The 139,839-nt window shown below is 43.7% G+C and overlaps 12 protein-coding genes across 15 annotated transcripts; 6 read left to right on the forward strand and 6 right to left on the reverse strand.

Annotated features, from left to right (window-relative positions):
• Positions 1 to 1,260: 1,260 nt before the first annotated feature.
• On the reverse strand, positions 1,261 to 15,808 carry anks3 (ankyrin repeat and sterile alpha motif domain containing 3). Its single transcript, XM_056297514.1, has 16 exons — positions 15,773 to 15,808; positions 14,765 to 14,947; positions 12,751 to 12,949; positions 12,309 to 12,430; positions 11,570 to 11,651; positions 11,199 to 11,316; positions 10,591 to 10,743; positions 9,479 to 9,604; positions 8,376 to 8,491; positions 7,430 to 7,594; positions 7,181 to 7,305; positions 6,779 to 6,920; positions 5,422 to 5,674; positions 2,248 to 2,319; positions 2,058 to 2,149; positions 1,261 to 1,603 (listed from the first exon to the last, which is right to left on the reverse strand). The coding sequence occupies exons 2-15, from the start codon at positions 14,929 to 14,931 to the stop codon at positions 2,067 to 2,069; spliced, it is 1,923 nt and encodes a 640-aa protein (XP_056153489.1). The 5' UTR covers positions 14,932 to 14,947; positions 15,773 to 15,808; the 3' UTR covers positions 1,261 to 1,603; positions 2,058 to 2,066.
• A 1,962-nt stretch (positions 15,809 to 17,770) lies between these two features.
• On the reverse strand, positions 17,771 to 20,965 carry c17h8orf33 (chromosome 17 C8orf33 homolog). The gene is made up of 5 exons (XM_056297586.1): positions 20,812 to 20,965; positions 20,067 to 20,557; positions 19,884 to 19,974; positions 18,673 to 18,819; positions 17,771 to 18,331 (listed from the first exon to the last, which is right to left on the reverse strand). Exons 1-5 carry the CDS (start codon positions 20,837 to 20,839, stop codon positions 18,105 to 18,107), a joined length of 984 nt encoding a protein of 327 aa, XP_056153561.1. The 5' UTR covers positions 20,840 to 20,965; the 3' UTR covers positions 17,771 to 18,104.
• Positions 20,966 to 23,433: 2,468 nt separating this feature from the next.
• h3f3d (H3 histone, family 3D) lies at positions 23,434 to 25,635 on the forward strand. The gene is made up of 4 exons (XM_056297051.1): positions 23,434 to 23,496; positions 24,094 to 24,230; positions 24,746 to 24,899; positions 25,161 to 25,635. The coding sequence occupies exons 2-4, from the start codon at positions 24,103 to 24,105 to the stop codon at positions 25,287 to 25,289; spliced, it is 411 nt and encodes a 136-aa protein (XP_056153026.1). The 5' UTR covers positions 23,434 to 23,496; positions 24,094 to 24,102; the 3' UTR covers positions 25,290 to 25,635.
• An 80-nt stretch (positions 25,636 to 25,715) lies between these two features.
• LOC130127418 (ubiquinol-cytochrome-c reductase complex assembly factor 4) lies at positions 25,716 to 27,055 on the reverse strand. Its single transcript, XM_056297050.1, has 2 exons — positions 26,889 to 27,055; positions 25,716 to 26,492 (listed from the first exon to the last, which is right to left on the reverse strand). Exons 1-2 carry the CDS (start codon positions 26,975 to 26,977, stop codon positions 26,150 to 26,152), a joined length of 432 nt encoding a protein of 143 aa, XP_056153025.1. The 5' UTR covers positions 26,978 to 27,055; the 3' UTR covers positions 25,716 to 26,149.
• A 299-nt stretch (positions 27,056 to 27,354) lies between these two features.
• On the forward strand, positions 27,355 to 40,912 carry LOC130127657 (uncharacterized protein C7orf50 homolog). Its single transcript, XM_056297361.1, has 6 exons — positions 27,355 to 27,406; positions 30,122 to 30,288; positions 30,396 to 30,524; positions 36,297 to 36,511; positions 36,780 to 36,861; positions 40,077 to 40,912. The coding sequence occupies exons 2-6, from the start codon at positions 30,136 to 30,138 to the stop codon at positions 40,254 to 40,256; spliced, it is 759 nt and encodes a 252-aa protein (XP_056153336.1). The 5' UTR covers positions 27,355 to 27,406; positions 30,122 to 30,135; the 3' UTR covers positions 40,257 to 40,912.
• LOC130127835 (G-protein coupled estrogen receptor 1-like) lies at positions 30,775 to 31,947 on the reverse strand. Its single transcript, XM_056297556.1, has one exon. It carries the CDS (start codon positions 31,945 to 31,947, stop codon positions 30,775 to 30,777), a length of 1,173 nt encoding a protein of 390 aa, XP_056153531.1.
• Positions 40,913 to 42,428: 1,516 nt separating the features above from the next.
• On the reverse strand, positions 42,429 to 45,908 carry gnptg (N-acetylglucosamine-1-phosphate transferase subunit gamma). Its single transcript, XM_056297441.1, has 11 exons — positions 45,717 to 45,908; positions 45,552 to 45,606; positions 45,399 to 45,466; positions 45,229 to 45,283; positions 44,676 to 44,759; positions 44,502 to 44,595; positions 44,007 to 44,121; positions 43,840 to 43,922; positions 43,206 to 43,331; positions 42,994 to 43,075; positions 42,429 to 42,882 (listed from the first exon to the last, which is right to left on the reverse strand). Exons 1-11 carry the CDS (start codon positions 45,781 to 45,783, stop codon positions 42,797 to 42,799), a joined length of 915 nt encoding a protein of 304 aa, XP_056153416.1. The 5' UTR covers positions 45,784 to 45,908; the 3' UTR covers positions 42,429 to 42,796.
• A 438-nt stretch (positions 45,909 to 46,346) lies between these two features.
• Positions 46,347 to 51,987, forward strand: tsr3 (TSR3 ribosome maturation factor). The gene is made up of 6 exons (XM_056297492.1): positions 46,347 to 46,769; positions 47,005 to 47,215; positions 47,905 to 48,098; positions 48,190 to 48,357; positions 50,801 to 50,855; positions 51,377 to 51,987. Exons 1-6 carry the CDS (start codon positions 46,649 to 46,651, stop codon positions 51,462 to 51,464), a joined length of 837 nt encoding a protein of 278 aa, XP_056153467.1. The 5' UTR covers positions 46,347 to 46,648; the 3' UTR covers positions 51,465 to 51,987.
• A 315-nt stretch (positions 51,988 to 52,302) lies between these two features.
• Positions 52,303 to 62,450, forward strand: pdpk1b (3-phosphoinositide dependent protein kinase 1b). Of its 2 annotated transcripts, none has more exons than XM_056297000.1 (14): positions 52,303 to 52,692; positions 55,043 to 55,291; positions 55,512 to 55,554; positions 55,675 to 55,812; positions 56,041 to 56,185; positions 56,331 to 56,428; positions 56,610 to 56,685; positions 56,801 to 56,869; positions 57,768 to 57,864; positions 58,029 to 58,202; positions 59,006 to 59,223; positions 59,470 to 59,527; positions 59,835 to 59,987; positions 60,103 to 62,450. In XM_056297000.1, exons 1-14 carry the CDS (start codon positions 52,669 to 52,671, stop codon positions 60,214 to 60,216), a joined length of 1,656 nt encoding a protein of 551 aa, XP_056152975.1. In that variant the 5' UTR covers positions 52,303 to 52,668; the 3' UTR covers positions 60,217 to 62,450. The 2 variants fall into 2 exon arrangements, with proteins under 2 accessions (XP_056152975.1, XP_056152974.1); XM_056296999.1 differs by having other exon boundaries at positions 52,305 to 52,692; positions 55,022 to 55,291.
• A 363-nt stretch (positions 62,451 to 62,813) lies between these two features.
• Positions 62,814 to 85,441, forward strand: kctd5b (potassium channel tetramerization domain containing 5b). 2 transcript variants are annotated; one of them, XM_056297020.1, is made up of 6 exons: positions 62,814 to 63,104; positions 73,756 to 73,864; positions 74,041 to 74,132; positions 74,997 to 75,092; positions 78,064 to 78,189; positions 84,201 to 85,441. In XM_056297020.1, the coding sequence occupies exons 1-6, from the start codon at positions 62,883 to 62,885 to the stop codon at positions 84,228 to 84,230; spliced, it is 675 nt and encodes a 224-aa protein (XP_056152995.1). In that variant the 5' UTR covers positions 62,814 to 62,882; the 3' UTR covers positions 84,231 to 85,441. The 2 variants fall into 2 exon arrangements, with proteins under 2 accessions (XP_056152995.1, XP_056152994.1); XM_056297019.1 differs by lacking the exons at positions 78,064 to 78,189; positions 84,201 to 85,441 and adding an exon at positions 75,307 to 75,587.
• Positions 85,442 to 89,122: 3,681 nt separating this feature from the next.
• ube2ib (ubiquitin-conjugating enzyme E2Ib) lies at positions 89,123 to 103,182 on the forward strand. 2 transcript variants are annotated; one of them, XM_056297028.1, is made up of 7 exons: positions 89,123 to 89,491; positions 91,026 to 91,104; positions 91,268 to 91,351; positions 92,093 to 92,165; positions 94,341 to 94,450; positions 100,498 to 100,577; positions 101,332 to 103,182. In XM_056297028.1, the coding sequence occupies exons 2-7, from the start codon at positions 91,039 to 91,041 to the stop codon at positions 101,393 to 101,395; spliced, it is 477 nt and encodes a 158-aa protein (XP_056153003.1). In that variant the 5' UTR covers positions 89,123 to 89,491; positions 91,026 to 91,038; the 3' UTR covers positions 101,396 to 103,182. The 2 variants fall into 2 exon arrangements, with proteins under 2 accessions (XP_056153003.1, XP_056153002.1); XM_056297027.1 differs by having other exon boundaries at positions 89,131 to 89,590; positions 101,332 to 102,986.
• Positions 103,183 to 103,237: 55 nt separating this feature from the next.
• LOC130127395 (interleukin-9 receptor) lies at positions 103,238 to 122,667 on the reverse strand. The gene is made up of 8 exons (XM_056297026.1): positions 122,532 to 122,667; positions 110,977 to 111,112; positions 110,667 to 110,866; positions 108,050 to 108,207; positions 106,910 to 107,066; positions 104,249 to 104,354; positions 103,973 to 104,051; positions 103,238 to 103,737 (listed from the first exon to the last, which is right to left on the reverse strand). The coding sequence occupies exons 1-8, from the start codon at positions 122,602 to 122,604 to the stop codon at positions 103,243 to 103,245; spliced, it is 1,404 nt and encodes a 467-aa protein (XP_056153001.1). The 5' UTR covers positions 122,605 to 122,667; the 3' UTR covers positions 103,238 to 103,242.
• Positions 122,668 to 139,839: the final 17,172 nt, after the last annotated feature.

Below are 139,839 nucleotides of genomic sequence, written 5' to 3' on the forward strand. Positions count from 1 at the left end.
AAGTCACGGCAATCCTGCTGGCACTTAACAGCGTACGCTATATTGCTCTGTTTGAGCCACATCTGTTTGAGCAAACACCGAGTCTCAGTTGCTTTAGAACCCCAAAACACGCTGTGACAGAAATTGGTCCACCCCAAGGATCAGATCCCCCAGCACAAACAGAGCAATATAGTGGACACTGTTAAGTGCCAGGAGGATTGCCGTGACTTGTACATCAGGGAAACTAAACAGACGCTGGCCAAGAGGATGGCACAACACAGAAGAACTAACATGTCAGACCAGGACTCCACAGTCTACACACATCTACAGGCCAGTGGCCACTCATTCAAGGATGAGGATGTACACATCCTTTTTTTTTTGTGCTCTACAATTTTTATATTTAAAAAACAGGACACAACAAACACACAAACAGGGCGGCACACTAGTAACAATGTTTAAGGACCGAACTAAAGGGAAAAAAGGAAGAAATTTACAGAATTAAAAAAAAAGTATCCGTAGTAGCTGAGAGTAAGAGACGGACATTATTCTCAAGGGAAAAAAACAAATAACAGTGGACTGAAAAAAAACCCAAAACAAAACTATACATTGTATATACAACCATCCATTTCTACTAACTTCCAAAGCTGGCCTGCTCCAGGTCTGAGGTTACTGGGTGTGGAGGGTGTGGGGGTGCACATCCTTGATAGGGAGAAATGCTGGTTTGAATGGGGAGTCAAAGAGGCCATCTATATGTGAACAGGGAGTGACCGTCTCTGAACCGAGGGGGGCGTAAGAGTACATCTGTAGCCATCTTACAATGCTGTGACTGCAAACACTCCCAACTCCTCTGTGAATAGTACACATGGTCATTGAAATGCTAGTTAATGGTCTTGCCCTTATCTATTTAAGAAACTGATCGTCGGTTTCGGTCGTTATGCTACTGTATTGTTTATAAGGGTGGGGACACCTGCTGTCAGACTGAAGAGGTCACTTAGATGAGTGATGAAATGTATCTGTCATATTGTGTCCCGATGAACTGATTCAACTTTCTTCGAATTAAAGCACTTGCTCTTTTAAAAATAAAAGACCTTCCTGTTCAATAATTACCCTCCCTACCACCAGGGGGAGGACTTCAAACTAAACCAAATGAAATCAAAATAAAGAGACCTCACTAACTAAAATTAAGCTGCATGAAAGGCAGCATAAGGCATAACCACAATAATCAATAACTTACACAACAGTTCATTCATAGGTATAAACACTTACTGAGGGCAGAAACGTTTGGGTTCTTCTGGGAGAAATAACCTCAGGAGGCGCAGTTGCCTCCGATTCTCTTCAGTCTCCCATTGTCTGTAATGCATTGGCGGTCCGACACACACCAGCATAGGTAGGCCCGGGTCAGAACCCTTCCTGCCAGCTTGTCATTCCCCTGACAGCAGCCATCATCTGCCCTCATCCGTGTCCCGCAGCAGAGAAGCTGAAGTGGGGGCTAGTTCGCTGGCCGACTGGCTCGGTCTGCAGGCCTCTCTGGTTGGGCAGCGCTGCCCTCTTTGCCAGCCATTTCCAGTCCTGTTGAGTGTGTTCAGGGTGGTTGCTCACCCTCCGTCAGTATTGTCATGAGCCCCTGTTCAGAGAACAGAAGACGATGGTAATGGTGATTGTTAAGGGGTGTAATGATTTGAATTCTTATACTTTCTTTTTAGTTCTTATACTTTAAGCTCCATAATTTCCAGTTACAGAGAAAAACAGCTAGTTTTACTTCTTTAAAAAACTATTTCTAATGACTGCATAGACTAAGTTACATAACAGTAACCCACTTGAGAATTAAAAAAAGAAAAAGAAAAAAGAAAACCTTTTATAATCTATGCAGGTACACAGACTTCTACAGCATGTGATGAGGCTGATCTCAGTAGTATTATTAGTATAATTATTTGTAGGCTATTTGAAAATGTGGGTAGCTAGCCTCTGAATTTTCACCAGGAATTGTATTTAGTAGTAGTAGTAGTAGTAGTAGTATAGCAGGTGACTAGCTGTGGAATCTGTCCAGTGACGTCGTAGGTTTGGTAGTAGGGTTTCACCTGTGAAGGTCAAGGTCGTTCCCAGCTGTCTGTGAGCTTCTCTGGAAGGCTCAATCGCCGCAGGTTCTGGAGGACTGTCTGCAGGGTCCCCGCTGGCACCAAAAAACAGACACAGAGGTAAGGCGGATACACAAACACACACACACCTCCAGGAGGAGAGCTAACCATTGGTCTGTCTAAACGTTCTCACCTAGTTCTTCCTCATAGCAGTCCAGCTTCTTCATCAGCTCTGACACATGGCTGGGCTCCAAACCATCCTTACCTGTACCAGGTAGAAGAGGAAAGGTAAGAAACAGTGCTCTGTGTTTACTGCACATTACAGCTGAGTTTCAACACACACAAAATATCTTCACGAATCCAGACGAAGAAGATGGTTTGATTGATGAAACATTTGTGCGGTTAGGAGAAGAAAAAAAAACTATATTTCTACTCAATAATCTGGCTTCAAATGGACGTTTTCCACAGCTAACTTCACTCGGAGAAGAATTTTACTGGACAAGACAGTGATGTACTCGCACAGTGTGCATTCCTTTAAAGTAAATTTCTGTTACCTTTTTGACACATTTGGAAAGAAATCAATGATAACAGCCCTACGTGCCGAGCAAATAAATGAGGATATTGAGCAGAAATCGCTGTTTGTAGCATCACAGGTCTTGCTGAAAGGTCAGACGAAGGCTTTATATCACAGCTGCTGCTCTATGAATACTGGACACTCGGCCTGAATATGGCTACCATCCAATTGTTAGGATTATTATTAGGCTTCCTTCACACTATTCCATTTTCCTCATCTTCCGATGCTATCGGGGGGTGATTACAGTCAGAAACAAGGACATGCACAAGGCCAGGCTAAAGTTGTCCAAGCAACAGTCCATTTGCCATTTTTTGCCCAGCTGCCCCTCTGGAGGAAAAAAAAAAGTTTTATCTTTGCTGTTGTGGCTCCATATGTACGAGTAGCCCATAACTGCTGGAGTTAGACCAAAGTAAATCACCACATCATCCAAACTTGAATTACTATTTGATAAGCAGGCCTCTGTGGGACACAGAGATGGGGCGGAGAGCCGTAAAAAAAAAAAAAAAAAAGAAAGAAAAGAAAAGAGACACAAAGCGATGCTCTATGCCCCTGTCATGTGATACTGTAGCACCCAAGCGTGGTGTTGGTGACGCTATGTGAGGGCTCCAGACAAGTCTTCTGAAGTTTGGGAAATTATTTTGTATTGTGTTGTGTTTTGAATGAGAGCCAGAATGAAGAAATGGAGACATGGGGTTTATTAGCTGAGTCAGCTGTTGTCATCTGTAAGCTTTTACACTGTATTATTTTACACAAAGCGAACTTGATGTATGCTTTGTTCAAATAGCAATATGTTCCTGAAGGATAGCTTCTTGGCTGCCATTACCTACAATTGTAGCTATGCTCTTGTTCATATAGAAGAACCATCCATCCATTCATTATCCAAGCCGTTTATTCTTTGTAGGGTCGCGGGGATGCTGGAGCCCATCCCAGCAGTCATCGGGTGGCAGGCGGGGAGACACCCTCGACAGGCCGCCAGGCCATCACAGGCTCAACACATTCACACCTAGTGACATTTTAGTACGGCCAATTCACCTGACCTACATGTCTCTGGACTGTGGGAGGAAATCGGAGCCCCCGGTGGAAACCCATGGGATGACCCCCAAGGTGGACGACCCCGAGGTTCGAACCCAGGACCTTCTTGCTGTGAGGCGACCACGCTAACTACTGCACCACCGTGCTGCTTATAGAAGAACCAAATATTTTTTACAAGGCTGATTTCAGTTGTGAAACTTTAAGGAGGACACACAGTCATTTGAAATATGAAATGGTTCATAGTTGTGTAGGCCGAGGGAGGTTTTTATAGGGCCACAAACGTACAATTGTACTTGGCCTCTGCCGATCCGGGGAGGGCTGCAGACTACCACATGCCTCCTCTGATACATGTGGTGTCACCAGCCACTTCTTTTCACCTGACAGTGAGGAGTTTCACCAGGGTGACGTAGCGAGTGGGAGGATCACTCTATTCCCCCCAGTTCCCCCTCCCCCCCGAACAGGCGCCCCGACCGACCAGAGGAGGCGCTAGTGCAGCGACCAAGACACATACCCACATCCGGCTTCCAACCCGCAGACACATCCAATTGTGTCTGTAGGGACGCCCAACCAAGCCAGAGGTAACACGGGGATTCAAACTGGCGAGCCCCGTGTTGGTAGGCAAAGGAATAGACTGCCATGCCACCCAGACACCCAGAATGATAGCATTTTGCCTGGCACTGTCTTTATATTATTGTCTCTGGAAATTTCATGGACAGAAGTGTTTATTATTGTAACCCTGACATTCTGTGGTGTTCACTCAATGAGACATGAGTACAATCAAATACTTGGTTTTGGATGATACAGTTAAGTATATTAAATTTCCAATGACTCGAATTTGGAAAATCTACTTTTAAATTTTTACTTTACAATCATCTGAGTTCAATGAGTTTGTTTGAAGTTTAAATATTGGAGTTTTCACTTTTTTTGTGGTTTCAAAAGTGTTTCCTAAAAGTTTGAATTCTTTACATAGCTTCTGCTGTCTGTTGGAAGGAATCAAATGAAGGACCAGTGTGCCATGTTGAAACGGTGTGATCGCCATACAGGCACCCACGTTACAATCATACTGATGGATGGCAGCTCGAGATGCAGAAATCATTGCTGCTTGAACTAGTTTACAAGAAACTACATTTGCAATAATGTGTTAACTTACACTAACTGTGCAGTTTTTTTTAAATTTCATTAATCTTTAAAAATTAAAAAAAAAAAGATACAAATTTAAAATTGATTTTTCACCATTCAGGTACATGCTGATGAGTGACACCTAAAATTGGGGTGTGTGTGTGTGGGGGGGGGGTGCCCTTTTTTACAGGTTAGAGCAACAGCCCCTCAAAATGTCTGTGCACGTCCCTGGTCAGAAAGTGGGTATTTAGGAAAAAGTGCTACGCCTGTTTGTCGGAGCAGAGCGCTCTCCAGACCTAAAAATAGTTAGATGACATCAGTTACTTTTTTGGTGAGCCAACCAATTACAATGAATGAAAAGTGGTCTGTTTACAACAACCACTACCAAAGTGAACACAACAAAAGTACCAGTAGATACCCTGGTACTGTTACTTGCCATCGGCCAATTCTGTTGCCGTTTGTGATTTTTCTTTAAGAACTGTTATTGAGTTCATAGGGACATAAAATGCACATCACACTACTTGTTTTTTCATGTAGGCACAAAAAACATGGTTGAAGCTGCAGTTTTTCCACTTGAAATAAACAAAAAGCAGATCATTTGATCCCTGTGTTTATAACCTCACCCTGTGCTCCTCCACCCACCTTCACCTCCGGTGTCATCTCTCCTCTTGTCCTCCCCTTCGCCAGCGCCCAGCAAGGAGAACAGCTCCACCCGACAGGTGCGAGCCTTCTCGAGGTTGGCGCTCATCTCTTGGGACAGCCGGTGGGACTCCACCAGTTCGGTATGGACCCTCCTCCACGCCATCTTGTCTTCCATGAGACATCCCTCCATCACCGTACGCAACTCCCTCTCCTGGGACACCTGACCCTGCAAGCTCTCCACCTCCTCACACCTCTATGGGAGGTGGAAGGATGAAAGTCAGTATGATGAGGGTACAAAATGGTGAGAACTGAGTAGAGTTAAAGCAGCAGTTTCCAAAATAAGGGTCCAGAGCCTCTATAGGTCCCAGGCATGGTTGTGTTGGGTCAAAGTAATGTGAAATAGCTAGTTTAACTAACCCCCCCCCCAAATATTGTATGATGAAAGAAATGTAATTTGTTAAACAATGCTGCTTGTGAGATGGACCCCTGGGTTAATGATGATATAACCTGATGTCCTCTATAACCACTGACAGGTTAGCACATTGGGCCATGATATGGGTTAATTCATTAGCTTGTTCTTTGAACTGATCTTCTGTGTGAGCACTCACTGGTCTGGTTTATTGTTACATGGTTTTACCTGATTATGTACAGTATAGGTACTATGTACACCATTCTGTACTAAATCATATTTATTAAAAACCCCAGCTTCACTTCTTTTCACCCCTTTTTCTCTCCAATTGTATCCGGCCAATTACCCTACTCTTCCAGGCCATCCCGGTTGCTGCTCCACCCACTCTGCCGATCCGGGGAGGGCTGCAGACTACCACGTCTCCTCCGATACATGTGGAGTCGCCAGCCGCTTCTTTTCACCTAGTAGTGAGGAGTTTCACCAGGGGGATGTAGTGCGTGGGAGGATCACGCTATTCCCCCCAGTCCCCCCCCCCCCAAACAGGCGCTCCGACTGACCAGAGGAGGTGCTAGCGCAGCGACCAGGACACATACCCACATCCAGACACAGTTTGCCGTGCAGGGATGCCTGACCAAGCCAGAGGTAACACGAGGATCCAATCCGGCGATCCCCGTGTTGGTAGGCAACGGAATAGACCGCCACACTACCCGGACGATTAATTACTTATTCTAATAAGACTTAAATTTTTGTGTGAGGTCTGTGAGCAACACCTCTCGGAAATCTCCTGTCTTTGAAAACCTACTGGGCAAATATTCTGAACTTATTTCTAAGTGGTGGTTTAAGGCCAGACCTATCTACATGGAGGCCTTCAAAGTGACAACATTTTGGGGACTGCCTGATGCAAGCTGTTTTCATGGCGGTCAGATCTGGGCTGAGCTCGGCAGGCACCTTGTGTAGCTGGATAGCCATCTCCTGCATCTCGGCCTCCAGTTGGTCGGCATAGGCCTGCTCCAGGGCGTCGCTGGGTGGCCGGGCACTGCTGTGCCACCTGGCGATGGCAGAGGTCATCTTACGCTTGGGTCCAAACAGCCTGCAGCACCACAACATGTTTAGACTTTACAATGTGAAAAAATAAGGGCAGCGAAGAAATGGAAGGGCATCCAGTTCTGCGCTGGATATCAGGTGTATTACGTTTAGCGGGTTTAAGGTGAGTAAAGAATAATTTGCAGGCAGGATAACGCTGTCGTAAACATTCGAGGGAAAGAAAAGGAGACTGATGAGAATCGGTGTCTCCAGTGTTTGCGCTTGTACCAGAGCTAAACATGAGATTGGAATCAGAAAACCTCTTACGTGATCCCCACTTCTTTAAGATCATTCTCGGTGAGGGTCAGAAATATCCTCAGGTCGATGTCTTGCTCTTCCAGCAGGGGGAGGTACTTGGAAAAGCCAATCTGCTCTAGGAACTCTGCCAAATCCTTTGGCAGGACAAAGGTCAAAGTTCAGGCCAGGGACTCAAGACAGCACAGAACATAGAGAAAAACAGAGGTATAACCACAACTTATTACAGGGCATATTACGGTATAACGTACACAGACATACCTTGGGACCGGTGTAGGACGGGGGTGGAACAACAGGAGGGCGCATCCCACAGTTCCCAGTGCCGCTGGACTGCACAGTGTGGTTATTGGTATGACGTATTTTACCTTTAGAGTGATGGCTCTTGTTTACTCGGCGAGAGCTACTCTTCTTGGACTGGTCAGAGTCCTGGCAGATGAACACACATTGGTTCTGTCAGTGACTGTGTACTTGTGCTCAGTATTTCAGTTAAGATCCTTATTCTATTTAAAATGATGGTAAGATTAAGCTATTAAAAGCAATGTGTAGTAAAAACTTGAAAATTTTAATTTACGCGCAATAATGCATAGTAGGAATAACGATGATCATTGAACGCCCCTTCCGCAGCTCATCGTTAAAGTCCCCAACGCCACATACAGAACTTCTGTTGCAGCTGCATCCATTTGAGTCAAAATATTAAACATTAGCGTTTCAGGCTTGCCTCAAAAATACTGAGAATTCTTTCGTGTTTCACTATGTAAACGATAATTTCACCAACACCAGATGAGTGCCTTCCAGCAGCTATCATCACTCATCAGATGGCGGGAAGTGATGAAAACTGTCATGAAAACTTTGAGAGCAGCAGTTTGCTGTAGGTGTTTACATGTCTAAACAGCCTTTGAATAAGCAGACTAATGTTGGAATACTTCACATTTAACTGAAATGTGCTTACTCCGTCTAAGGTCCTATTTAGACTACGGTTATAAGAAACCATCTTAAATAAGGTAAATATTTGAATGTTAGTATGCATTCAGATGTCATCAGTGTTCCAGTGGGCTTTTGGTTTGTGTTGCATCCGTTTTAAAAACCCACATGTGTCTTAAGCTCTTTCCAGTGAAAAAAAGGTGTTAATGGTGCTGGTGGTCTCAAAGTCTATGTTCTGTGATGTCATATTTTTATTGCAAAATGAAGTGTATGCGTGTGTATATACCTCATTGCTCTCCAGAGAATCTTCCCAACTGAGAGCGACCACACGGGGCAGACACTCGCTACTGCTGCTGCTGCTCCTCATGGTGGGCATGTCATTATCAAAGAATGGACTCTCCTCTGGGAGGGGGGGGACACACAGAGGAAGTCACACACAGGAGTCACACAGGATGGCTTATTGGCACTCAGTCGGTGGTACAACTGATGGACTAGCAGTTAAGTCCTCCATACTATTTTGCTCTAAAGCAGGATGATTACTCTTGTATGATCCTTTTGAAATATCACTGGTTAATTTTTCATTCATCGATTCATTATCCAAACCGCTTATCCTTACTCTGGGTCGCGGGGATGCTGCAGCTTATCCCAGCAGTCACTGGGGGGACACCCTGGACAGGCTGCCAGACCATCACAGGTCCGACACACACACACATACACACCTAGGGACAATTTAGTATGCCGATTCATGTCTTTGGACTGTGGGAGGAAACCGGAGCACCTGCAGGAAACCCACACAGACAATGGGAGAACATGCAAACTCCCCACAGAAGACAACCCCCAAGGTTGGACTACCCCAGGGCTCGAACCCAGGACCTACTTGCTGTGAGGCAACTGCGCTAACCACTGCACCACCGTGCCGTTAATTTTTCAGTTACCACGGAAACGTTTTATTTCACTGACAACTCCAGCACCCCTGACCCTGTAATGGATTAAGCAGGTATAGATGATGGATAGCTGGATGGATAATTAGCCAAATCATCAAGACTAACAACTACTTCATTAATCTGGATTATTTCTAACTTGTGCAGTGCTCATTCGCGTGTAATCACCCCTCCGACCTCAATGTGAGTTGTAATGGCAGAGTGGCGCTGTTTGTCTGGTTGCCACAGGAAGAATGTCTCTGTATGTATGTCTGTCCTTCAATTTTCTCGACAACCACTCATCCAAACAACTTCACACTCAACACTGCATTTCCTTGGGTCCTCCGCAATACACCCGCCAAGTGTGAAATCGACTGGATGAACAGCTATTCAAGAAAATCGCAGGACAGACATACGTACAGAAAGACAGCGATTCCTTCCATTTTAGTTAGATAATCTGAATAATTACCTCTGCTGCTGTTGCTCTGCCCATCCAGCTCGTTGATGGGTGAGGTGACATCCCGGTAACAGATCCCAGCACTTGGTTCCCCGACGTCGCGGAATGTCATGTACCCTGGCGGAACAGCGGCCCGCTCTATGGTGAGGGAAAAAGCCAACGTTGATCATATCCAGACAACACCGCCGGTATGCCAACTTCCTGCTGATCCTTGACAGTCTTTTCAAATCCACACCAATGGCAGAAGCCAGAAACGACTTGATAATGCCAAAAAAGTACACAAAACAAAATGCCTTCTCTTGCACACATTAGCAAATGGTGATGTTTCATCAGTAACCTACTCCACAGAAGATAAACCTCTTTAAGTTCACTGTTTTGTCCTCACCTGTCACCCGTACTATTTAAGCTTTAAAACCATGTGGGCAGTTGTCAAGACCCATTTACACTTGGCATTAAATGCATCTTGAATGACTGGCTAGCGTTCTAGTATTGCTGGTTTGCATAAAAGCCAGGATGTATATGCACCTTATCCTCAATAGGGATGAACTGTTCCTAATTGCTCAGACAGCCTTGGGTGTTGGTTTAAGACGGTCTGCCAGTATAAATGTTATTCTTTCCCTTTATATTGTCTGTCCACTCCTCCCCTCTGGTGTTGGTTTAAAATGGTCTGCTAGTATAAATGTTATTCTTTCCCTTTATATTGTCTGTTCACTCCTCCCAGATAGATAAACAGTAGAGGCTTCTTTCAGGAAGACGATTTGACATGATGCATGAGAAAGCACTGGGGGCATGCAACTAGGAATCTATATGCCTTCTGGAGATACGACTTTGATGACAGGTGGAAATTCACTGTGGATAAATTCCCAAAGTGTAAATAGGGGCTGGATGTACAAATGAGGGAGAAAAAAAATCACAAAATATAGCTTAACAGAGAGAAGACATTCACTACACAGGAAGCAGGTTGAGAAGGCAGGACCAAGTAATGAAACTGCCAATCATCTCATCTTCAAGCTTGGATTCCCTGACCTGAATCCGAGGCTTCTTTTGTAGTTTTAACAAGTGTACTTGGATGTTAGTGAAAGAGACTGTGAGAGAGAGACAGACAGACTCTTCTGAAACTCTACCGCAGGGTTTGGTGGCGGTTCCGCCTACTCTGAACTTGGCAATGGCCTGGGGTCCATCATGGATGCTGGGCCCTTTGGTTCGGCTCCGGCTTGGCCTCAGCCTGGAGGGGGCGCTGTCTGAGTCCTCAGAGGAGCTCAGGTCTTCAAAGTGTTCTGCGTTTGTGTGGGGAGAGAAGACATTAGTAGATGTCCAAGAATAAGTTTGAGACCAAAAGTGGCAGCTTTGACTGGTTTGTCAGTACATCTTGTGGTTTAAGATGAGTGAACATGTCAACATTTTGCATTGCAGGGTAACCTGGACCCACAATGGGTTGCAAGCAGCCTCTAATCGAGATCACCCCCACAATTGTCAGGGAAGCAAACTGGGCCTAAAATCATTCCAAACATCTTCTAGTGTGTCCCCAACCTTAAGCAAAAAAACACATTCTAGTGTTTCATTTCATATGCGATGAAATTAGATGAAACTTTAATAATCTACCTTTGGAAAGTTTTTTTTGCAGCAGAAGACGAGAAGATGCAGCCATGAGAAAATAGAAAATGAGTAGAAATCAATCAAAGTAGAAGGTAAACATTTCTAATTTTTTGTTTTGAGAGACGTGTGGTCATACCTGGTTTGACCTTAGGAGAGCGTGAGTCTATGAGGCTGGCAATCTTGGTGTAGCCAAACGTCATGGCGAGAGCTCGGGCTGTTTCTCCTTTAGCATTCCTCTCATCTATCTTCACCCTCTGGCAGTGGAGAAACATTAATATTGAGAAGAAGGAGGAGGAGGAGAGGAACAAAAGTAGTAAAAGAGGCTTTCTTTAAATCACAGAGACAATTTGTACCAGCGTGCATTACAATACAGAAGATAAGAGAAATTTGATAGAAGCATTAAATAAACACAGTCAGTATAGCAGAGAGCAAAAGAAAGCACCAGGCATAGAAAACCGCAAGTTTTTGAAAATTTTGACACATTCAACTATGATGTGAGCCACTCACATGGTCCAGCAGATACTGAACAATGATTTCATGTCCAGAGGCTGCTGCCTCCATCAGAGGAGTGAAGCCAGACACCGGCTCCCTGCAGAGAAAAAAAAAAAAAAAACAGGAGAAACTTAACATCCTAAATGAACTGTAACTTTTTTCAAACTTTTGTTTAAGAAGAGAAAGTGGCATTTTCAGAAATGTCCTGCTTCTCTCTCATAATGGGAGCAGCTCAGTTTAGACTTCAGAAGAACCCAGAGGCCAGCGTTGTTAAGAGGTGTACACATTTCGGCTAATGCCTCAAAGGGCATTGAGGAGAATAATAGCCAAGGCGTTATGAAAATGCATATTTATTGATAGTGGTTCCAATCATTTCAGTCTTTAGAGTGCACGCCTCTGAGTTCTTCTTAAATCTATTCTCATATACTAGCGAGCCAACGCAATAAAAAGAGAATAAAATGAATAAAGGCACAAAGTAAAAGTTTTCTGTTTATGTGCGCCTGGAGCAATTCTGACGCTTCTAATCTTCACTGAGATGAAGGGCCTTGCCACTTCATCTAGGGCCACCTTAGCTTTAAGTCAACCTTCACTTTTCCAAAATCAGAGTTGTGCAGCTAGTCTCGGATTTGAACCAGCCACCTTACGACCAATAACATTTGAACCAGTCACCTTACGACCAATAACCTGTTCCTCTGAACTGTGGTCTTGCTAACACAGCTGCCATCGTTATTTTAAGGGGCATACAGGTGCTCACTTGACATTTGCATTAGCATTGTTGTCCAACAGGAACTTGACCATCTGCTGATGGCCTGTGCTGGTGCAGTGGAGGAGGGATGTCCAGCCCCGGCAATCCTTCAACTCCAACTCAGCTCCTTGCTTTTAGAGGAAAACAGGACAATCAACAACATTTTTATTTATTTTGACAAAATGTTAAACTTCAAGTCTACTGCAACATCAGTAGAGCTGAAAGTAGACTTTCTGAGAAGGCTGTCTATCGGACAAATTCTTTCAAACCAGGCATAAAACCATGCAATGCATTTTCTGCCTAGTTTTTGCCTGCTGTGTTTTACATGCTTGTAGCTGTGTTTTAAGTCACACTCTTATTTGCTTTGATGAACGTTTAGTTACAAATAGGATGTATTTTTATGATCATAATTTCACTGCCAGTTGCTCCTGAAATATTGGTCCACTTGTACCTGCAGCAGAAAGTAGGCAATGCTTTCATTGCCACAGCTGGCAGCCAGCATGAGGGGGGTGAGGCCTTTGGCGGTGGTGGCATTCACATTCACCCCAGCCTCCAATAGGAGATTAGCGATGTTGTCGTGACCAATGTAAGATGCATACATCAGGGGAGTCCAGCCCCCGATGTTCTTCCCATCCAGGTTCACCTCTCGCCTAATCAACGATGACAAACAGCAATCAAAGCACTATGACAATACATTTCCTTGTTAAAGTGGGTCTTTACCGTTACCACTGTTAAAGGTTTGATCAATACTAGCATAGTGAGGTCTGACCCATGTGTCATTGGCAACATTATACTAAGCTCATTCATTCATTCATCATCAGCCGCTTCTCTAGGGTCAGGTGGCGGTGGCAGCAAGCTAAGTTGGGCACTCCAGATGTCCCTCTCCCCAGCAACGCCCTCCAGCTCCTCCTGGGGGATCCCAAGGCGTTCCCAAGCCAGATTGGACATGTACTCCCTCCAGCGAGTTCTGGGTCTACCCCGGGGTCTCCGCCCAGTTGGCCGTGCCCAGCAAACCTTCAAAGGAGGGCGCCCAGGAGGCATCCTAATCAGATGCCCGAACCACCTCAACTGGCTCCTTTCAACACGAAGGAGCAGGGGCTCTACTCCAAGCTCCCTCCGGATGTCCGAGCTCCTCACCCTATCTCTAAGTCTGAGCCCAGACACCGTACGGAGGAAACTCATTTCAGCCGCTTGTATCCGCGATCTCACCCTTTTGGTCACTACCCAAAGCTCATGACCATAGGTGAGGATTGGAACGAAGATTGAATGGTAAATTGAGAGCTTTGCCTCCCGGCTCAGCTCCTTCTTCGCCACAACAGTCCGGTACAACGTCCGCATTACTGCTGATGCTGCACCAATCCGCCTGTCAATCTCCCGCTCCATCCTACCCTCACTCGTGAACAACACCCCAAGATACTACGCTCATTCATTCCTAAAGAATAATAAACTCATTGCCAAATTGTCTTGATACATGCTCAATAATCAACGGATGGAGGACTCATACCTGATTTACGAGTCATCTAATTTGTCACTAATCGGGTGAGAGCGTTCTTTTTTGTTTCTCTTTTTCACAAGCTTTTTAAGGAATATACCTGGTGGAGTTAGGCTTTGTGGGCTTTCTGGATTTTATTTTATTTTTATTTTTTTGACCAGGCCTGAGTTTTCTTCATTTACCACATTAGACACAGACATAGGACTCAAATGGTCTGTTTGTTGATGAATCGCATTTTGCGTTGGGGTTTTTTTTTTTCCCTCTCTTTTATATCATGTCAAAAAAAAAACATTATGGGGACGCCCTGGTGGCTCACTTGGTAGAGCGCGTACCACATAAGGGCTGAGTCCTTACTGCAGAGGCCTGAGTTCGAAACCAGCCTGGGCCCTTTGCTGCATTTCACCCCTTCTCTCTCCCCTGCCTTTCCTGTCTATCGCTCTCTCAACTATTGCTATCAAGAATCTACAAAAAAAAACATTCTGGCAAATTATATTATTTAAACTGTACAGAGTGCGTGGTGTTATTTCAGTTTAATAGTTGTAGAGTATGTAAAAGATCTCTAAAGGAACCCAGTAATTTTTTTTTAATAACACCAGATAGTTATTGAAGCACTGCCTGTTTCTTATAACCTTATAAAAAGCACAGTTGCATAACAACCGAAACCAGCGATCAGTTTCATATGCAAATGTTGTGACCAATAATTAGAGTTACAATGGCCACATGTACTATTCACAGAGGATTGGGGAATAGCTGCAATCACAGCGTTGTAAGATGGCGACAGACGTACTCTTAGCCCCCCACTTCAGTTCAGAGATGGTCGTTCCCTTTACATAGATGGCCTCTTTGACTCTCCGTTCAAACTAGCGTTCCTCCCTATCAAGCATGTGCATATTCTCATCCTTGAAAGTGAGGCCGCTGGCCTGTCATAATCAAATCACTTTAGATAAAAACATCCACCAAATGAAATACTCACTTTTTGATGCACTCGGCCACAACGTCATACTGGCCTATGGAGCAGGCGGTGTGGAGGTCCAGGGAAACATTGAGCTCTTCAGGTCGGACCACAGTGTCACCAAGCCACAGGGAGAGGCTGGAGCCAAACTGCTCTGATTCACTGGCCTCATCACTCAGTTCGGACATCCTGCCTTCTGTTTGTCTTTCCACAGGGATGGACACAGGAATTACTAATATTTAAATATCTTCTGTCTAATACTTCTATTTATCTGTCTTCATATTGGAGACCAACTGTTCACCAAGCTCTATGAGTTTAGAGTAAAGTTGTACCATGACTAGAGCTGGGCAAAATGGAAAACAGTATCATGATAATCACATCGATTTATATCACAATATCTGCATACATGTGTAAAACTAGCATATTTAATCCTACTGAAGTTCATCACATTGAACTGTTTGGTAATATTAAGTTAAAATCAAACCAAGACCCCTCATATGTTTCAGACCTTATTTTTGTGAATATTTGATGTTAACACATTCTCGTCATTATCAATTTAGACAGCAAAGCCGTTTATCAATATGACTATCAGACTTTCATCCCAAGACACCACCAGTGAAAGACAATCAAATATGATACTAAATTATTGGCCAGACCCACGACAGACTGCAGCTAAGACCACTTTGTATGAAATTTGGACACTTTAGTGGCTAAATACTCCACCGGGAGTCTTTAAAAGACTTACACGTTCATTAACGAAACTGAGTGAATCAAATACGATTATCTCTCGATAACTAACAGGCAGAACCCGGTGGGCTTCTACACACCAGCGTGGCTGCTTCAGATTGCTCCAGCTAGCTAGCTTAGCGAAGCAAAACAACGTTGACTAGGATAACTTCTTCCACCATTGTCAGGAACGAATTTTAACTTATTCGAACACGTCAAACTGTCAGAACAAACCCTAAAAGTAGTGAAACCTAAAACCAGGGTGCAATACAACGGTCGAGCCGCATCGGGATCAAAACTTACAAGAACCGGGTACTGTCCGTTCTCACAGTTGTCAAACCTGTAAACTTTTTTTTGTTTTGTGTGTCTCCTTCAATTGGGCTCGGGTTGTCCCTGCACCCTCCTCGAAAGGGACCGCTAGTACGTCAATTAAACTGTTCTTGGAACGTCCACGGGATTCAGGGCCCTATTAAACGCACCCCCCCCCAAAACAAACAAACAAACTAACATCTTAACTATTTAAAAAAGGAGACGGCACAGATAGCACTGATCCAGGAGACTCATTTGAATGCAAGCGAGCACTCAAAACGTAATAGAGAATGGATGGGCAGCTGTATTATCCCTCCTCCATTTAGCAGAGGAGGAGCCGTTCTAGCTGATAGATGATGACCTCGCACAGAGCCGGAAGTTAAGGCTGACACCTGCTGTGTTGCGATGAAGGGGACACTCAGGATGCTGTGGTGCTGTAAAGCCCCTTGAAGCAAAATTATAATTTGTGATATTGGGCTGTACAAATAAAACTGACTTGGCCTGACTGTCTCCTATCTAAATGTCTATGCCCCCCACCCACCCCCATTGGCTCCTCAGGTTTTCACACTAAGGAGTTTTCTTTGTTTTCTGGGTGGATTGTCGAGTCCTCTGTAGTAGCTGGTGGCTTCAGCTGTTGTTTAAATCCACGCCTGGGTAGATCTAGTAAAACCATATAGTTAATGTGGCGGACGGTCCTTCTGTTAGGCTGCTGCCATGATATCCATTTAACTGACACATGATGGAGGACTCTCCACCCCACTGACTGGCAGTATGCATTTCATTCAAAGGTTCACAATTCGTCCTCTAGAATTGATTTTTCTTCTTTCTTTTTTTTTTTTACTCCTAAATATGCCCTCCAGAGGGTTCTTTCCTATTCGATTGGCAATATTATTATTAGTGATCACTCACAGGTGTTTTTGGTCATGTCCAGAAATGTCCATCGTCTCAGGGGGGCAGTTACAGTTTCCAAATCACATTCTTACAAACCCAAATTTTAGACAGTATCTTACAATCATTTTATTACTGAGAATGACCCTCCAGGTGTTTCTCCTAATTTACTCTGGGAGACCGCTAAGGCTGTTATCTGTGGCTTCACTATTTCTTTCTCAGAAAATCAGCAAAGTTGTTTGCACGTTCTCCCCGTGTCCTCCGGGTGCTCCGGTTTCCTCCCAAAGTCCAAAGACATGTAGGTCAGGTGAATCGGCCACACTAAATTGTCCCCAGGTGTGAATGTGGGTGTCGGCCCTGTGATGGCCTGGTGCCCTGTCCAGGGTGTCTCTCTGCCTGCCGCCCAATGACTGCTGGGATAGGCTCCAGCATCCCCGCGACCCTGAGAGCAGGATAAGCAGTGTGGATAATGGATGGATGGATAATTTAATTGTTTTGCTGCACAGCATCCTGAAGGCATTGGATTTGACATCCAATACAATGTCAAAAACAGCAATATTATGACTGTAGAATGTAAAGAGGATAGAAAATTAGCTTTTCCTGATTTTTATCTGGGTAATAGTGCTCCTAAGGTGTGTAATAAGATTAAATATCTTGGTCACATAAGATCTAACTAATGACAGAGATATCCATAGATAATGTTGCAAAGTGTATGGCCAGACACAAGTTGATAAATTTCCTATGAGCACCATTGATATCAAAGCCTCACTGTGCAGAGCTTTTTGTATGCCTCTGTATACTGTTCACTTACGGGGTAGTTACATAAGAGGTAGTGTGGAGAGACCTAAAGCGGCATATAATGATGCAGGGATGGGCAACACGATCCAGAAAGTAAGTAGTGGCTACTTACTTTAACAGAAAAGTCATTTATTGGCATCTACTCTGCACCTTTGGGGCGTTTACATGAAGTAGATCTTTGTTTAGAGCAACAAACAACTTTTGGACTTTTTTCGCAAACAGCTTGTCGGAATAACATCACCGGAAGAGGACTAACTACCACAAGCATATAATACAGACAAGTTGACACAGAACTGATATGTTCAGTAGATTTATTGAAGTTATTTAGAAATAAAGAGAACTTTATGGGAAGAATTCACTGGATGCTATAATTTCAGGTAATTTAAGGCAGACCAAATAATGCAAGTAAATATTCAAAAGCCCGCAGAATGCATTTCTGCATTCTTTAGTATTGCATTTCGTTGGAGACCTTGGCAGTGTAGTTGTCCGATTGTGTCATTCCTTATTCACTCACTCCTTCTTGACTTTTAAGCGGTGAGGTCACCTCGACTGCAATTTTACACAAACGAGTCTTGAGGCACTGCTGAACCCAGACAGCCTGGCGAGTGAGAACAGACTCGGCTCAGGACTGAGGAACAGATCAGAGGAAGTTGAAGCAGAACTCCTCATTTGAAGGAGTAAAGACAAAATGGGGTGTCTCCTCCTGCTTCTCTGTACTTGAGTTTGAAGTTGAGGCTTGAGTTTGCAAAGTCTGTGTCTTGCTCCCATCTTCGGGGTCAGCAGCCTGAGTCTTTGTCCCAGCTCTCCGGTGGAAAACAGATTTCTTGGAGGAGTCTGGTACAACCTTGATCTGAGCAGATGTCATTGCTGAAAGAGAAAGGACAGTTACGAAGTGTCTGCCAATTTCCCTGAGTACAACTTAAGACCTTTAGTGCCATTTTAAATGCCAGTTAGAATGAGATATAAGACCAGTTTTACAGGTGAAATGTGAAAATGAAAACAATTTATAACTCATCAGAATAAAGTTCTCAGGTCACGGTCGCTTAAGTCATTCCAATTACTACCACTTAGCAATCCCTGCTGTTACTCACTAGTCATTATGCTGCAAGAAAGCATGAACATCACACACTGAACCTTTCATTCTTTAATCCATATTCACTGTTCTCTACTGTTGAGTCTTCCACTGGATCTCTGCTCGCACCACTCACCGGTCTGAGTAAGTTTCAACTGCTTCCCCTTCTCCTCCTCCATTTTCTTCCTGTAGTCTCCGGTCATAGCTCTCATCACCTGCCTCTTCTTGGCTAAAGGGGCTTTGGAGCTACGCAGAGTCTTAAGTGCACGAGATGCTTCCTCCTCTGTGGATCAGATTAAAGTATGTATTATCAGGCAAGGAGATACACCCCCCCCCCTTTTCTCCCCAATTGTATCTGGCCAATTACCCCACTCTCCTGAGCCTTCCCGGTCCCTGCTCCACCCCCTCTGCTGATCCAGGGAGGGCTGCAGACTACCACATGCTTCTTCCGATACATGTGGAGTCGCCAGCTGCTTCTTTTCACCCGACAGTGAGGAGCTTTGCCAGGGGGACGTAGCAAGTGGGAGGATCATGCTATTCCCCCCAGTTCCCCCTCCCCCCTGAACTGGCGCCCTGACCGACCAGAGGAGGTGCTAGTGCAGCGACCAGGACGCATACCCACATCTGGCTTCCCACCTGCAGACACAGCCAATTGTGTCTGTAGGGATGCCTGACAAAGGCAACGTAAAACAACAACGTAACACATGCGACAACAACAAACATAACATGGGGATTCAAACCGGCGATCCCGATCCCGATGTTGGTAGGCAACGGAATAGACTGCTATGCTACCAGGACACCCAATAATTACGTTTAAATATTATTTGCTTGTTGTCAAAGGGTAGACAAATCCATTTTTGAAACTGAAGAACAAAAATTTAAATTCTTGTGATCATTTTTCTTTATGACCCTGGCTTTGAGAGAGCAGAAGAGATGGATAGGAAAAAGTAGGGCTGGGCAATATATTGATATTATATCGATATCGTATTATAAAACCAGATCTCATCTGGGATTTTGGATATCGTAATATTTGTGATATGACATAAGTGTTTTAAGTATGTTTGTTAAGTTTGTTAAGTGTTATAAGTGTCATAAGTGTTTGTTTCCTGGTTTTAAAGGCTGCATTACAGTAAAGAGATGCAATTTTCTGAACTTATTAAGACAATTGTAGCTGTTACATTATTTAGCAACCACCTCACTAACATGTTCAGCTAGAATACACATATTCTCCTGCAAATGGACTTTCTAGTTATTAGAACTACAAAATCTGGGTATGGGGTGTTTATTTGGGGGGGCTGTTCATCCTTGCTCATTGTTGACAGTGAATTCATCGCTGTTTATACTCACTCTGTTTTGGTGTCCCCTTTTGGGTCCTCATTCCCAGTTCCAGCTGCTCCATGCACCAGTCCAGCTCTCGTTCCAGCTGCTGTTCTGCAGTCTATTACAGACAGGAGCACTTAGTATAATATCACAGCACTTCAAAGTCACTATGACAGTGATCACACTCAGAAGAATGGTTGTGGCACTCACCAGCACCATGCCTTCATCTCCCCGATTCCCCTCGGCCGAGTTCTGTTGCGCTCCGGCACTATCTGGAACCTTCTTCTTTCCAGATTTCTTCTTTTTCTTGGCTTTGGATGACACTGCTGACTCCGACAGTGGGCTATCAATCCCTGCATCGGAAGGCTTTTGTTTTTTGGCAGAACTTTGGGAGTCTGGGGGAGAGACTGTTTGGATGGCTGTTGTCTCTGAGTTCATGCCTTCAGGTGGGACAGGAGGGATTTGGAAGTTGAAGGCAAACTCAGAGCCCTGCCCTGTGAAGGCCGTCAGTCCTGTGGCTTTGGCAGGAGGCGAGTTCCCGTCCGAAGCAGCCGTTTCCTGCTGCGGAACTGGAGAGTCCTCTGAGAAGAAGTTGAATTTGAAGGCGTTGTCACTGCATGTCCAGAGTCGTTTCTCCGCTCTCTCTGGGTTCTGCTGGGTGTCTTTAACAGAGCTCAACCGACCTGACTTGGGTTCAATATCTGTTACGAGATAAACACATGCACAAACACATGCACCAACAGAGAGCGGGTATGAGACAGAGACAGAGTATAAGAGAGCGTGTATGAGTGTGGGTGCATAATATGAGAAAGTCTGTATGAGAGACAGAGTGCATGAGTGTGTGTATGAAAATAGCGGGTTTGTGTTTATGTGTGTGAGATAGAGAGAGAAGCTCTTCAGGATATTCATCTTCATGCAGTGTTCAAGTTATCAGACATTTTAAGTTACAGTATACCTATAAACAGCAGCCGTGGCTCGGTCATAACGACTCTGTTTTGACGACTTCCAGCTGACAATTTTAAGACCAAACTAAACGATCATTTCAAGAGGTCAGAAACGCAATACTGGCACTTAAAGTCTTTTTACTACTTGACTTTTTCTTTTCCTTTTTTCTTTTTTGCCTTACCGAGTAAGAAGTGCGATAACTTGACGAGAACCTCCTACCGCGTATACCGCGTACCAAGTGCAACGCGGGAATAATTCCGATGAGCAAAAGTTCCCCGGTACTCTTGGTTCCGCTTGTGCGTTCGCAACGATCACGTCCACATTACGGCAAATACACCGCGGCCGTTGTTTGTATTCTGCAGCAGGCAAACCGGAGATTCAGACCTGCCCCCCCCACCCCCACCCCAAGCAAATACATACTGACAGGTTGGCTTAAAAACGTAAACTCTGCAGGAAATCCTTAAAATCCTTAAAACGAGAGATGGTGCCTTTTTCCCCCAATTTAGTGTAATTTTTCTTAATATGTTTAGTTTCCCAGCTGGATTTCTGCTGGCACAATAAATTGCATGACAGAACCCATTCATCCATTCCCCAAGCCGCTTACCCTGCTCTCGGGGTCGCGGGGATCCCGGAGCCTATCTGTCCCGGCAGTCACTGGGCGGCAGGCGGGGAGACACCCTGGACAGGCCGCCAGGCGTGACAGAACCCACACACACCCCTCACCCATAAAGTAAGTAGGTATTTCCGGTCATTTAATACAACACTTAAATATAAATAATGCATCTTGCAAAGGATTTTCACTTTGGTTTTGTCTGGATCAGGGTGAAATTGTATTCCCTCTGAGGGCGTTTGTGGTATTTTTCGGAATACCGCCGTTATTCTATAAAAGGAAGGGTACTATACGTCTGCAAGGAGGCTGCCGAGTTTCTGTTTCATCGTCTTTTTTCTTTTCTTTCTTTTTTAACTTTTGTTCTCATGTTATAGCCTTCTCTCACTCAGACGTGTGACTAATGTGTTTGTTTGTTTGTTTGTTTGTTTGTTTGTTTTGTCTACACGTGGTTGCGTGGCTCGGGTCCTGGACTGTTCCGGGGGCGTCTGGACGCTGCTTGGCATCCTCCTCCTCCTCATATTCTTCAAAACAGAGAGGAAGCCAAGGAAGGGAGGCCAGTACAGGCGTTATGTGATCACGTCCTTTCTTTCCTGTGAGAAGGCGAGCAGCTGCATTTTGTACAAGCTGCAGGCAACGAAGCGACAACTGAGCTTCACCAACATACAATGAGTTATAATAATCCAAACGAGAGGTAATAAATGCATGAATTACCCTTTCAAGATCATGTGGCGGGAGATAGGCCTTTACTCTTACACACACACACACACACACCTAGGGACATCTTAGTAAGGCCGATTCACCTAACCTATACATGTCTTTGGACTGTGGGAGGAAACCGGAGCACCCAGAGGAAACACACGCAGACATGGGGAGAACATGCAAACTCCACACAGAGGATGACCCGGGATGACCCCCAAGGTTGGACAACCCCAGGGCTCGAACCCAGAACCTTCTTGCTGTGAAGTGACCGCACTAAACACTGCACCACCGTGGGAAACAACTATTGAGTGGAAGAATATCTTTGCTGCCTCAGTTGATAGTAAGTCTCTGGTAATGTGTACCATGTGCATGTGTACTACTATTCACAGAGGCTGTGAATAATAGTACACATGTATTGTTTATAAGGGTGGGGATGCCTGCAGTCAGTTTAGACTGAAGAGGTCACTTACATGAATAATGAAACGTATCGGTCAATAAATGTTGTATCCAGATGAACTGATTCAACCTTCTGTGATCTTACCTGGATTATTGAGCACGCATAAAGACACCATTAACTGGAGTTACATACACCAGTAACTAGTTACATGGTCATTGTAACCAGTTAATGGTCCAAGTGATTTGCATCTGAAACTGGTCGATATGCAACTGTGCTGTTTATAAGGGTGGTTTCGCTGAATAATGAAACGTTTCTCCCAATATGTCTTTGTGCATGCTCAATGATCCAAGTAAGAAAACCAAATAAGGTCGAATCCATCAACCCAGGTGAATTTACTCAACCTTCTTTGAGTTTCTCCCCGATAAAAGTCGTGTCCAGATGAACTGATTAAACTTTCTGTGATTAGTCTTGGACCGAAATGCAGATATATGACATTATCTACATTGATGTTTCCATACACGCACACACACATTACAGTCGTTTCTCTCTCGTTTCATTTCTCTCTCTCTTTCTCTCTCTCTCTCTCTCTCTCTCTCTCTCACACACACACACACACACACACACACACACACACACACACACACACACACACACACACACAAACACACAAACACACACACAGAGTCAGGCACTGAACAATTCGGTGAACACATTTGGTTTTTTTTGAACAAATCTTTTTAATGAACTGATTCTAATGATTCGGGACACTGAAAACTGTCTTTAGTTTCCATAATACTTTTCCCGATTTTTTGAATTGACCAATCGTATTGTGGAGTGAGGGTTAACGCCGACCTATCACAGCGCTTCGTGGGCGGGTCTTATTCGCCGGAGCGTATCAAAATCTATAAATACTCTGAACGCGTCTCCCTCGCGCAAACAATTTCATCAACCTCTGATAGTGTGTGCGCGTCCGCCAGGAAAACAACAAGGTAAGTTTCGCTTTTCCTCAACAGTCTTTATAAGTCGTACATTTTTGCGGAGACACACTTAAAACACTTTGTGTCACGTTTCAATCGCGGATGCAGTGTTTAAATGCGTCCGGCGCCGTTATTGAAAATAACGCGCGTAATGCGCGGATAGCTTAAACCCAGTTAGCTTTTAGCTAACTCAGCCACGAGGCGCCCGCAAAGTTAATATCAAACGTTACATGTCCTAGAGCCCATCTCATAGTACACTAAATTAAAAATTAAGTTCTTCATTGTATTATTGTAACTCCTGAATTTGAATGATCGATTCTGTCTTTAGCTAGCACAAAGCTAGCTGAACCCGGCTAGCCGGCGCCATGTTCGACTTCACAAAAAGCACCAGCTCTGTTTTGGCTCTGACGTAAATGAAACTGATGTTTTTTTCTCCTGCGGCGTAATGTCGGCTTGGTTTCAACCAGTACTGTCTGTCTGTGTGTTGTTGGTATCAGGGACGCGGTTTAAGCTCTCTTATAAGAAGGCTATATGAATAGATGTGCTTTTTAAGAAAACATTGCTTCCCTGCCCGTGTAACAGTATGATATTCGTGTTCTCCGACCTCAGGGTAAAACTATGGCTCGTACAAAGCAGACTGCTCGTAAATCCACCGGAGGAAAGGCGCCCAGGAAGCAGCTCGCCACCAAAGCTGCCAGGAAAAGCGCTCCCTCTACCGGCGGAGTGAAGAAACCCCACAGATACAGGTACGGAGCGTGTCACCGAGGATTTATTGAAATGCATAAAGGTGTTGCCCTCAATTAAGATGACATTTCCTTCCATTTACACACATCATTTGCACAGTAAAACAGTCAGAACTTGTCATTATGTGTGCTCAATAATCCAGGTAAGAAAATTAAAGAAAGTTGAATCGGTTCATCTGGACACTTGTACTGAGAGAAATGTTTCATGACTCATCTAATTGACGTCTTTAGTCTCAACTGACTGCAGATATCCTCACCGTTATAAACAATACAGTGGCATAACTACCGAAAACTCGGTTTCGTATGCAAATTGTGAGTGACTGGAGAGGTCACTGTGATGAAACGTTTCTTTCAAACGTGTCCAGAAGAGCTGTTTCAGCATTTTCTGTGGGTCAGAACTTGTCCTAAAGCAGCCCCAGTCAGTTTCGCTAATTACTTTAAAAATGAATTGAATTTGCCTGGATTGTCTTGTGGTGTTTCAAAGTTGAGTGCATCACTGATCCAGTATATCGTTAAAGGCCCGGTACTGTGGCTTTGCGAGAGATTCGTCGGTACCAGAAGTCCACTGAGCTGCTGATCAGGAAGCTGCCATTCCAGCGTCTAGTCAGGGAGATCGCCCAGGACTTCAAGACAGATCTCCGATTCCAGAGTGCTGCCATTGGTGCTCTGCAGGTGATTAAATGGCACCTATTGCATGTTTGAAGGTGCTCTGTATGTAGAATTTGTGAGTCTTCCCCCAAATGTGTTGTATGTTGTAATACAACTTTATTACTGATGCCCCCACCAGAGTATCTACATTTTAGTCAGTCATTGTTGCATAAAAGCATTCTTAAATCAAAAGGCCCAGTACTTTGATAGGTGTGATTGTGCTAAAGGAAGTAATATCAACTCAAGATTTATGAATCAAATGTTTTCTGAATTCTTGTTGTACAGGAGGCTAGTGAGGCTTATCTGGTCGGCCTGTTTGAAGACACCAACCTGTGTGCCATCCACGCCAAGAGGGTGACCATCATGCCCAAGGACATCCAGCTTGCCCGGCGAATCAGAGGAGAACGAGCATAAACCAAACTATCAATTTTTTTTTCTCTTTCTGAATTTATTTTTTGAGGGAAGCTGGGTGGGTGGGATTGGCTGGGGAGGGGGGTCATGCGTGCTTTTTTTTATCTTTCTATTAATATCATCAGTAGGTTCAGGGATTTTGATCAGTCTTTTCTATTGTCGTTTCTCCCCTCTGAGTTGTTTGTAATTTTATCGTTTCAGAATACAAGTTGATTTGCAGGAGACCTGTTTGCAAAACATTCCTTTAGCATTCTCAGGTTTTGAAAAGGCATTTATCTGTTCCATGTACCATGTTCATATTTTAGGGTGTCTGTGTTTCATGTTGTAAATAAACTCTCCACTACCTCAATTTAGACTTTTATTTCTGTCATTAACTGAAATTCCTGTTTCGGTTTTGTGGCCAGGGATTAATTTAAGACTAATGGCCTTAAAATGCGTATAAGGACTAAATCATGTATTTAATTGATACGGGCAGGTGCTGGGGGGTGTGTAAATTAAGACTGGTGCAAAGAAATCAAGCTTAAATTGAAAGTACATTTCAGTTTACTTTATATAGCAAGGAGGCGTGGTTTGATCCAAAACATTTCAGTCCAGTCTGCTAATTTGGAAAAGTTAGTCGTTTATGAAAACTTATCCCCACTATGACACACAATGTGTCAAAGTGACACCAACGCTGCATTAGCCTAAAAGGCATAATCTGGTGCCCTACCACGAGTCTACCCTGTGGAGGGGGGGAAACACCTTGCTGGATTGCAGCTCACTGGACGGCATTAGCATTACACTTAGCATTGTTTCATCGGATGGTGCCAAACCATATTCTGTTGTACAAACTGCATTTACATCAGGCAAAAAAACAAAAAGTTTTAAGTCCCAGGGGTATTGTCTTGATCATCTTGGGACTTCTCTTCATCTGAGAGGAAGCCTGGTAAATGTTCGTAGAGAGTTTTCTCTAGCATTTTGTCAATGTCCGTCTCTTCTCGGAACGCACACCACAGCAAGAAGCCAATACCGAACAGACTGATAGGGAGGACCTTCCATATGGGTCGCTGGTAGTGGCTGCCCATTGAGCGCTCAACCTTCCAGGAATGCTGATTGGCCTTACTGGTGGAGAACTTAATAGGCTCATTGTTCTCTTCATCCTCCTGTTTGGTGGATCTGGCCCAACCCGAACTGGTCAGAGTGAGGGGTCTCACATGGTTCAGTCCTCTGATAAGGAGAGAGACTTAAATCAACTGAAAATGCAAATGATGAAATTTCGCCTCTGATTGTTAGAACGCAGTACTTATGTTTTAGAAACTATATATATAGGTGCATAGGCTTGATATGGATTCACAGTCTGCAGACCAATAATCCCATGGTACGTAAATCATGAGGTGGGTAGCCCCCTTTCTCAATGCTGGTTGAAAGAAAGGTCGGTATTTGCTAGTTAATACTGACGGGGGTAACGTGGCTCATAACCGATTCACCTGTTTTCAATGTTAGATATTAATGCTGATTGCAGTTCTTACTTTTATTGCAATTGTCATTGAACCGTCCACAGCGTGACAACAGACGACACGACGGATCAAGCTGAAACTAGATAACGCAGTTTTATGTACATACCTCAAGTTCTTCGCAGTGTCATGAGAGAATAATCCGTGATTTAAAGAAAACCGCTTCAAACGAGACAAAACACATCTTGTTGCCGGCATCCTGAGCAACGCTCATGTCAGGTAACGACCAAATGCGTCTCAATGTGAGGTCATGTAACCCATCGTTGTGCAACACCGAATTCCTTCCGGGTATATCTTGTAATAAAGGATTTCCGTAAAATAATTTCCGAACCATCGATAAATGATTTGCTCAGAATTTTACCCTAACTCTACACACACACAAATTTTTGGGAAAAAAAAACAGACTTGAAGCAATTGATGTACACCGAAGAGATAAGATCATTTGAAGCGTTTCATCACTCAAAATCAAGAGCCATTTTCCGGTTACGCACACATTGTCCAATCGCGACGCGACCCTGTGGATTTGTCCAATCATTTTTCACTAAACTACAGCACTTCCTGGTTTGAGTTCCCATGCTTGTTGGCGGTGCCACAAAACTCAGCGCTTCAGTTTGTACGGTTACTTTGGTAAGTAATACTTGTTAAAATACCATTTAACAATTTTAAAGGTAATGTGTCTACAGAGGTAAGCAGCCTTTTCCCAGGGATATGGAAATACTCAGTTTAAATTTGGATAATTGGACCCAATGCAGTTCTCTTTTATTTAGCTTTGAGTTAACTAATACTTGCTTGGGAATCAGAGAGAGAAATGTGCATATGCAGGTGTAAAATATGTTTAAGAGTCTATTCCGAATCAGTCTAACATAAAGGGGGAATAGGTCAGTTAACTGTAATATCTCTACAATCTTAAACGTGGTAGGGAAACATTAAGACCTAGTACTCTTGATAGCGCTTTCAGCTCCAGTTTGACATAATTGTCAAGTGTAAACAGGGTACTTGGATGAGAACTTTCCTGCACAGGCTGATCACAGAGCACCATTCCTAACTTGGCAAAAGTTAGTTTACAGTCATTTATGCGTATTCATTTCTGCAGGCTTTTCAATTGAGATCAAATTGTCTCATGCATTATTTTTTCTGCAGCAGCACAAGATGATTATCTTGTAAGGGTAGCTTTATGCTTAAATGTCTGTGTGTTTGCGAGTGTGTGTGGTATATTGACACTTGTGCATACATAGGTGTTTGCCTACATACTTGCATGTGCTTGCGGGTGCCCTACAGGACAGTGTCAAAATCACATTACAGAGGAATTGCCAAAGAATTCTTAAAATGGACACAAGAAAACTGAGCAAAACAGTAAAATAAAGCAAGAACACCTTAGGTGTTCAGCAATCAGCCAAAACTGCCTAATATTGTGTAGGTCTCCCTCGTGCCTCCAAAACAGCTCTGACCTGTCAAGGCATGGACTCCGCAAAACCTCTGAAGGTGTCCTCTGGTATCTGGCACCAAGACGTTAGCAGCAGATCCTTTAAGTTCTGTAGGTTGCAAGGTGGGGCCTCCATGGATCGGACTTGTTTTCCCAGCACATCCCGCAGATGCTCGATCAGATTAAGATCTGGGGAATTTGGAGACCAAAGCAACACCTTGAACTCTTTTTCATGTTCCTCAAACCATTCCTGAACAATTTTTGCAGTGTGGCAGCGGGATTATCCTGCTGAAAGAGGCCACTGCCATCAGCGAATACCGTTGCTATGAATATCCAAAGGAATTGAATCAAGCTAGTCTTTCTGACTAGCTTGGTCTAGTCAGAAAGACTAGCTGCCAGACCGCCCTCGATAACACCGAGGGCGGTCTGGCAGCGGCCCTTTGTTATAGTGTTGGAGTGCGGAGAGGTGTGTTGAAGGTGTCGGGCTGGGAGAGCTGGCGTTGGATCAGCTGGGGGAGCCTGGTCTGCAGCGTCCGGTGGGCCCAGGGACCATGGCCCTGCTGGAGCTGTGCCCAAGGAGGAAACACCGAGGGCGGTCTGACAGGATGCGGAAGCGGGGCAGGCTAAGCTAACTGTTAGCCAATGCAGACCAGCAATTACGACAGTCATCCTGGCTGGCGTTCGTTCTCTGGCCAGTGGAATTTTTGGACTGTGTTGCACTGAGTGGACTGTGTTGTTAACTGTTTGTGTGTGTGTGTGTGTGTGTGTGTGTGTGTGTGTGTGTTTTTCTTCTCTCTGTTTTTGTATGTTTTTGGTGGTGTTATTTTTGGGAAATTTGGGATGTGTTTTTGTCTTTTATGTTGCACTGCTGTGGGCTGGGTGAAACGGAATTTCGTTTCTTTTGTGTACACAAGTACATGAAAGAAATGACAGTCAGTTGTTCCTGATTCCTGTTCCTGATACTTGTCAGTTGTTTTAGTGTTTTGGCTGATTGGTGCAAATCCATTTTTTCATTATGTTCTGCGTTGTGTTATTAGTATTTCATCCCGTGTTGTGTCTCTATATATGTATATTGAGTCCGCTTCTTTTGTCCCTGCAACTGTTTTGGTTTTTCTGTTGATATCACAGTACCAGATTTTCTCTGCTCGATCTTTAGCATTGTTATGTTGCAAAGCCGTGCAGACACGGCCAGCATACCTTTGAGGTGTTTATGGCTGTGCCTTTGCAAGTCACGGCCACTCAGAAACCTCCTCTCTCTGTTGCTTCGCAGAGACGTTTATTTGAGCTGATGCAGAAGTATGACCTGGCCTTAACAAGCTAGAGCTGAACCTTCTCAATATTATAGTGATGAGGGTTTACTTAAAGATGACCCAACCTGCCAATTTAGCTTTTGAAATCAATGATTTGGCTGTTAATACAGTTCTAGTAGTTTCCAGGGATGAGACACAGGATGTCCGACACACCCACTCATGTGAGTTTCTCTTGATGTACTTTACTTGGCTTGCTCAAACTTTCTTCAAAATCACCTCTAGTTTTCTCATTGCAGCCCTGACTACATTGGGTGCAATGGCTATTCAATGTGGCGGTAATAATGTATTGAAATGTTTTCTGCAAGTATGTATATAAATTCTAAAGAAATGCAGTCTTTCTAAAGTTTAGAAATTACTTTAGAGGGACTGGTCCTCAGCTGAAGGCAAAACCCCCAACTGATGAAGTCATGTTCCGACTTTAGTGGAAAGCGTTCTGTACCCAACCCTGAACCCAGACCTCTGTAAAGAAGAAACTAGTTTCCTTGTATGTAATATGAAACTTAATTAAATCGCATTTGTAAGACCCCAGGGTCGGTGGTTTGTTTGGTTCTAGGACACATGTTTGTGTATCTGTCTGTCTGTCAACCAAACATTTGTTTCTGTTTGCAGGAGGAATCTCTTTCATGGCGAAGAGCAAGTCTCTGGAGTTGGTGCCCAAAAGCAGCGGTTCCAAAAGGAAGAAAATTAGCTCAGATGAGACAGAGGTGTGTGTTGATGAGGAATTGGAGAGAAAATTGAAGAAGAAAAAGAAGAAAAAGAAGAATACCGAAATAGAGGTGAGTGGAAGGTACTGTTGACTGGGTCACTGTGGTGGTGACACCAATTGAAAGCATCTGTCAATCAACTGTGTTTTGTTTTTTATTTATCTTTTAATTTTATTCAGGAGCCAACACTGATAATTCCAGAAATTCAAAATGAACCAGACTGCAAAAAACAGGGAAAAAGCCATAAACTCAAAGACAAAGAAAACACCGAACAAAAAAAGAAGCGGAAGAAGGCGAAAAAAGAGGAGGTAAGAGTTTAAAATCTGATCAATACTGAGCATTGATCTAAATTGCCTCCCGTGAAAAAAACCATCTACCTGTGATAACTTAGAACATGACAATTGACCTATAAAACAGCTGACAAAAAAATAAAGAACACAAAAGCATACATAAATATACTGACGATCAACTTCTAAATTTGTTGATGAGTTTCACTTCTAGGGAAACCTAATATGACGATTAAGTCAGTAAAGTCATTGATATCAATGGCCAGCAGACCTAGCTGTTCACTGAGGGTGTGTGATGAAATAGTTGTGGTGAGTTTTGATTCAAGGGAGCAGTGACGGCCTGTGGGAGGCAGGTAGAGCTCTGAAAGAATGGAGGGGATTCGTATCTTCCTTTGCATATCGTGCGACTAAGTATTCCTTCGGGTGAGCTGGTGGAGTTCCCTGAGGTGGAGCAGTACAGCTTGGCCCAGCTGGCCTTCTGCCTGAGAAAGAGCCTCAGCTTGTTTCGAAAAGTCTCTCCAAGGAAGCTGTAGATGAGCGGGTTCAGGCAGCTGTTGGAGAAGGCTGCCAGGTTGACCATGTGTGCCGTCAGGGGGTAGTCGTGCCACAGGGTGCTCCCTCCCACATCCCCCCTCAGGAGGTGAACGCTGACAAAGACATTCTTTGGTAGCCAGCAGATGAAGAAGACCAGGACGGCTGCTGAGATCATCTGCAGGGCCTTTTGTCTGCGGGGGCGCCGTTGCAGCCCGCACTGCTCCCAGTGTCCATGGCTCAGTGACTGCCAAATCCTCCAGTAGCACACGCCCAGGACAAAGAATGGTGCCAGAAAGCCCAGCGTCACCTCCAGCCACTGGACCTGGGACATGTTGGCGTAGCAGAAGTGCTGGTCGCCTGCGTGGCGAGCCTGCTCCACGATGAAGGGCAGCATGGCAAGCAGGGACGAGGACACCCAGATCAGGCAGCAACTGAGGCGGGCATGTGGCACGCCACGGCCCATGGCGCCTGTCAGCGCTTTGTAGCGGTCGAAGCTCATCCAGGTGAGGAAAAACACGCTGCTGTACATGTTGATCTGCTGGAGGAGGGCCATGAAGGTGCAAAGTGCAGCGACATCATAGTATCCTGCCCTCAGGTTGAACACTTCAATCAAGGAGTCAGCCACCAGAATGAAGTCGGCGACTGCCAGATTTACGAAGTACAGATCAGGGGCGGTCAGTTGACCCCGGCGGTCCAGGTTCACTACCGGGATCAGGATGTTGCCGATAAATCCCACAGGAAACAGGAATATGGTGTACAGGGAGGAGAGGAACAGGCTGATGGCATAGTGCTCGTGACGCTCCCAAGTCTCCCGTGTGAGACTCGACACCGCTGCCAAGGATCCAGCCGGATGCATTGTGACATTCTTCCCAGTGGCCTCTGGATATTCTGCATACATTCTCAGGTTCATGTTGCCCTGTCCCATGGATTCGGTGCCGGTGTTCGGATGGCCTAGGGTGCCATGACTGTTTCTGTTTTTCTAGACACCGCTGTGTGTCTTGCGTCATGTATGTTTCCAATTTGTGCAGCCGTCCCAGTCAGATGGACTATCCAGTTTCCCCTCGGGGCTCTGGACACGGGTGAGGACAGCAGTAAGTCACTATCTCTTTTTCAGTTTCTCCTTTTCGGATTCATTTTCAGCTGAAGAGTAGCCGTCCAGGAGACCTAAACTGTGCATATGAAGTCAGTGAGTAACGGTCAGCTATGGTGATAATACCGAGTAGGAATGATTTAATATATTTACCTTGTAGTTGCATGGAGATAATGTGCTACTGAAAAGTCAGATTTTACTCATTTGTGATAGCTGCATGGCTTTACTTTGCTATCAAACAGCACTCAACAAAAAAATGATTTCACAATAACTACAACTATATATCAAACTATACAGCTTATTTTTCAAGACTCATTTAAGGGTTAGAATCTAAAATCTACCTCATATTTTAAAGTTATAGTCTACTGTTTCAAAGTGGTCAGACTCAGTCATGTTAGAAAAGCTTGATTAGAATTGTCCCTCAGCTCTTGCGGTAGAACATTATTCTTTAACCCTAAAATGAAAATGCAGCAGTTGCAAATAAGTGACAGTGAAGACGGATGCAGTGGCTTCCATCAGCTTTCATAATTTGCGTACTCAGTGCAAACTGTGATGCTCTTTCATTTCACAGAATGTCAGAATGAGTTGCAAACAGCCTGAAAACTTACTCAAGTCTCTGTGTTCAGCTTTTAATCCTGTTAAAACGCTGTCGTCCTTCCCAAGTGCCGTGGTCATGAAAACGGTCGACATTGTACATCTCGTGAAGACGTATGAAACTGAGCGAACTCAAGGCCCCCCCCCGTCTCCTCCTCTGCTGGCTAGTCTGGTACCACCCACTCCTCAGAGCAAGAAAGGCAACACACACATACACCCTCTCTCACCCTCACTCACTCTCTCACACACACACACACATACACACACACATACATACATACATACACACACACACACACACACACACAAGCTTAGTTAATGGTGCTGATCACATTTTGGTCACTTGTCAGACTTTACACAGGAGTTCTCTGATGACATGGCCGAGCATGAAAATGTGTATTTTGTTTCCTGCCATGTTTTCCACCCTTTCCCTCTCGTGTCTTCAATCTCTTGTTTGTCCCTTCGGTTAAAAACGTCTGTTGAGTAAATGGATGTTAGTGGATCATAGCCATGATTGGTTAAGCTTTTATTATGGGCTTGTTTTTATTTCATTCATCGCTCTCTGTGTGGTTTAATCCACCCCTGAAGTCTTACGGAGAATTGAGACTGATTTCCCAACATGGGTTGGGCGAAGCGTGAGCTGTGACCATAATGTCGAATGTTAAAATATGTAAATATGGGAGCCGGGAGGCGCCATGGCAACTGTGGGACAACCGCGGCTTATTTACACAAAACAAAGTGAAGGTGCTTCGATGGGCCCTGACACGGCAGTACTCAATGAGGGTGTTTCACACCTTTGTCGCCTTTGTTTTGCTCCGGTCTGCTTGGCGTCGGTTTTCCTTTTTTTTTGTGGGTCAGACCCACAGCAGAAGTCAAGGCCTCCTTCTGATCCTGTGGGCGACCAACCTCCTTATTCTGTAGTGAATGTCATGCGTCATATTGTGGATTTATTTATGGTTCCCTTTTGACAAACTGGAAACATTTACTGACTTTAACAGCCGCACTGAGTCTGTGTTTGATGACGTCGAAACTGAATAATCTGAAAAACCTGCGTCAGTTTACCCAGCGCTCCGAGGGCTCGATAGCTGTGCTGTAAATCCTGTATACCACACTTACTACTTCAGTGGTCCCTTTACATCCATTGCCCAAGCCGCTTATCCTGCTCTCAGGGTCGCGGGGATGCTGGAGCCTATCCCAGCAGTCATTGGGCGGCAGACAGGGAGACACCCTGGACAGGCCGCCAGTCCATCACAGGACCGACACACATTCACACCTAGGGACAATTTAGTACAGCCGATTCACCTGACCTACATGTCTTTGGACTGTGGGAGGAAACTGGAGCACCTGGAGGAAACCCACAGCACAGTGGCGCAGTGGTTAGTGCGGTCACCTCACAGCAAGAAGGTCCCGGGTTCGAGCCCCAGGGTAGTCTAACCTTGGGGGGGGGGGTCATCCCAGGTCGTCCTCAGTGTGGAGTTTGTATGTTCTCCCTGTGTCTGCGTGGGTTTCTTTGACAAGCCATGTCATGTGATGTCATTGTTGTCTTGTCATGGCTTGGTCCCTTTACAGTTTTGTATTAATTTGCTGTAGAGAAACTGCATTTGAGAAAGACCAGTTACCATTTCTGGGGAGGAAAAAACAATTGTCTGTAACAAGGAAAGATGGAGAATTTCATATTCAGGAGTGAGCTGGTTGCCATTACCTAAATGGTCACTAAGCAAATATTTTGCCGGTCCACTAATCAATCAATCAGTCAAGTCGCATTTTACATAGCGCTTTTCTAGCTGCAACAGCCACTCAAACAATTAATTAATTCTCTCTCTCACACACACGCACACACACACGTTCTTAGAGGTTACTATGATCTGTCATAGATCAGTTGCCAGAACTCACCAGGGAAATGGGCTGTTTCCTTTCAAAGTATTTACAATTCTCATGTAATGTGAAAGTGTAGTAGCCATTTCACCAAAGCGGTGCCCCAGCGCACAACACTAGAATGTGATGATTTTAGATGTATGGCTCGGGAAGACGACAAACCACTTGAAGCAATTGCATCATCAGGCATGGTGCCCGTAGCCCATCACACTCCTGCTCCTGGTTATGTCCTTCCTGGAACAGGTGCCTCTGGGTTTCCTGAAAAACCAAAGGGCAGTGAAGGATTGTCCCACCCCTGGCTCCGCCCATAACTCTCCTGACCCCGCCTCTGGTTACTGACTCCATATAATCATCTTGTGGCACATATATCAGTTCAGAAGTAGCAGGAATATTGACAGGAATGGTCCTGCCACTTCTGGAAATTATTGCATGTGTTGTGAAATCGACCAGAGCTTTCCTCTGTGAATCAAAAGAAGATTGAATCAGTTCATCTGGACACAACTTTTATGGACAGATACGTTTCATCACTCAACTAAGTGACCTCTTCGGTCTAAACTGACGGCAGGTATCCCCACCCTTATAAACAAAACAGTTTCATATGCAAATATGGTTGTGACCATTAACTAATAAGCGGCAGCGAACCTTAGAAAAAAAAACACATTGGTTGAAGGTTCTCACTGAGCTCCTCTCGATGTAGGGAATCCATTTTGTCGAGGCCTCGGTTTGAGGACTTCCCATCCTGTCCTCTAGGTCTTAGTCTCCTGGGGGTGTGCATCATCTCTATTTGGGGCACTGCTTCATGTTGGTCGGTCTGTGATTCCCCTGTGTATCTCGGCTGGTGGACCAGTCCCAGCAGATTCTCATTAGTCCGCCAGTATACCATCAGCATACTTAATTTGCTCCCGGAAAACACCACCATCACCATCTCAATCACGCTGAGGAACGCCTGCTCCCGGCAGCTCAGCGCCTCCTCCTCCTCCTCCTTTAGCCATGCCCCCCTCAACAGCACCATGGCAGAGAAGGGCTGGAAGATGAATGTCACCATAAAGACCGCAAGGACCATGGGGCTATGCTTTTTGAATTTCCCCCCCTTTTCCCCCTATTTGTATCTGGCCAATTACCCCACTGGGTAATTACCCTCCCTGTCGCTGCTCCACCCCCTCTGCCGATCCGGGGAGGCCTGCAGACTACCACATGCCTCCTCCGATACATGTGGAGTCGCCAGCTGCTTCTTTTCTCCTGACAGTGAGGAGTTTCGCCAGGGAGAATTAGCATGTGGGAGGATCACGCTATTCCCCCCAGTTCCCCCTCCCCCTCAAACAGGTGTGCCGACTGACCAGAGGAGGCGCTAGTGTAGCAACCCGGACGCATACCCACATCCGGCTTCCCACCCGCAGACACGGCCAATTGTGTCTGTAGAGGACACCTGACCAAGGCGGAGGTAACACAGGGATTCGAACTTGTGATTCCTGTGTTGGTAGGCAACGGAATAGACTGCTACGCTAAACGGACACCACAATATTATTATGTTTCTGTGTTGTAAATGTGCACCATGTTGACGCTCTGAAGTCTGTCAGATAACGTTGGCTCCAAACAAAGGTCAAATTATAAAGGTCCACAGAGAAAGTGGCCCATAAATGCAGATAAACCAGAACCAGATTAGAAAACGTGAATGTGCTGTCATTTTGGTTTGTTGACAGATTGTGGAGCCGCCTGCACACCTCGAGGAAGTGGAGGAGGTGATGGAAGGCGAGGAGGACTTGAGTCCAGAGGAGCGACGGGTCCTGGAGCGAAAGCTGAAGAAGATCCGTAAGAAAGAGGAGAAGAAGAAGCTCAAAGAGGAGGACAAAACAAAGGATAAAGTCCAGGAATCTAGGCCCATTGAACCACAACAGGCCTTGGATTACCTGACCTGGTAAGACTGGGTCTAATCTTGACATGGACCAAGTGCATCTCTGCAGATGTATGCTGAATTGTTATAAGCAGTTATAGAGTACCAAAACCCTGTATGCAAAGAATCTAAATGTCAACATTGTCTTTTAGCATTTAGCGTCAACCTTTGCTATTTGTATGTAAACAAAATGTTGGCTTTCACCTTTTTATATGAAACATGCATTGCATTTTGAATTACCAATCGTGGTATGTAAATTAAGCTAACTGTCTTGAGGTTTATGTCCTTCCAGCTGGGCAGAAAACAGGAAGGTGTGGAAGTTTCAGAAGACCAGGCAGACGTGGTTGCTGCAGCACATGTTTGATTCGGACAAGGTAGATCCTGCGTCTTCACCTCTAATCTTTTGGGACCTGGGACCCAAAACTGCCTCCATGCAGCCCAGAACCACTCTCTGAACAATCTGTGCCGTTTTCACAATACCTTCTTTCTTATGGCTCTTGTACACTGTGCCACTCAGATATAACACCAAACTTGAGAAAAGTATTGGAAAAAAGTGGAAGGACATACAAGCAAAACAGTCTAAAGTAATATTAAAGGGCATCCGGGTAGCGTAGCGGTCTATTGCGTTGCCTACCAACACGGGGATCGCTGGTTCGAATCCCCATGTTACCGCTGGCTTGGTCAGGCGTCCCTACAGACACAGTTGGCCGTGTCTGCGGGTGGGAAGCCGGATGTGGGTATGTGTCCTAGTCACTGCACTAGCGCCTCCTCTGATCAGTTGGGGCGCCTGTTCAGGGGGGAGGTGGAACTGGGGGGAATAGTGTGATCCGTCCCCCTGGCGAAACTCCTCACTGTCAGGTGAAAAGAAGCGGCTAGTGACTCCACATGTATTGGAGAAGGCATGTGGTAGTCTGCAGCCCTCCCCGGATCGGCAGAGGGGGTGGAGCAGCGACCAGGACAGCTCGGAAGAGTGGAGTAATTGGCCAAGTACAATTGGGGAGAAAAGGGGAGAACCCCCCCCCAAAAAATATTTGAAAAAGTACAAAGTATATATGGTTGGGGTTCTATGTATATTTGAATGCCGAATCAATGTCGATAAAGTCTATAGTTCCTTTAAAAATACTTTCTTTTGAGTTAAAATTTCCGCTGGGGGTTTTCAATGACTTCTGTCTCAGCTGAGGAAACAAATGTGGTTGACAACACTTAAGAAGGGACTGTCTCCCAGACGGTCAGCCAATCTTTCAGCCAATTTCAGTTCACTTTTAAACATACAGATGGTTCAAAATTCAACAAGTAATCCAGATATTGTTTAGAAATACAATTTTATTCAGCCATAAAAATTAACAATTTGAAATTTACCCATATTTATGAACTGGAGACTGGATCCAGTTCTATTAAAGGGCAAAATAATTTAGATGAATTAACATGTACATTAAGATTGAGCATCAACATCATACTGTGGTTTTTGTTGATATTTTAAGTGGAAAATAAATGAATGTGGCATCTGCAGGCCACAGTCTAAAATATGACATATTTCTGCCCACATCAGTGTTACTATACATTTGCTGAATTTACTAATGCTAGTAATAGATTGGAGGTGTGGTTTTGTATGAGGAAGTCAGGAGTTGCAGAGAACTATGTAGGAGTGGTGCAGGATATGTATGAGGGAAGTGTGACTGTGGTGAGGTATGCTGTAGGAATGACAGATGGGTTCAAAGTGGAGGTGGGATTACATCAAGGATCGGCTCTGAGCCCTTTCTTGTTTTCAATGGTGATGGACAAGTTGATGGACGATATCAGGCAGGAGTCTCTGTGGACTATGATGTTCATGGATGACATTGTGATCTTTAGTGAGAGTAGGATGCAGGTGGAGGAGAGCCTGGAGAGGTGGAGGTATGGACTGGAGAGAAGAGGAATGAAAGTCAGTAGGAGCAAGACGGAATACCAAATTCGTGAATGAGAGGGAGGACAGTGGAATAGTGAGGATGCAAGGAGTAATGTGACGAAGACATATGAGTTTAAATACTTGGGGTCCACTGTCCAAAGTAACAGGGAGAAGAGAAGAAGAGCAGAAGAGAGGTGAAGAAGAGAATGTAGGCAGGGTGGAGTGGTTGGAGAAGAGTGTCGGGAGTGATTTGTGACAGAAGGGTACCAGCAAGAGTTAAAGGGAAGGTTTTCAAGGTGGCAGTGAGACCAGCTATGTTATATGGTTTGGAGATGGTGGTGCTGACAAAAAGACAGGAGGCGAAGCTGGTAGTGGCAGAGTTGAAGATGTTAAGATTTTTGATGGGAGTGACGAAGAATGACAGGATTAGGAACGAGTATATTAGAGGGACAGCTCAGGTTGGATGGTTTGGAGACAAAGCAAGAGAGGCAAGATTGAGATGGGTTGGACATGTGTGGAGGAGAGATGCTGGAGAGATGCTTTTTTAAAAAAAATTATTTCTGATTTTTCACCTTTTCTCCCAATTTAGTGGCCAATCAATCCCTATTTTAGTTCAAACATCCACCCTCGTACTGCATGCGTTTGCCAACTGCATCTCTCCGGCCGGCAGTCTCGAAGGAGACGCCTCGTCACTTCTGTGGCGAGGCGAATCCAGGCCAAACCACTGCTTTTTCCAACACACAGAGAAGCATTTATGTGACAAACTAGAGCTGACTCCGCCCCCCTCCTGCAGACAGCGTTGCCAATTATTGCTGCTTCATCGAATCCGGCCATAGTCGGATCTGACGAGACTGGGGCGTGAACCCCAGTCCCCAGTGGGGAACTGCATCGACACAAAGCCGATGCTTTTTAAAAAAAAGTTTTTGTCTACATAGAGATGCTGATCGCGTGGCTCGGGTCCTGTTCCGGTGGCGCCTGGACACTGCTTGGCATCCTCCTCCTCATCATATTTTTAATATATTTTATAATTCTGTTATCCTCTTTCAATGTTGTATTCTGTAAATTGTGTACACACAACATCCATTGCACGTTGTCCGTCTTAGGAGAGAGATCCCTCCTCTGTTGCTCTCCCTGAGGTTTCTTCCTATTTTTCCTCCCTGTTAAATGTTTTGTTTTGTTCTTTTAGGGAGTTGTTCCTTATCCAATGCGAGGGTCTAAGGACAGGATGTTGTGTTGCTGTAAAGCCCCTTGAGGCAAATGTGTAATTTGTGATTTTGGGCTATACAAATAAAATTGAATTGACTTGTATATTGGGAGAAGGATGCTGAACATGGAGCTGCCAGGGAAGAGGAAAAGAGGAAGGCCAAAGAGGAGGTTTATGGATGTGGTGAGAGAGGACATGCAGGTGGCTGGCGTGACAGAAGAAGATGCAGAGGACAGGAACAGATGGAAACGGATGATCCGCTGTGGCGACTCCTAACGGGAGCAGCCGAAAGTAGTAGTAGTCGTGGTAGTAATAGAGTGGAAAAAATTGTACACATGGCATGTGCAAAACCTTTGGCACCCTGTTGGTTAACACTGCAGAAATTGCAGCTCATAAACATATATTGAACATCATATTTTTGCATTCTTGGTCTCTTCCATCCTTGGTGGAGATGAGACGTAATGTGGAGGTCTTTACGCCGTAGTTCCTTCTCTCCTCAGGTTCCTGACCAGAGCTTCTCCGTACTCCTGTTGTACCTGGAGGGACTGCGTGGGGGCGCCAGAGACACCACCATCCAGAAGGCAGAAACCCTCGTTAAGGAGCTGGGAGCCACTCCAGAGGACGAGGACGCCCGGAAGAGGATGCAAAGAGCCAGAGAGGTCGTCCAGCTGCTCTCCTGACCTACAAAACACCACATGCAGCTGCCTGTCTCAAATAGTTCGCTTATTTATCAGTGTGGGCCCCAGGCTACTGTTACCCCTCTCATTTCAGAATTACATATGTCACTGGTAATACCCAAAAAGCCTTACAAAACAAGTTTTATATTTTAATACCAGACTTTGAGATCACACGACTGTGCGTCCACGTTCTGTGTCTGAATCTGTTAATATCCTGTCCATATCGTCATGATCCTGATATGCTGATTGCTGTGGCTGGACTGCAGCCTAACTGTGTAGAATTCTGACCAAAAAGTGACTTTCATATCCGGGTCTGGAGAACTTCTCACAGGGTGAACATAACCAGATTCACAGGCATCCAAATGTATTAGGTAATGTGATTAGTTTTAATTGCTTCATATTGGTTTCATTTCATTTTTCTATCTTTTATTTCCTGGATACTCACAAGCGTTGGGTCCCCGTCTTCAAACTGTATAATATGAATAGGCTGTTGATAAAATCAAATCCTTTTTGTAAGATTGTAATAAAGTATAGGAATCTGGGACAAAGCTGTCTAAATGACTGTATTCATGTTTTTTTCGGATTTTTTTAAAAAATTTTTTTTACATGTGCAGTCACCAGCCGTTTCTTTTCACCTGACAGTGAGGAGTTTCGCCAGGGGGACGTAGCGCGTGGGAGGATCACGCTATCCCCCCCCCCCAGTTCCCCCTCCCCCCCGAACAGGCACCCCGACCGACCAGAGGAGGCGCTAGTACGGTGACCAGGACACACCCATATACGGCTTCCCAACCCCAGACGTGGCCTATTGTGTCTTTAGGCTAGACGCCTGACCAAGCTGGAGGTAACACGGGGTTTCGAACCGGCGATCCCCGTGTTGGGAGGCAACGGCGTAGACCGCCATGCCACCCGGACGCAATATTTATGTTTTTATTTTAAGTTGACGCATTTCTGCTGATGGGTCACTCTATAAACTGACCCTGGTGCTCAGAGAAGATGAGCTGATTTTACATTATGGCGGCTTTCAGACTCTTCCCCACATTTTTGTCATTTAGGATAGAAAGAAATGTGCTTGTGTGCTGCTCCTAACAATATAAAGGACGTTGCTGAGATTACAGGCCTTGGGAACGTCTGTGGTTTGGCTTAGCTTTAGGTGACTGACGGATGCACCATTCCTGAAATATAGGCCAGCAATGACTAGCATCCATGACCACCTGTAACTTTCAGTCCTGGAGTCTGTGTCAATACACGAGTTTACTTCTGGTTACTGGCGGTCTTACAGGGTCTCTGATGTCTGGGAAGGGAGACATTTGGTCTAAGGAAACACCCTTTCTATGCGTTTGGGCCTTGCTTTGTCAAACCTAACTGCCAGGCTTGCGTTGGAAGACAATATAATAAGTCTTTCCGGCACAGTGTGCTTCGTCGTTTAAGGATGAGGACTTCCGTTTCTTCATTTTGATGTGTCATTACTCTCCTCAGTCAAAATAAAACCGTTAAATACCACTGGGTGGAAAATAAGCTGTTGGATATTTGAATACTTGGACCAATTTGCCCTTCACAAAGTAAGGAATGACAGTCAAAGATAGACAAAAATAAAGGAATATTCCACAAAGTCAGTCATTCACCCGCCAACAGTTCATGTGGAAGACATTTAGCAGACTGAGCTGGGGTCAGTATGAGGACACCGGCATTGGTAAATGAAGAAAGATGAAGGCATCTGGATGAAATGGTTGCAGCGTCAGCTGCGTTTACAGGTGGAGCGCCATGGAGCTGTTGGTAAAAGAATGACAGGGAGTTTGGGGAAGACTTTGTCCTCGGTGACCCAGTAAACCAAATGTTAAAAGTTTGAAACCGCAGAGGATTAACCCTCATATGACATAAATTGCCCTGAAAGCACAAAGTAGTTTGTTAAAATCCTGCATTTCATTGTGCCCACCAAAAACTGAGGGCTGATCTCGTGAATAGATTATATCTTCACATTTCTTGTACTTTCGGGTGAGAAAGATGACGAAAATCAATCACGCCAAGAGCTATTTCCAAGCTACAGAATCACATTGTGACCACACATGGTCAGAGAGGCGTTTAAATCACCAAGACTAACCAACTGTTTGAATGCAAAACACATGAAAGGGATTCTTTGGTGTCCAAACAAAAAGACACATGCTGCATTATGTGCTCATACAGTACTCATTTATTACCCAAAACCATATTGGCAATCTTTGTAACAGTCACCTTTGCTGTTTTACTCCTGTAGATAGTCCTGAAGTCCTGGCTTTGAAAGTTCCTCTGCAGTTCTCCAAAGGGATGGGCAATAAATTATAAATAATTTTCAGATCTTCATCCAATTTAGATTTGGAAGTATGTATTACAAAAGATGTTTCTTCACTGGTCCACAAATCACTTCACACTTATCTTGAGATGCTTGTTGTTGAAATGTTCAGTTTCGCGGCGACGTGCTGACGGTCATACCACTAACCAATGTCAGCAGTTTCAATACTGAACACCGATCAAAACGTGTACAAACATTATTTTGAAAAGGAAGCCGGTTATCCCTGTTGATCTGCAATGAGGCCGGTGTCTCCTCTCAGGTGTCGGCTCTGAGCTGTCACACTGACGGTACTCTTCACTTCACCTGTAACTTACAGAGAAGACAATGACATTGCAGCCAGTTGTAATATGAAAATATTTTGATGAGACCCGATTTGAATGTGCATAAGGAAATAATCTGACTGAGTCGACTTACGTGCGTTTGTCTCAAACGGTATGTTGTGTTGAGTGAGAATGGCGCGCAGGCTCTCAATTTCTTCCCTCTGTTTGAGGAAGTCCTTTGCAAATAAACAACAGTGTGAGGAAATGACTACAGCTCAAACTGTGAAACCTAATTGGGATGACATTGTACACAGTACGTATCATCATTTGCACAGGAAAACACAGTTTGGGGATCATTGTAAGTACCTCAGTGCATTTCTGAAAGGAGTCGTGTGTTTTCGAGGGTGCTTTGACATCCAGCTTCACCTTCACCTTTTGGCTCTTCAAGAAACCAGCATCTTCAAAAATATCTTTCAGCAAGTTGTTGTACCCCTGTTGTGAACAGTGTGTGTTAGCGGACCACAGTGTGAACTCAATGACTGGAATGAAATCATGATCAAACATTAGCCATTTGTGTGTTTCTGGGGGAGTTGTAAGCAAAAGGAGAGCCTGTCTTTGGCAGGGGTCTCTGAAAAGACTTGCGTATGCAGGGTTTGATTCCAACCAAACATTAGTTCTCTCGCCTCTCGTTGAAATTGTGATTAGTGAAAATCAGCTGATGTGACTGGCTGGAATGAAAAGCTGTGCACAACTAGTATGAGACCACTTATTTACTGGGATCAATATAGTAGGTCATAATTTTAGTGAGGGCGGGCTTAGTACATGAGCCAGAACTGCCCTGGGATCAGTTAAGGCTTGGATGTTGTAAGTTTAGCAGTATGACGCAGGCGTACATGCATATCTTGGAAGTGAGAAATTGGACAGCGCCCTTCCTGTCAATGGCAGGGGTAAAGCAAGTGAGAGCTAGGACGTATTATCTCAAGGCCAAACTGGTAGTTACTTGCTCCGTAATCAGACCCTCGTATCGAGCCTGTTCAGCTTCATCCCATTCTGTCTGCAGTCTCTCACTCAGAGTTGGGTAAACTGAAGGAGACAGAAGACAGCTGATCAGAGAACAAATATCAGTAGCGTTGAACCATCAGGAGAAGAACTCTACCTCCATCTTACCTAACAGAGAATGTGGATGGCAGACGAGTGGGGTCTCAAAGGTCAGAGTGTACACACAGGTGCTGGGCTCCGATACACTCGCCAGTTTGCTGCTTCCACCGCAGATGAGAACCACCTGTGCAAACACGATGTGAAGAGATTAATTCACTGTTCCTCAGAGGCTATATCTTATGACATGCCATTCAAATTTCAAGTTCACTGACATTCCAGTTAATTTGCATTCACAAGGAGTTAGTCTTGACAAGATGTTTGAGATTAAGACACAAGTACATGAACACAGTTTATTTTGTTTTAGATATGTAACGTGCTACAGATATAATTGTCAACATATCTACACTTATCAAAATACCTAAACTGCAAAACAGTTTTTTGTGGACCAAGTGTAAAAGAGCCAGAATTAACCATCACAAATGGATAATATCTGTATATTCTGTGAGACTCAACAACTGTTTTGGAAAAAAATATGAATAAGATGTTCAGAGTAGTCCCACTGACCTTGGTTTGCCTGTTTTTATTTCCACACGCATCCCCCTCCCTCATCCACATGCCTGTGAAAGTGTTGTTTGCGATCTCCCACTCCTGCCAGATCCTGACAGGTAAACAAATGGAGGTGGTCACAAAATAAGACACATGCACCGTATTGGCTCCTGGTGTATGAGACCCACTCACCCTAGTATCCCGTTGTAGGCGTTCCATCTGAATGACTGCTCATGCTGCGTGACATTGTGGAATGGACAGAATTCATATTTATATCTGTGAAACAACCAGTTAAAAAAAATGTCATGTCTTTTTGTCATGTACACTGCACGTAACATGCATCAGCAATGCAATCAGCAGACACAGAAGGAGGCATAATTGCGGCAAATATGAAATTAAGGGACAAGGTAGGGAGGAGATGTAATGTTTAGATTCCAGAAAGTTGAATCAGTTCACCTGGATACAAAGTTTAGTGGGAGAAACATTTTATCACTCATTTAAGTGACTTTGTCAGTCTCAGCTGACTGTAGGAATCCCAACCTTATAACCGGGGTTAGGAGATAAGGTTGGGGATACCTGTGGTCAGCTGAGATGGACAAACTCACTTAGATGAGTAGTGAAACGTTTCTCCCACTCAACTTTGTGTCCACTTGAATAGATTCAACTTTCTGGGATTTCGTTACCTGGATTATTGATTATGCCTCAAGAAATATTGTTTAGATTATATATGATGTGAAATACTTACGTTGACTCGATGTAACTGAAGCACTTTCCAGCTAACCGATGGAGGTGTGTTGGGCCTTCAGGAAAGAATGACAGTAGCCATCATTACAGCTATGCAGGGGGATTATGTTTCCAAGTTTTTTCCGATTGTTCAAAATGTTGAATTATGAATCTTGCCTAAGACTATGTTACCTGACACTGGAGAAGGAGTCACTTTAGGCTGTAGTCTGCTTCCTTGAGCCAAAAATGGATTGTTTAATCTTAGGAGATGGGGAAAGAAATGTCATAGCTTAATGAGGAAGCGCAATCTAAATCACTAACGTCATATTACAGTTTCCTGCTTACCCAAATGTGTTCGGTTCCTCGACTATCTTCATTTTACCGGCGAATACATGGGTAACTACAAGAAATGTCAATAAACTCGGTCAACAATTTTCAAAACCTCTATTGCTTAATGAAAACTGCATCCATGCAGGCATGGCGAAGTCACAAACTATATTAAATACTTACTGAAAAGGGATAAGAAGACCATCCATGTCCCCATTGCGGGATATATTCCTTCAGGCACAAAGTGCATGATTAAATTCTTGTTTAAATGAATATATATACGAATATACGTATATACTATAGTTTACTGTGAGAAAGAGACCGGCTATCCGACATAGCCGCTGCGTTGTCTGTCTACGAAAGGTTGACGCTAGATCCTACGGGATGTAGGCACGGAAGTAGTCGTGATTGGCTGTTGCGTCGGCCAATAGACAGCGCGGAACCTCGAAGCGCGCTGACTGCCGGAGCAATAGTTGGGGCGAATTAAGTTAACGTTAGTTAGCTAGCGATAGCAATAGCGGTAGGGTTAGGATTAGGGTTACAGTACGATTTGGCAATGTTAAGGTCAGTTGTAAGCTAGTTAGCTAAATGTTTCAGTGCAGGTCATTTGTTTCGAGTCAGTGCGCTTCGAGGTTCCGCGCTATCTATTGGCCGATGCAACAGCCAATTACGGCTGCAACAGCCAATCACGGCTACTTCCGTGCCTACACCCCGTCGGATCTAGCGTCAAATTTACTAAATTGACGGAACGTCACATGACACGACACGTGATCAAAAAAACTGTCTGCACATGTGTAGTTTATTGCCCGGCCTGCGTATTTCCGCAAAAGTTGGTATCTTTAGCACATGTGTAGCATAACGTCAGCGTTAGCCAGGCAGACAAAAATAGGTTTAAGGTGACAATCGATGTTACTATCCGAAGGACCTCTTACTAAAGTAGTGGAGATTACAGCTCTGAGGACTCTTACATCGTCCAGTGTTAGTGACTAGCTTGCTAAATAGAGCAGGCAATGTTGTAATATACCGCTGATGGTCGTTTTAAACTGTGTTATGACTGTGGGTTGGGTTTTTTTGTTACCTTTATGCTGGTTGCCTAACTAACCACTGAACGCAACATGGGGCGGAAGAAACATGGAAAATTTGAGCGCCCCGAAAACAGGGGAAAAGATAAACGGCACAAAATGAAGGGAAAGTGTTTAGAGACTTTCACAGAAGACGTGCATGCCGCAGTCGAAGGTAAAGCCCAATACTGTGTAGCTCTACAACGTTAGTTTTATTTTTTGTGCCAGCCTACTACAATTTCTCCACGTGAAATATAATCACCCATGTCTCATAATGATTCGTGTGTCTGTTTACTTAATGGCGTGCAAGCTGTTAAGCCTCAGTATAAACTTAATGCAGTATATTGTCGTTGTTTAGTCGCTGTTTAATGATATAGCACTTGTACATGTCACCCCCCCCCCGTTTCCAGCGAGTCTCCATGCAGAGGAGGGGGCAGAGGCCGTTCAGGTGAAACTACCCTGCCCACTCGCTATGTGGGAGTTGGGTCACTGTGATCCCAAGCGCTGCACCGGCAGGAAGCTGGTGCGCAAGGGCTTTGTGCGTAACCTACGCCTTAACCAAAGGTTTAATGGGCTGATACTGAGTCCCATGGGCACCAAGTATGTGACTCCAGCAGACAGGTGTGTTGTGAGTAACTTCATAGGTTTATATCATTAATGTTTGTAGTCTACTTTTATATGATCGGGAATCTGAGCTGCCACAGAGATACAAAGACACAGTAATGTTCGGTTGGTGGACAACGATGGGGTACAGTATTGAATTGAGAGTACAGAGATGAGCTTGTTGGTGGTTCAACTCTCCACACAACTTTGTGAAGAAAGTAAATGAAGCATTCTCCGTCAGCAGCTACTGTTAAAGTGCCCTTCAGCAAGGCATGTAACCTTCGTTTGGTTGAATAGAGCTGCTCCGTTGCCAACAGTGAAAGACTGGTTTTATTGGGCACCTCCTGGGTAAGAATGTAAAGTGGGGCAGTACTTTAGAAGAGCATACTTGCTTACTCCACCCCCTGAGTAAGTTTAAAGTTGAAACAAAATATAAACTAAAAGTGGTTTGTTAAGGCCTTACATTATATTAGGTCAAATATTATATGTTTGAAGGCCTCCAGTGTCAATGGACTGTAAGATGATAAGAATTGATTGTTTCACACTACCAGGTTTGGAGAGATAGTGAAGGACATGAAAGCTACATGTAGATGGCCGTGCATCTGTAATAGGGGTGTTCGTTAGGATTACAATTTCTGTAAATATTTTTGCTAAGCTGACTCCTGTGTTGTCTGAAGTTGGAATTGATTTACAATTGATTTACGTAGAGAGATTGTGGCTCGGAATGGACTGGCAGTGATTGATTGTTCCTGGGCCAAACTTGAAGAGACTCCCTTCAATAAGATGATTGGAGCCCATCCCAGGTTACTTCCTTACCTCGTAGCCGCAAATCCAGTAAACTACGGGAAGCCTTGCAAGTTATCCTGTGTCGAGGCTTTTGCTGCCACCTTCTGTATTGTAGGTAAGGCTTTGGCAGAGGTGAATTTGTTAAAACTTTTCGATTTTAGTAACTATACCTTGTGGTAGTGAAAAATAATGTTTGGATTTTGCAGGTTTTAATGACTTAGCAATGCTTCTGCTGAAGAAGTTCAAGTGGGGGATGGTGTTCCTGGAGCTCAATAAAGATCTACTGGAGCGCTATGCAGCATGCCAATCGGAGGAAGAACTGCTTTCTGTGGAGAAAGACTACCTCACCGCTGTCCCAGAGAAGGAGGAATTTGGTAATGGAGGTCCTAATATAATAACCAGACTAGGTCAAAACCCAGTATATGGCTGGACCGTGTATGCCCAATGTTCGAAATTGTGGGCCAATTTCTGTAGTGGTCCAAGTAATATTTGTTGTTAAAGTACTAAAGCAGCATATCACATGACATGGTTAAGCTATGTCCGAGAAAAAGAAAAAGCCTCTAAATAACAATTGCAAGAACAATACTTTCCACTCATCTTGGGATGTTTGATTTGAAAGAGAACTTTATTTAAATGTAATTATAAGTATTAACTCCCCCTCTTCTTTCATCTGTTTCTATTTGCAGATGTCTCGTTTTTCTAAAAGTCTCACTCTGTATTGACAAGCCAATTCATAAAGAATGGATTGCGGCGGCATGATGCTATCAGCGGCAAGTGCAATCACTTGCAACCGCCATCTGCCCCGTCTCGAGGTCCGATTCACAAAAGATATTAGCACTAATGATATTACAGTGCAAACATGCCCATTGCAATTATCCATGTGGCAAAGTATAAATGGTGGCTTTGTGCCAAGAACACCGTGGGCAGGTTCAATGTCATCCTTGATGTTATCAAGTATAGCAAGAATTATTAGACCTGGCAACCTGTATCAGCGAATGATGTCAGTCTCAGTTAAACCAAAAAGTGATATTCTCCTTCGAAATATCTGCTCACGAGTATGCGTGGCATGACGATGTCTTCGCCAGGCTACAATCACTGCTGCCATAATCCCTGAAAGTCCGGGCATTAGTTACCACCAACTCTTACCTGCACGGTGGCCCAGTGGTTAGCACTGTCGCCTCACAGCAAGAAGGTACTGGGTTTGAACCCCAGGGTTGTCCAACCTTGGGGTTCATCCCAGTCATCCTCTGTTTGGAGTTTGCATGTTCTCCCCGTGTCTGCGGTGGGTTTTCTCCGGGTGCTCCAGTTTCCTCCCACCATCAAAAGAAACATGCATGTTAGGTTTAATACTCCTGTGTGTGCCCCTGAGCAAGGCAATGGGAAAAGAACTGGAGTTGGCCCCCGGGCTCTGCATGAAGGCAACAGCCCGCTGCTCCTAGCTACACAGATCACAGCTAGGATGGGTTTATTTGCAGTAATTGAATTTCTCCAAGGGGATTAATAAAGGAAACTTAACTCTCTGAGGACACACTCTTTGTGTGGCTATTAGCACTGGTGTTTTGCAATGAGGCTTATTTGCATAGAAAGGGGACAATTTTGTGCCAAATGTATGCATATTACCTCATTTAAATAAGTGTAAATAGTACTGGAGCACCAAGACGCTGCTTGGCAGCGCAGTTAGGGGTGCATTTAACCCTTTGCGGGTGCTTTGAGAATTACACGGTTTCTTTTTGTTTTATTTGTGCAGGTTTAGCGACCACAAAAGCCACGCAGTCCTTTTATGAATTCACCAGTGGGTGCTTTTTCAGATTGTTATTTAGATGCTTTAACTGAGCGCTCTCCCTCGTGTCTCTTGGCGCGACCAATTGTGTAAAGTCAGTGACGTTGTTGGTCATCTGATCCAGTGGCCCAATCGTGTCAAACATGATCACTCAGGCCTGGTCCACACCACCTACCTTTACCTTTACTTATGCGTGACAGCCACCTCACTGAACAGCTGCAACTCGCACGCGTGCGGTGTCCACACACAGACAGCGTTCCTGCTGCTACTGCTAGCCCCGTCTTTCTGCATTGAGTTGACCTTTGATAATGGCCATCAATAATTGAATATTTAATTTCATTATGATCTTTTTTATTATAAATGATAACTTATTATATTATTCATTATAAATTAAAAAATGTATATTTTTATGTCTTTGACATACTCTACAGATATAGACATTGAAACTGTCGTGAAAGGTGTTGATTATGTAACAGTCTCGGAACTCTATTTTTCTTGATGGGATACGAGACAAAGTTAGATCTAGAGCACATAGAGAGAAATTACAGAAAACAAAGGGCAAAAAAAGGAATTAAAAAAAAAAGTTACTTGATCCAAGACAACAAATTAACATATTGGCGAAGGTTAAAATGTCACAGTTCACTGGAACATATAGAAATAGAAATCTTTTCCAATTGTGTAAAAATCTATTTTTTAGCAATGACCGTAGTGATATCAAATGTTACACGTGAATCAGTGTTTGCCAAATATTTTTTTTACATGACAATAGTCTGACTTGGTTCAGTGCCATTCGTGACATTTTGATTTAACACAAATTTAAGATAACATTTATTTAAATATACATTTTTTATATATTCTCTGTAAATTAGAAATTTGAATTTCTATGTCTAAAAAATGGGTGCAAGAAAGCTGACGTGTGTCGGACACCTCTTGCACTTGTAGGCTGTAATTTCATACATCGATTCAGTTAATGCCATGGCCACAGGACTGTAGGTGTTTTTGTATTGTAAAAGGTTACTGGGCTTTCTTTTTTGCAGATCCATTTGATGTTGACTCGGGAAGAGAATGTATGAATCTCAACAGACCCAGATGGTGAGAGTTTGGATATCCCTTATCCCATGTTAAAGGTGCTGTGTGGAATTCCACCTAAATCTTGACCTTGGTTGTTCAGTGACATGAATAATAACTACAAATTGAAACAAGAAAGGAAAAACAAATTCAGAAATGGAGGTAATGAATGCCATTTTCAAACTGCTTTGCCAGATTTCAATTTGATCCAATTGCTGGATAATTTACTGACAACTGTGAGTGCGAACCAAGTTTTGTCAAACCACAACAAAATTAACTCGGCTACGCTTTTCCTGTGTATTTGAATGTAGAAATCTGAGGAAATGTGCGTTGGGGGGGTTCTCTGTTTCAGTCATCAGCAACCTCTACTGATATTTACTAGTCATATCTATACCTCAGGAAAACAGCTTTATTACACATAGTTTTTAGATTTGTGACTGCTACTGAAGTGAGAGGATTCCTCAGGTTAACATTTTCTCGAATGAAACCGTCTTATCTGATGGTATTTTGACAAGTCATTTCACCGTCATTCATCCTCTACTTAGTGCTCCTGAGGAGGAGGAAGACTCGGATGAAGAGGAAGACGTCTCTGATGACAGCGATGAAGCAGAAGACAAGGAAACAGAGGGATAATGACTCGTGAAACTTAACCAGGTTGTGATGAAGAGAAATTGTCAAAACATCACACTGAAGAACATTGTGGAAACCCAGCTTCATAAATCCATCCATCTGAACCGCTTATCCTGCTCTCAGGGTCGTGGGGATGCTGGAGGCTATTCCAGCAGTCATTGGGTGGCAGGCGGGGAGACACCCTGGACAGGCCGCCAGGTCATCACAGCCCCCCCCCCCCACACACACACACACACACACACACTTAGGGGCAATTTAGTACGGCCAGATCACCTGACTTGCATGTCTGGACTGTGGGAGGAAACCGGAGCCCCTGGAGGAAACCCATGCAGACACGGGGAGAGCATCCAAACAAAAGCAAATGGACAAGACTAACCAAAATTGTTTTGAAAATATGATGATTTTAATGTGTCATAGTACTCAACGTTTTGGCTAGACTTTTCAGTTTTGATCGTGTCTTCACAACAATATGGATATTGCTTTATGTATGTGAGCACAGACAAAATAAATATATATCTTCATTAAATACAGCACCGTCACACTTCCCATGATCTGAATAATGTGAAATTATCCAAGTGCTGAAAAAGGGTGATTAACATTTAATAGCGAAAGTGCAGCGTGTGACTTCAGGCATCTCGTGACGTATTGTTAAACGTGTGGCTATTTCAGCAGCTGCCTGGGGAGGGAGGCGCGCGTCATCGCAGTGCTTATTTATCAGACTAAACACAAACGGGACAAACAAACACAAAACAAACAGGACGAGTCAGAATGGTGATCAGCAAAACGAAGTTCAGAATCTATTTTACAAGGGATGCAATTCTTTTATTTCATCAAATTAAGCTCCTGAAAAAAGACATTGGGGTTATTGATGTCAGATTTGATGTCTAGAAAAGCAAGAAACGTGCAAGTAGTCGATTTGATTCAACGGCGCGCGTGTGATTTTGTTAATTACTTGATGCGCTCCTTTGGCTGCCACATTGGCTTCCAACGTTTTGTAACGAAATTTGATTAAGAAAAAAAAATAGAAAAGTTGAGACGGGTGTAAATGTGGCGAGGGGGGCGGACACGGCGGGGACTATCCTCTCCTGCCTTTGCGGTAACATTGTTGTGGAACGACGTCACAGCTCGAAAATGAAGGCGCAGAGGCAGCCATTACTGGAGGCTCTGTAATTATTTTATTCTGAATAAATACTCGCGGAAAACCTCCATGGCAAGAGCCACAAGTCAGTTGGTGAGTATCACAACTTCAACACGAACGCTATCTCGAAGCCGACGCTGAGGATGTGCTGCGCGGCTGTTGATCGACAACAGCTCATTTCCACCGGGGCCTTCGCTCGGACGGCGGCGCTAACGTTAGCCTCGGGGTCGCATAACGTCAGGAGTGGCTAACGTAGCGTTAGCGCGCTAACTCGACAGCTAACGTTACGTTAAATGCGTTCCTCGGCCGCCCAGCCCTACACACCACACGTTTCAAAATATTTTCACGTGTCTATGTTTTATGTCGGCGCTGTGTCGTTTGTCAGCTCTGAAACACCAATGCTAAGGCCATTTGTCGCCAACGGCTCGTGTTGGGTTACCAGATGACACGAACGCTTTGCGCTAGCTAGCCAGGTTCGCGCTCTCGGACAGAGCTCTCGCCTGCTAGCCACTCAGCTAGCGTTATACTGCGCGCTATCAAACGTTAGCTGGTGTACGTTAACGCTAGGTTGTTCGATTGGCAGCTAGTTAATTTAAGTTTTCTAATTCGTCATTAAACCTTCGCTTTTTCGCTGCGCGTATAGCCAACTAAAACCGCCGTGGTTGATAGTTTGCCGCTTGCGTTACTTCTGCTTGCTAGATAATTAGCTGGGTTGTTAAGTTTTCAACTGGCTGTCAATGATGGCCGGCACCAACTGACCCAGGCAGTTGTAGCTAACGTTAACCTGCTAGCAGACGTTAACCTGCTAGCAACCGAAACTTTGTGCGAGGCCCGTCGTTCCTCGAGTGCTCGCGGTGCTGCGTTGACGTTAGCCCGAGTTTTGAAATAACCACCAACCGCAAAGTGTAAGCTTTATACTAATTGTTACACCGATAAGTATCCAGTCCGTTAACTACCACATCGTAATATTTGGGGGACAAACTTGCAAAGTGGCCACACCTTGGAGTCACTCAGTTCCACCAGTGATCGATTTGAATGAAATTCAGGCCGGAACAGTCCTGCTAGCTGGGTAGCGTCGGCTAATGAGACGACCTTTGCGTAGAGTGACGGCCTGACTTAAGTCTTGTTTGCAGAAATTAAGCACAACCGCGCTTGCGAGAAAGGCACCACAAGTAAGACGAGTGCCTCAGCTGCGGAGTACATGTGTTGCGTGCTTACCCTGCGCGTTTTACCAGCTCTCTGGTTGGGGTGTGAATGAGCAAACATGAATGGATATGGCGTCGACATTTTCAGTCATTTATTTCAGTTTACATGTACACACGTTTGTTTAAGTCGGGTTGGGTCTCCCGTTCAACTATCACATACAAGTGTAAACTATGGTCTGAGGTTGGGTTTTTTTTGTTTTGTTTTTTTTAAGCTTTAGCTTTGGAGGGTGGGACCGACATGTATACTTCAATAGGCCCCCACAGCCTTGTCTTATCATTTGTAGACTTGCTTTCTCCAGAAAAGACCCACTTCAGTCGGTCCACTGAGCTTAGGGTAACCCACTGAGGTCACAGCTTTGGCTGCAATGACTTTCATCGGAGAATTCGGTCTTGTGTTCTCCTGCAATATATATTTTGCTTGACTGTTCTGTGGGCTCTTCCTAAAACAGACATGGTGATATTCTGAGATTGGTTTGGCTGCATTGTTATGTTGCCTATTGCTTTGCTCAGTGTAACAGTTGGCAGTACTGACAAATTACATGGAGTTTATCATCAACATGTTCATTATTGATGGGCATAGTTACCCTGGGTTCATCTACATCCCATCAGTGGTCATGAAGAGAGCATTTGATACTAAAACTAAGCACTTTGAGGTAGTCGGTGTAAGTACTGTGTTGCCTTATTGACAGATATTTTATAATTTATGTGTAGAATGTTGTATTTGCAGTCCGCCTTGAGATGAACATTGACACAACTTTTAGTTACAGTTTTGCTTTACAACACTGAAAGAATGTAATTGTAAAAAATTATAAGCTAATGTTTGAGTGACTTCTTTGGAGTAGGGTGATGGGTCTTCTGTCCTGCATTAGGATTTGGATTGCTGGGATTTGGTGAAGCAGCAGAGAGCATTGTTTAGAGGCTGTCTGATACACCAATTACCTCCGATTTAAAAATAAATAAATAAAGCCCTGTTGTAAATTCTTAAACAAACTAACCTTTATCACAGTATTTTTAATGAAGTGTATCTGTCTTGATAGATGCTTCATGCTAGTCTTGATGGTCATGACATTGTGTTTTTACAGTGGTTTCTTCTCTCTCACACACGCACACACACAAAAAGAGAGCACAACTTGGGCTACTCCTTAGTTTTTATTAGTTTCTCAGATAAACATGCATGACATCATCTAACTGCGCCCTCTCTACTCCCCCTGTTTCAGTATGATGTTGTGCCCATTCAGCCCAGCGTTGTCATCTGTTCCTGCCCACATCCATCAATGGTAAGAAACCAGCCAGACTCCTGCTCGCCACTTTCTATCCCAGGCGCGAGTAGCAGCCACTGCCCGAGCATGGAGGGCTCAGCCCCGGAGGCCCGTGGTGCAGCCATGCCCACCACCCAGGGCACGGCCATCCAGGCCCCACAGCCACGCAAGAAAAGGCCAGAGGACTTCAAGTTTGGCAAGATACTGGGAGAAGGCTCCTTTTCGACTGTACGTAGCCTGCATTCCATTTAGATTATGAATTAGCCCGAGATAGATGTTGTTACATGCTAGCATTCTTGTGGTCAAGATACTTTGAGTGACTCATGTGTGGTTCATTTGAGGTGAATTGATGAAAGAGAGAGCTGAGGAGTTTATTAGATAGGCTTTGGAGTCTCTGACATGGAGATGAAATGTCACCTGGATTATCCTCCTCATTTTGTTTTCAAAGGTTGTCTTGGCAAGAGAGCAGTCCACAGGGAAAGAATATGCAAGTGAGTAACAGTCTGCACCTTCACATGCTGGATACCTTTTCCAATGTGTTGAACTGTAAATTCCAGCTGTCAAAAGTTTAGTTAACACTACATTAAGATATTTCTTTTTTTTCCCCCCAGTTAAGATTTTGGAGAAGAGGCATATTACCAAGGAGAATAAAACCCAGTATGTGAAAAGAGAAAGGGACTTGATGTCAAATCTAGATCACCCGTTTTTCGTCAAACTCTACTTCACTTTCCAAGATAACGAGAAGTTATGTATCCTTTATAAATGCTGAACATGTTGTGGCACGGATCTGATTAATAGAGTTATCAGTTCTGGTTTCCTATGTAAGATTTTCACCCATCAGATTGCATATATTTATGTGTAATAAACACCGTAATTATTCCTCTGTTGCACTGCATTCAAAGCACTGTATTTGTTTGTGTTTTTCTGTTTAACTTTTTTCATTCAATTGTGACAAGTTTCCTTAACATGTGTCTCAGATTTTGGTCTTAATTATGCTAAGAACGGAGAGCTTCTAAAATACATTCGCAAAATTGGTTCATTTGACGAGACCTGTACTAGATTTTACTCGGCGGAAATAGTGGGTGCCCTGGAATATTTACATGATAAGGGAATAATACACAGGTACAGTTAACTTCAATCAGAGTTTACAGTCTTGTAACAATATACCTTTGACTTTGCTGTTGTTGCACTGCTCTATTTTTCATTATTACCGATTCTATAAATGCCTTTACCTATTATCATTCTCCCCATATTACCCTCATAACAGAGATCTAAAACCAGAGAATATTCTTCTGAATGAAGAAATGCACATTCAGATTACAGACTTCGGCACAGCGAAGCAGTTGTCATCAGACAGTAAGCAAGGTATGTTTAAAAGTCCAAGTTTGACTTGAACTGGTCCAAGTGCAATGCTCATTTTTGTATCATTCAGTTTCTGTGGTTCTTTGCCATTATAGAACTCATATTTGTATTTTAGCCTTTTTGCTGTTTCTGTACAATTGACACATAGCTCTGTTTCCTTATCAAATTTCTCCTTGCTTGGTAGCAAGAGCCAACTCCTTTGTTGGAACAGCACAGTATGTGTCTCCAGAGCTGCTGACAGAGAAATCAGCCTGCAAGAGGTAACTAGGCTTCGTTACAAAATGATATGACGGATAGCTTTGTAACTTAATGACATATTTGCTTCCTGTTAGGAATGTAGTTTTTCTAATACTTCCTTTTGTTGCTCCTTAATAGTTCTGATCTTTGGGCCCTGGGATGTATAATCTACCAGTTGGTGGCTGGGTTACCACCTTTTAGAGCTGGGTAAGTTTGCTGGAAGCTACACAGCTAATGCCCTCTTATGATAATAATAATAATAATGCATTTAATTTATAGGCACCTTTCAAAGCACTCAAGGACATCTTACAAAACACAGTTAAAAATAAGCAGCACTGTATCAGACAAAATCAAATAAAGCAGGGGTATACAATAATAAGTTAGTACAACAGATAGGTATAAAATCATCATCAGTGCAAAACTCAATGTGGGTGTAACCGTTAAAGTCGGGATCAGACTGAATACGCCAGTTTGAAAAGGTGTGTTTTGAGATGGGATTTGAAGGTGGAAAGAGTCAATATTATGATTGTCTTGTGGGAGAGAGTTCCAGAGGCAGTGGGCAGAATGACTGAGGGCTCTAGACCCCATGATAGTCAAGCGGGCAGATGGTGTAGTGAATTGGATGGCAGAAGAGGATCTGATATTACGGGAGGGTGTGTGGATATGAAGGAGTTAGGAAAGATACGAAGATGCTAGGTTATTAAGGGCCTTAAAGATGAGAAGCAGAATCTTGAACTCGATATGGGTATTTAACAAGGAGCCAATGAAGTTGAAGAACAGGAGCGATATGATGTATGGAAGGAGTTCTGGTATTGATACAGGCAGCCGAATTCTGGACCAATTGAAGTTTATGAAGACACTTGAGAGGGATACCAAAGAGGATAGAATTTTAGTAGTCAATATGGGATGAAATCAGGGTGTGAATATAGACCCATATGCTGTTGTTATCAATTAGACGTTGTAGTTTAATGTAATTTCAAGGACATGAAGCGTTCTGCTTTAGAGAATATAATTTTCCCCAAACATTTCAACTGATATACCTTGTCAACAGTTTCTTTATCTTGTCCTCCCTTCTGCTCTTCTGCCGTTTTCTTTTTTGTTGTAGGAATGAGTATCTAATATTCCAGAAGATTATTAAACTGGAGTATGAATTCCCAGAAAAATTCTTCCCTAAAGCCAAGGATCTTGTTGAGCAGCTTTTGGTAGGTGGTGTTTACATTTGTATAGCCATTAAAGTTGACTTTTCTACCAGCAGTTCTAAGAAGGCCATCATCTACCATAGTTCAAGACTTTTGTTAACTGTACTTAGGGTTAGGGGGAATTGGGGTTAGTGGTTCCTCCCTGTGACTGTAAATTCTTTGTTCAGTCGCTGGACCCCTCAAAGCGGATTGGTTGTGAGGAGAGGGGAGGGTACGACCCTCTGAGGCAGCACCCCTTCTTTGAGAGCATCTCCTGGGAGGACCTCCACTTGCAGACGCCCCCCAAGCTCACCCCCTACCTGCCTGCTATGTCCGAGGATGACGAGGACTGCTATGGAAATGTGAGACATTTACTTTATTGGGGCTGTGTTGGGGTTATTGTTCTTGTGTTAGTAGTTTTGCCCTTTGTGGCATCACTGACCCTAATTAATATCCCCCTTTCCAACAACACACCCTACACCGGTGGCTCCAAGTTATGAGCTGTAGGGAGCCATATTGAATTCAGGCTAACACTCCCACCAGCTGATTTCACAACAAGCTCCCCTTCATCCAGAGAGGGTGGGAACTAATTGGTAAAATCAGTCAGTTTTGTGATTGGTTGAAAAGAAAACATGAGATGTCTCTATGTATACCGGATACGTATCAATACCGGATCGGTCAAGGCCCGGGTTAACAACGGCCGCCATTGGTGCTGTGCCCTCATAGGGTACTGATGGAAACTGTAAAATCCGCTGTGGTCACCCCTGAGAAACTGGGAATAAGCCAAAAGAAGATGTCTCTTTGTATCTCAGTGGTGGACAGTACGAAAATAATAAAGTTTATGATATAGCACTTTTCAGAACAGTTCCAAAGAGATTTACAAAATAGAAATTAAATACGTTGATTAGACAATAAGGAAAATGATATAAGAATTAAGTGACATACAAGCTCAAGCTGACAGTAAGTAAACAGGCCTTTCCATAAAATTTAGTTTTAAAGTGTTTTTTAAACGTTAACAGGATTTGCTCACCTGTGCATGCTGGGAAAGGCATTTTACAGTTAAGGGATCCTCACAGCAGAGGCCCTTTGGATATTTGGACACCAGTATTGTGTCGCATAATAACCAGCCTAGCAACTTGCCTTCTTTCTCTTATCTCTCCACCAGTACGATGACCTCCTCAGCCAGTTCAGTAACATGCAGGTGGCCCAGTCCAGCTCATCCCACTCTCTTTCAGCGTCAGAGTCCATCCCGCCCCAGCGGTCCAGCAGCAACATCGAGCAGTACATTCATGACCTGGACAATAACTCTTTTGAGCTCGACCTGCAGTTCTCTGAGGAGGAGAAACAGCTGCTGCTGGATAAACAGACCACTGGAAACCCCTGGTGAGCCCCTCTCCCCAACACCTCCCCCCTTCGCCAGCCTGGCCCTGTGTCTGTGTATGCCTTATATAGAGTGCTGGTGAGACGGGCCCATAGAATACAAAAGTGACTGTCGATTAAGTCACATCTGATTCTGAGGTTGATGTTTTCCCGAGAAAGTTATTCTATTGATGGGAAAAAAAATGGATTGATTTGACTAAATGGAGATGTCCCCGTGTACATTGAGTGGATGCTTATTTTTTCTCCTAGGCACCAGTTTGTTGAGAATAACCTGATTCTGAAAATGGGCCCAGTAGACAAACGGAAGGTGAGTTGGTTTTGGTCCATCTGCTTGACCTTTCTTTAATCCAGACTTTTTCTCATTTGTTGACTCCAGTGTTTCCTGAGAACTTCCTGAGAACAATTGTTAAAATTGTTTTTTTTTATTTGAGTAAAAATTTAACTTGTTTCACTGAGTAAAAAGGCAAGTTTATTCTAGATGTGTGCTTGTCATGGAGCACCAGCATAATATTGGAAACCAAGGGGAATTCCCTGCTCTGTTGACGGTAGCGAGATCTCATTAATGCACCAGCGCCCTCTGGTGGTGATGTAATGTGTTTGATATTTCGTTGTAGGGCCTGTTCGCCCGGCGGAGACAACTTCTCCTCACAGAGGGACCACACCTGTACTATGTGGATCCTGTCAACAAGGTCTTGAAAGGGGAGATTCCCTGGTCCTTTGAGCTGCGGCCTGAAGCCAAGAACTTCAAGACTTTCTTTGTTCACACGGTAAAAGATAACTTGTCACATCACCTCATTAATTGTTTAGCATTATGCAGCTAATGTGTTAATATCCACTGCCCTCATCTGAAATCTGTTTGATTATTAATTTTTTTTCCCCCAGCCTAATCGAACATATTATTTGATGGACCCCAGCGGAAACGCTGACAAATGGTGTAAGAAGATCCAGGAAGTGTGGAGAAAGATCTACCAACGACACCAAAACCCTGGCCTATAGGAACACAGTTCCTTCCTCTGAGCTCTGAGGCCAATCACTGAGCAGAGTAACACCCTCCTTTAGTGCCCTTCATCACCGCAGTGTAAACACTCTTTTTAGAGACGCTGGCATCTAGACCTTGTTTGTTTTCCTGAGCAGAACCTTGGGGGGAAAAAATACATCATTGGATTCAGGGTTTGCTTTGCTTGTTCTTTGTGCTCTCTGTGAGGCTTCTATTGCATTTTTTTTCCATGTGTGGATGACGAGACTGCTACCGTGCACATCTGCTTCTTGTACATTCTGCAGGGGAAAAGAGAGAAGGGCAGGCTCGTCTGCAACAGAGTACCGCAGGCCTAGGTACCGCCAAGACCCAGCTCATGTGCAAGGACTGGTTTCCCTGCTTTTGGCACAATAGAAACACAATCCAGCTTTTGTATCAACTAGAGCCTATCCCAACATACTATCTTTCTTAGAACCATATTCTAATCCTACATCCTATGTGTAAGGAGTAATCGGACCCCAGTTCTAGCAGTTGTACTCCATAGTCACAGCCAATATGTCACCTGATTAAGTACCATGCCTTAACGGAACTGGAGCAGTCCCATTGTTTATAAGGTGTGGTATTTCCAGGCGATCTCTCGGTTCTTGGTACTTTCATACTGCAGTCCAGTTTGGGTCTCAACATAACAGAGCAGAGTGCTGGCCCATATGTGATACATGGGTCGAATTCAGCCTCTGTTTTAGCGTGAGCTCTCCGTAAACAGTTACTGAGGTATATATCGCTAATAGGGAAGTGGGTGAACATGCCACTAGCTTGTACTCTCCTATCATTACTCGCTTAGCTTTCCTGCACGGCCGGTTTCGTAGCACAGCCTTGTCTGCTTCTCTCTCCCAGGGCACTGGAGATCTAGTTTATTCAGAGTTAAAAGGTGGGTATTTTTGACTGCATTGGCAAACCATGGCTAATAATCTTGGATGATTTGGCTGTTCTGTACCATTCACTGGCTGTTTTCTTTGTGGTGTGAATACTTCAACTCATTTTTTAGTGGGATTGTTGGCTCATCTTCAGTTTGTCCCATTGAAAGCAAAATCTAATGCTGACCACCCCGACAGGAAAGCTCCATCAACAGAGATAAATAAACACACATTACTATCATTCTTGGAAGCAATCACAGCACAGCTGTTGTCGCTGGAGAAGTTGGCAGGACAGCCCTGTTTGTCTTCTCAACATTCACTGGGAGTGCCCCTATGTTTTTTTTTTTTTTTCGTTTTTTTTTTTTACTTATCCCTTTTTTGTTTTCTGTTAGACACCTGGCCCAACAGAAATTAAACAGTTGATTTAAACTCCTGTTGTTTCCAAAAGATATATTATTATGCTTTTTTAACATATTACCTTAAGGTCCTCTCCCAAAGGATTCTTCCTCCAGCTGAGTCGGTCTTTGCAGTGTATGACTGGCGTAGGCATACAGGGACCTCAGGCCCTAGGGCCAAGGGGGGCCCGACGAGGTTGGATGTCAGTTAAAAGGGTATCTGTCTGATCCAAATAACAGATGAAATTGCTGTATCTGTCTAAAGCCAAGGAAACACTATAGAAAAAGTGTTTTTCTTGCTAGAAAATTGTTTGAATCAAGTTTGGCGGCGGTCGGTTACATTGTGTATGGAATACTCTACCTGGTTCGTAACTGACTAGAACTGTGATGTACAGACGATGTATTATTGAAATCTGAAGCAAGTAATGCAATGATATTAGGATACAGTTTTTGTATTTTTATTCTTGTATAAGGTTATTTGATGGCTATTGTTTAGCCTCTAGTTCATTCTGTGTTATTTAAATTCTAATATATGAATCATATTTGGATTGAAGTCATGTTCAGGGGCCATGTTGTGTATGTATTGAGATGTAAAGCCTTTGAATGTGAATAATTATTGTAAACTATAATATTTTACAGCTTTTTTCTTACTATATCATATACATTTTCTATTTGCTCAGTGATTTAATCATATTTCTGATAATTTAATGAATCTGTTCATTCTCTCTCTGATTATTTGTGCGCTAGGTCAGTAGATGTTGGATGATGAATTTTCCACTTAATGCTTGGTAGTCCAGTAATTAAAAGCATGTAGGGATTTAGGCATACAAATAAAGCCACGTGTCCTGTCTTCTGTTTAATAATTAGTCATGACACAAAAGCGGCAGCGTTCACTGACAATGGCGTCTCAACATTTGCAACATGTAAATAAAGTACCAGCCCATCCCTGTTGTCCTATTTTTTGGCGAAATGCAGTGACGTGTAAATAGCCGAGCTCGGCGATAACGGAAGACACCGGGAGGCTATTCTGCGGTGTGTCGACTAAGCGGTGCACCGTAGCTGCCTCTGAGCAAAACGCGGATAATATGGAAAACGTTTCAACTGGGCGACGTTACTCAAAAGCACTAAACATTACGCAGTAACAACTCTGCAAATCATGGTTTGCCCCAGTTCGGCGTCGATAGGTCAGACATCAGCAGGTCCCACATGCGTGCGATGACCGACGGTGCGCTGTCACTGGCGGGGGGTCGCTGTAGGAGTGGCCGTCAGAGTTCAGCCCGCTGCTTTGCGTGAGAGTGTGGAGCCCGGAGCAGCGGCTGTCACTGAGCTCCCCCGTCACCGACGCGCGCACAGAGCCGAGGGCGGAGAGAAGAGGGGATGGCGGAAAACAGCTCCGAAACTAGCGGTTCCGTTTACCGGAGGTGTTCAGCTCACGCTGCGGGAGAGAAAAACCACTCGCCCAACGTCGGGGCGTCCAAATGGATCCGGCTGAACGTCGGGGGGACGTATTTTTTAACGACGAGGCAGACGCTGTGCCGGGACCCCAAGTCGTTCCTGTACAGGCTGAGCCAGGCGGACCCCGAGCTCGACTCCGATAAGGTAAATGCTAAGCTAGCGTTAGCTCGCTAGCGGGGAAAGCGAACCATGTCTTTTTTTTTTCTTTTTTTTTACATTTTTTTTTATTTTATTTTTGTCAAGCTTGTTAGCATTCGCCGGGTCCGGCGTTGACTGAGCTGGCAGGGTAAGGATTTGCTCTTGTCGGCTGTCAGCCACTTTTATTTCATTCGGTGAAAAAAGTTTGAGTTTTTTTTTTGTCTTCCGTTGCAGTTGAGTTGCGTTAGCTATTCCGTGCAGCTAGCTGCCGCTAAGCTAACGTTAGCTAGATTCCGACAGTCCCACCGCATGACGCGCTGGCCCGAGTTTTGTGTCTTTGTAATGTTGCGTTCACGGAAACGATCAAGATGAATTTATCAAAATAAGTGAGCCCCAAAGGAACTGTCTGGTTGTTTTAATTACTTTGCCACAGGACTTGCTGACTTAAGTAATACAATTATTGCGTTGTACAAAACTCATTAAGATGTCAAATAGCCAAGGGATTGTGTGGAAATACGGCCGATTAAACTGTTTATCAGATGCCACTTCGTGAAATGAACCACTGCTCATCCGAGGAGGGGAAAAAACCAAAACCCCAGTCACTTTCTATGTAATCCTATGCAATGAGTGCCCCCCCCCCCCAATTCGGCTTGGCCTCGGCAAGTTTGCCATAAGCAGCCTCAATCAATCACTCAACTTATCACTTTATTGTCCCGCATAGGAAATCTGTTGCTTGTGCAGGATTTTAAATGCATAATAAGAAAGACAATCACAGAACACCCAGTAAGCCCAGCACGCACCTAATACTGATATTATGAAAGGTTCGCTGTATAAAGAGTAGGGAAAGGTTCTAAAGGGTCCTGTAAAGGATCACAATATCTCCGTGCAAAAAGTGTATGTCAAAAATGCTATATTAGAGTCTGTGATGGACTTCTGGGTGAGTGCACAAGTCTTAGCCAAGTGGGGTGAGGCGCTGACGGTTAAGGGCCAATGGATGATGTCACTCATCCCTCCTGAAAGGCTGCATTGGGCAAGAATCGGGCCACTCTGTTTGTCCATCTGCCGGTAACAGCAGTGTGTGTCTAAACTGACCCACCACCGTTAATGTCCACTATGTACTGACGCCTGTTTCGATGTTTTGGACTTTGTCCTTTCACTGCTCCATTATTGTTCATTGCTCTTATCCACTTATACATTTTAATCTTCACTGTCCTATATGCTCAGCTGAGGGTCTGACTGCTTTTTATATTTTCATGCAAATCTCCTTATCTCTCAATAATCAGCTTGTCTTTTCGTTACTTAACCCAGTTATAAGCAACTGATCAGATCATCTCAATCCCCTGTTTTTAAGTGCATATTGCACCCTAATGCCATTGACGTGTGAACAGCAGCTCTGAGTTATGTGTACAGCTGGGTATAGATTTTGACTCCCAGCCCAATGCTAGACTTCAGAAATATTTCATCACTTCATTCCACAAAAGAATGAGAGCCAATAAAGAATCTTCCTGTCACCTCACACAACCTTGCACGTGACAGGGGGAAGTGTGGGGATTGATGGCTAACCCGAGTGCTGTGTTTTTGAGGGAAAGCTTGGTATTGTTTCCCCAGCTAAGGAAACGAATGTCTCACTCCCCAGTCACAAAGGCTGAAGTACTAGAGGAGGACTCTTGAAGAGGGATTGCATTATTCATGTTGTTGACTGAAGCCTGTTTTGCACATTGGGACGATCTGGAGGGTGAAGGTGGAGGAAATTCACTTGCACATACACAGGCACTCATTGCAGTTGACGCACAGATGAGGCTTTTTATTTCCGCTATTGTCTTTAACCCAAACTTGGCAAATGCCCCCGTGTTTCTGTCATGTTGGCGTGGCAGTGGTTACTATGAAACTTTGATGACGGTGTTTGTCGACCAGCATTGACTAATTCATGCCATGAGCATCTTTTAAGCATAGATGAGTCACAAAGTTGTTGACAGTCCCTTCGATGTCTTGAGACCCCACCAAGCTGAACCATGCACGACAGCCCCTCCCCTCCTTTTTTGTTTCAGTTCTTTTCCTCAGACCAGCCCAGGACCACTCAAGTGGAGATGCGGCCCTCTGCTTCAGAGCACTGCATCAATTTTTCAAGCATTCCATCACATGGAATTCTTGTTCCTCTCGCTTCAAATTCTTCCCGTATTCATCTCCATTTACTGGCTGAGAAGGTTCCCTCCCGGTCGCCCCATGTGAGGAAATATGGTCACATTTAGTGTCGTGTGTGTGTGTGTGTGTGTGTGTGTGTGTGTGTGTGTGTGTGTGTGTGTGTGTGTGTGTGTGTGTGTGTGTGTGTGTGGTGGGGATGTAAATATTTAAAGGCGATATCATCTCTTCACTGCTTCCTCCATGTGGCTGGCGCTCAGCACAACACAGCACAGCACAGGGCTAAGCTAGGATCCCTCCAGACCACTGACACCAAGCCCAGCCCCACAATGCTTCTCCCACAACAGACAGCTGATGGGATTGGTCGCAGCTTGATGTTGATGTTGCCAGCCGCTACTTTGGTCTCCCTGTTGACTCATTTTAAAAGAGAGTAGAGAAAATATTTTACATTAAGCTTTTCTCTTTCTGTCTGTCTTAGAGAGAGAAAGAGAGAGTGCTTTAGGCAGTAGTGATTTCCTGTGTGCCAGCTTGGTTATTGAGCCTCTTAACTGCCTCTCATGACGGAAAGGCTTTTAGGGATCTTCTGAAAGGAGCTGTTATTTGGTGCCTAAAACATTCATCCATCATAAATTGTTTAGCTAAATGCACTGCCTGGTTGCGTACCTCCGCAAAATGACGTGGACTTAGAAAACATTGGGACTGGTGGGAGAAGGTCCCTTAAAGCTGAGGTCAAACTTGACGCTGTTAAATATTGTGAAATATGAGGAGGTCTGGTGTAACGAAGCCTCTGGTTGTGTGTATTATTCAGTCAGGACGAAGGCTTGTTTGACTATACCATTATTACTGGAGCTCCTGAGGGACTTTGGCTTCCACACTACAAGGATCACACTTCCACTTGGCTAGGCTAAGTAGCCGTGGTCATGTGGCACAGGGAGGAGCCGCTGCAGCATCTCTGAGGCCTGTGTCCGCAGGGTGCTCATATTCCAGCTCAGCTTTTAGTGAAGGCGTCCGTTAATAAGCCGCTCATTCTTTTATCCTCCGCCTCAGCAAATTTGTGGCCCAGTTTCACGTGACTGTGTGAACAATGGTTTTTTTTTCATGCAGTTAATTTTATGGTTTTTTTTGTGTTTTTTTTTGTAATAGTCGACAAGCAAGGCTATATTTGGTTGGGCTGTATGAAGTTTAAGATTGAATACACAAAGCCAAGTGGTGTCTTATTTTCTGTATTGAGACCACCAAAACTTGTTTGCGGCATTGAATTTTGCCGTGCCAGAGTTTTTAGGCATTTAAACACTTTCCCGTCCATAGAGCCTCGCTGGACCTTAATGAGCGGGGGACCAGGCCACTGTGGTATTTCCTGTGGGAGGATGTCTATTGTGCGTCGAAGAAGAATGATTAGGTTATGAGGCAAAGCTTTCCTCTTTCTGAACTCCACCCCTGTGATTAGATGCTGTTTACCTTCTTCACTTTGAGTCTAGTGGAATCCATTCACAACTGGCCCCTGTTAGATGCCCAGTCTCCAGTGAGATGAGAAGCTCACAACACTTACGGCATCATGTCTGCGCTCCACCTAACAAGCCTAATCGATGGGTTATCATGGGCTATTAGATCACCAGAACTAGATTTAGAAGCTGTAAGGCTTGTAATTTGGCGTCTTCTGTCTAAAGTGGGATTTGGTCCCATAGTACTATGGGTCATGGTTTTGGCCAAATGGCCATATATAATGTTGAATTGTTTGCCAAATAAATGATTTTTGTAAAACTGCAACATAAGTAACCTTTGATTGGCTACCCCATTAGTTTAAAATATGATGACTTCGTTAGTTTTCTTCATTTGAGTTTTGAAAGTCCATGGAGTCAGTGACCATGATTGGAATATACCTATAACACTTAACATAATTGTTATTAGTTTTCTTTGAAAGAGAGGGCTCCAGACATGTTTTTGCACATCAGATCCTATGGACTACTTGGTGGTACGTTTTACATTTTGGAACTTCCTTGATGGTAGGTGTCTATGCAGTTTCATTAGTCCTGGTCTTTGTGATCAGATCTGAGAAATGGCATTACAAAGACTAAGTATAAATTTATCCCTGTGGTGTTCAGACCAAGTCATCAAAGAGTGATCAAAATTCCAGTTTAAATTGTAAGGCTGTAAACAATGTTAACAGGAAAGCCACTATCAGTTTGTTTTGAGTTCTGTGTCTCCACATCATTATCAATGAACTCACTCGGATAGCAAATAAGCCCTCTTTCAAGATGCCTTCTGAGGTTGGTCTGCTCTTTGGTTAGCCTGTTGTTGAAAATCAATGCAACTGTTGGGCGTTTATTTCTTTTATATGTGTTCACAGTGGCAGCCCAGGTCCCATGAATGATGAACTTGGTTTAATCAACCATTATTCAATTCAGTCATCCTGTTTCCTAACCTTAGCTAGCACATTCAGTAATTTTCCCTCCTTGTTCTTCATCGGTTCTTTTCTCCAGTGCCTGCCCTCTTTCCCCCATAGTCTTCTTCTTGCCCCCCCCGCCCCCTCCCCTCTGTTTGTTGTGGGTGCCCAGGCTCTCCCTGCCTGGGCCCCCAGAGAGAGGCTGGCTCTTGTTTTTCATTCAAACACTGTCTCCTTTGTGTTCCTTTGGGTCCACATCAATCACAACCCAGTGGACCCCTGTAATCACTGCTCTCTCTAAACGGGGTCACTATCACCCACAAAGTAGGGAAGGACCCCTCACTCACAGACACACATACACATCTTCCCATAGTTCTGTGTACATCAAGGGTGCAAACTTCCTGGAGCCACTTGAGCTTCTGAATTGGTCTCTTCAGCCCAAAGCTGGCAGGGTCATCCCCATGATTCGTATTTAACCAGGGTATGGGTTGTATTTCTAACATAGGTTCACATCCTCCGCAAACACTGTCCATTGACACATACACACCCACACATACACGATATGGCCAAAAGAATGTGGACACCCCTTCTAATGAGTGGATTTGGCTATTTCAGCTGCATTCATTGCTGGTAAATGCATACAGCCATGCAGACTCCATAGACAAACATTGGCAGTAGTATGGGTCGTACTGAAGAGCTCCATGATTTTCAGCATGTCTCTGTCATAGGTGTAAGGTTTAATGACCAGTCTGTGTGAGTGTTCCCAGTTTCCAAGCTTTAATAGGAGCCCACATTGGGACGTACATATGTTGCTGCTGCCCTGTACACTATTGCTGTTTTCGTGTGTGCTCACACTGTTCACAGACTACACTTGAGTCTCCAACCACTGCGCAGCATTAACTAGTCCCTATTATTTACTAGACTCGTTACATTACACCTCCCCTCCTTTGAATAACTAAAGATGCATTTCGGAAAATAAATCAAAAGTGTAAAATAAAGCAAATTCGAAATTGATAAACTCTTCTGTAAGAGGCTATTAAACAGGACTGAACAATAATATTGGCTCTTCTCAAATTGTTGCAGTGCTAATGGAGTGATTCCTTTTCTTATTCAAAACAATAACATAAACCTAAACTAAGGTTTTTGGGTAGACTACCAGTTGCCCACGTAGATGCTGAGGATCGTTCTGCGTCATTAGCAATTTATATACTAACTACAAAGTCTTTCAAGTGAAATGGCTTTTAAACAACTCTTCCTCTTTATGTGGTCACAGCAGCTGGTGTCTGTGTTGTTTTTCTTTTGTACTGTTGTTGTCCACTGTCCGTTTCTGCCTTGTTTACCATGTCCGTTTCCTCTCCGTCCTCAAGCTCAGGCTGAGGAAGTGGCAGCTGAATGTTTATGACCTCTACCTTTTCCGTGTCAGGTCTGACATCACGCTTTTCAACAATGTGGCCTAAGAACTGGATCTGTGTTTGTCTCAGTTTACATTTTTCCTCATTTGAGCTTCAACCCAGCATCTTTGAGCATTTGTTGTACTCTCTTAAAGTGTTGTTTTTGCATCTCAGGGGTCTCTCCATAGATTATTATGTTGTCCATGAAAGCTGCTGTACCTTTGTGGTCCTTGAGGAGATTATTCATCTTGCTTTAGAAGATTTCAGGAGCACTAGAGATTCTAAATGGAAGGCGGTGGAAGAAATATCTTCCGAATGGTGTGATGAATGAAAGTTGTAAGTTTGGCATTCTACAGGGAATTGTCCAGAATCTTGTAGCAGTCAGTGTCCAGCGGTGAGAACACACTTGAACCAGCCAGCTTGGGGTGTATGTCATCCAGAGTGGGTAAGATATATTTTTCTTGCTCCACGACTTCATTGAGGTGATTAAGTCCCACACATATTCTCACTCATCCATTTTTTTCTGTGCATAGGCACCATTGGGACACACCATTACGGTTTTCTCCTCAATAACTTCACATTTGACCATCCTTTTAAGCTTCTCATTCACCTTGAGGAGTAGGAGTATGACAACCCATTGAGCTGTGGTGACAGAATACGGTCCTGCTCCATCTTTCAAGTTATATTATTATTGGAGTTGTTTTCAAAAGTTTCACTGAGTACGTTCAGCACCTCCTCTACTCTTTGAATGAGACCCATGGCTGCTGACGCCTCTCTGCCAAGTAGGTTACTGACTGCAGGACCTTCGACAACATGTATGTTAAAGTGATATTTTGTCCCTTTATAGTAAGTGAAGTTTTTAAATTTGTCTTTGTTTTTTTAGCCTGCCCCCTGGACAATCCAATATGGTTTGTGAATATTCCAGTTTCAGTTTGTTCTTAATGTTTCATAAGTGTGCTGAGAAATAACACTGGTGTTGGCTCCACAGTCTATTTTGAACTCTATATCACTATCCTGGAGTTGTACCGTTACTGGCCACAGCGTATTGAAGTCCTGCACAGTAATAGCAGCCAGGAAAAATCTCTCTAATTTCCTTTGCTCTGTAAACACATCGCTGACTTGTAGAGTGTGACACATTAAAGCATAGTGGCCTTTCTTGCAGCACTCCACGTATCATGCCATGCAAATATCAATCTTGGTGTGCTACTTGTCAAACACTTTCCTTGAACTGTATTTCCCATGCCCAAGTGCTGCTGCCTGGAAGACCTATAGCTTCCATGGTAGTCTCTCCTCTCTTGGTTTGAATGCACCTTTTGGCCGCATGGAGTAAGCTCATTTGTGTGTGCGCGTCACCTCACACAATACTGTGGCTGCACTCTTCTCAGAAATCTGCCCTTTGATCTGTTCCGACTGCCTGGCTTTTCAGCATTCTTTCTCCAGGGTTAAGTCTGACATCATTTGCAGTTTCTGTGACAATTCTTTGTCCAGGACACCGACCACAAGCCCGTCTTTTAATTCTTATTCTTCACGGTGCCAAAATTGCACTTCTCTGCCAACTCATGTAAACTTATAATGTATGCCTCCACACTTTCACCATGTTTCTGCACCCACTGGTGGAATCTTGCCCTCTTGTGAATCACATTAACTTTAGGCATGAAATATTTGTCTCGTTTATCCAGTATGACTTCATACACATTTTCATCCCCCTCATTTGTGTAGACAAAGGTTTTAACGATGTGTCCAGCTTCACTCCCAGTTGACTACAACAAAGTACACACCTGCACTTCTTCGTCGTCTTTGTCGAGCTTAGTCACAATTTTGTACCTGGGGAACCTGTGCTTCCATTCAGGCCATAGCTCTGGATGATGGAAGTTAAAGTTGTCTGGTGGTGGAAACTTTGCCATGGTTGACTTCTGACACCATGTAATGTTTAATGACCAGTCTGTGCGAGCATTCTCAGTTTCCAACTTTTAACAGGAGCCACGTTGGGACATATGTACAAAAGGGACATACAAAAAGCAATGGAAAGAAGAACTGAAATTGGTCCCCGGGTGCTGCAGCTGCCCACTGCTCCTATACAATAGGATGGGTTAAATGCAGAGAGCAAATTTTGTTGTAACCCGTACAATGACAAAAATAAAGTGGCTTTCTGTTTTCTTTACATGTGTTGCTGCTACTGTGTACACTACTGCTGATTTTGCACATGCTCACACTGCTCGCAAACTACATTTGAGTCTCAAACCACTGCACAGCGTTAACTATTCCCTGTTCTTTACTAGACTCGCTACATTACATTAGGATTCTACCTTTCCAGTATGTCAGTTGGTCAAATTTCTGCCTTAATAGATCTGCCCCAGTGAACTTTAAGTCTGTTATTGTGAAATGGAAACATCTCGGACCAACAACAGCTCAGCCGTGAAGCAGTAGGCCACATAACCTCACAGAACAGGACCACCAAGGGCTGAAGTGCGTAGTGCGTAAAAATCATCTGTCCTCAGTTGCAACACTCGCTACCGAGTTCCAAATTGCCTCTGGAAGCAATGTCAGCGCAAGAACTGTTCGTCAGGAGACATGTTCCGAAATCTAGTGGAACACCTTCCCACAAGAGTGGAGGTTGTTTTAGTCAATGCAAGGGGGGCCAACTCCATATTAATGCCCATGGTTTTGGAATGAGATGTTCAATGAGCACATATTGGTGTGATGTTTGGGTTTCCACCAACTTTGAGCCATGTAGTGTACATTGAGTTGCCCTTCTACCTGAGTGTTGACTTCTATGGTTCTGTAATATGTAATCTACCTGGTCAGTAATATGAATAAAAACAAGACTGGATCAAATGGGCAGCAGATGCCCTGTATGTTTAATGACATTGCCATTTTCAAACTCAGTAGATTTTAGTTTGCTGTGATTCCTGCATCGTTTTGGTGAGGACTGAGAGTGAGAGCCAAGTCTGTTGAAGGGATGTCAGTCTTTTCAACAACAAGATCCTTCTATCGGCCCGGCTTCTATCCTGTTTGAATGTAGGAATCTGGGAAATAAGCGGGTACAAAGCCCCATTGAAGAAATATAACAAAAATGGCAGAGAATTGAAAACGCTGGTGAAGTTGCACTTTGTTTGCCAGGGGCTTTGTTCTCTGGCCAGTGGATCAGGTATTTCTACCTGCTTACATTTTCCAAAGTTTACACAGAATCTGTCTCTATCCAAGGGGCGAAGCCCTAAGGACTGAAATTTGAGACCTTCAACGATCTTCCAAACCGAAAGAAGCTGAACAGTGATCACCAATCAGAAATTGTCTCCTAGATAAAAAAAAATTGGCGATGACCTCAACACAACCAACCAGCGAAGCAAATGTTTTCAACAGAATGTCCTCTTAACTCAACTGCTGTTAAAATGTTAACAAATAGAAACTAGAGAAATCAGTTATTTTGAGAACACAAAGAATTGAATAGTTTTTTTTTTATTTTTGACTTTTTTTTCTTTGGATTACTTTTCATACAAGCCCCAGCTGGTTCTGTTAATTCAAAAAGAGAAATATCAATGGATAACCACCTTAAAGCAGTCTTGCTCTAAATGAGATCCTCTTTATAAAGTGGTTCTTTGGAGATTGGTTGTAGCCTTGCTTTACCTGTAGACCTACCTTTACTTGTGCTAAAACTTCAATGACAGCACAAGCGTAAGGAAGTGACAGATGGTGAATAGACCAGAATAGAACTCCTTTTTGATTCCTTGGATGTATATTTTTAACAAGGAAAGGAGGTCAGCCAGACAAGAGGGTTCCAAGATTCATTACAACGGAACGCACTGGGACCCTTTTTCATTATGACATAGAAAATGGGTTTTGAGTTGAATGCCCATCGGTCTTTTGACATGTGAAGAGTGGCTAGGTGTGACCGAGTATGTCTGCTCCTCGCTGAAGACTCGACTGCATGTTTGGTTGTAGCGGAGGTATGAAATAAACCTTGTGATCTTGTATAAAAAAAGCTTGAAGGTCTGTAGTGGACAGTGCAGCTGCTAATTTGTCTAAATTTCTCCTGAAGCCATGTACTTGCCTTGATGCAAAATTGTACATCCCATCCTATTTGTCAGTTTGCACAAAATTTGTTTTGGGCCCTCAGTCCCCGCAGTGTGTTCTGGTAAAGGTCCTCTAGACATCTCATGAAACCTCTTCCATCCTCTCTTGCCTGAATAAAGAATAAAAAAAAATACTGGCTTTAAAAGCTGTGATTGTTAACCGTACCTGGTTTTAAACTTGGAAAGCTGTGCTAAGCTAACCGTGCAGCACAAAGCAGACTAAGCTAATAAGCTAGCAGGGCTTCCTCCAGGTCCCCTCGGTGGATTCAACCTGCTGTCCCAAATCTCTCTCTGTTCTGCTCTAATTGTTTTAACCTCACATTTCCCCACGAGACAGAGTCGTTCTAATCACAGCACTTATAGAAATAGGGAATACCCAGAGGTTGGGAAGGAGCGACGATCAAACCCGAGGCTTGTGGGAATAGAGAAGAGACTTTTCTTTCTTTTCCACTATATGTGAACCGGGGGGGGGGGGGTGTTTCTAAATCTTTGTAGATATTATGAGCTCATACACTAACCCTATGTTGAATTTTTCTTCCCAATTATCAGTTTGATATTGAAATATGTTTGGTCAAGGCCTGTCCATTGTTTGTCTTGACTGAAACCAAGCCTTTTGACGCCTGATAACATATTTTTGAACTGCATTTAAACTTTGTATCACCTATGTGTTTCAGGATGAAACTGGTGCCTATCTCATAGACAGAGACCCAACATACTTCGGACCAGTGCTCAACTACTTGAGGCATGGCAAACTGGTGCTCAACAGGGATTTGGCAGAAGAAGGCAAGTCTCTCCATGAAATATGAGATCATTATAGATTTCAAGATGATCATCAAGGCCATGGCCATCTTTGCTATAATGGTTAACCCCTATGGCCTGTAGCACTTTGCCTGAAGCTAGCTAGGCCAGCTCAACTTAAAGTATGACTCTATGCGTGTTTTTAATTTGAATTATTCTAGGTGTGCTAGAAGAAGCTGAATTCTACAATATCACATCATTAATTAAGCTCATCAAGGACAAGATCAGGGAACGTGACAGCAAAACATCACAGGTCTGTATGATTCCTCTGCAGGGAAGCTGCTATGCTACTTTTCTTTTGAAGATATTTATTTCCATTATGTATTGTAATATTGCTGTAACCTACGTACATGTGGAATTTCCATTTACCTCACCATGCCTGTATTTGCAATTAATTGTGTGTGTGCGTGTGTGTGTGTACGCGTGCTGTTTTCCCTACTGTTTAAAAGCTCACTATTAGAAAGAGCTAAGCATAGCCAGCCTGACAAAGAATTTGTTCCCAACAAAAGTCCATTTCTAAATCTGTTGCAAATAAAAGTGCAGAAATTTATGAAATCTGAAAAAGACAATGTTTGTTCAATAGGGGTTGTGACAAATTAGTTTGGAAATCTTTTAAAACAGGACACAAAAGACCATGTAGAAAACTGAAATTTATCAAAGGCTAGACATCTGACTTGGGTACATCTTGTAAACAGCAAAACAGCCAAAGATGCTGGTGCACAGCTGTCCCACTCACACTCTATGTGAAAGAGAAGCAGGCAAGAAGTGACAGATGCTTCAAGAGGAAAGCTAGCCATAACAAATCAATGGAAAACATCCAAATGTTTAGAAACACTGACTTGTTTATATTGTCCACTAGTCGCACCATGCCAGTGGAGACCTGTTACAGCAGCTTTGACATCAGCTACAGTTTGTCCTGTTCTGTCATTTGTCAGCTGTTGGGTATTTCTTACTTATCTCTCTATTCATTTTTATCACTGACCCGCTTCGATTTCAGTTCTGTCTAAATCACTTTTTTTTTTTACGTTTCTCTATTCTGTAATCATTTTTATCTTAGAAGTTACTCAATTTCCCTTTGGGGATCAATGAAGTTGATTGAATTTTTGACCCCCCCAAGGCTCCGGTGAAGCATGTGTACCGGGTGTTACAGTGCCAGGAGGAGGAGCTGACCCAGATGGTGTCCACCATGTCGGACGGCTGGAAGTTTGAGCAGGTAAAGTTCCGCCCACTGAGTCCTAGCAGCAGTCCTCCTTGTCTTGTGCTTTGCCCGCCCCGCCTTCCTCACATTGACCAGGAAATCCAAGCCTCATTACTGGAAAATAATGATTAAGTCAAGAATAAAAAAATAAACAAAACACAAGCACGTCTTTCTCTGTGCGCATACGTGATGCGGGCATCCCTTTCTGTGCTCTGATTGGTCGTTGCAGCTTGTCAGTATAGGTTACGGGCGGGCCCACCAGTCAGAGTTTCTGCTGATTGTGTCAAGGGAGGTGAAGGGAGAGGAGTCCGCTTTGCCAAACAGCAGCGGAGAGGTGTGTCCCACACATCTGTGTCCACAGGCTGCTCACTGCATGGTCCCAAACATTCATCTATCCACACACAGATGCAAACCCCACCCTACCTCTTGCCCGCGTGGGTCCTTATACCCAACACACACAGCTGTCGGCCATTTTTCAGTTGAGTCTTTCAGTGTTGGTGTGTGATGCTTGTTCACCGATGGGTCAAAGATAACATGCCACCTTTTTTTCCCTTGTCTGTTACTTTTTTTGGCTTATTCTTTTCTATACATATAGTCATACCCCGTTCACTTTGTTCCCGCTTGTTAACGTTTGTGTTTTGCTTTGACAGCCAGGTGATTATTCTGAGGGCTTTGTGACAGTATTTAGCTGGTTGACTAGAATTGTCAATAAACCAGTGGGGAGCGGTAATCTTAAATTAGCTACACTGCAATTTAACCCAATAACTAAGACATTACTGAGAAAAATATCCCCTGTTTACTGTACTGGCACCGATTTCCCATTAACTTTTGTCTTGAGCCACGCTCATCGAGATGTTATTCCCACTGCCTGGAGAGCATGCTCATTTAGCCATTAGAGCTGGTGTGTGTGTGTGTGTGTGTGTGTGTGTGTGTGTGTGTGTGTGTGTGTGTGTGTGTGTGTGTGTGTGTGTGTGTGTTTCACCCCTCAGGGATGGGGGCCCAACAGAGCTGAAATCTGCTTAATCTGCTTCCCCGTATCAGGCAGGAGAGTCTTAGCACCACACAGTCCCTTATGCAAAGCTTACAGCAGCCTCGACATCCACCAGCACAGGGCAGTCATCAGAGGTGGGGGTCAGCTGACCTCATGCCCCGCCCCCAGAGTTCCATCATTCCAGCCATTCTTGTTGTCAAGCTACATTGTGGTCAACAGTCATCCAAAACTGCCACTGAGGCCTGTTGGGTTCAAATTATTCAGCCCTTGTCAATTAATAGTTACTTTTGTAATGACTTATGATGACCAGTCAGTTAATGGTGATAACTATGTTGAATCCAAGCAAGCTCGTTGGTAGAAAGGGCCTCTCTGCTGCAGAGGTTAGAGTACAAGTTTACCTTGTAAAACTGACTCGTATTTTCAGGTCTTTCAACAACAACAAACTGGCACAAGAGGCTAATGAGCCAGTACTTGTCTGAACATGCACACCTGAGTACAGAGTATGCATCTAGCCTGCGTGTGCGTGTGCATGTGCATATGTGTGTGTGTGTGTGTGTGTGTGTGTGTGTGTGTGTGTGTACTCGCACACGCGTGCACATAACAATTGGAGCTAAAAGCATTTGATATGGAGGGGAAGCCATTGTTTTCCAAGGTAGAATGTTAGTCTGCATGACGTTCTTACTCACTGTGAATGTTTTAGCTTGTGGCTGTTTTCTGTTTATCAATCTGTAATCTTGTTCCTTTTCTCCTGCTCCTTCATGTCGCTTTGTATCTTCTTTTTTTTTTTGTCAAAGGTTGTGGTAGAGATGATTAGAGATTTATTCCCCAGTACCGTTTTTCATTTCCACTTGAGGCCACAGTTATGAGACACTGTTGAGCTGGGAAATGAGGGATGAGCGCTGTTGTAGTAACTCGTTTGGCCAGAACCAGGCGTTCTCTGCCTCCATTTGTTTGCCGTCTTAGAGAGACTTCTCAGTAAATGTGTATGTCTTCCACAACAGAAGCAGGAGCCAAGGTATATATTGGAATATCAATAGGATTTGGCCCATGAGGGATGATATAAATGGTCATCACTGTTTATTCAACGGTGATATAAATTGGAGAGATTTTTTTGTTCAAAGTCATCGCGCTGTAGATGGAATTGGTGTTTTACGATATTGACGTTGACAGATTTATTCGGTGATAAATGGATGATTCCACTCAACAGTTCACTCACACAGAGTCTTGTTTGTCATGATTAAAAGAAAGTAAGAGCCCAGTTACCCGCCTTGATTTTTTTTTTTTGTTCCTCCACGCAGCATGTTTCCTCCCTGTGGCTGAAGCAGTGCACCGACCCTATCCTCAGAACAAGTCGCTGATACCTTTTCCCTTTTTCTTGTCTGTGGTTTTTGAGCTATTTTTAACTTTTACGTTGGGGCTGTAGACCTCAGATTTTCCAGGTGTCCTTTTTCAGAAATTATTTTCATATATGAAGCTTGTCTGTTCACCTCTTGTTCTCATCTGCTGACGTTGTCTTGACCTTTCATAAAGAGATCACACCCTCTTTTTTTTGTTCCCCAACTTAAAATTTCCATCTCGGGGTGTTGGCAGGTCCTCAGTGTTCAAGTTTATTGAGTCTTGCACCATTTAAAATTACTTTTTTGGTGTCTCCGTAAAGTCCAACCAGATGTCCTTTTTTTTAGAATATTTCTGTTTGTGTTGTGCTTTTCTTTTGAAATGGCCTTTGTCACCCAGATCCATAATTTGACCTGTTTCATTTTTTTCCCTTTCATAATAATTTTGCATCAAATTTTGCTATGAATTTGATCCTACCTTCTATTTTAAAAGGTATTGATGTTGAACTTGGTGAGACCTGCAGACACCCTAGCCTGCCCAGCTGTTGGTTACTCCCTTTCAGTTCTCCGTTTCCTCTGTAAAACACTCCAGTCCTTGGATTTACTTAGTCTGAGACTAACTACACTCTCCGTCTCTGTCTCTCTGTCTCTGTCTTAACAGCTGGTCAGTATAGGCTCCTCCTACAATTATGGAAACGAGGACCAAGCAGAGTTCCTGTGCGTCGTCTCCAAGGAGCTGCACAACCAATCATATGGGACCAACAGTGAGCCCAGTGAGAAGGCCAAGGTGAGCATCTGTGTGTGGGTGTGTGTGCCTGTCTGTGTACGTTGGCGGTTAAGCTGTTTGTTAAGAAAAAAAATCCATCAGGGGTAAACGTCTGTGAATGATGGCCTGTGTTGGATGTTTTTAAATGCACAGCATTGATGAACCTCCAGCCCCTGGGGAAAGCACTGAGTAGCCCAGGTTTGTCGATGGAGGCCTTCTGTGAAGGAGTGCATTGAGGCCACTGCACTCAGACCAGACTGCCCTTGTATGCAGCATATGCAGAGAGAGAACACAGTTTGAAACTATAAAGTTAGTTAATGTTTTTACTGGTACAATAACTGAATTGAAAAGAGCAAAAGAGACATTTGATCGTTTGAACTTGACCAGTCAAGACCATTTTCACAGCCAGTAGCACTGAACCCATTTGGATTTTGGAATGTAACAGCTGTGTTTTGTTGTTTTCTGTCAGAGACCACGGAGGTCTAATGGCATTATCCCTGCTTTAAGATTAATGTCATGTCTGATTTGACCTGAAATGGGGGGTAAAAGTCTAAACATCATAATCTGTGTGCAGAGGAACCGTGACAGCACAGGTTTGTGGATTAGCGGAGAGGACTCTCTAGAGGCTTTTGAAGCAAGACAGCAGGCACCGCCTTAGGAATTAAATTTGCCACCAGCAGGTCCCTGTGTGGATCCAATCCTCTTGGGCAACACACACACACACACACACACACACACACACACACACACACACACACACACCAATCCTGATCCACTGTACTATTGCATAATTCTGCAGTCGGAGGAGATTAGGATTTTGAACTGCATGTGCAGTTTTCACGCAACCCAACCACTATCCTTTTTGTGTGATAATATATGAGTCTGTGGTTGGTAGAAGTTATGCTGTGATAGAATACAAGAACAAAGTATGAAGACTGGGATCTCACAGAAGAGTCATAGCACCTTTCTGGGGTGGAGAGGGATCAGAAATAATGTGTAACTCAGAAGAAAACTATTTTTACTTATTTAAGGTTAGCGGCTTTATTTAGGCCCGCAGGTCCGTGTCTGAGTTCTCTAAATATACCACAGCTGAGACAGAAGAAAAGAAAGCTGAGGAAGATGAAATGGATGTGTGTAAGTCCAAACAATGACATCACAGCTAAAAGTGAATATTCTGTTGATTTGTTACTAAATTTATTGTCTTGGTCAATTATCTTGTCTTTTGTCATGGACTCATCTCAGCTGTAGCTGTTACATAAAGTGACTTTGGCCTTTCTCTATACAGGCAACAAGATAATAATAATAATAATTTAAAAAAAAAAACAAAGCCGTTAAGTATATAAAACAATCCACAGCCCAGAATTGCTACGTAGTGTAAGCTTGCTAACTAACATGCAGGCATTACCCAACTCAATCTATCTGATGTGTCACAAGTGAAATAATTACTCAACTAGGAAGAGTGCACTCAGTAGAGTGCAGATCTCTGCCAGGCGAACGTATCTCCCCTTCTACATACAGTGGTGTGAAAAAGTGTTTGCCCCCTTCCTGATTTCTTATTTTTTTGCATGTTTGTCACACTTAAATGTTTCAGATCATCAAACAAATTTAAATATTAGACAAAGATAACACAAGTAAACACAAAATGCAGTTTTTAAATGAAGGTTTTTATTATTAAGGGGGAAAAAATCCAAAGCTACATGGCCCTGTGTGAAAAAGTGATTGCCCCCCCCCCTGTTAAAACATAAATTAAGTGTGGTTTATCACATCTTTGGAAAGCTGAGTTCAATTTCTCTAGCCATACCCAGGCCTGATTACTGCCACACCTCTTCTCAATCAAGAAATCACTTAAATAGGACCTGCCTGACAAAGTGAAGTAGACCAAAAGATCCTCAAAAGCTAGATATCATGCTGCGATCCAAAGACATTCAGGAACAAATGAGAAACAAAGTAATTGAAATCTATCAGTCTGGAAAAGGTTATAAAGCCATTTCTAAAGCAAAAAAATAAGAAATCAGGAAGGGGGCAAACACTTTTTCACACCACTGTACATGCATACACGGACAAAAAGACAGTGTTTTTCCTGCCATTATAAGACTTTTGAACGGGAAATATGAAAAACAACATTTTTAATATGTAGTGCTCAAGTTAAAAAAATAACATTTTGCCCATCAGTCTGAGGATGTGCAGCCTCCTTGGTGGACACTCGCACGAAAGCGACCAAGCCTGACATGAAATGACAGAGATCAGGCTATCATAATTTCAAACCCCTCGTTAAAAGATGTCAAATGTGCTTAAACATCGTGGTTTTCATGATATAGAATGAATGAAGGCGAATGGCTGCTCTGCTGATTGACTTTCATTCTTTCTAAAGCAGTAAAGCAATGGTAAGAAAACATAGCTCAGCCATGGAAGATGTTTTATTGTAGCAACTGAGTTCATTTCCAGCTTTGAGTGTAATTAATCCTACACTCGAAATTGTATTTTTATGGACGCTCTGATGGCTGAGCGGAATAAACTGCTGTTCTTGCAATCCGCTCGTCATGTGGCTGGGAGGTTCGTACCCCAGACTCGCCATAACCGGTCACGGCCAGAGCGTCCACTGGGTAAGGCATTCATTAGGCCAGTGGTTCTCAACCTTTTTGGGGTCCTGGACCCCCTGCGTATTTTTGATCTACCCTGAGGACCCCTCCACCTGATCTTGGGGGAGGGGGTTGCAATTTGATAGAAACAGTAGAAACTGCATTTTAAATTGCATTATAGCATTTATTCACTCTTTGGGGCAAAAATAAGAGCTTTCAGTTAGATATAGTTAACAAAACAGAGTTCTTATGCAGTAACTTTCAGATATATGTAACAAAACAGAATATGTATTCAGTAACTTTCAGATATATGTAACAACAGAATTTTTATGCAGTAACTTTTAACAATGCAAACGGGAGCGAGATCTCTTATTAAAATACAATAAATGACACTTGTGAAACAGATGTAATTAGAGAAAAAAGTCCTGTTACCCTTTATAGTTTAGGTAGATAAAGGTCTCGGTCACATTTGAGTAATATAATCCTATTTCTATAAATGTCATAGGATCTTTTTTTTAAAGATATCTTATTTTCACTGACCCCTTGCAATTACACCACGGACCACTAGGGGTCCGCGGACCCCCGTTTGAGAAACACTGCATTAGGCCACCCTTACCCGAGGGATAGTGGGTGAAGATTGCTGTAGTGTTCGGGGACTCGTCGTTCTCCAGCGACCCCTCTGGCCCATACGGGCGCCTGCAACCGAAAGCATTCTCTACGTCTCCATCACAACCTGAAGGTGACGCAATCCATGCGAGGCTTCAGCGTGTAGAATAGCGAGAGCAGCCGACACGAGTTTGAAGGAAGCTGGTGTTACGACTATCTCCTTCCTGTGGAAACGTGAACCAGGGGAGTTATTCGACAAGAGTTCCGGCCATATGCCATTGGGTTAATCGGGTGGGATAAGGGGAAAAACTAGAAATAAGTAATAACAATAAAAAAAGGAATGGTATTTTTATAGCAGAGTTTTAACATTGGAGACTATGGCACTTCCACATCGTAGTGAGGTGAATAAGGTGAATTATTTTTGGTTCATCCAGTGTTCCTCCAGTTCTCCTGTGCTGGGATCAGTGAATGATATGCTGGCTTGCGAAATACGATCGACTTCTCATTTACTTTCAAGAGTCATACCCGAATACGTAATATATTGGTTTTGACACTATCGCTGCCTGATCCGACTCGACCGTGGATGCTGAGTTGCACATGGTTTACTCGGGTAGCGACGGAAAGCAGCGTTGGTCGAGAAGAGTTAGGGAGTGAATGAGGGGAGAGCATGGCGATAGTGAGAACAAACGTTTTTCTGAGATTTTTAATCACCGCAACCACTAGAGGTTCTTCATCATATAGTCATAACTACACAAAAAAATGTAGGCTGATAGGTCCAGTAGTTTGTGAGATTAGCTGCGAAAAAACACACATGTGACCAAATGCATCATCCCCTCCAGGCTACCGCCTGGCGGAAATAAATATAGCCAGAGATGGTACATTCAAACCATTCTATAAGGATGATTTGGACAATTGACGAGACTAAAATAGTACCGTCAGGTTTGTTGGTTTTCATAATGGCCACCAGAGGGCACGCTACACCATGTGTGTAATGTGAAATCAGTGATGTCTGGTCATTGGCCCCTGTCAATCAAATTCAACGGGGAAAGGGAATTCTGACTGGGTCGTCATTGGAGTGTTTGTGTACAGACCAGATGTGAACTTCCTGAACATAACTTGTTAGTTTTTCATGTTATTTTCCCCCCTTTGTTCTCCCCCCTGAACATTTTCTCCTCCATTCATTTGAGTGCTGTCTTTCTTGTCTCCTCCTGTGCCGTCTGCATGCTGCATGTCGCTCAGAGCGAGGACGAGGGGACGGATTGTGAAATGAATGACTCTGATAAGGGTTGAGCACTTGGTGACTCAATGGTGAGCGCTCAACTGCTCTGTTAGCCCCCTCCCCCTCCCAAAACCCCTGCTTCTCCCCAGCTTCCCTCTGCAAGCCTCCTGCCAACAATGACTGCTTTTCCACATCTGTTTTCAAAGAAGGCTTCAGGCAAAATGAATGCCTCTTGGTTTCGAAGGTAACGTCCGGCCGTTAATACAGCATTGGTCTTTCACCTGGGTAGAGGACGTGCCAAAGCTTTAACAGCTGGGCGCTGCCTTCATAAACATTTTTCCACAGGTAACGCTGTCTTTGAAGGCAGACAGGAAAAGTGCTGTTCCTTATGGGGGGGGAAAGAATCTTAGTCTTGTTGCTCACAACCTTGGTCTATGGTGGATTGTATCTTCTTTTTAATTTGACCTTTACACATGCAAAGAAAGCCATGCACGTGCACCTTCAAAGAGGTCTGAGGTACTTGCAGTATGGGGCCCCGGGGGTCCTCATTTATTGACTTTTTTTTATGCACAAATGTGTCCTTACGCAATCATGGATTATTTTAGCCCCAAGTTTGTTTTACAGTCAAAGGCAAAGCCCGACAGTTATTTGCAACCCCTGTCCCTTGATATCTGTTGTCTACCTCATACAGCTACCCGTCTCCCAGGCTTGCAAACACGTCAGGGTTAGAAAATTGGCGTCTTAAGTTCAGGAGTTACCCAGGCTGTATGTCTTGTCTAAGTCAAACTTGAGGGCTGAGTGTGTAAGAACAAATTTGTGCATACGAGCGATTGATAAACGAGGCTCCTGGACTGGTCTTTGGGGTCTAGTGCCTTGTTCAAAGGCACTTTGATTGTGTTGGAGAGCCTGTACTCTTTTCTTTTTTTTGCACTTGGCATTCTTAATTTGCCAATTCTTCCGTGAGTCGACTTGATGGCCTCCAGGTTGTTGGTCTTGCCTTCATAGCATTTCATCTTGACACCACAGTAGTCATTATCAGTCCCAAGTAATTATTGAAAATTTAAAATATAAGAGGGATCTAACCTGGGTAAGACCTCAATAACCAGTTGGTCATCCTGTCACTCCTCGATTCCTCCAGGGTTTTAGGTTTTGACTTGTAAGTCCAGGCTGAAACACCGTGGTTCCATGAGGCCAAGGTTGACAGTAGCTCCCAGCCTCCCCTTTTGTCTGGTGACTCTGAGTGGTTGACGTACCAACCCTGTACTGTAGCACCCCCGCCTGTCCTGCTCCAGATGAAATGCACAAGTGTGAATGAATAAAGTACAACTTATTTGTAGTGGTGTTGACTTGTTTTGTGCAGAGATGCTTTTAAATTTATTTCCAAGACCCTGATTTGCTCCCCGGCCGATTAATCCCAATGCTCAATATTTATTTTGACCCCACTGAGTGGGGTGGGGTATATACATTGGAATGAGGTTTTGTGATATTACAGCCAGGAAGTATTTTTCAGGAAAAAATGAAGGGTCTGATCATTGTATTGTCTACGCTGTGGACGAGCCATGTGGTAGGTTGGTGTTCTTTGTTATTTTGTTTTACATCTCCTAATTTTATTTCACCCCCCCCCCCAGATTCTTCAGGAGAGGGGCTCGCGGATGTGAAGAGGACTCGGTGTTTTGATATACATATCATCTACATGGAGGCGAGTTCAGCACAACCCAGATCAAGGCGACGGCGTACAAGTTTTGGAGTTCTGTTTTTGTTTTTATGATTTCCTTGATGTAAATAAGTCTGTTTACGGACTTTTTCTGTGCCTGTACAGTTAAACTGGATTTTTTTTCTTCTTTTTTTTTTAAATTAGATGCAAGATTTTTTTTTTTTTTGGTCAGCTAAAAAGTGAGGAAGTGTTATCTTCAGAAGTTTTTTTTGCTCAAATATGGCCATTGTCGTACAAGGCTGATGATTCACTCAGGGTCTTCTATTGAGTTCTATCTTCTATCCTCCAACTCAAGGGTCTTGTAAGGGATCACGTTGGTCTTCATAACTCAAAAGTATCAACAACAAAACAACGTTATTTAAATGAACAGAGATGTTAAGAAGGGAATTATGCATACATTTAGCACATGTTGAGAGCAGGGCCATTAATGGGAAATGCACCAAATAACGGAGTTGACATTATGTCAGACATGCTGGACGGTTTGATTTGATATTTGTGAAGGTAACTGACGAAGGCTTTCCAGCCAATCACTGTTAACAGGGCAGAACCAAGACCGGCCGCCATTTTATTTGTATGTTTTTCTTCTTTAGAAATTTAGAATCGGTTAAAATTTTGAAAACGAATCCTTGAATATATGCAATCAAATTCCTCTCAGCCGCAAATGTTTCCGAAACCAGATCTTCGGCAGTTTACAGGAACTTTTATTTCAGGCCTCAGTAATGTGGAATTAACGGCGTTAGTAAAGCGGAACGGCTCGGAAAGCGGTTCTGTTCAGGGATATGTGTGTGGCTGGGGGTTTTAGAGAGACCACCTCATGTTCGCTCATTGCAGATCAACAGTGAACTGTCCAAAATCTTTTAACGATTTCAAAACTAAACTCAATTCTAATGTGAATTCTGTTTTTGGGGCCGTTTCCCTCCACCCCAAACAAAATGCGGTCCTAGGGCCTGTGATTTTATTTTTTTTATTATTTTCAGATGAATCAAGCGGTCAGGAGAAAATCGTCCTAAGAGACGCCCCCCCCCCCCATGACCCCCATTCCCACTAACTTGAGATTTTCTAACCTAGTTTACTGTGTATGTCAGAGGGAACACTTTGTTTGATAGTTTTTGTTTTGTTTTTGTTTTTTTTCCTTTTAAGTGTGGAAAGTTTGGGGATGGGAACTGTATTGGAGGGCAGCAGGTTAGGAATGTCTGCATATCCTTAGATTTTGTGATGTAAATAATCTAAGTCCAATATTAATATTTAACTCATAAAAGAACTGCACGTTTTGTACACTGTATAGAAAAGACTGCTTCAAAATAGAAGTTGATTATACTGGATCTTTACGAAAACCTAGAAAAACCTTGACAATGTTAAGTTCAGTTTTGCATTGTTCTTGTACAGGATTTTAGACCTATTGAGATTTGTAAGTTATGGTTGAAGCGGAGTGAGCTTTCTTTTAGTGAGAATATGCCTGGAACATCTTTTGATATCCAATAACAAAGCTATACCTTGGCTGGCTAAGATGTTGACTGTTACGTTCAAAGAGAAAAAAAATGTATTTTTCCTGCGGTGTGATTAATTCTTCTAAGCATTTTGAATTGTGTAGATTTCGTACACAGTGTTTTCAGCACCACAGTGGAAACAGCACTGTGCACAATGCTTCTAAGCCTGTAATGTTAAGTAATGTAAATACCGCATTTTAGATCACTTTTTTATAGAGAGCCGTTCCCAGTTTTCAGCGTGGTTTTGACTGGTTGAATATTTCACTCACGTGATCATTTATGGTGTTGCCCCCCCCCTCCCCCGATGACCAAAATCCAATGTCTTATGTGTAATGAACATGTTGATCTTTGTGTCAGGGATGAGTGAACTTTTACTGCTGGCATACTATGTACATATACAAACTTGCTAATGACACACAAACCTCCTTTTACTCACAAGTACACATACGCACTTGGCTAAGAAAAAAAAACATTTTATATTGTTAGGGACAGATGTATGGATGCATGTTTTTTGATACACAGATATACACACACACACACCAAGGGCTTTCAAAGTGCAAAATCTGAGACCTGCACAAAGGTTTAATCAAAATAGGAGTGGTTTTCCTGCCAGAGCTATATGTTTACATGTGCTATAGTATTCTGAAGCCTTCCAGTTATATACTGTCTTGCACTCCCTCACATACCTTAACATAGTTTGACTTGTTTGACTAGAGCGATGGCAACTTAGCACTCCGCCACTCCATTAGAAAACAAACCCACGTGGACAGTAGACTTGTTAACCGATGTCAAAATCAACATTATTCATCAATCCATCTCCAAATACCTTCTGCTTCAGCGTTAGACAATCTCGTCTCCCCTTTTTTTGTGATGGTAACGATGCTCTGACTGGGGTTGGCCAAGGCATCTAAGGGGCCGCTTGAGGCCACGTACAGTGGTGTGGTTAACAAAGTGGTGCTGGGACAGGGGACAAATGCAAATCCTGCACAGGGCTCCTAAAAGGCTTGGGCCGGCCCTGGCTCTCCATCAGCTTCAGCTGGTGGTTTACTTTGGTCGTCTTATTACAAGCCTTGCTGCGGTGAGATTTTTAAAGCATGTTTTCTAGTTTGCTTGATTCGGTTACTAGTGTATTGTTTATTGTTCTTTTGGTCTGAGCTCTCTCTTATCTTAGCAACTGAATTACCCTGAGTTACTCCCTTTCCACAAACTGGTCAAGTTGAGTCATTTCGTTTGAATAATCATTTCATTGGATGCATAAACTTATCAAATCTGTAGCTGAATAATTGTTAAGTGCCCAGTTAATTTTGATAATAAGTTTGATTCATAAACCACTGACCAATGTAATGCATGATAGATGATCACATTAGAGGAAATTGATGCATCATTTCTCCTCGATTAGAATAATGATCATGTTGAGTAAGGTTTTCATATCACTGCAGAAATCACTTCTATATGAACTTATGCAATGTTTAAAATGTACAAAATAAGTGTGATGTTAATGGGATTGATCTATATGGTCTCGCATAAGGTAAATCCAATAAAAAGATTGTCATTCATATGCGTGTGTGTGTCTGTGCAATTTTACCGAGTTCCATAGCCAGCATTTACCTTGTTGGTCAGAATTCACGTTCAGTAACCTAGTGCAGTGGTTCTCAACCTTTTTGGGGTCCTGAACCCCCTGCGTATTTTTGATCTACCCTGAGGACCCCTCCACCTGATCTTGGGGGAGGGGGGTTGTAATTTGATAGAAACAGTAGAAACTGCATTTTAAATTGCATTATAGCATTTATTCACTCTGGGGCGAAAATACGAGCTTTCAGTTGTAACTTAGATATAGTTAACAAAACAGAATTCTTATGCAGTAACTTTCAGATATATGTAACAAAACAGAATATGTATTCAGTAACTTTCAGATATATGTAACAGAATTTTTATGCAGTAACTTTTAACAATGCAAACGGGAGCGAGATCTCTTATTAAAATACAATAAATGACACTTGTGAAACAGATGTAATTAGAGAAAAAAGTCCTGTTACCCTTTATAGTTTAGGTAGATAAAGGTCTGTCACATTTGAGTAAAATAATCCTATTTCTATAAATGTCATAGGATCTTTTTTTTAAAGATATTTTATTTTCACGGACCCCTTGCAATTACACCACGGACCACTAGGGGTCCGCGGACCCCCGGTTGAGAAACACTGACCTAGTGGTTAATACATCGTATTGGACAAATCTTCAAGGATAATCACTACTCTTGTGTTCTGAAATAAGGCATGGTGGCGCATTGCCTGCACTGCTGCCTCACAGTAAGAATGTCCTGGGTTTGACTCCTGCCTGGGGCAGGGTTGGCACTGGGGGAGTTCGCCTGTTCTCCCCAGGCCTGTCGATGCCCAGGGGCTGGCTGTGTGTACTCGGGTGCTCCAGTGGGTTATCTTTCGACGGTGGGCCTTTCTGTGTGGAGTTGGCGTGGTCTCCCAGTTCCCTCCAGCATCAAAGGGAACCCCAGTAAAGGTGCAGAACTCTTTCCTGCCCTGTACACGACGTTCACCTGGACTTGGTCCCCCGGGCGCCGATGGCAAGGACTACCCAATGCCCCTGGGACAGAAATGCAGAACGACCACTTCTTCAGCCAGCTGTAAGATGAATAAAGTCTCTCTTCTAATGCCACAGGGCGAAATATAACTCGCGACGGTGAGCAATCGTTGGCTGAAATATTGTTTTAACTTTTATGAAGTACTGTGTATAATAGTGGTAGTATTTCTTAAGTCTGTCGTGGGCAAAAGATTAACGTTTAAGTAAAATCCTGACCGTTCCCTCGTCTCATGGAAACGGGACTGGAAACTTAAGCGAATGGCGACATCTAGTGTCACTTACTCCCCCCTCCCAAAAATCGTTCCCATGATATAGTCGCCTAAAGAATTGCCTGTTTAGTGCGCTCGACAGCATTATAACTATTTTGTCAAATCACGGATATGTTAAACACGTGTTTTAATAATGTTAAATTTTTGTGCGTGGGGGGGGTTGATTTATCGCTCCTCTTTACAGTTTTACATATCAACCTCTTGTCAAGTACCCAATAAATAGAGATAAGAGGCGATTACAATTCGTTTGAGTTGAAATTAGTGAACGTTTTCAAGCATTTCGTGTAAATTCAATTTTCATAAATTGTTCGCCGGCGGCTTCGAGGCTCTTGAGGCAAATCGTCCCACCGTCCGGCTCCGACAAAGATCTGCTAAACACAGGAGATGCACACCGACCAAGTATCCGCTCAGCCGGGGGCTACCGCGCATGCGCAGTGAAAGGTAAACGTCGACGTTTCAAAATACAACAATAAATCCCAAGCCGCCGTTAAAAGTGTAACCTTTCACCGCGACAACTTTCCGTTTCCGTTTTCCACGTTTCACCGCGGTGGTCTGTGGGGCGCCGCCACACTGCGCATTTGAAAAACGGAGCAAGTCAGAGGATCAGCGTTTTTCTCAAAGAGAACATTTTAACATAGAAAGTTGCATTCGGCTAGCTCCAGCGCGCTACATAGCAACAGGAAATTGCGTTGGCGCTAACGGAAAAAAAACCCCACGCTGCGAGGGAAAGCTCCAAACATGCGGGGAACTCACTGAGGCGGCCACGACCCAGGCGACCCGGCCTCCGGAGCAAAGACGGAAATAAAGGCGCATAACTCTGTCGGTTGGCTACACTCTCTTCGGTTGAGACATCTCGGGTGGGTTTTCAGGAGGGAAACTTTATTAGATTTAGTCCGATCTGAGCCCAGTTGCTTCGCACGGCATAATTAATCGAGCCATTCTAGCCACACTGAAAGGTAAGCGCAGAGCCCAAATGCCCCAATAGGTTTGTTTTGCTCGCCATGTAACGCAGATATAATCCGCCTGAGTTTGCGCCATTTTCGCTAGTTTGGTCAATGCGTTAATGTGCGTCCTTTCCGCTCTGGCGTTCTTTGTCCTTTTTTCCCCCGACACGGGCTCGTTATGTGGTATGTTTTGTTTTGGGGTTTTTTTTCTTCCTAAAAAGCAAATCTCTCGGGATGGCGAAGACGACCCCGAAAACAGACGGCATTCAGCAGCCAAAACAAAGGAAGTGTTTAACTTTGCGCCGGAGGCCGAATCGAAACGCAAGTGCGCATTTTTTTGGATCGCATCAGGCCGCGCGCCAGGCGCTAAACAGGGCGCCACTGCGCGCTTGCAGGAGGATTCTGGCGCACATGAACCAGCGAGCTAACCCGCTAACCCGCTAACTCACGCTGTCTTTGCGGGTTAGTTGCGGGGAACAAACCGAGCGGCTGACTTTAAAGACATCTGTCGGACGTGGTGCGTCCAGATTTTTTTTTTTTTGGGATCGTTCTCGTAGTTTTCGACCTGCCGGTAACAGCGAAGAGTGCAAAACGTGTTTGGTAGATGGACGTTATCAGCACTCGTTGTCACAGTTAGCACCGCCTGCTATCCATAGACTCGGTCACTAGCAGCGTTGTCCATATTGCTTTGCTTAACGGTGCGTCGAAGCCCTCAAAATGTTTGGTTGTTTACTCGGTAGCTCTGTGTGCTCTGGCAGGTCTCTTCATTTTGCGGTACCTGCGTTTTTTGTTTTTTTTGTTTTGTTTGGGTTTTTTTTGGGGGGGGGGGTGCAGGGACCTAGTTTGCCTCGTTTCAGGTCGTTTGCATTGAATTGCTATGATTGATCCCGTCTGCTTTGTAGGAAACCTTGTTTACGTGATGCCTTGGTCACTACAGCTTGATGAGAGCTCTTCAATGCAATCAACCTGAAGGCCCACAGTAAATACCGAACCCATGTTACTGTCAAAGCAATGGATAAAGGGCGGAAAACTTATCTGCAGCCACATTAGGTGGCAAATCCCCAAATTCCTTGTTTTACCAGTCAGTTTAAGTCTTTATAGTTAAATAAGGACTCCCGAGCAAATCCTGATAGCTGCCCAATGTTGTGTGATACATTTGCTGCGACAGTTTAAAGATGGTAAAAAAAAAGAAAAGGCTCGACACTGAAAGAGCCTGCTCTGATCCCCATTTTAGCCCTTCCCAATAATCCAACATCTCTTAACATTTTAAGTGTCCTTTGTAGTGTTATAGTAGAATACTCTTTCCATACATGTCACATCATAGGTACTATTTAATAACTTCTAGTCACACTAAATGTTGGCACCGCTTATGGCACTAGGTGCAGTAATGACCTACTCTTTCAAACTGTCAGTCACCAGCTTCTCTCTCTCGCTCGCTCCATTGTAGGAGTCCAGCAATTATGTCTGGCATTGCATTGAGCCGGCTTGCCCAGGAGCGCAAGGCATGGCGGAAAGACCATCCTTTTGTAAGTGGCAACTCCTACCTATCAAGTTACTCCTTTTTTGAACATTTTTGGAGGGTTTTGGTGCATTTTTGTATCCACCAGGCAGTAAGGTGAGTCTCCAGCATTGCAGTGAAATCCTCTCTTTGACTGGTTATACCCTGTGTTTTGATTATTTTTTTCTTAGGGCTTTGTCGCTGTGCCAACAAAAAACCCTGATGGAACCATGAACCTGATGAATTGGGAATGCGCCATTCCTGGCAAGAAGGGGGTAATGATATCACTTTGTTTGGAGTTGAAATATGGGTAAACAGCGCTGTCTTGCTGTGGTGCCCATTGCTTAACTGCAGATGGTTTGAGAGCAGGTGTTATGTGCCTTGGTCAACCTGTGAGGGAAGGTGACCACTTGATGACTCCAATGACATGTCAGCAAACACACCCAATCCTCTAGAAATAATCGGTTTCATTGGTTTAGTAAATATAAATGTCCATCTCATGGGCAACTGATGTGATGTTATTTGGCAGCCAGAAAAAAATCCAGCCTAGCAGTGTTTCTAATCTACTCTAAACATGCTGTTCAAGAAACACATCCTCATACTCTCAGCTAAGCTACATTTCTAGTGGTGGAAATATGGTCCCACAACACTAGTGCAGAGGATTTTATTGACGACGTTACAGAAGCTTCAGCTCTATGCATTCTGGTCCATGTAGGCACTGTGGGAAAGACTGAGCAGGAGAACGCCAATTTCTCCGTAATTATAGTACACAGTGAGGTCTTTGCTGCTTCAATCAACTTAATTACTCACCAGTACTGATTGCACATTTACAAAACCATCAGTGAAATTTCTCTTTGAAGTACTTTGGATCCATTTTTGAAATTTGTGACGTTTTGTTTCACTTTTTAAGTTCTATGTAAATACTGGGTAATCACCAACTCTCAACAAATAAATGATATAATATGAGATGTAACCATCTTTTTGTTTTTTTTGTTTGTTTTTTTTTCTACCTTCAGACGCCCTGGGAAGGAGGCCTGTTCAAGCTTCGTATGTTGTTCAAGGATGACTACCCTTCTTCACCCCCAAAATGTGAGTTACAGTTGTCTAAGATTGATGCATACAATCAGGCGTTTCCCCATACATAGGCTTTACCTGGGTGAGTTGCTCAGCTATATCAGCGCTTGCACAGGTATATTTGGTGTCCCATTTTAACAATTCTTATTTGTTTTGGTGTCATTTTCTTTGAGAAAACGATATCAACTGCAATTATTTTGCTAGGACAACCTCCCCTCACTCTAGACCGATTAGCTCGGTTAACTAGAGTTAGACTACTGATTTTTCATGCGCCACGTCACTGTTTAATAGCATTAATACTGTATTTTGAACCGATGGGTCAGCTCAAAAATTGGAGAAAGTTTTGGTGTTTAACCCTTAAGAGTAAGTGTATGACACGAGAGCCAAAGTATTATTGATAGGAGCAAACAAAAACACCATGTTGGCACCACTGGTGCCATAGATTGCACTCATATGTGTATTAGGATTCCATCAACTGACACCTTTACTCGTCAGAATGAGAAAAGATATCACTATCTTCATGTTCAGGTGATCTGCTTTTGTTTTTATGCAGCTATTTTCTCATTTGAATCAGTTTTAGGTCGAATCATTGTATTTGTAACTTTACCAATGCTGTGCTGGCTTGAAGACTATGTCAAGTTTTGCTATTTTGTCTTTTCGTATTTTTGGTTTGTCTTGGATTATAAAGCCACTGCTCAATGTTTTTTATTTTTTATTTTTTTTGATTGTACATGGTTCAATATAATTATGAAAAGTTCTTTGGTTTCTGTCTTTAAAGTGCCATTCTGCTTTTCTGATTAAATAGGATCCTTCCTTCCCAAAATGGAAATGAATGGGTGTCACTTTTGTACTTTTTACCAATAGATTGATGAGGCCGTATATCCTTCAATGCATTTTTTTTACAGTTTATTTCTGGCATTTTACCTATACTAATTGTGAAAGGTAAACTATTTTAGCATTCAGTCTAGCGAAGCAGCCTACTTTTCAATGGAGTGTATGAAAATCAGAATTTAAGCTGAAATTGTAAGTAGAGATGTACCAGTTGGTTGGTTGGTGACCGGATTACATCAATTTGACCAGTGACCGGCCGGTCAGTCTCAGATATATCTGATTTTGTGCCGGTCAAATTTACACGCATGCGCCGCATGATGGTTCACATCGCGCACAAGTGGCACAGACAGCCGGACATCCTTTCCCTGTCCGCAGAAAGCGGCGGACTTATGCTGGTCGCGTGGACACGCATGCGGTTCCTTTCATACTGGAATTGGGGGTCCGCATCGGTCTGGTGTTCCACACATACGCATTTCTTGATCCATGCTTCATTCAATTTGGTGGCAGTAGCGCACCATAACATTGTTTGCAAACCGGCAGGCATTTACATCTCTCCCAATCGTTTGTGCGATTTCCCGCCAGGAGTTGAACGCCATTTGGCTGTTTCTTTCAAAGACGAATTATATAAATGTGGGTAACGGCAGATCTCCTCGCACAACCCATCTTCAAAACAAGCATCCATTTTATTATCTGGAGCGTGTGCAGTCAGTGTGCTTGCTGTGTACAGGCCGCACAGTGACACATTTTGGGCTGCGTGCAGACATCTGCATAGTAGTCCGTGCAGACCCTTGCGGATTTGGGCGGATGACAACGTTTACGTCACGCGGACTTGGAAAGTATGAAATGGGCTGTCACAGCCACACACACTAAAATATGTCTTCCAAAACCATTGTTTACTTTTGGAAAGTGAAACTTGTTAGATAATGTGGGATATACTTCATTTTCAGGTGGATTTTATTTGTGCAGAAAAGCTCTGTCCAGTAACCAGGAGCACTTTTTAATTTTGAGATTTGTTTGAGTGAGAGCAAGAGAAGGTCCTGTAACATGGTGCAGTTTTGGAGAAAATGCAAAAGTTATTTAATTGTCAGTGTTTTATTATGAACATACAATTGAACTTTCCATTAAAGAAAAGTAACAAAAGTGCTTGTGCATGCTGTCAATTATAGTTCTTAGGTGGAAAAAAAATCAGAACTAGCCAAAATTGGAATCGGCAGGTCAGACTTGTGAAAAATCTGAATCGGTCAAGAAAATTGCCATCGGTGCATCTCTAACTGTAAGCTCTGACCAGCGACATTGATGGGTGCTCTTCTTTGGTGACAGTTCATTAGGTTGGAATGGTAACGTGTACGCTTTTTGCAGGTAAATTTGAGCCTCCTCTCTTCCATCCGAACGTTTATCCGTCAGGCACAGTCTGCCTATCTATTCTAGAGGAGGACAAGGACTGGAGACCCGCCATCACAATAAAGCAGGTCAGCATCAACATCACCTGTACTCAACCTTAATCTCTATAAAAAAGTTGCAATTCTGAACATTAACTTACAAAATTGTCCTTTTTTAATACTTTAAATATAGCTGGTATATTTAAGATGATGGCTAATCCATGAATATCTAAATCATGAATGCTTTTGTAGTCACTTGTTATAATGTTAAGATAGTGTCTTAATGCATGCTCAATAATCCAGGTAAGAAAGTCAAAGAAAGCTGAATCATTTCAATGAGAGACTCATCACTCATCTAATGCCCCTTTTCCATTACATGGTACCGGCTCAACTCGACTCGCTTCTGTGTCGTTTTCCATTACCGTAAAAGTACCCTTCAGTGTAGCTGGATTTTCGGCTCCCTCTTTTTTTCCCCCCAAATTTCAAAATGTACTTTTAAGATAACTCCGCTTTGGTATTTAAAAATGCCGGGTGATATCCCATGCACAAATTGATGATGCAATGACGCAGTGATGTGTTTCTCTGACCACTCAAGAGGTCTGCATTGATTTTGGTACCCGCTCCAGTTTTTTTGGAACCTCGACAAAGGTGGTACCAGAAAAATGGCAACAGTTACCAAAATGCCGGTACTTTCCAGTGATGGCAAACGAAAAAAGGGTGAGTCGAGTCAAGTTGAGCCGGTACCATGTAGTGGAAAAGGGGCATAAGTGACCTCTTCAGTCTGAATTGACTGCAGGTATCCCCACCCTTATAAATAACACAGTGGCATAATGACCAAAAACGATCAGTTTCATATGCAAATAGCCATGAGCATTAAACTAGAGTTTCAATGACAATGTGTACTACTCATAGAGGATTTGAGGATGGTTGCAATCGCAGCATTGTAAGATGGTGACAGATGTACTCTTAGATGGCCTCTTTGACTCCCCTATGTGAAGAGGGAATGACCATTCCTGAACCGAGGGGGGCTAAGAGTGCATCTGTCGTCATCTTACAATGCTGTGAGTGCAACGATTCTCAAATCCTCTGTGAGTAGTACACATTGTCATTGAAACCCTAGTTAATGTTCACGGCTATTTGCATATGAAACCGATCGTTTTTGGTCATTATGCCACTGTGTTGTTTATAAGGGTGGGGATACCCACAGTCAGTTGGGACCGAAAGGGTCACTTAGATGAGTGATGAAACGTTTACCGTAATAAACGTGTCCAGATGAACTGATTCAACTTTCTTTGATGTTAACATAGCATTTTACTTGTTCACTATAGCAGTCGAATGCGACAGAATAAGGGAGGTTGTGGTGAGAATAAAAAAGTGAATTTGTTGTAGTGGTTAACAAGCCGACATAACAGAACAGAGTTATAAAATACCAATAGTGCAAAACGCTGACACAACAGTAATGGTAACTGTTTACATTTTTAATGGATCTCTGGGATCTTGAGTGGTCAAACAACAATAAAATTGACATGCGTCACCATAACTACCAGTACCATGTCAAAGAAGGTCGAATCAGTTCATCTGGATACAATGTTAATTGACAGATACGTTTCATCACTCATCTAAGTGACCTCTTCAGTCTAAACTGACTGCAGGTATGGACCCTTATAAACAATACAATCGCATAACGACTGAAAATAACGACCAGTTTTATATGCAAATATAGCCGTGACCATTGACTACAATTTCAATGGTAATGTCTACTATTCACAGAGGATTTGGGAATGTTTGCAATCACAGCATTGTAAGATGGCTACAGATGTACTTTTAGGGGATCGCTGGTTCGAATCCCTGTGTTACCTCCGGCTTGGTCGGGCGTCCCTACAGAAACAATTGGCCGTGTCTGCGGGTAGGAAGCCGGATGTGGGTATGTGTCCTGGTCACTGCACTAGCACCACCTCTGGTCAGTCGGGGCGCCTGTTTGGGGGGGAGGGGAAACTGGGAATAGCGTGATCCTCCCACGCGCTACATCCCCCTGGTGAAACTCTTCACTGTCGGGTGAAAAGAAGCGGCTGGCGACTCCACATGTATCGGAAGAGACGTGGTAGTCTGCAGCCCTCCCTGGATTGGCGGGGGGGGGGGGTGGAGCAGCGACTGGGACGGCTCGGAAGAGTGGGGTAATTGTCTGGATACAATTGGGGGAAAAATAAATTAAAAAAAGGTTCTTAACACTAGAACGACCAAGATGGTCATTCTGACCGTTTTGGATTTTCAAAGTTTAACAACTTTATGGAAAAAAAAGATACAGACCTGCCGCTCCCTGAATTCTCCTCAAATTGCATATATTTGCATTAAAATTAGTTTTAGATCAATTGCACAAAACAAAAAGTTATTGTAATATCTACCTAAAATGACCATGACCGGTCAGAATGACCGCTCGTAATTTGTGCATGATTGTGTGCGTCATGTCACTGTTTATGACGTGTTTTGGTCACATCATTTCCTTCGCGAAGTTCATTGCTCTGTCCTAGAAAGGAAAACAAAAACTGGCGTTCTCCAGTGCAGAGTAATAGTATAAACTTGATTTTTGATTATTGCTAACATGTCTGGGTACAGACGCCTTTTCAGACGCACCATGACTACCACCGAGGCGTTGCAGTATTTACAGACGTTGGACTGTGGACATTGTAAATTGTTTGAAAAATAGTATTAAAGTTGTTAACATTTTAATTTTGGTGTCAGTCGTTTCTTAACAGACATGCTAACATATGTAATATATTAATATCTCAATTGGGTATTTATCTTGACAGAATATAGAGTTTAAAATGACTGCCATGGTTGTTCTAGTAGTTTTTAAGTTCCGGTCATTGTTTGGGACTGTTTCAATATTTATTTTCAGTTCTTTTTTTACATTTCACGTTTTATAGGCCTTGTTACGTTTTTTAGATTAGCAATACAATATGTATTTTCCGTTTTGTTTTTCATGTAATATTTTCACTTTTTCAGTTTTGCTATTCAAGTTTGACCATGTCTCTCTGAATTTTAAATTGTTTAAAAATTGTATTATAGTTAAAATATTAATTTTGGTGTCAGTCGTTTCCTAACAGACATACTAACATATGCAATGCGTTAATATCTCAATTGCATATTTATCTTGACAGAATACAGTTTAAAAACCGGCGGTAATTTTGACTGCCCATGGTGGTTTTAGGTGGGAGTGAAATCCCAGTTGTTCTAGTGTTAAATTTGTTAGTGACTTGGACCCCCAAGTACGTTAAACTGATCAGACCTATTATAAATGGTAATGACATGAGTGTTTGCGAGCTGCAGCATTTAGAGGAAAGGGTTCACTCTTGTTAAAATTCAGCTTGTCGCCAGAGATGAGACCAAATGAGTTGAGAACAGAGTACATTAGATATAGTTATATCAGGCTTAGAAACATAGAGGAGCAAATCATCCGCATAAAGTGATACCCTCTGCTCAATGCTGTTCCTTGTCACACCTGTGATGTAAGTGTTAGATTGGTATGCAATAGCGAGGGGCTCAGTGGCTATGGCAAAGAGCATAGGGGACAGTGGGCATCCCTATCTCATGCCCCTAAGGAAAGGGAAGTAGTCCGAGGGGTTGTTGTTTGTTCTGACAGATGCAAGTGGAGAGGTGTACAATTTGACCCAAGCAACAAACCTCTCACCAAAGCCGAATTTCTCCAAAACATGGAAAAGATAGCCCCACTTGGCGTCTAAAGAGATTACAGTTTTTGTGTCCTTTGAGTTTGAAGGGGTTGTACATGACATTAAATAAGCATCTAACATTCAAAAAAGCTTGTCTATTTTCAATGAAGCCTGTCTGGACAGGGGAAATTACAGATGGCAAGACCGTTTCCAAACATGCATATAGCCAGTAGCTTAGCTAGTATTTTATAGTCCACATTAAGTAATGAAATTGGGCAGTAGGATCCATAGGAAAGGGGGTCCTTATTCTTTTTTAGTATTCATGAAATGGAGGCCTGTGACAAGAATCGAGGGAGAGAGGCAGAGTACAATGAACAGGTGAACATATTAATTAGGACAGGGGCTATCTTAACCATAAACTTCCTGTAAAACTCAACTGGAAACCCATCTGGTTCGGGGCACTTCGAACATTACATTGCACCCACCGCTCATGCAATCTCCTCAATTGTTATGGCCCGCTGTAGTTGAAACTTGGAAGCTGAAGGAACGGGGACAGTGAGAGTGCTGAAAAAGAGTCGAAAACTGAGGGGTCAGCTGACTGTTCGGAAGTATAGAGAGAGGCATAAAAGCCCCTTAATTGTTCATTAATTGTTTGAGGATCAGTCGTTACCCCCGTGGGAGTTTGAATTTGAAGAATTTGATGATTTGAGGATGTCTGGCGAAGTTGGTGGGAAAGTAATTTACTAGCTTGATCCCCATACTCATAGTATGTTGTGATTTGAGTAGCATATCTTCAGCTTCATGTCTGTGAATGTTCTCATTCATCCAGGTCATGGTTATCCAAAGGAGTTGAATCAAGTGCAACTGGACTTGGTATATATCTGTGAAGATGTTTCGCCTCTCATCCAAGAGGCTTCCTCAGTTCGTGCCTTTCTGACTAGACCAAGCTAGTCTGACTGGCTGGTGATGAGACTCAGAATTTATCCTCTTTGGAGTCGTTGTCAGAGCTATAGATGTCCATGGCTCTTTGTGTTCCGATGTTTACCAACACCCGTCGCTAACAGAGCCATAGATATGGCTATGCAAATCAATAGCTCCGATGGCGACGGGCGCAGCTGGATATCGGAGCACAGGAGAGCCACGCATATCAATAGCTCCGATAACGACGGGCGCAGCCAAACATCGGTACACAAAAGAGCCACTCATATCTATGGCTCTGTTAGCGACGGCCGTTGGTAAACATCGCAACACAAAGAGCCATGGACATCTATAGCTCTGACAATAACTCCAAAGAGGATAAATTCTGAGTCTCATCACCAGCCAGTCAGACTAGCTTGGTCTAATCAGAAAGGCACGAACTGAGGAAGCCTCTTGGATGAGAGGTGAAATGTCTTCACAGATATATACCAAGTCCAGTTGCACTTGATTCAACTCCTTTGGATGTCTTCAGCTTGAACAGTTGACAAGTTATCAAACTCCGCCTTTAAAGAAAGACGATCCTTGTACACCATCGGAGAAGGTGACGTTGCATGCATATTATCAAACTCTAATATCCAAGTCATCAGCTCGGACAGTCCCTTTTTCCTCTGTTTCATATCAAAACTAGTATATGACATAATTTGTCCCCTAATGTAGGGCTTAAAGGTCTCCCAAAGAAGAGATGGTGAGACACCAGGTGTCTCATTCGTGGCTTTAAAAAAATCAATTTGAGCGGTCAGAAATGAGACAAATGTGTCATCAGACAACAAGTGTGGGTTAAAACAACAGGGTGCATGGGACTCAGGTCCTCTACCTATCGCTAAAGTCAGATGGATGTGGTCTGATATGACAATAAAATTGTGACAACATGAACGAACAGAGGATATGAGTCTATTATTGATGGAAAAACTAATCAATGCGGGTGTAAGTATGATGGACAAGGGAGAAATACATATACTCCCTACCTGTGGGGTTAAAAAAAACACCAGGAGTCTGTAACAGAAAATTCCTGAAGAAAGTTTCCAGAAGCCAGATGCTGTGCATTTGCAGAGTTTGTTGAAATTTTAATGCTAAGTAACTGAAATGCCAGAGGGTGAACTACTGTTGCATAGGAGAGGTGAAGAATTCCACATGATGCAATTATATTTAAAATGCTAACTGTAGCCCTAGGAGGGAAAAGTCCTCAAATTTTTTTTCTTTCCTCCCATACATTATTATTTCCTGGATCCATTTCTGAAAAAGGAATTTCCCATTTGTTATTAAAATGGGCCAATTCAAAGTGGTTCGGCCATAAGATCTTGTTCTGCCCAATAGTTGATCAAGTTTGGAACTTGCTCTTGTGATGTGAAATACATCATACAAAGCAATGAGATGAAGTCCATTGAGATGATGTACAAAACTGAACTGTAAGTCCCCCATAAGAAGGCCTTAAACTGACATGATGCTTGCTTATCCACTCTGGTCTTAAAGCTTCGATTATTGATCTTGCAGATCTTATTAGGCATCCAGGAACTTCTAAATGAGCCAAATATCCAGGATCCAGCCCAAGCAGAGGCATACACGATTTACTGGTGAGTGGCCTGGACTAGTGTCTTGGGAATTTTGTGTGATAATATAATTTTAAAACTGTTTCCAAAAAAATTGTACTAAGTGAGTCTGGCTCAGTTGTTGAAGTGGCAGCAGGTACATCAGTGCGGACTCATGTCTGGGTGTGTGTGTGTGTTTTTTGTTTTGTTTTTTTCCCATATAGTTCTTAACATGTTTTTCTCTTTGTTGATGCTTGTTAATGTGAAATGAAACAAAAATCTGAAGTCTGAATTATGATACTTATTCATGTCCTTAATAGGCCTGTAAAAGTAAATGGAACATCGTTTCTGAATAATCTCATTGATTAGGTATTTCTGAGAGAAATAATTTAAAACTCCTGTACATTAATATTACTGTTATATACACTCTTCTATGTGAAGCGCTTATCAAAACAAAGTATGAATGTGCTGAATAGCAACAAAAAAAAAAAACAATTGAAAAGTAAGCTGTATAGAAAGACTAATGTATGAATACAAGCAAGCATGGTCCAAATAGTTCAACTCTTTCAGAATTGTTTTCAGCACAGTGTACCAGAAAAGCCTCTACTGTAGATGAGGTCAACATGTACAAAACTGGTCAAAATATTGTACAAGGTCAAGTTTGCTGTCGCATCTGTAAACTTGGGTAGATAATTCTGCTATGGGAATGTCTTGGCTGTGTTTTGTGTTCTGAAATCGACTGTTCTGACTTTAATTTGTGTCATAACCTATTTTTGTTTTCTTTTGAATTCATTTCCAGCCAAAACAGAGTAGAATATGAAAAAAGAGTTCGAGCACAGGCCAAAAAGTTCTCCCCCTCGTAAGCACCAAGACGCTACGCCCCCTCCCCCCCCCCTCTACAGCAGAAGGAATGGGTCAAAAAGGATCACCTCCCCACTCAGTCTCTTAATGAATGTGCTCCTCTCACATTGGGACTCGCTTACGGACTTATATTTAAAACTCCACACATTCTGTACCATCTGCTCTCCTCTAACCAACCGCTGTTTTTGTTTTTCACCTCTTTGTTTTTGTGTTCTTGATTGCCGGTTGGTGGGGTTACACCGAGAGGGGATGACCCCGGTCACTTCTTTTTTTTCCTCTTAGCCGTTAAATAACTCGTTTTACAGGACACAGCTCAGTACCAGACCTACCAATTCCATACAAGCTGAGTATCATCAAAGTTCGAGGAAAAAAAATGGGTTTTTTTTCCCCCTTGCTCTCACAAGGTTTATAATCTGTTAAGTACCTCCCCACCCCTGCCCTGTTTTTTTTCCTTAATGTAAAAACTTGCTTCATTTGTCAGTATTTCAACTGCTGTATAATGAATCACTTTTATACTGTTGTATCTCACTAGTGTCTCTAGGTGGCTCTGTTTAATTCTCTGCAGGTTTTTTATTCCGCATGCTGTATTATATTAGAATCTGCTGCCTTGGCTGTCTTTGTTTTTTGTTTTATTTTGTTTTTTTGGCTTTTTTGGGGGGGTGGGGAGGTTTTTTTTTATTATTATTATTAAAGTGTTTTGGGGGAAAAAGAATGGCCACATTGACTGAGGCGTACTTGTATCAGACCTTTTGTTTATATGGTGCTTCTTCTGTTCATGTATGTGATGGAGTGAATTAAAACTGTTTCTACAAAACCTCACTCCTGGTTTATTCTATAATGAATACCTGATCAAATATTTTAACGTTCAAATGCAAATGACTGGCTGGATACATGTATTTCTTAAAACTTTGTAATTTTGACTTTTTTTTTTTTACCAATTTATTTGGAGAAATTTGTGCATACGTGCTGTTGTTTCAGCTTACATTCAAATGAAATTGTAACTGGCTGCACAATGGGGAAAAGCTTACATGCACAGTACATTATAATAGGGTTTAACCTAATGGCTCTCAGCAGAAATCTAGGTGTCTTAATTGCACAATATGGTGCATATGTTTTTTCCCCATTTCATCTCATCTCAGAGATGTCTCGGAGATTTTTTTTTTTTTTTTTACTCCATGTGATAGGTCATCTGACAAAGCCCTATAAAAATGTATACCCGAGTAAAGTCAAGTCAGTTTTATTTGTATAGCCCAACATCACAAATTACAGTACAGAGAAATGGTTCCCTAATCTAACAGGGAAAGAAGCAGAGTATAGCTAATAAAAGTGTGTGTGTGTATATGTGTATATATATATATATATATATATATATGTATGTATGCGCGCCATGTGTTAGTTTGGGAATGGTTTAAAATATCATCTGTATTCTGAATAAGCCAGAGAGGTTTTTGACTGAACCATGAAGTTTGAGTTGTTCTGAATTTTCCTTTCCCTTCTGTGTAATGGAATTAAAAAAAAAAAAAAAAAACTTGCTGAGGCTATTCTTGAGGGTATTTGAACTCCATATAACTGTTGGCAAAGGATTCGTGGATGCTCAGTAAACACCTTATCTGTGGCATCACTGCACTTCAATTTGACATCCTAAATTAAAAACTGAAGGACTCTTACCCAATTAATTCAAGACCTTTCTTGCCAAGTATCTGAAAAAAGGCACAGTACTGAACCGTATGGGGCTATTAACCTTATTGTTGTTGGGATAGAACTGAGATTTAAGCATTATTTTCATTTCTCCGTCTCAACGGGTCAATGCTCATTTTACACATTTGGCAAGCCTCCCACAGTGTCCTGCTCAAGTATATGGAGACATAGCTGAAATAGCATTGGCCTGTAGGTCTTCATTCTGATAATCCCTGTTTGACGTAACCTTGTCGAAGGTGTTCTCTGAGCAGTAGGCCTCTGCCTTAACCAAACCTGATCTCTGGAGAACATTCGGGGTGTCAGACAGAATGCAGTACTCATTGCTGTACCAGTGAGCATCCAAGGACGTGTCACCGTAGAGCCAGCACCCCGAGTCTCCCTCCATCACGGTCTCCGAGTCGGAACTGAATGACAGAGTCTTTGTTGGAGGTGGCACAGGGGTCACGGTGTAAGAGAGGCCCAGGAGAGAAGCATGGGGAGCCTGCTGAGAGAGCCCGCCAGGGAGGTCTTCCTCAGTCGACCAGGGGAGGGAGTGCAAGGCACCATCCTCCTCCTGCACTTCAGTGCTTTTGGTCAGGGTGTCGATTCGGAGGGTTTCCTCGGTCTTCAAAAAGTCCATGTTTGTGTTCGGTGTCACCACCCAGGTCTACAAACCATAGTAGATTTTTTTTCTTACTGGGACACTCTAATCAGCTTAATCAAACTTAATCGTTTAACCCATTTTATGCAAACATGCAATGTGCGTCATACATAAAAGGGTCAATGTGAACCCTGGATAGCTTGAAGGTCATGTGCATGTTTGTGTTTTTACAGGAATATGTTGACTGGTATTCTTACATTGTACTTTCAGTTTGGTGAAAAAGAAAACCAGCTAAACTTGCCTTAAAATCTCCATGGCAGTCACTATAGAGGGACTGGAAGTAAGGTGCAGGTGTGGGGATAAGGATGTTCTTCCTCAACCTGCGAAGATGATGATTTGAACACAATCGCAATGCTTTGTGTGTGTGTGTGTTTTGGGTATAAATGTTAAAATAGTTTTGCAATAGTTTTGCAAGTGTGTCTGGCTATAAATTGTTAAAATGTATTGCAGGTAACTGGGTTCATACTGTTCTGCAATTGGACTGACTGAGGAGTTCAGAGCTGTGGGTGGAGCTTACTTTACAACAGGTGTGTAGCACAGGAGTAGCAACAGTGGCACCAGCACACACATGAGAAAGGTCACCCTCTTATCCAGCAGAGGAGAAACCGGAATTATTGGAGGATCTTTGTTTGGAACGTAGAACACAGAAAGAATAAGAAAAAGTAGAGCAGGATTGTTATGGGCACATTTTTTGTGAAAGGAGGTGTTTGAGTCTCAGAAGTTGAAAAGTTGGAACTCTTGTTATCAAATTGATTTCAAATCAAGGCCAAGGTGTCTATTCCAGTGGTTTTCAATCAGGTCCTCAGGTACCACCAGTAGCCTAATGCTGGTTTTCTAGCCTGCCAGGTAGTTCATTACATTCCCGTGCTGCTCCAGGTCTAAAACCTCCCTAATTCAAGGCTAACCATAGGGGTTATTTATGCTGGGGACATGTCCCCACCACTTTTTGTCATGGCCCATTTCGTCCCCACCACTTTTTGAAAACTTGTAGTTAGTTCAACTTAATAATGAATCAAATTACATTGGTACATATAATTTCACTGAGAGAGAGAGACCCTATATGCTTACTGATTGGTAAATCTAAATCAAAACACTTGTGTTGCTGCTGTGCAGCAGGGGCGATTCCAGGATCAGACCTTTAGGGGGCCTCATCCCCTAATAGAATAGAATTGAATAAAATACTTTTTATTCGTCATTTTGTACATACAAATTAAATTTACTCTGTATTTAACCCATCCTAGCTGTTTAGCTAGTAGCAGTGGGCAGCCGCCGTGTAGCACCTGGGGATCAACTAATTATTTCTTCCTATTGCCTTGGTCAGGGGCACAGAAATGAGTATTAACCCTAACATGCATGTCTTGTTTGATGGTGGGAAGAAACCGGAACACCCGGAGGAAACCCATGCAGGCACAGGGAGAACATGCAAACTCCACACAGAAAGGACCTGGGACAGCTTGGAGTTCGAACCCAGGACCTTCTTGCTGTGAGGCAACATTACTAACCACTGGGCCACCATGGTGCCAAATGAGCATGTAACATGCATACAGCGCCTTGCAAAAATGTTCAACCCCCACTGCTAAATCACTAATTTCATTTGATAACAGTTAATACGTTAGCACTGTTGTCTCACAGCAAGAAGGTCCTGGGTTCGAACCCCAGGCTGTCCCAGGTCCTTTCTGTGTGGAGTTTGCATGTTTCCCCGTGTCTGCGTGGGTTTCCTCTGGGTGCTCCGGTTTCCTCCTACCATCAAAAAGACATGTATGTTAGGGTTAATACTCCTGCCTGCGCCCCTGAGCAAGGCAATGGAAAGAAAAACCGGAGATGGTCCCCAGGTGCTGCAGCTGCCCACTGCTCCTATATAATAGGATAGAGGTTAAATGCAGAGAACAAATTTAATTGAAACCTGTACAATGACAAAAATAAATGCCTCTCTTTATTTTCTATATATGATATTTTAATTTATAACAATACCTTTAATGAATAACCATTAAGTAACATGAGTTTTACACCACAAAATATTTTTTAGGAAAATTAATAATGGAATATACCATTTACATCTATCGGCAGTATATGACCCACCGAATAAAGGTGCGAACACATCAAACCCGTCATTGTCCCCAGCACTTTTCAAAAGAACCTGACGCCCATGAGGCTGAATAACCGGAACAACGGGTGAATGTAAAGAACTACCTGGTAGTTCTTTACATCACCATTGACAACAACGTGGTGATGCCAACTCAGACTGCAAGGAGTCTGGGTGTGATCTAGGATGACCAACTGTCGTTTGCTGCAAACGTTGCATCGGTTTCTCGCTCCTGCAGATTTCTCCTCTATAAGATCAGGAGGATTCACCCATTCCTCACTGATGAGACGGCACAGGTGCTCATCCAGGCTCTGGTCATCTCCCGGCTGGACTACAGCAACTCCCTGCTTGCTGCTGCCCCAGCGTCAGCCATCAGACCTCTGGAGCTTGTTCAGAAAGCTGCAGCTCGTCTGGTGTTCAACCGCCCTAAGTTCTCCCACACAACTCCCCTTCTCATGTCCCTACACTGGCTCCCAGTAGCTGCTCGCATCCAGCTTAAGACTGGTGCTAGCCTACAGGGCAGTGAAAGGAACAGCTCCTTCCTATCTCCAGGCCATGGGCAAGCCCTACACCCCCGCTCGACCACTTCGCTCTGCTGCCTCGGGATGCCTGGTTGCCCCGTGGCTCAGAGGCCCCTGCTGCCGATCAACCCAGTCACAGCTCTTTTCTGTCCTGGCCCCACAGAGTTGGAATGAACTCCCCACAGGTGTCAGGACAGTGGACTCGCTGCCCATCTTTCGGCGCAGGTTGAAAACTCACCTCTTCAAGAACTACTACCCTGTTACTTGCTCTTAGCACTGATTGTATTCACTCATTTAAAAAAAAAACTCTTGCGCTTTTACTTTAGCACTGGTTTTGCTCTTAGATGCTTGTTTAGAGAGAAGATGCACTTATGACCTCTGATGACTAGTAGTTCTCCTGATTTCCTACGTTAAATGCACTTATTGTAAGTCGCTTTGGATAAAAGTGTCGGCTAAATGACTGTAATGTAATGTAATTTAATGGTAGAATAGAATACCAGCACTACTGGTGGTACCTGAGGACCTGATTGAGAACCACTGGCCTAGAGAGATGTGTTACTGTTGAAAACAAGACCTGTCTTCCAGAAGATTTCTGACGACCATTCACTCCATTGACCACTGTAGAATCTCTGGTCTGGGCTGGACTGTACCCTGGCAGCATACTCCGAATCTGGCTCAAAGTTGTCGTCGTCCAATGATAAACTTGTCTGTTTGGCATGAAGTGTTGTCACCTAGGGAGGATGGAGTGAAATTCAAGAGCTCAAACTTCTTTTCAGACAGTGAAATAAAAAAAATGTCCATGTCTGCGCCATCAACGAAGAGAATCACAAGTTCGGGCTGTTCGTTAGTGTGGGAAGGGGGGCTGCAGCTCCCCCTGGTGGTGGGTGCAGCCCCCACAGTAGTGGCCGGTGGCTGTATAACATCTTAGACCCAACAGTATGCCCAACTTTTCCTAACGTACAAATGCAAAAACAAATAAATAAATAAATAAACAAAACACACCTTTATTTTAAACAGTAGGCTAGGGCTGCGTGGAAAGTACATTTTAATAATAAAGTGAGTAAACACTCCATTCCAAATCTGCTACACACGCACCTTACAAACAAAACAATGTCATACTGTAGCAACCGGGGGAGGCGGTTGCTCTGACTGTCGGCGGTTCTGCGCTGGGGGAGCGCAATGGCTGATGGGACGGTTAATGTTAGATTTAAAATTGTGTTGTGTTCATGTTGTGGTTATGTTTGTTTTGGGGATTCAACCCAGATTAAGTAGAACGTTTACAGATTAACTGCCAGTAGAACCGTGACTGGGACTGATGCCGCCACTTGGTACATGGGGGGGGGGGGGGGCTCATTACGTTGTTGTCAGTTCTGGTCCGTTCTGGCCGGTGTGAATAAAAGAGCATTCCCGGGGTCGTGTATGGGGCAAGGGAAAAGAGATCTCCGCATCTCGACTCATTCTTCCATGCTGGCTCGCCATAATACTGTAGCGAATTCGGGGGACAACGCAACCACAGGAACTGCCGCGGCCGGGAAACGAACCCGTATCGCCCGCACCGCAGGAGGCGTCGCTAACCGCTCGACTAGGGTCTGACCCGCGAGCCAGCGGGTCTTCTTATCCATGCACGTTACACTACTTTTCGTTTTAGTGGGCAGCCCCCCCTATACTTAAAACGTCTTCCGGCGTGCCTGGGTCTGTTGGTATCGAATCTTACATTTTCCTCGTGGTCTTTTTTGTAAAACCGGAGCTGATACATCAGTGCGTCGATCAGGATGTAGTTGGGCAGGTAATCCTCGTAACAACTTTTCCAGTTGAAGTGGTACCGGCTGGAAGTGTGGTTTACCGTGAGGTCGCAGGGCCGTAGTGGTATAACTGAAAAGAGAATGAAAATTTAAAGCAAAGTTACTCATATCAATGGCAGAGACGTGATCAGTGCTCTAGCTTTCGGTTTTGGTTCAAAGTCACCATCGGGAAATATGCGTTTGTAGAGGAGCTCAAGCAGGAGTCGTGACAACTTTCTCTTTCGGCTACACAACGTGCACCATTTATTCCTTCCACCATTACAACAACAACAAAAAACCCGCGCAGCGGAAGCGTGTCACTGTAAACCCGAACCGAGGAAACAGCAGCTGTAAACTAACGTTCCTACTAGCTCAATAAGGGGTATTATGTAGCCCCATAACCACTACACGTTATTCTCAATCACGTGACTTTCTCATTGTCAACAAACCGCTCCGCCATGTTGGAGGGCAGCTAGACCTTAGCAACCACTGTTTACGCTGAGGTTCTCATTGTCGATCTGCGTTTACAAGAACGACATTTTGAGCGAAAATCGGACAAACGTACGGAAATAAAACATCGCAGCTGTGATCCACTCTTCAAAAACCAGTTTGCAAAATAATTTTTTACAAAGTTCCGGACCAACGGCACAATGGCTTCGATCAAGAATTATGTACAAGCTTTAAATGGAAAAATCAAGGAGACATATATGGAAAAACTCGCACTTGTCGATATGTTAGACTGATATGTTAACAAACTTACAAAACAAAAGCAGTTTCTCTCCCTCCTGTACTAATTATATTCGAACCATGTAATTTTAAGATTTAGCTTGTAACTGCTGATGGTGATCGACACACAATTGAAAAATGTCTAATAAAATTGTAATGTTGATTTTTAAATGCTTTTGTTTCTTAAAAAAGTACATTATAAGTTTTATACAGTGAATAACATATAACGTGAAAGTTGTATCAGTCTGAAGTAACTACTGAGTCACACACATTTGTCAATGCACAAGAAACCAAGGCAATCTTATCCACTGTTGTTAAACCAGCACTATCCTTATTACTGAGGTAGTCTATTGGCAAAATTCCTTGTAAAACTGTAAATTTTCTCCATACTAGGCCGATGACACGCTCCACATGGATGCGGACGGATGCAATTTTTCTTGTTGCCTCAATTTCTATTCTGTATGACTCAAACCTTTAAGCAAATTCTGTCCACTCTGACTGTTTAGAAAATGTTTAGCATCGCGCAGTGACAGCGACACAGTATCCTATTGGATTGGAGCCATTGTCCTCCAACATGGCAGATGTGTTGCCGTCACGTGATACGTGACGTAATATGAGAATAACCCATAGAGGTGTTAAAAACTGCTTATATACCTCCAGGTTTGCTAACAGATTAATCAATGAAATCGATCCATAGACCCAATAGACACAAGTGCTCCTTGAACAGTGATCTGAAAGCCTTCAAAAGAATTCAAACTATTTCCTTAAAGCTGCTATGAAATGTTTTGAATTGGTGACTTTCTGCACCCTTGTGGACAAAAGCGGTAGTGTTTCGCATAATCACATCCGCTTGTGGCAGAGAGCTGCATTCTCCCTCTGGTAACTGGTGTGTTTGTTTTGAAGAGAAGAGTGAGAGATGTAGTGGGCTTTCAGTAAAAAACATCATTTGTAATATAAACGGCGATGAGGTAATTTATCTCTAATAGTGGCATTGTGTGCGTGATGTTATAGTTTTACTTAACCGGAAGACTCGACTCATCCGATGAATAACCAGAGACTTGACTTTGACTGCATGAGATTAACTTTATTAACGACAACCGTGCTGCATACACATACACTGAACACATGGCCGGACAACTCACACAATGAGTTACTCCACCTAAACATCATCATCTTCCACATCAGTATAAGTGCGCGGCACTATGACGTGAGCCGTAAATCGTTTGGTCAGATTTCACGGGGAATCCGACCCGGAGATAATATACACGAAGATCTAATCTTCTTGCTGATGGACTCATTTGATTATGCCGGTCATATGGAGGCATTAAAACTGAGTGAAAACCCCTTCAAGCAGCTTTGGACGTGGAAACCCGGACCCCTGTCATCGCTTGTCCTTCACTGAGATGTTGTCATTATTATTATTATTATTAGGAACGCTTCATTAATTTGTGCATCATCCTTGCACAGGGGCCTTCACTGAGACATTAATGACTCCGGTAATGTCTCACCTGACGTCACTGACCAGTCTGTCAGCACACCTGGTGTACATGAGTGTCTGTGTCTTTCTCCTAATGAGGATTCTGAATTTAAACCAAATGCTATAATTTACAGAACTGATCGTGTCTCTCTCTCTCTCTCTCTCATTATTTGGAGTAATTCTACTCTTAAATTCTGACACAGTTATTTAAAGTTGTTTTATTATAGCAAAGTTCTGTTTTCAAATGAAGCCTTTAATATTTTCTCTAAATGGCCTTATAATTATCATCGTAGCCTGTGTGTGTGTGTGTGACTGAGGGAACAAGGTAGGATCATTCGTTTTCTTACTGTTTTTTGCAGGCATGTATTCCTCATCCAGCACCGTGCAGTTTTTGGGGTCATCATCTCTGCTGTTACACAGAGAAATTTCAAAGATGTCCGTGTCCCAGAAGCTCTCACGCATTTGGTCATAATCATCGGGAGAACGCTTGTCAAACGAACAGAAGTAGTAGTCGTTGATGGGCGACAGCATACACTTATACACGTCTCTGCACGATGAGGAGAGGGAGGGTGTTATTAATTATGAAACAACAGAGGTGAAACAGAAAGGTGTGTGGTGATGAAAAGGTTTGATGCTGAAAGGGGCAAATGCTGTCACTTTTCAAAGTCGAGCAGAGATTGCTGAAATAGGAGCAAGTAGGAGGTGTTGTCCAGGAGGTCATGTGTTGGTGGGATGCTCAGAGAACAGTTGATGCTGAAGTAGTCGCTCACACAGTTAAGGCCGTGATCCACACCTGCATGGAATAATGAACAGGTCAGTGGTGCAATCAACTAAACAGAGTTTACATAGCTCTTATATAGCCTGCAAGAGCTTTTATAATTAGGCCTGCTACATTTTCAACCTATGTTGTCTTGTACCAAACCAGTTACAACAGACCTTTTATCTACCCTGTCTTACTTGTCCATGCAGCTTTGTAATGTGTTAATTTTAGTGTCGAGCAACCCAGTAAACTCGTCATTTGCAGAAACTTACTTAGCCAGTGAAACTGATTCTAATCAATTCAGATGTAATCTTTTTTCCAGCACATCTGCCATTGATGCATCTTTTGCTATTAATAATGGATTACATTTATATAGCTGTTTATCTAGACACCCAAAGCACTTCACATTGAAGGGGGGAAACTCACCTCAACCACCACCAATGTGTAGCACCCACCTGGGTGATGCACGGCAGCCATTTTGCACCAGAACGCTCACCACACATCAGCTTGAGGTGGAGAGGGAGGATCACTGAGCCAATTAGATGGGGGGATGATTAGGTGCTCAGATGGAGAGAGCCAGGTTGGTATTTTGCCAGTACACTGGGGGACCCCCTTGTCTTTGCGATAAGTGCCATGGGATCTTTAATGACCACAGTGAGTCAGGACCTCGGTTTAACGTCTCATCCAAAGGACGGTATCTCCTACAGCACAGTGTCCCCATCACTGCACGGGGATTTGATATTTGTTTTTTCTATTAGGACCAGAGGCAAGACTGCCCCCTGCTGGCCCACCAACACCACTTCCAGCAGCAACTCAGTTTTCCTGGGAGGTCTTCCATCCAAGTACTAGCCAAGCCCACACCTGCTTAGCTTCCGTCATCCAGCAGAGCCAGGGTACATGTTGGTATGGCTGCCTGCACGTTATTAACCAGTTTGCTCAGTTTGTCTTAGACTAGACTTCAGGCTGGTCCTGCATTGTTCAGTTTGCATGGTTGGACCAGAACACGACACCACCAGACATCCACTATTACTTATACAAACCCCAATTCCAATGAAGTTGGGACGTTGTGTAAAACGTAAATAAAAACAGAATACAATGATTTGCAAATCCTTTTCGACCTATATTCAATTTAATACACTACAAAGACAAGATATTTAATGTTCAAACTGATGAACTTTATTGTTCTTTTGCAAATATTCACTCATTTTGAATTTGATGCCTGCAACATGTTCCAAAAAAAGCTGGGACAGGGGCATGTTTACCACTGTGTTACATCACCGTTCCTTTTAACAACACACAATAAGCATTTGGGAACTGAGGACACTAATTGTTGAAGCTTTGTAGGTGGAATTCTTTCCCATTCTTGCTTGATGTGCGACTTCAGTTGCTCAACAGTCCGGGGTCTCCGTTGTCGTATCTTGCGCTTCATAATGCGCCACACATTTTCAATGGGAGACAGGTCTGGACTGCAGGCAGGCCAGTCTAGTACCCGCACTCTTTTACTACGAAGCCACGCTGTTGTAACACGTGCAGAATGTGGCTTGGCATCGTCTTTCTGAAATAAGCAGGGACGTCCCTGAAAAAGACGTCGCTTGGATGGCAGCATATGTTGCTCCAAAACCTGTATGTACCTTTCAGCATTAATGGTGCCTTCACAGATGTGCAAGTTACCCATGATGCCATGGGCACTAACACACCCCCATACCATCACAGATGCTGGCTTTTGAACTTTGCGCTGATAACAATCTGGATGGTCCTTTTCCTCTTTAGCCCAGAGGACACGACGTCCATGATTTCGAAAAACAATGTGAAATGTGGACTCGTCAGACCACAGCACACTTTTCCACTTTGCGTCAGTCCATCTCAGATGACCTCGGGCCCAGAGAAGCCAGCGGCATTTTTGGATGTTATTGATATATGGCTTTTGCTTTGCGTGGTAGAGTTTTAACTTGCACTTGTAGATGTAGCGATGAACTGTGTTAACTGACAATGGTTTTCCCAAGTGTTCCTGAGCCCACGTGGTAATATCCTTTACAGAAAGATGTCAGTTTTTAATGCAGCGCCGCCTGAGGGGTCGAAGGTCACAGGCATTTACTGTTGGTTTTTGGCCTTGCCGCTTTCGTGCAGAGTTCTCCGGATTCTCTGAATCTTTTAATGATATTATGGACTGTAGATGATGAAATCCCTAAATTCCTTGCAATTGAACGTTGAGAAACGTTGTTCTTAAACTGTTGGACTATTTGCTCACGCAGTTGTTCACAAAGTGGTGAACCTTGCCCCATCCTGGCTTATGAACGACCAAGCCTTTCGGGGATGCTCCTTTCATACCCAATCATGACACTCGCCTGTTTCCAATGAACCTGTTCACCTGTGGACTGTTCCAAACAGGTGTTTTTTTTTAGCATTCCTCAACTTTCCCAGTCTTTTGTTGCCCCTGTCCCAGCTTTTTTTGGAACATGTTACAGGCATCAAATTCAAAATGAGTGAATATTTGCAAAAAACAATAGTTTATCAATTTGTACATTAAATATCTTGTCTTTGTAGTGTATTCAACTGAATATAGGTCGAAAAGGATTTGCAAATCATTGTATTCTGTTTTTATTCACGTTTTACATAACATCCCAACTTCACTGGAATTGGGATTTGTACTACCAAAGCCAGGACTGCCATTTATTTTGGCTTTGACAATATGGTGACTGTTTTTAAGTTAAGTCTGCTGTTACACAGCCTACTGATTTCTGTCTGTGTGTACATGTGATGTCCCAGAACATCTAGTCTTGGGTCCAGATGTGTACTGGGACTCCAGTTAACCCAGTCAAACCACCATCACAGGTGGGAGGTGACGAATTACAACTACTTTCTTTACAGTAGTCGAGTACGTTTTTCCCTGTAACAGTACTTTGAGTATAATAAAATCATAATATTTTGACCCTTTCAGTTGATTTATAAAAAAGTATTCTACTTCTACTTCACTATTTTTATATAACAACAGTCACAGAGTAAAAAAGTGATTTAATGAAGAATTTGTTTGAATTTAGGCTAAGTTTGAGGTGTTCAGGTAGTGTAGCGGTCTATTCCGTTGCCTACCAACACGGAGTCGTCGGATCGAATCCTCATGTTACCTCCGGCTTGGTCAGGCGTCCCTACAGACACTATTGGCTGTGTCTGTGGGTGGGAAGCCGGATGTGGGTATGTGTCCTGATCGCTGCATTAGCGCCTCCTCTGGTCGGTTGGAGCGCTTGTTTGGGGGTGAGGGGGAAGTGGGGGGAACAGCGTGATCCTCCCACACGCTACGTCCCCCTGGTGAAACTCCTCACTGTCAGGTGAAAATTGGCAGCTGGCGACTCCACATGTATCGGAGGAGACATGCGGTAGTCTGCAGCCCGCCCCAGATCAGCAGAGGGGGTGAAGCAGCGACCAGGACAGATCAGAAAATAGGGTAATTGGCCAAGTAAAATTGAGGAGTATAAGAGGGGGAAGGAAAAAAAAAAAAGAAAGAAAAATAATTTAGGCTAAGTTTTAAGTTCTGGGTAAGCAAGTAAGAGTATTTATGTAACGTCTTTTAAGACAAAGTTACAAAGTGCTGCACAAGGTACAGATACAGAACTATAAGCAACATACACATACAGTTATATACAGAACAGTATAAATTACAGCCCCTTTACAGGGCATTTATGTATATTCACAACACAGCCCAAAGTAATTTTCTTTGGTTCATGCAGTGTTTGCCCAGGATGTGTCAACTAAAGAATATAGCAGTGACCTACTTGCTGGTTACATATTCACCATGTGGACCAGAGACGGTCTCTTTAAGACAGTGGGTTCAGGGGTTAGAAGGGGGGATTGTGGGTTTCGATATTGTGAACTGTTCATTTAAACTGTTCACGAGGCTGCGGTTTTGATATTGTGAACTATTAATTTAAAGTTAGTCCGAGGAAATAAACGACCCCACAGCTGTGTGGTCAAAAAAAAAGAAGCGGTCTCATCTCTTTTCTTACATCCTCCACAATAACTTTGTTAAAAGAAACACTCAACGGTAGGGAAAGTGCTCAAAAAATGAGCAAAATAATCCAGTGAGTCAAGTAAATTCTTTATGACAGTACAAGCCTGTTTCATGCCATAAGCAATCATCAGCTGTCAATAAAGCTACTCGGGGAAGAACCCGAGTAGCTTTATTGACAGCTGATGATTTTGCTCCTTATTTGTTGAGCACTTCCCTTCCGTTGAGTGTTTCTTTTAACAAAGTTGTGTGTGTGTGTATATATATATATAGCTAGCCCTTTTTACCCCGTGACTATAGTGGGCAGGGCCCTAGGTTCTCTCTCACTATAAGCCAATTTACATTAATTTTAGCTTGGGTTCCCCAATTATACCAATTCCCATGAAATGAATAACCTTTAGATGAATAATCAAACAAGACAAAGTTGCAACTCGAAATATTTAGTTATTGTAAAAAAAAAAAAGCGCAAACAAATAAATCTGGCACTTTCACTATATCAGGCTCAGTACAGTTCAAATACAAAATTAAAGTAGATACCTTTTTCAGTATTCCAAATCAAACACATTAAACATTAAAGAGATGCTTGCATCAAAACCCGACTTTTCCTGTTAATCGATGTGATCGATGAGACAAATGGTAGCCCTAAAAATCACATTTATGGCTAGACGAGATATCGGCGGTCCAGTTGGCGAAAATGCGGTAACTTGGCGCGTCACGACTTCATGAGCATAGAGGGCGTGTCCGTAGCGGGACGCTATAAAAGGGGAGACGCGCCCTTTTGGCTCCAGGTGTGGCTGTATCGGCTGAGCAATATATTTGTGAGGCGAGTAGTCGAACTTTCATAGAGCAAGAGTCGCCGCCTTCCACAAACTCAACACTACTATCGGTGGTCTCGTCGCTCACCATTTTTTGTTTGTTTTTGTAAAGTGACGACAAAGCAGGATGGGAGCGGTCGCCAGTGAATTTCTCGTTGTTCTACGGCAAGCGGTTTAGCCCGTGTTTAGCTCACCCAGCCACACCCACACGGCCGATAGCTATCAAACCATAAAACGAAAGGAGCTGGGCCTGGGAGTTGGAACGCTGTGTACGCCGGCCTGATTAGGACGGCCTGGGAGTAGGAACGCCGTGTACGCCGGCCTGATTAGGACGGCCTTGGAGCAGGAACGCCATGCACATAAACCTGATTAGGACACGCGCTACACATGCAAAACAACACGAGGAAAACATGATCGACAGTGACGAAGGGAAACCAAAAAAGATCATGCCCGTCTCCGAAAAAGAACCACGCCTTTAGTATATATCACTGTGTGTTTCAGTTATTTGGCAGACGACTCCCGGTTGCACCGAGGGTACGTCTCCAGCGCTGCTACATTACCTGTGAACTATTTGTTGTGTGCCAAATAAAACATCACGAACCAGCAAGAAGTCGTCTGACTTCTTATTTGCCTGTGTCGACCTGAATCAAAGAACCGGGCGAGCCTTTTGCAAAAGCGAAGACTCAACAAAACCACACGTACCTTTTGGTTGCAATTAAAACCACCCGTGTTAAAAATGTGCTCAGAAACAGCATGAAAGTATCTTTTTTAAATAAACCAAAGCCGGCATCTATCAAACTAATACAGAGGTCCTCAAAAACCCACTCTCGTTGCAGGCCTGATTTCACGTGTCCAGCCGATGTTATCTTCACTCTTAGGAGCTAAACGGCCAAACGTACTCACTCGGTTCAGGAGAATGGCGGTTCCAGATGTTCCTACAGTGACAGGAAATGGCGGTGCGCGCGAATGGCCCAGGCGAAAACGAGACGAAAGGCTTGCTTCCGGTGACTTGTTCCCGCGTGAGAATCCCACGTAGCCAGAGGAAGTGTGAGCAAACCCTGGTGGCTCAACCCGCTACCTGGTGAGTCTGGTCCCGTACGAGTCTTCTCTGAATAGCTGCGTATGTTCACTGAACTAGCAACCAAGGCTACTACATCAGCTAGCCTAGCTAGCTAGCTGGCTAACGACAGTCACGGTGAACTGGAGAATGACGCAGTAACATCTAACCGACGTTCACTTTACATCCACCAGTACCACACTTATAGCTTACACCTTCGGATAATGTGCGATTAAACTTGTAAACCATAAAACTGACGTTTGCTACATTTTCCAACTATCTCCTCTTCACAAGCCCTGAATCTACCGCCGCCCTCTTCTCTCTTCTTCCCTCTTCACAACCGCTTGCCCCTCCCTTCACCGTGACCTTTCCCCCGTACTCCTGATTGGCCTTAGTACAACAGATAAGTAGCGAATTCAGGGGGGGGGAGGGGCAGCCCGGGAACCGCCACATCCGGGACGCGAACCCGGATCTCCCGCTCCACGGGCGACAACGTTAACCAGTCGACTAAAGGGTCCGACCCAAAAAAGGGTCCGACCCGTTAGCCAAGGGCTAACGCGTCTATTTATTCGTGTATGTTACACTGCCCTCCTCCTACGGGAAACGCTTCCGATGGCCTCACGCTCCTTCACGATCTCCTCATCCCTCTTCTGACACCAATGTAGCGAATTAAGGGGGCAGCCCGCCACAGCCGGGACGCAAACCCGTATTTCCTGTACCGCGGGCGACAACGTTAACCAGTCGACAAAAGGGTCTGACCCGTTAGCCAAGGGCTAATGTGTCTTATTCGTGGTCGTGAAAATATAATCATACATACACATTTTGAAACATTGAACATTAACATATTTTAATCATATTACAATATAGTACAACTGTACCGAAATAATAAACTTTGAAACCAAAATAACCGGGTTATATATATAGCCATCCATCCATTATCTGAACTACTCATCCTGCTCTCAGGGTCGCGGGGATGCTGGAGCCTATTCCAGCAGTCATGGGGCGGCAGGCGGGGGAGACACCCTGGACAGGCCGCCAGGCCATCACAGGGCCACGAGAGAGAGACGCGCGCGCGCGCACACACACACCTAGGGACTATTTAGTATGGCCAATTCACCTGACCTACAAGTCTTTGGACTGTGGGAGGAAACCGGAGCCCCCGGAGGAAACCCACGCAGACACTGTAACGCTGCGTATTTGGACCCAATTGCAGAGAAGAGGCAGAGGCAGGTTTAAAGTATGAAGTCTGTTTACCGGGCTTCAGCAAAACACACAATGACAAAAAAACCCACTGCCAAACAGGGCAGGCAATAAAGCACAGTCGAGTAAACAATACTAAAACTCAGCAAAACACTCTCTCACACAGAGGAGGCAGATGAGGGTTCAGGAGACAAGGGCTGCCGCAGACCGACGTGAAACCTCTCCGAGACTCGACCCAGAATGTCTACAAAACACAGTCAAATAATCCCCAGCACAGGTGCACAACATCATAGGCCAATCAAGGAGACTGGGCGCAGGTGAACCAAAGCACCAATCAGGAGATGGGGGAGCCCAGATCGCAGACCATGACAGGTGCACCTAATCACGGGCCAAACAGGTAGACTGGGCGCAGGTGAACCAAAGCACCAATCAGGAGATGGGGGAGCCCAGATCACAGACCATGACAGGTGCACATACTCACAGGCCAACCAGTATGCGGGTGCAATGCATACTGGTTGATTGCAGGCCGATAGGAAAATGTCACAGAGGCTGCTGGTCCTCTGGCCAGTGATCGTGTCAGACACAGGGAGAATATACTGTAGCGAATTCGGGAGGCAACCACAGTAACTGCCGTGGCCGGGACGCGAACCCGTATTGCCCGCACCGCGGGAGACATCGCTAACCGCTCGACTAAAGAGTCGGACCCGCTAGCCAGCGGCCAACGTGTCTACTTATCCATACACGTTACACTACCCCCCCCTCCTTCGGGATTCTCGTCCCCGCGAATCGCTACAGCCAGGACGCAAAACTGGGGCTCCTGCACCCCGGGCGACTACGTTAACCAGTCGACTGCCCTTTAGTCGAGCGGTCAGCGATGTCTCCCGCGGTGCGGGCGATACGGGTTCGCGTCCCGGCCGCGGCAGTTCCTGTGGTTGCCACCCCCCTGCGAATTCGCTACATTGGTGTCAGAAGTGGCATGGTGAGACCGGAAGCCCATCGGAAGCATATGCGCCCAGAGGCGTGAAGGAGCTGATATGCTTAAGCGGTTCAGATATGAATGAATCTACTCATATATTTTCGTAATGTGTGTGTGTGTGGTGTTAGTGTGTGTGTGTGTGTTAGTTAGTGTAGATAGCGGGACCGAAAACTAAAGCATTTATGATCCTAATTATTTTTGGAGGTGGTAGGTATTGTCTCGGAGAGTACGGGAAAAATCCCAGAAAATTAAAATTATGCATAATTATGCATAAATATGCAAAATATGCGTTTTTTCTAAAAATGGCTAAAAAACACTTTTCTCTGCATTTCAGATGATTCTGAGCATCTTTGATTTTTTTCACCTATATAAAAAAAAATTTCTGGGACTTGAAATGTTTTGGCATTATGCAAAATAAATGCAGTTTTGCAAACATGCACTTATGATCCTAATTTTTTTGGAGGTGGTAGGTATTGTTCCAGAGAGGACCAGAAAATTAAAATATTATAATAATTATACATAATTATGCAAAATATGCATTTTCTAAAAATGGCTAAAAACCACTTTTCTCGGCGTTTCAGATGATTCTGAGCATTTGGGGGGAGGGAGTTGGAGTGGGGGGGGGGCGGTTAGCTGGCAGGATGAAGAGGAGGGAGATTTAGACGGGTGGATAGCCAAACCGCTACACTGTAGCGGGGTTCTTCTAGTATATATACACTACCGTTCAAAAGTTTGGGATCACCCAAACAATTTCGTGTTTTCCATGAAAAGTCACACTTATTCACCACCATATGTTGTGAAATGAATAGAAAATAGAGTCAAGACATTGACAAGGTTAGAAATAATGATTTGTATTTGAAATAAGATTTTTTTTACATCAAACTTTGCTTTCGTCAAAGAATCCTCCATTTGCAGCAATTACAGCATTGCAGACCTTTGGCATTCTAGCTGTTAATTTGTTGAGGTAATCTGGAGAAATTGCACCCCACGCTTCCAGAAGCAGCTCCCACAAGTTGGATTGGTTGGATGGGCACTTCTTTGAGCAGATTGAGTTTCTGGAGCATCACATTTGTGGGGTCAATTAAACGCTCAAAATGGCCAGAAAAAGAGAACTTTCATCTGAAACTCGACAGTCTATTCTTGTTCTTAGAAATGAAGGCTATTCCATGCGAGAAATTGCTAAGAAATTGAAGATTTCCTACACCGGTGTGTACTACTCCCTTCAGAGGACAGCACAAACAGGCTCTAACAGGTACTATTTAATGAAGATGCCAGTTGGGGACCTGTGAGGCGTCTGTTTCTCAAACTAGAGACTCTAATGTACTTATCTTCTTGCTCAGTTGTGCAACGCGGCCTCCCACTTCTTTTTCTACTCTGGTTAGAGCCTGTTTGTGCTGTCCTCTGAAGGGAGTAGTACACACCAGTGTAGGAAATCTTCAATTTCTTAGCAATTTCTCGCATGGAATAGCCTTCATTTCTAAGAACAAGAATAGACTGTCGAGTTTCAGATGAAAGTTCTCTTTTTCTGGCCATTTTGAGCGTTTAATTGACCCCACAAATGTGATGCTCCAGAAACTCAATCTGCTCAAAGAAGTGCCCATCCAACCAATCCAACTTGTGGGAGCTGCTTCTGGAAGCGTGGGGTGCAATTTCTCCAGATTACCTCAACAAATTAACAGCTAGAATGCCAAAGGTCTGCAATGCTGTAATTGCTGCAAATGGAGGATTCTTTGACGAAAGCAAAGTTTGATGTAAAAAAAATCTTATTTCAAATACAAATCATTATTTCTAACCTTGTCAATGTCTTGACTCTATTTTCTATTCATTTCACAACATATGGTGGTGAATAAGTGTGACTTTTCATGGAAAACACAAAATTGTTTGGGTGATCCCAAACTTTTGAACGGTAGTGTATATATATATATATATATATATATATATCAACACAGATACTCCGCTCCTCATTAATTGAGCACTTACAACACCATTGACAGTTTCTGAAAAAAAAACGCTATACCACCCCCCCCTTTTTTTTTCTCTCTCTCTCCAATTGTACTTGGCCAGTTACCCCACTCTTCCGAGCCTTGCCTTGCTGCTCCGCCCCCTCTGCCGATCCGGGGAGGCCGCACTGCAGACTACCACATGCCCACTCTGATACATGTGCTTCTTTTCACCTGACAGTGAGGAGTTTCGCCAGGAGGACGTAGCGCGTGGGAGGATCGCGCTACTCCCCGCCCCCCCCCCAGTTCCCCCTCCCCCCGATCGACCAGAGGAGGCGCTATTGCAGCGACCAGGACACATACCCACACCCAGCTTCCCACCCGCAGACACGGCCGATTGTATCTGTAGGGACGCCCGACCAAGCCGGAGGCAACACGGGGGAGTCCCCGTGTTGGTAGGGCCACGGAATAGACCGCCACGCTAGCTCGCAAAGTAGTTATTCGAGTAATGGCTGGTAATTTTCTGAATACTTTCACTTGCACCTGAGTAAAGTATCCCTTCAAAGTGGCAGCATTTCACTCAAGCAGGACTCCCCAGGAGTCCCCCCTGCTCCGCTTGCTGCGGTGATGCTGACTAGGAGACCGGACGTCACAGACCAGGATGGGTATGTACTGTAACCGACGGCGCCAAGGCTTCTCGGTGTCTTTCAGCCGCTGTTTGTACTTTGTTTGTTTGTTTAGTTTATCTTTCAAGAAGATTCCCCTCAGAATAACTGTTGGTTGCCCAAACTTGTACAGCTATAATACAGCTATAACGCAGATATAACACAGAACTAATATCGATATAATGGAGATATAATGAATATAAACAGATATACAGGGAAAACATTTTTCGTGTGGATATGTTGGCTATATGTTGTTGTTGTGTTGTTTTTTTTGTAGTTTTTTGTGGTTTGGACATATGTGTTGTTGTAGTCTGGATGCGTGTTTGGGTGTTTGCGTTGCACTGCTGTGGGCTGGAGGGAAGCGATATTTCGTTTCATCTCATGCACTTGCGTACATGAAATGAAACGACAATAAATGTCCCTGGTTCCTGATATTATACAGATATAATGCAGATATAATGCATATATAATGCAGACGTTATACAGATATAATATAGATATTATACAGATATAATGCAGATATACTATGATATAATACAGACATAGTACAGCTATAATGCAGATACAGTATAATACCGATATTATAAGATATAATACAGCTGTATTGGGACTGTGAATGGAAACGAATGGTAATTGGAAACCGTCGTGCTATATGTGCCGAACCTCACGGTGGTTTCACAACAAAAGCGGAGCGTCTGCGCATTACTGCAGGCGTCTGTCCCCCAGATTATGAGTCGGCCGTGTTTACAGCGGGGTTACAAAGCCGTTTGTTCGTGTGTAGTGTGAGCGGTGAAATGACCTGTGGATGTCGGTTTCCCCCGCAGACCCACGGCGCAGGCGGACGCCAGCAGGAGGGCGGTCAGCGGTCCCATGGCTCAGCCTCGGCGAAGACCCAAGTGTCTCGTCTCTCGCGCTCACTCCGAGTCACAGCGACGAGGCGTCAGTACAAACAAAGAAAGAAGAAGAAGAAGAAAAAAACTCACCACAGGGACCCGAGGGGGAGGTATTGCAGAATATAAAGATAGCAATCTCTCTGAAATCGGATGTTTGTTTTTATAGGCACATGGGAGTGTACTATTCGATTCAATTGCCCTGCTCGATTTTGCACGAGGTTATAATTCTGCACATCTGCTTGAACCTGCGCCGCGTGTCTGGCTCCTACCTCCATATTGACATATCGCTATATTTAATGGCTGTTAGTTGTGGCTGTATGATGTTTTTTTTTTTAATGTGGTGTAGTTATCATCTTCCTGTTGCATGATGCATTTCCCATGAGGGGGCATTAAAAGTAGTGAAGTGATACAATTGATACTGTTTATTGGCCCTTGATATTCTAGTAGTTACCCCGGATGTAACCCCGGTTCTATGAGCAAGTGGGGTGGAGCATGTACGACAAAGCACTAACTTTATCAACTCATTTTCTGTTTGTTTTTTACACCATTACTATTAGTTCAAGTTAATTATGCTTAGTTTATTTGGTGTTTATTAATAAATATTTTTGGAAATGTGCCTGTTTAGCCAGCATGGGCAATTTTCAGCAGATATACCGCAAAGACAGCAGATACATAGATACACATACTGTAGAAATTAGCTAATCTAAAAAAAAAAAGAAGTAAATAATTTATGTTAAAACAAAGAGCATGCACCAGATTGTTGACGTAATTAACAGCAGGTTCACCCACGTGGTTGTCTTTGTAACCATCTTTTCAGATGAGTTGGGAAAGAGCGATGTGTGTTGTCGTCATGTGTATAGATAGGTATTGTATTTTATTCCGTATGGGAGAAAGGCTGACAGTCTAGACGCAGTCCTCCTGCTCAGTGTTGCACAACTACACGTGTCGTGGGTCTGCTGCCAGGTGTTTTCTGCTTAACGGGAGCAGTAAAAGGATGATAAAGTCAAGCTGGTGAACCATGTTAATCTTTAGCTTTTAGCTTTTAATATTAATCTTTTTTTTTGGGACACCCAACATAAAAACACAAGAACTTAGGGTGTCCGGGCGGTGTAGCGGTTTATTCCGTTGCCTACCAAAACAGGGCTCGCCGGTTCAAATCCCCGTGTTACCTCCTACAGACACAATTGGCCGCGTCTGCGGGTGGGAAGCTGGATGTGGGTATGTGTCCTGGTCTGCACTAGCGCCTCCTCTCACCCGTTCAGCCACTACCCAAAGCTCATGACCATAGGCGAGGGTTTGAACAAAGATTGATTGATAAACTGAGAGCTTTGCCTTCCAGCTCAGCTCCCTCTTCACCACAACGGTCCAGTACAACGTCCGCATTACTGCTGATGCTGCACCAGTCCGCCTGTCAGTCTCCCGCTCCATCCTACCCTCACTCGTGAACAAGACCCCAAGATACTTGAACTCCTTCACTTGCCTGCAAACACTCAATAATCATGAAATAACACACAAAACACTGATGGGTGGAGGATTAAACTGTACTACACACAAATGAATATATTGGAGAGAAACACCCCGACACAGAGGTCAAAGGAAGTTGTCTGTGAACGATGACAGGAGCTTAGATCTTTGGGCCGCTCAAAGGTTTCCCCATGTGATGTGTTCCCTGACACCACACCACACAACACAACACAACACAACACAACACAACACCACACCACACCACACAGCACCTAACAACACCACACCACACCACACCACACCACACAATACATAACACCACACCACACAACACAACACAACACCACACCACACAGCACCTAACAACACCACACCACACAACACATAACACCACACAACACATAACACCACACCACACAACACAACACAACACCACACAGCACCTAACAACACAACACCACACCACACCACACAACACACCACACCACACAACACATAACACCACACAACACATAACACCACACCACACCACACCACACCACACCACACCACACAACACATAACACCACACCACACCACACCACACAACACAACACCACACCACACAAACATAACACCACACCACACAACACAACACAACACCACACCACACCACACCACACAACACCACACCACACCATACAACACATAACACCACACAACACAACACAACACAACACAACACAAACACAGCACCTAACAACACAACACCACACCACACCACACCACACCACACCACACCACACAACATAACACCACACCACACAACACAACACCCAAGCAACACAACACCACACAAACTCCTTTAAGGTGTATTTGGCCCTCATAGCAACACGGGCATAAAGAAAGAAATACACAATGAATACATACCTGTGTCATGTTGGTTTGCTTTCACACCCGTCTGGGAGTTTTCACGGCCGTGCAGTGCACGTTCGAAGAAAACACTGCGATCGATTAAAGGTGGATCAACACACAAAATATGTGACAGGACCCAGTGTCTTAACAATTCCCCCCAGGCACCCATTTAAACACCTTCCCCTCCCCTGTGGTTTCGAACCAACACCTTCTGTTTTGGTGGGAAGTGTCTGACTTGCGCCAACTTATCTGCTTGCTTGGACTGTTGACTGTCCTGTCTCTGTTGCATGGACTCTGCGAAATTAGGTTTGGTGAGAGACAACCTGGTTTTGAATTGACGTCTGAGAAACAATTCTGCAGGTGTTTTCCCTGTAGTAGACTGCGGTGTACTCCTATAACAGAATAGGAAATTGTGTATGCAGTGGATGCTACATATTACTACTCTTTCCCTTTTCAAGAGCTGTTTTCAGGTTCTGCACCAAACGCTCTGCAGCCCCATTAGAAGCTGGGTGGTAAGGAGAACTCTTAATGTGTTTCACCCCATTGTTTTTCAGGAATGTTTCAAACTCAGCAGATACAAATTGTGGTCCATTATCAGACACAAGTTCGTCTGGAAGACCCCAAGTGGCAAAGTATCCCCTCAAAACGTCTATGGTCTTTTCAGATGTAGTGCTACCCATCAAAGCTACTTCTGGCCAACGTGAATAGCTATCAGTGACCACTAGGAAGCTGAACTTTCCCTTCTGAGCATAATCTGTGTGTATCCTCTGCCAAGGACGGTTAGGCCAGCTCCAATTGTGAACAGGAGCTGTGGCAGGTTGGTGTCTGTTTACCAGTGGCTCTATGTCAGAATCAAGGTTTGGCCACCAAAAGTGACTACGGGCTAATGCCTTCATCTTTACCATTCCCTGGTGATTTTCATGCAATTCACATAACATCTGTGGTCTTAACACCTCTGGTATGATTACCCGGAAACCCACATCACACAGTCAGATTCAACAGTCAGTTCAGTGTTTCTTATGAAGTATGGCCTTAACTCATCTTCATTCAAAAGCTTTGGCCAACCATTCAATGTGAAGTGCTTCACTCTCTGTAGTACTGCATCAGTCTTTGTCTGTTTTGCAATCTCTTGTGAGGACACTGGCACTTTATCCAAGAATGAGACCCTAAACACAGAACTATAATCTGAGTCTGCCTCTTGAGTCTGTAGTGGTAAACACGATAATGCATCCGCATTTGCATGTTGTAAGGATGGCTTGTAACGTATGTCATACTGGTATGCTGCTAAAATTAATGACCACCTCTGCAGCCTAGCTGCTACCAATGTAAGCACTCCAGTCTTGGGCCCTAGTATCTTTAGGAGTGGTTTGTGGTCTGTAAGCAGAGTAAACTTTTGTCCATACAGATAGTCATTAAACTTGGTCACCCCAAAGATGATGCTAAGTGCTTCTTTCTCTATCTGAGAATAGTTGACTTCTGTTTTAGTGAGTGTCCTAGACGCATAGGCTATAGGTCTCTGCCTGTTGTCTAGAAACTGATGTGAAATCACAGCACCTATGCCGTAGGGCGAAGCATCACATGCCAAAATCACAGGCAGTTTAGGATCATAATGTGTAAGCACTGGCATGGCTACAAGCTGTGCTTTAGTACGCTCAAACGCCTCTTGACATTTTCTTGTCCAATGCCACTCTTTATCTTTATGTAGGAGCTCAGTCATTGTTAAAGTGTGTTGTTTCCTTCTACTAATGAGACATTACAACTCGTTTCAACCCCACTGGGCTATAAACTTTAATAATAACTTCGGCACGTAAGGTTATGCATCATGCTCGGGCCGTTATTCCAGGTGCAACAACATAAACGACCCCTGTGTAAACAAGGAACTAAACAATGGTTCCTAACAATAGTTCCTATTGTTACATCCTTTCTCTTTTCAGAGTTTCTTCTTTTTTTTTAGAACCTTTAATACATTTTTTTAATTGTCTATCGCTGTAAACAATAAAATACAAACAAAACTCTTTGCTACTAACAGTGTACGAATATCAACATTCAAAATGTTTTTCATATTAACAATGACATATATTTATCAGTTACTTATAGCTCCTAATGAAAATTAACATTATCAACGACTGTGTATCAAAGTGCTATGGCTTTTCTTCACAGTTTAACATAACCAATGTTTAAATGAATACCTCAACTTGCAGATAACCAGGTGAACAAGAACACATGTACACAACATTTGTGATTCACTTTTTTTTCCTTTTTTTTTCATTCATGCCCCCCCCAAAGTCCATTAGTGCTACAGATCCATTCATCTGTGTGAGGTCACAAAGTCTTTGTATCGCTGCGGCTGCACAACAGAGCGGCCTGATCTGGTGGTAACAGGGTTGGCCCTGTCACCAGTGTCCTTGGTTTTGTGTCCTGCTAAGACACTGCGAGAAGGAACACTCTCTGAATGTCCGGATTCAACACTCTCTGGCTGACTGGGGCTGCTGATCTCCATGTCCATAGTGTCAGTGAAGATTGCCCCTGGTGCATGCTTGAGGTGTCTGCGATTTCTCCTGATGACACCACCCGTGTGCAGCTGGACCTCATAGGATCTCCTATCGACCGGCCTCAGCACCTTGCCCACTCTCCAGCCAGTGTGGGGTGCGAGAGGCTGAACTCTCACACATTCACCTGGGGCAAGCGTGTACAAGTCTTTAGCCGACCTGTCGTAGTATGCCCTCTGCTGTTGTTGGTTATTTTGTAAATCCTGTTTCACCTGCACAACTTTCGGCTGTAACAGGCTTGCCTTGGTTGGCAGTAGTGTTTTGGTACGGCGACTGAACAGCCGCTGTGCTGGTGTGGTATCAGTACCCTGTGATGGTGTGTTGCGGTGGTCCAGAAGGGCGAGATAAGGATCCTGTCCAGCAGCCTTGGCTTTGAGCAAGAGTCTTTTTGCTGTCTTAACGGCTGACTCAGCTTTGCCGTTGCTTTGCGGGTAACCTGGTGATGAGGTTTTATGTTGAAATCCCCACCGTCGACTGAACTTCTGGAATTCTTGTGACGAATACTGTGGGCCATTGTCCGAGATTACAATATCTGGGATACCTTGGCGGGCAAAATGAGCTTTCAGCTTCTGTATCACTGTGGTTGACTTGGTATCTGCCAGGTAATCTATTTCACAAAAATTTGAGAAAAAAATCAACAATTATGAGGTAGTCTTTGTTTTCAAACATGAACAGATCCGTGCCCACCTTTGCCCAAGGCCTGATTGGCACATCATGTGACATTAGTGTTTCTTTTTGTTGCTTAATGTCCATTGATCTGCAGATGTCACACTTTGCTATATATTATTTTATTTGGTCGTTCATGCCCTGCCAATAGACACACTCCCTAGCCCTCCGTAGGCATCCTTCCACACCCAGATGTGATGTGTGTAGGCGGCAAGTGATGTCTTTCCTCAATGCATCAGGGATGACAGCGCGCTCACTCCTGAACACTATTCCATCTTGGTGGCTTAACTCCTCTTGGAATGAGAAGTAGGGCTTGATTTCCCTTGGTGTTTTTGACTTATCATCAGGCCATCCTTGCTGCATCATTTTGATGAGAAGCTGCAGTGTTTCATCCTCTTTTGTGGCAGATCATATATCATGTAGCCTGTCTGCTGCGATAGGTAAGTGTGGTGCCATGTTGACAGTCTCTAGTTCTGCATCTGGTGCACTCTCAGGAAGATAAGCTCTGCTCAGAGTGTCTGCTAGCAGCATGTCTCTACCTGGCACATATACTACATCTAGATCATACTTTTGTATGCGCAGCATCATTCCCTGCAGCCTTTTGGGTGCACTTAGTAGAGGTTTTCTCACTATTGTTTCCAACGGCTTGTGATCACTTTGCACCGTCACTTTTCGGCCGTATGTGTACTGGTGAAATCTTTCCATGCTAAAAACCATTGCTAAGAACTCCTTTTCTATTTGTGCATACCCACGCTCTGTTTGAGTGAGTGCTCTGCTTGCAAATGCTATTGGCTTACCCATCTGCATGAGCGCTGCGCCTAAGCCTGTGTCTGAAGCGTCACACTGCACTGTGAGTTCCTCATCTGGGTTGTAATATTTCAGTACTGGGACCTTTGCTATAGTCTCTTTCAATTTGAGGAAAGCCTCCTCGTGCTGTGCTGTCCAGTTCCACTCCCTGTTTTTGTGTGTCAAATCTCTCAACACTATGCACTGGTCTGAGAGGTGGGGACAAAACTTGGCTAGATAATTTACCATACCTAGCAGCCTTTGCACTCCTTTCACATCAGTCGGTGCCGGCATCTTCTCAACGGCAAGCACTTTCTCTGGATCCGCCCTGAGTCCATCAGCCGTCAGGCAGTGTCCAATGTATGTGGTCTCCTTTTGTCTCAGCTTGAATTTGTCTTTGTTCGGCTTGATGTTCTTTTGTCTGCATCTTTCAAGAAACAGTCTCAGTTTTCCATCATGGTCACGCTCAGCTTCCTCCTGTGTTTCCCCTTGGCCTGTGATCAGTACATCGTCAGCTATAATGTACAAGCCCGGTACACCGTCCAGCGCTTGTGTGAGCTTTCTCTGAAAGATTTCTGGGGCCGGACTTATCCCCATTGGCATCCTCAGCCACCTGTAACGTCCGAATGGAGTGGCAAATGTTGTTAAATAGCTGGACTCCTCCTCCAGCTGCACATGCCAGAATCCACTCTTGACATCACACACTGTGAACACTTTTGCTTTTGACAAGTCTGGTAAAATGTCCTCAATGGTTGGCAGTGGGAAGTGACTGCGCTTTAGAGCTTTGTTCAAAGGCTTGGGATCGATACACACTCTTGGTTTCCCACTTGGTTTCTTGTAAAAAAACGATAACGTTCCACAGTCTCGTTAACGCTGGGGTCGCAGTGATCATCAAACTTCTTGATAACGTCATCTAACGTCCATCCATCCTTCGGTGTGTCGCCCAGTAACGTGTCCATAAGTTCCCTGCCGCTCTCCCCGACAAGATAGCTGAACAGTTTCACCCTCTGTTTGTCATCGGCGTCAGCCATGGCTAAATCCACATACAGAGCAAACTCGTCCCTCCAGGCCTTCCATGTCCTCGAAAGGTTGCTTGAGTCCAGACATAACGTTTGCGGTGGTTTAAGCCCATCCATGTCACACGGCAGTCTCACGCTAGCAGCTAATGCTAATATATACTGAACGTTGCTTAGGAACACTAACCGCTCTCCCGCTCCTAGAAACTTTTCCGAACCAAACTTCAAACCGAGTCGTCCGCCGCTGCCACCATGTTAAAATGTGTTGTTTCCTTCAACTAATGAGACGTTACAACTCGTTTCAACCCCACTGGACTATAAACTTTAATAATAACTTCGGCACGTAAGGTTATGCATCATGCTCGGTCCGTTCTTCCAGGTGCAGCAACATAAACGACCCCTGTGTAAACAAGGAACTAAACAATGGTTCCTAACAATAGTTCCTATTACAGTCATAGCCTTAATCTCGCTGGACAGGTTTGGTATAAATTTTCCATAGTAATTAAGCATGGCTAAGTACGACCTCAATTCTGTCACATTTTTCGGCACAGGAGCTTTGTCAATAGCCTCAGTTTTCTCTTTAATTGGGTGCACACCCTCGGCATCAATTACATGCCCGAGGTAGGCCACACTGTTCTGAAAGAAGGCGCATTTCTCTTTGTTAAACCTAAGCCCATGTTCTTCCAGTCTCTGTAACACTTGTTTAAGATTGCGCAGATGTGCGGTGGTATCTGTTCCTGTTATCAAAATATCGTCTAAGTAGCGTACCACGCCATCAAGTCCTTGTAATACTTCATCCATAGTGCGCTAGCAACCCCATATGGCAAGCGGTTGCACACATAGAGACCCCTGTGTGTATTGATGGTGAGAAACGGCTTACTTTTCGCATCCATGTCGAGCTGAGTGTAGGCCTGCGTCAAGTCAGGTTTAGTGAAATGCTTTCCACCTGCTAAAGTGGAGAATGAATCCTGCGGTTTTGGAAGTGGGTACTGGTCAACATCAAGCCACTGATTTACCTTCACTTTATAATCTCCGCCAATGCGCACTGATCCATCTTTTTTCGGAGTGCACACTAGCGGCGCAGCCCATTCACTATGCTGCACAGGAGAGAGAATTCCCTGTTGTTCGAGTTCGATTAACTTTTTATCCGCGGCTTCACGCAGTGCATAAGGCCCTGGCCTCGCTTTGCAAAATGTTGGTATAGCATCCGGTGATACACGCAAGGATGCAGTGAGGCCTTTTGCACGGTCTAGGTCTGCGCTGAAAACTGCTCTGAGCACACTTGCTCCACTGGGGCAGATGCGGCAACGCGATTCCCTTTTGACCAACCTAAGTTGACCACTCGAATCCAACCACGCCCCATCAGCGCCGGTGCTTTACCACGGGCCGCTAGCAAGGGCGGCTGTAAATGCTGCTTCCCACATTGCACATTCACTAGGATTTTACCCAACAAAGCTAACGGTTGGTCTGCGTTTTGTAACGTGCATGAATAAGAAGACACGCTGGCCGCTGGCTGGCGGGTCTGACCCTTTAGTCGAGCGGTTAGCGATGTCTCCTGCGGTGCGGGCGATACAGGTTCGCTTCCCGGCCACGGCAGTTCCTGCGGTTGCGTTGTCCCCCGATTCGCTACAGTATGTTCTCAATGTAACGTCACATGAATGCAATTTCGACCCTTCCAGTTTTGATTTGTACAGCCTCTCTGAGATAACTGACGTTGCTGCTCTCCATGTACATCCTAACACCATTGCATTTTACCATCACCTCGTAAGGTTTCACATACTCACACTCGGTCTTTACTGAATACACTCTCATATCAGTTCGCTGTTCAGAATCAGTCCCTGAGTCCGGTTCGCGAGTTGCGTCTGCCTGGTCCACAAAGTTCACCTCTGGGCCGCCTTTGGTCCGAGGCGGGCGGGCAGACGAATGTCCAGCAGACCGCATCCCTTGGTCCCTACCGGCGTCGGTGCGCTTGTTCCGACAGGCTCGCTCCAGGCGTCCGTTCTTTCCACATCCGCGACACCGGAAGTCTTTGAAGCGGCAGCTCCCCGGTCCGTGTCCTTTCCCGAGGCACCTGTAGCGGTCCTGGTGGCTGTCGCTGACCTCCATCTGGTTCCGCGCAGTCCAGTGTAACGACCCTCACTTGTGCAGGTGTTCGTGATAGAGGTTCAGACCAGGGGTTCCTAACAGCGGCTTTTATTGCCTGCATTCACAAATAAAACAACAATCCATGGGATTTCCACTGCAACGCGACTGCATACAAGTCTCCAGCGGATATGGTCTAGCTCTCTCGTGCATGAGCTAGCAAACGATGTTTCTCCTGGCTAACCTCATGCGTTGCATAGCATACTACACTTACATGGAAATCAAAATGCACAACTCATTAATCTTCGTGTAAACAGAAGTACAAAACAAACCAAACAAAAGGACAGACAGCACTGGCATAGCGCACTGAGTGATCGTATAGTTTTAACATAGAAATTCTTGACTCTTGGCAATATTCATAACCGAGTTCTTGCACATTTACATTATACATAAACCACGTACCTGCATTCACAAATAAAACAACAATCCATGAGATTTCTGCTGCAACGCGACTGCATACAAGTCTAAAATAGCATAAAAACCACAATAAGAACAATGCTCTCCATAACGCACAGCGCAGCGTGGTTGCCGCCAAAATTATACTCTAACTCGGTTAAAACACTTACAAATCACTTTCTATCGTTACTTTTCGAGAGCAACAGTTAGTACAACTTATATACACTACCGTTCAAAAGTTTGGGATCACCCAAACAATTTTGTGTTTTCCATGAAAAGTCACACTTATTCACCACCATATGTTGTGAAATGAATAGAAAATAGAGTCAAGACATTGACAAGGTTAGAAATAATGATTTGTATTTGAAATAAGATTTTTTTTACATCAAACTTTGCTTTCGTCAAAGAATCCTCCATTTGCAGCAATTACAGCATTGCAGACCTTTGGCATTCTAGCTGTTAATTTGTTGAGGTAATCTGGAGAAATTGCACCCCACGCTTCCAGAAGCAGCTCCCACAAGTTGGATTGGTTGGATGGGCACTTCTTTGAGCAGATTGAGTTTCTGGAGCATCACATTTGTGGGGTCAATTAAACGCTCAAAATGGCCAGAAAAAGAGAACTTTCATCTGAAACTCGACAGTCTATTCTTGTTCTTAGAAATGAAGGCTATTCCATGCGAGAAATTGCTAAGAAATTGAAGATTTCCTACACCGGTGTGTACTACTCCCTTCAGAGGACAGCACAAACAGGCTCTAACCAGAGTAGAAAAAGAAGTGGGAGGCCGCGTTGCACAACTGAGCAAGAAGATAAGTACATTAGAGTCTCTAGTTTGAGAAACAGACGCCTCACAGGTCCCCAACTGGCATCTTCATTAAATAGTACCTGTTAGAGCCTGTTTGTGCTGTCCTCTGAAGGGAGTAGTACACACCGGTGTAGGAAATCTTCAATTTCTTAGCAATTTCTCGCATGGAATAGCCTTCATTTCTAAGAACAAGAATAGACTGTCGAGTTTCAGATGAAAGTTCTCTTTTTCTGGCCATTTTGAGCGTTTAATTGACCCCACAAATGTGATGCTCCAGAAACTCAATCTGCTCAAAGAAGTGCCCATCCAACCAATCCAACTTGTGGGAGCTGCTTCTGGAAGCGTGGGGTGCAATTTCTCCAGATTACCTCAACAAATTAACAGCTAGAATGCCAAAGGTCTGCAATGCTGTAATTGCTGCAAATGGAGGATTCTTTGACGAAAGCAAAGTTTGATGTAAAAAAAAATTTATTTCAAATACAAATCATTATTTCTAACCTTGTCAATGTCTTGACTCTATTTTCTATTCATTTCACAACATATGGTGGTGAATAAGTGTGACTTTTCATGGAAAACACGAAATTGTTTGGGTGATCCCAAACTTTTGAACGGTAGTGTACATTTATATCCAACCCATAGTTTGCAAAGAAAACATGTTCATGTATTAAAATATCAAATTATGCACGGAGCGCTCCCAAAGCCTGCTTACCTCCAGCGGAGATGGTCTAGCTCTAAAGTACGGGTCGCGCAAATGCCCAAAATGTGTCAAAGCGAGAGTAAATAGACAAACAGTCGCGCAGCCTCATGTTTAACCTTAGTGAATGCGGTACAACATCTGGGGTTTACACAAACCATCAAAAAGCATTGGATTACAATAACATGTTAAAATACACATTTTAGGAGATTTCACTTTATCTGAGTGAGGTCATTTTCAACTCTGCTACATCAGCGCTCTCGGAGACACCGAGAGCGCTGATGACTGTCCCTTCTGCGTGCTTTCTAATCCAGAATTCGCGCATTCGAAATTGTTCGTTAATTCCATCATCATTTGCCATTGTAAACTAATAATAAAACACGTTAGCCCCTAGCTAACGGGTCTGACCCTTTAGCCGAGCGGTTCGCGATGTCGACTTGTGGTGCAGTACACCTCGTATCGAATCCCGCACCGGGCAAAAAAAATACAGTTGCAAAAGCAACTTCACTGAACTTGATCGGTGATATCAAGGCCTTTAGCAAGGCACAATTCTTCGGTCCAACCACGGACGAAAATACGGCTCTTCTCCTATCTTGCTCAGTTTTGTTAGCAGACAAGAACTGCAGAAGCCTTTCTTCGTAACTGTCGAAGGTTTCCGCCGTTTCGTCGAACTGCAGTCCTGTATCTGTACTATACAGTGCCATCGCATACGTTAGCTGCTAAGCTGCTCGTGTAACCGGTTATTTTCTTGCCCGGGGCGGGATTCGACACGGGGTGTACTGCACCACAAGGCGACATCACTAACCGCTCGGCTAAAGGGTCAGACCCGTTAGCTAGGGGCTAACGTGTCTTATTAGTAGTTTACACTAGCATCGTTAAAACATTACCGGTCAAGACGGGAGCCACCCGTTGCACATAAAAATAAAGAGGAAGATCCCATCCTCGTGGCCAAAACTTGTCGTGTATCTGCAGTGTTTCTCAACCGGGGGTCCGCGGACCCCTAGTGGTCCGTGGTGTAATTGCAAGGGGTCCGTGAAAATAAAATATCTTTAAAAAAAAGATCCTATGACATTTATAGAAATAGGATTATTTTACTCAAATGTGACTGAGACCTTTATCTACCTAAACTATAAAGGGTAACAGGACTTTTTTCTCTAATTACATCTGTTTCACAAGTGTAATTTCTTGTATTTTAATAAGAGATCTCGCTCCCGTTTGCATTGTTAAAAGTTACTGCATAAAAATTCTGTTGTTACATATGTCTGAAAGTTACTGAATACGTATTCTGTTTTGTTACATATATCTGAAAGTTACTGCATAAGAATTCTGTTTTGTTAACTATATCTAAGTTACAACTGAAAGCTCTTATTTTTGCCTCAAAGAGTGAATAAATGCTATAATGCAATTTAAAATGCAGTTTCTACTGTTTCTATCAAATTGCAACCCCCCTCCCCCAAGATCAGGTGGAGGGGTCCTCAGGGTAGATCAAAAATACGCAGGGGGTCCAGGACCCCAAAAAGGTTGAGAACCACTGATCTACAGGATAACCGAATCATACAGCGATCAAGGTGTATCTTGGTCTTCCTCTTTTATTGGCTAGACCGTAGTAACCTTACAAAACGACTGCGTTAAGCAGGCACGGAAACACATGAGTGACCCTCTTGCTCTGTCTTCTTCCAAGGGGCGCGCACCAGAGTGGCGCGCGTACATTTATACAACATACACAACCAAATAGACATCGAGGGTCAGAGGTCAAACATAAAATACACATTACTGCAAATAGAAACATTTGCTTTCGTGTGTATCTCCATACACTACAAGGTGGATTGAAGGTGGAGCTTAAGGAGAACCTCAGAGGAGGGCCTTACAGGTTCTCCATCCAAGACTTGGTTTTCTCTGTGGACCTTTTATTCATAAGTAAAATGTCTGTCATGGGTTTATTGTATATATTTGGGTATCAAGACTGGACAGACCAACATGGAAACATGGGGTTCCTGCTAAGATGAACTCCTTCAAGGTTATTCTTTTTTCTTCTTCATTGAATATCTGTGCAAAAAGAGCTGTTCGCCTCTGACACGCTATACCGCCAGCTTCACGCCAACCTGCTGTTATCTCTTGGTCTTACGGTTTAGACCAGGCCAGACAGGTCAGACCTGTCTGGACCGCAGCTGAGATGAACATCTGGCCGAATGTGCTTCAGTCTTCATCTGCACCGTTTCTGAAGAGCTGCGGTCTGTACTGTTGGAGAATGAAGTGACATTTAAAAAGAATTAGGTGGCCGCGTGTCTACTGTGTGTGTGTGTGTGTGTGTGTGTGTGTGTGTGTGTGTGTGTGTGTGTGTGTGTGTGTGTGTGTGTGTGTGTACTGTTTGTGTACTGTGTGTGTCTGTGTGTGTGTGTACTATGTATGTGTCTGTATGTGTCTGTGTGTGTGTACTGAGTGTGTGTCTGTGTGTGTGTCTGTATATGTGTGTGTCTCTGTGTACTGTGTGTACTGTGTGTACTGTGTTTGTGTACTGTGTGTGTGTGTGTGTCTGTGCACTGTGTGTCTGTGTGTGGGTCTGCGTACTGTGTGTCTGTGTACTGTGTGTGTGTCTGTGTCTGTGTGTGTGTGTCTGTGTACCGTGTGTGTGTGTGTACTCTGTGTGTGTGTGTGTCTGTGTACTGTGTGTGTGTGTGTGTGTGTGTGTGTGTGTGTGTGTGTGTGTGTGTGTGTGTCTCTGTGTCTGTGTGTGTGTGTCTGTGTACCGTGTGTGTGTGTACTCTGTGTGTGTGTGTGTGTGTGTGTACTGTGTGTGTGTGTGTCTGTGTCTGTGTGTGTGTGTCTGTGTGTGTGTGTGTGTGTGTGTGTGTGTTTTACAAAAGTTATCTGATAGCGTGTTTGATTCTACAGAAGATGAAGTGACCCGGGTGTTTAAGGACACAACTTTGTGTGATTTTATCAGTGAGTTCAGCATCTGTCCTGCTTCTAATATTGAGTTCATCAGCCAACTGACTGTCAGTCTTCACATGCTGCCACCCGTTCTTTACGTTTCAGGTTACAACAGACTATCCAGCAACTGTGTATCTGGGTGTTTATATGACTGTGTGTGTGTGTGTGTGTGTGTGTGTGTGTGTGTGTGTGTGTGTGTGTGTGTGTGTGTGTGTGTGTGTGTGTGTGTGTGTGTGTGTGTGTGCGCGCGCGCGCGCGCGCGTTTTGCGTGTTTGAATAGCAGCAAGAAAAGGTTGCACTTCAGATAACTGCCCACATGCATGGTTTTCATATTTTCGATGAACTCGAAGGGAAAGACGGTCATTTCGAGATGCATGTAATGAAGAAAACAGCTGCATCACAACAACGTTCCTGAAAACGCTCCAACAGCTGGAGCTTCTCCCCGGCGACAAGCTGAAGAGTTAACAGCGAAAAGTCGGAGGTGAACTTGCTCAACAGGGCGCTTCACCGCGTCTCTGCTTCTTAACGTAGCTCGGCGGTCAGGTGACAGGGGGAAGACTACACACGCGAGCAGAGCATCTGCACCGCGCGCGCCGCCGCAGCCGCCGGCTGCATGCGCATCTTGGTTGGTGTCGTGCTATTTAAACAGTCACCTCTCAAATTTATCTACCGCGAAACTCAACTATGGCCCATTTTCGTTTTCTCGGACCTGATAGCATCTCTCCCTCTCTCTCCCTCTCTCTCTCTCTCTCTCTCTCTGAAACACGGGCTTGTTTTGAAAGCCGCTTGGCAGATCTGAGGTTCTGTTAAAGTTTCTGATATTACTCAACAGCCAGAACTGTGATAAGTCTGCTTCCGTCCTTGTGACTGAGATGCCGAAGGAGATGAGCGAGTCAGCGGCACAGACATGTTTAAACGGACACATTTCGAAATTGACTAATAAGAAATCAGGGGCCTCATTCATCAATCGTCCGCACGTACACATTTGTTCTTACACACCCGTGGACGTTTTCAACCCCGAGCTTTGTCTCAGACACCAGTGTAGGACCCCTGGATGTAGACATCAGCTGACTACCTCTGATAGGTCTCTGCAAGCCTGGGCGATGGCTCGTTGCAAGAGGGAGACGACGGATATTAGGGAGAAGGGATGACAAATAACCATCAGGCTTTGCCCTGCCCGTCAGCCAATGTCGAGAGCTGGGACACTTCTACGGCTGTGGAAAACCAAAGTTGCACGTACGAACGACTGACGAACGAGCCCCCAGAGGAGCGAAGACGCGCGAGTCTCGGAAGTCAAATTATCTGGCGTGCTGCCAGGTTCGGTCCTGGGGCCCGTTGGGACTCAGAAGAAAACGCAGCTTCCAGTAATACAGCATGACTAACATATAAAAAACAACTGGAGAGATGAAGAGGGAGAGCCAGAATCACCCAATAAGAGAGTTTGAAGTGAATGCAAAAACATCAAGTTAAACAAGTGACGCGTCGGGAACCATTGGTATAAACGTTTTAATGCTGACAAGCTGATGTCATGACGTAGTCATCAGTTATTTCATATTGCACATGTCCGGTAGAGATCCGTCTGCAGAAAGAATACGATGCACTGAGAGAAAACGGAGCGAGTGGCTTAAGTTTTCAGCTGTAACCAAATAGAAAATAAGGGCTCTTTAGTCAAGTTAAACCAACAAAGCAGTGAAGTTTTTTTTAAAACATCTGAATCTCTGTGCACATCCCATACAGCTTGGTGTATTAGTGTACTGCAGTAGATTGTGCTACAATGAACCTGTAAGTTACAGAACACAAAACAATTTTGGGGCAAAACCGGTTATTTTCTTGCTCGGTGCGGGATTTGATACAGCGTGTATTGCATCACAAGGCAACATCACTAACCGCTCGGCTAAAGGGCTAGAACCATTAGCTAGGGACTAACGTGCCTTATTAGTAGTTTACACCAGTATATGGCTGGACCGTGTATGATCAATGTGGCCAATTTGTCACAGGGATAGTCAGTGGTAGAGTCTATATAATGTGAATTCCTGGATATTACATGTTCATCTGTTGTCGTTACTGGAGTAGCATATCACATGATACGGTTAAGCTATACGTTCGTGTTAAAAAAAAGGTTATAATTGCTGTAGCTAACCCAATTCTAAGTTTAACTCTAAAGAGATTCCCCCGTTGGACAACCACTTATTCATATGATTGCAGGTTTAATGTTTTAAATATGTGTAACCGGTTAATTTCTTGCCCGGTGCGGGATTCGAGACGGGCTGGACTGCATCACAAGGCGACATCGCTAACCGCTCGGCTAAAGGGTCAGACCCGTTAGCTAGGGACTAACGTGTGTTATTAGTAGTTTACATATGTATTACAGGCTTTCCTATTTTGTTTGCTTTGAGGGACTTTTATTCTGAAATTAAGAATTGATTCTTAGTATTTCCTGTCGGAAACGAAAGAAGGAACAGTAACGGTGAAGTGAGATCTCATTAAGTCGAATTTTACTGTATTAGCACCCTCCGAAGAGGCACAAGGTTAGTGCTCTTTGTATTGTATTGTTGTGTGTTTTCGTACTTTGACGTAATTTTGAAGCCTTAAGGAACCTCGCAGCTCTTCTAAGTTGAGTATCTGTTAACAGATGTGAGCTAATGTTAAGCTAGGGTAACGCGTGAAGCCACATGGCTATATAGTTAATGTATTTCTGTTTGTGCTTTATATCTAGCTGTTACGGTGGTTTGGAGATTGTACATAAATGGAAAATCATCAATTGGGGTGTTGACCATCATTCGGTGGGGATGCTACAAATGCATTTATGCATGCTCAATAATCCAGGTGAGAAAATCAAAGAAGGTTGAATCAGTTCATCTGGATGAGGATGT

Source organism: Lampris incognitus, chromosome 17 (genome assembly GCF_029633865.1).
Source record: "Lampris incognitus isolate fLamInc1 chromosome 17, fLamInc1.hap2, whole genome shotgun sequence".
Classification (NCBI taxonomy): domain Eukaryota; kingdom Metazoa; phylum Chordata; class Actinopteri; order Lampriformes; family Lampridae; genus Lampris; species Lampris incognitus.

Bases quoted from the DNA above. Each gene is read 5' to 3' on its own strand.
- kctd5b (XM_056297019.1), top strand. From the start codon at position 62,883: ATGGCGGAAAACAGCTCCGAAACTAGCGGTTCCGTTTACCGGAGGTGT. The intron at 74,133-74,996 runs GTCTGTATGATT...GACCCCCCCAAG, and splicing joins GTGACAGCAAAACATCACAG to GCTCCGGTGAAGCATGTGTA. The intron at 75,093-75,306 runs GTAAAGTTCCGC...TGGTCGTTGCAG, and splicing joins ACGGCTGGAAGTTTGAGCAG to CTTGTCAGTATAGGTTACGG.
- anks3 (XM_056297514.1), bottom strand. From the start codon at position 14,931: ATGTCCGAACTGAGTGATGAGGCCAGTGAATCAGAGCAGTTTGGCTCC. The intron at 10,744-11,198 runs GTATGACCACAC...ACACAAACGCAG, and splicing joins CTCTCCTAAGGTCAAACCAG to AACACTTTGAAGACCTGAGC. The intron at 7,306-7,429 runs GTATGTCTGTGT...GTCCTGCCAAAG, and splicing joins CGTCCTACACCGGTCCCAAG to GATTTGGCAGAGTTCCTAGA.
- h3f3d (XM_056297051.1), top strand. From the start codon at position 24,103: ATGGCTCGTACAAAGCAGACTGCTCGTAAATCCACCGGAGGAAAGGCG. The intron at 24,231-24,745 runs GTACGGAGCGTG...ATATCGTTAAAG, and splicing joins AAGAAACCCCACAGATACAG to GCCCGGTACTGTGGCTTTGC. The intron at 24,900-25,160 runs GTGATTAAATGG...CTTGTTGTACAG, and splicing joins CTGCCATTGGTGCTCTGCAG to GAGGCTAGTGAGGCTTATCT.
- ube2ib (XM_056297028.1), top strand. From the start codon at position 91,039: ATGTCTGGCATTGCATTGAGCCGGCTTGCCCAGGAGCGCAAGGCATGG. The intron at 91,352-92,092 runs GTAATGATATCA...TTCTACCTTCAG, and splicing joins CCATTCCTGGCAAGAAGGGG to ACGCCCTGGGAAGGAGGCCT. The intron at 100,578-101,331 runs GTGAGTGGCCTG...ATTCATTTCCAG, and splicing joins GAGGCATACACGATTTACTG to CCAAAACAGAGTAGAATATG.
- tsr3 (XM_056297492.1), top strand. From the start codon at position 46,649: ATGGGGCGGAAGAAACATGGAAAATTTGAGCGCCCCGAAAACAGGGGA. The intron at 48,358-50,800 runs GTAATGGAGGTC...TCTTTTTTGCAG, and splicing joins CCCAGAGAAGGAGGAATTTG to ATCCATTTGATGTTGACTCG. The intron at 50,856-51,376 runs GTGAGAGTTTGG...TCCTCTACTTAG, and splicing joins AATCTCAACAGACCCAGATG to TGCTCCTGAGGAGGAGGAAG.
- LOC130127835 (XM_056297556.1), bottom strand. From the start codon at position 31,947: ATGAACCTGAGAATGTATGCAGAATATCCAGAGGCCACTGGGAAGAAT.
- pdpk1b (XM_056296999.1), top strand. From the start codon at position 52,669: ATGGCAAGAGCCACAAGTCAGTTG. The intron at 57,865-58,028 runs GTAGGTGGTGTT...TTCTTTGTTCAG, and splicing joins ATCTTGTTGAGCAGCTTTTG to TCGCTGGACCCCTCAAAGCG. The intron at 59,528-59,834 runs GTGAGTTGGTTT...ATTTCGTTGTAG, and splicing joins GCCCAGTAGACAAACGGAAG to GGCCTGTTCGCCCGGCGGAG.
- LOC130127395 (XM_056297026.1), bottom strand. From the start codon at position 122,604: ATGGGACCGCTGACCGCCCTCCTGCTGGCGTCCGCCTGCGCCGTGGGT. The intron at 107,067-108,049 runs GTAAGATTCGAT...CATCCTCCCTAG, and splicing joins AAAAAGACCACGAGGAAAAT to GTGACAACACTTCATGCCAA. The intron at 104,052-104,248 runs GTAAGCTCCACC...TCATCTTCGCAG, and splicing joins TGCTACACACCTGTTGTAAA to GTTGAGGAAGAACATCCTTA.
- gnptg (XM_056297441.1), bottom strand. From the start codon at position 45,783: ATGCACTTTGTGCCTGAAGGAATATATCCCGCAATGGGGACATGGATG. The intron at 45,607-45,716 runs GTAAGTATTTAA...CATTTCTTGTAG, and splicing joins GGTCTTCTTATCCCTTTTCA to TTACCCATGTATTCGCCGGT. The intron at 45,467-45,551 runs GTAAGCAGGAAA...CCATCTCCTAAG, and splicing joins GAGGAACCGAACACATTTGG to ATTAAACAATCCATTTTTGG.
- LOC130127418 (XM_056297050.1), bottom strand. From the start codon at position 26,977: ATGCCGGCAACAAGATGTGTTTTGTCTCGTTTGAAGCGGTTTTCTTTA. The intron at 26,493-26,888 runs GTATGTACATAA...TCTCCTTATCAG, and splicing joins GACACTGCGAAGAACTTGAG to AGGACTGAACCATGTGAGAC.
- c17h8orf33 (XM_056297586.1), bottom strand. From the start codon at position 20,839: ATGACCGAGCCACGGCTGCTGTTTATAG. The intron at 18,820-19,883 runs GTGAGTATAAAC...TCTGATCCACAG, and splicing joins AAAGGGGACACCAAAACAGA to AGGAGGAAGCATCTCGTGCA. The intron at 18,332-18,672 runs GTGAGTGGTGCG...TTTCTCTTTCAG, and splicing joins GTTGAAACTTACTCAGACCG to CAATGACATCTGCTCAGATC.
- LOC130127657 (XM_056297361.1), top strand. From the start codon at position 30,136: ATGGCGAAGAGCAAGTCTCTGGAGTTGGTGCCCAAAAGCAGCGGTTCC. The intron at 30,525-36,296 runs GTAAGAGTTTAA...GTTTGTTGACAG, and splicing joins AGAAGGCGAAAAAAGAGGAG to ATTGTGGAGCCGCCTGCACA. The intron at 36,862-40,076 runs GTAGATCCTGCG...TTCTCTCCTCAG, and splicing joins ACATGTTTGATTCGGACAAG to GTTCCTGACCAGAGCTTCTC.